A 129478-nucleotide genomic window follows, 5' to 3' on the forward strand; every position below is an offset into this window, starting at 1 on the left:
TCTTCAATAGCACACTAGGATGACTGTAGTCGACAACTACTAATTGGATATCTCAAGCTAACCACAGAGAGGATCTGAAATGCTCCCAATACAAAGACATGGTATATGCTTGAGCGGACGGATACAGCGATACCCTGATCTGACCATTACACGTTGTATACATGTACTGAAATACACTGTACCCCATAAATACATACAATTATTATGCGTCGATTAAAAAGTTAAGAAATGTCCTAAAACTAAAACTTGAAGGGCATTTAAGGAAAGAGGAAACAGAAAGGACCACTAAGCATGCAAGATATAGAGCTGTATTTTTCGTGGGGGAACTGCAAATTAAAAATACCGCAATTCCAGTGTGCCCAACAGGATGGATCAACTTGGCATGGCTAGGGCTGCCGTTGGGACACAGCCGGGTAAGCTGCTGCTTACGACACAGGCATCCTCTATGGGAGTGCTGGTTCGAGTCCCAGCTACTCCACTTCTGATCCAACTCCCTGCTAACAATTCTGGGAAAGCAGCAGATGGTGGCCCCGGTGCTTGGGCCTCTGCCACCTACATGGGAGACCCAGACTGAATTCCAGGCTCCTGGCTTAAGCTTGGCCCAGCCCTGGTGTGTTAGCCATTTGAGGAGTAAATCAGTGGATGGAAGAGTGCTCGCTCTCTCTCTCTCTTTCTGTGTGTGTCACTCTGTCCTTCAAATTAATTGGGCTGGAAGCAGAGCAGCTGGGCCTTGAAGTGGCACTCCAGTACGGGATGTGGGCATCACAGTGACAGCGTAACCAGCTGCATCACAATGCCCACCTGGCAGTCACCCTGTGTAGGAGGGCCACTCACAGTGAAAGCGTGGCATGACAGGAGGTAAGAATGGCAAAGGAATGATGGGAGGAGAGGAATCATCGGGATCCTTGGGGATCTGCGCCTGGCATAACGGTGACGATGTTGCCTGGGACAGCTGCATCCACATCGGTGTGCTGCTCCACTTCCAGCTCCAGCTTCTGCAGATGCACACCCTGGGAGGCGGCAGACGGCGGCTCAGGCACTTGGGTCCCTGCCCAAGCGGGAGACCTGGATGGAGCTCCTGGCTCCTGGCTTCCAGCTGGCATAGCCCCAGCCGTTGCAGGCATTTAGGGCATGAACCAGTGGAGGACAGCTCGCTCTCACTCTCTCTCCCTTTGTTTCTCCGCCTTTTGAAGAAATGGAGAACAGAAAAAAAAAAAAGGAATAGTTGGAGGAAGTGGAGAGGGTGATGTTAGGAACAAGACTAGGAGGCAGAGAGAATTCCTTCAGATAGTGTCTGGGCTCTGATGGGAATTAGAGTTTTTCTTCGAAGCTCCAATGCCGTCCTCCCACCTCGGCTGCATCTCAAGCTCTGGGGGGGAGGGGGCCTGCTAAGACCCACATCACTGAACCACCCTCTCAGAGTTTCTGGCTGAACAGGGCTAGGACAACCCCCAGATTCTGTGTTTCTAACAAGTTCCCAGGCCACGCAGCTGCTGGTGGCCAGGGTCCCCCCTCCAGCCATTGCTCCCGTGTGCATGACCAGGGTAGCAGTTTGTGGTGTTGTCAATGAGACTCCTGGAGTACTGGCTCCTGCAGTATATCCTGCTTTTTTAATTAAATATTTATTTTATATATTTGAAAGGCAGAGTAACTGAGAGAGAGAGAGAGAGACAGAGGAAGAGAGGGAGAGAGAGAGAGAGAGAGATCTTCCATACACTGGTTCACTCCCCAGTTGGCCACAACAGCCAGGGTCTCCCACGTGGGTAACAAGGGCTCAAGGACCTGGGCCACCCTCTGCTGCTTTCCCAGCTGCAGTAGCCGGGAGCTGATCAGAGGCGGAGCCGCTGGGACTCAAACCACCACTCTGGTCTGGGGCCACAAGGGGCAGCTTCACCCCGCCTCTCCTGTAGTGCGCCCTGTTGGCATGTTTTCGCAGTGGGAGGGGTCTTATTCTCCCCATTTTTTTTTTTTGACAGGCAGAGTGGACAGTGAGAGAGAGAGACAGAGAGAAAGGTCTTCCTTTTGCCGTTGGTTCACCCTCCAATGGCCGCCGCGGCCGGCACGCTGCGGCCGGCGCACCGCGCTGATCCGATGGCAGGAGCCAGGAGCCAGGTGCTTTTCCTGGTCTCCCATGGGGTGCAGGGCCCAAGCACCTGGGCCATCCTCCACTGCACTCCCTGGCCACAGCAGAGGGCTGGCCTGGAAGAGGGGCAACCGGGACAGAATCCGGCGCCCCGACCGGGACTAGAACCCGGTGTGCCGGCGCCGCTAGGCGGAGGATTAGCCTAGTGAGCCGCGGCGCCGGCCTTATTCTCCCCATTTCACAGAGGAGCACGCAGAGGCTCAATGTCTTGCAGGCCTCACAGCCTGGCCTGGACCCCTGTGACTCCAAGGCTGGCCGGGCACAGAGGCTGAGTGGCTGCCTGCAAGGATGCTGGGAACGGAAGTGCGTTCCAGAGTGGCAGCCTGCACTGGACAGTTTCCGAGTTCTGGCTCCCGAGGCTGGGCTGCCTTCCATTGGCCCTTTTAAGCACTTGCCTGCATTAAGCACCAACTACCTGTCAGATCCTAAGCCTCCCCTCCAGGATGTTTGTGGCCACCGGCCTAAGGCCAAGATGCTCCGGGTCATTTCAGCCCTGCTGTCTGTTCCTTCCTCCTTGGCAGGAGCAGTGACAGCTCCCCTCACCTCGCCGCTGGGGCTGAGCCGCAGAGCTCATCCGCATGTTTGGTGAAGGAGGCTCTTTGTACACACGCCCACTGCTGCTGTGTTTGCACTTGCGTGTGCTAGGGCGGCTGGGCCACCCCGATGCCGCCTGCCACCTGCCCCGGGCCAACCCCAGACGGAGCCTGCTGATCCTCCTGCCACACTGCGGCCAGCACAGCGATGACGAGGCAGCTGAGCGAACAACATCCGGAGGCGGGGGAGGGGTGGCCTTTTGCTCCTGGATGGCAGGATGTGAGCGATGACCTTGAACTGGAGACTCCCCTCTACTGCTCCTGCTTTGGGCTGCAGAGATTCTGGGCAGCAGAGACCAGAGGGGCCCTGGTGGTCACTCGGGGACACTGCCACGCACGAAATCAGGCTCCTGTCCCAGTGACTTCTCTCTAGGCTGGGGGTAATCAGCCCTCCTCTCTTTGCACATTTTCAAACATATGTGTGTGTGTGTGTGTGTGTGTGTGTGTATTTAAGGTTTTCAGTGCAAACAGAAACAGTAACAAAAACAAAAGGCACAAGGCGGGCTCAGATACTGAATTTCTGCAGAGGGATAGCAGTGAGGGGCAGGTAGCACTTCACTCTGGCTGTCCCAGCCTGTTGATCTTCTCTTGTGTGTTTCCAGGATGTGGATTACCCACTGGAGGCCCAAGATGTGTGATATGATCGGTGGCTTCTACTCTGCCAGGCACAGGTGCAGAAGTCAGCGCTGTGCAAACAGCTCTTACCAAGGGCTCAGAAATCTGGGTACCCAGTAAGGAGCAGAGCCCTGGCCTTGGAAGAGCAGGGTCAGCAGCTAATTAGCACTGGGGATAATTAGGTTGCCGGCCAAGGGAGGGCCTAGCAGGGGGCAGAGAAAACTTAAGGAGGAGGTGACCCTTGAACACCCTTCCTCTCCCACAAGCAATCCCAGGCCTTTCCTCCAATCAAGGCAGCTGCAGCCTGATGTGTTCAGGGTCTCAGATCACTTGTTGCAGCTTGTTGAGGGGTGCAGATCCTTCACTGTGGTTGAGGGATCACTGGAAGTTTTGCCTTTTGAATTCGAGGACCACAAGGGGCCTACCAAGAATTTGCACAGGGGAAAGAGAGGCCAGTCTGTGCCCTTGGGGGACTTGTGATAAGAAAGGTAAATGTAAAACCAAAGTAAGTGTAAAGGTGTTATGTAAATAATCCAAGGCTGGGATCTGCTAGGATCTGCCCTCCCCAAGTCAGGCACAAGGGCAGGGGTGGAGTCAGAGCACAGGACAGCACAGCGCCGGCCCTGAGGACCCCGGGTAGCAGGAGGAGGAGCAGAGCTGCAGGGGCCCCGCGTGCATGGTGCAGGGGTTAAGGGAGTGAATCAGGGTCTTGCTGGAATCGGAGGGTGGGCTGCATTAACCTGGGAAAGGGTCCTAGCAGAGGAGGACAGTGTGTGATGCCGGGAAATAGGAAGGAAGGAAGAGTGAACAAGGGAGACCTTTCCCGTCCTCTTGACCCAGCTCAAAAGCCGTCTCTTCCCTGAGCTTTCCCGGTTAGGATCAGATCCCGGCCAGGCTCTCAGGCCACTCCCACGGCCCAGTGCACCCCACGGCTGAGCCTGGCTCCTCCCCTGCTTGTCTCACCCGACACCTCGTCCGGTCCTGGTTCCCAACAGCTCCTGAACTGTAAGGGTTCTGTATTCACAGTGCAGTGGCCTCCTTTTATTTTTGCTTTTTACTACCGTCCTAAAGTACAACTTGCATACGATAAAATGCATAAATCTTATGCGGGCAGCCCAGTGAATTTTTATCTGTGTTTGTACCTGTGTAATGTGAGGACAAAAGGAAGTTTCTCCTCCACCCTCTGCAGGTTCACTGGAATAAACAAAGCTTAAGTAGGAGAAAGGCACAGGGGTTTATGGACATGCACGGCGGGGAGCATACAGCATGGTGGTGAGGACCCCCGGAGCCCTGCTGGCTCTCACACCCTCCTTTTTCTCCAGGGGAGGGAGAGCATGAGGCAAGGAGACACTTTTGGGCGATTACTAATGATTGCTTGGGAACGAATGGTCCCCGAGACAGGAATTGGGGAATCTGAGAATTTGAATGAGCCTGAGGGAGAGACGCACCACGGAATGGAAGTCTTCGACCATCCCTCTGTCTTCTGAGGGTAGAAACTGGGGCTTCGGGGGCTGGGCACGGAAGGCAGTTCTGTTCCGCTTTTCGGTCTGGTCTCAGTGCAGGTAAGGGGAGGTCCAGAGGACTTTCTCCCTGCGCTCAGGGCCCCAGAGGAGCCAGGAAGGTTCGAGGAGCCTTGACTCTGAGCCTGCCTGGAAGGACTTTTCACTCTTTTGATATCAAATTGCTCGGCATGCCACAAATAGGCTATATTTGGGGGTATCATTCTCGAGCCCCAGCATTCTCGTCTGGAACTTCCTTAGAGGTTTCATGCATCAGTACCGATGTGGTGGCCACGGACACAGAAAAACGGAGTGGGTAGCTGAGTGGCACAGGGCCTCATCCGGCGAGTCTCTGGCTTCCGGGAATAGCGCAGGCCGGGCGAACGGCGGGACCCGCCCCAGACAGCGGCACAGCCGATGGGCTTTTGCGGTCAGGCATCTTTGCATGATGTGGGCAAACTGATCTTCTTCAACACGAGAGATTTCTCTGCAAGCGAAAGAAACAACAAAGCTAATGGGAGCGGTCTCTGCCCAAGCCTCTGAGCCTGGATGCTGTCCGGTGCGCAGGGTTGTTCTGGCCTTGCCTTGATGCGTCTGCAGCTGGAGTGGAAGCAGGCAGGGCCTGTCTGACATTTTCCTGGATCGCAGTGGGTGGTGAATTCTGTCTCAAGTCAGCCAGCCTCAGCTCGAGGCAGCAGAAAAAGGACAGTTTTAATGTCAGTGAGTCCAAGCCAGACACGGGGAGAAAATTTGGAAATATTCATGTGGAGCCAGGAAAGAATTCAGGGTACAGCCCTCAGTACAGGTCAACAATAAAATCTCAGAATAATAATAAAGATAAAGCAGGGCTGGAACCCAGGAGCAGGAGCACCATAATTTTCTTCTGAAATATGATTTTTCTCTCTCCAGCTCCCCTAGTTTTCCCAAAGACAATGACAGTAAAGTCAACTTAGCTACTGGTCTCATTAAACTTGGCTTTACGGCTTGCATAACGTGTAGCCGGAAGTGCTCAACCTTTTGGTTCCATTAAAATGTGCCTTGCCAGAACTCTTTTTTAAATAAGAAATCTCAGAGTAGACTTTGTAGAAGCTCCTCCTCCTAGGCTAGGAAGCGCGCCAAAGACTCGCAGCTCGGCTCCACCTGGGGCACCTGGATCCAGCAATCTCTCTCTGCTTGCAATTCTCAAAACTATCTGAGATCTCTGGGCCTGTTCATTCTTTCCTGGCTGCAAGGCCAGGACCCCTGTTAAAGGAAGCGTGGTACCAGGCCACTTTTCCCAAGGGCTATTTTTGGCTTCATCAAGTCCATCCTCACATCCTCAAAGTGCTCTGGTCGCGCCTGGCAATGTGCCATCTCAGGCGAAGCTCGGTAATGGCCTCTACCGCCAACTGCATCCTGTTACCAAGAGAACAGATCCCTACTGAGTTTATGCAAACATCTACATCGCCATCAAATCACAGACTCCCACGGGACTCACGGGTCAGGTGGGGTGAACGGTAAACGTCTCAATTCTGCTTGAAGAAAGTGACTTTACATACTGACAGGAGCTACAGATGGCCCCATAAGAGGGAAAAATTTCCTTAGATTTGGAAAACAAGATCATAGAAAGAATCACCAATGTTTTAGACAAAATGCCATTTAAACATCTTAAGTTTGGGGGCAAGTGTTACGGTGCAGTAGGTTAAGTGCTTTTTGGAATACCTGCATCCTGTATCGCAGTGCTTCAGATCAAGAACCAGCTTAAATCTTGAAAGAAAGAGAGAGAGAGAGAGAGAGAGAGAGAGAGAGAGAGAGAGAGGAAGGGAGGGGGGAGGAAGGAAGGAAGAAAAGAAAGAGAAAGAAAAACGGGGGAGCACTTCAAGGGGGCTGGCGCTGTGGTGTAGCTGGTAAAGCCGCCGCCTGCAGTGCTGGCATCCCATATGGGCACTGCTTTGAGTACCGGCTGCTCCACTTCCAATCCAGCTCTCTGCTATGGACTGGGAAAGCGATGGAACATGGCCCAAGTCTGTGGACCCCTGCACCTGAGTAGGAGACCTGGAAGAAGCTCCTGGCTCCTGGCTTCTGGCTTTGGATCAGCGCAGCTCTGGCTATTGCAGCCAATTAGGGAGTGAACCAGCAGATGGAAGACCTTTCTCTCTTGCTCTCTGCCTCTCCTTCTCTCTCTGTGTAACTCTTTCAAATAAATATATAAATCTTAAAAAAGAAGAAGAAGAAGAAGAAGAACCAGCTACTCTGCTTGCAGTCCGGCTCCCTGCTGATTCAGCTGGAGGCAGAAGATGAAGGTCCAAGTACTCAGGTTCCTGCCACCCACATGGGAGACCTGGATGGAGCTCCTGGCTTCTGGTTCAGCCCGGCCCAGCCCTGAGTGTTGTGGACATTTGGAGAGTGAACTTGTGCTTAGATCTCTCTCTGTCTCTGACTCTCCTCTCTCAGTCGCTCTGCCTTTCAAGTTAAAAAGTAAATCAATATTCTTTTAAAATGTTTATCTCATCATTTCAGTTTCATGTAATTAATTTTTGTTATGTTTAATGTTGGGTTAGCAAGCACTCTGGCCTCAGAATCAGCCCTTAAGGCATTCGGATCTGGCTAAAAAGCCCATGAGAGTTTCTCAGGCATGGAAAGCAAAGACACTGTGGCAAAAAAAAAAAAAAAAAAAAAAAAAAAAAAAAAAAAAACCTAAATGAAAGATCTCTGTGAGTGAGATCCCAGCTGAAAGAATGGGCCATCAAAGGAGGAGGAAACTTTCTCTGAAGGGAGGAGAGAACTTCCACTTTGATTATGGCCCTGTCTAAATAAGGTTGGCGTTTGTGAACTCAAGAGGCTTCCATAGCCTTGGCAGCTCATGAAAAGAGCCTCGGGTGATTACTGACATCATAAACAAGAGTGTCAATTGTTAAATTAACAACGGGAGTCACTGTGAACTTACTCCCCATGTAGGCTCTCTATCCTTAATGTGTTGTACTATGCAAATTAATGGTAAAACTAGTATTCAAACAGTATTTTATACTTTGTGTATCTGTGTAGGTGCAAACTGTTGAAATTTTTACTTAGTATATACTAAGTTGATCTTCTGTATATAAAGATAGTTAAAAATGAATCTTAGGCCCGCGCCGCGCCTCAATAGGCTAATCCTCTGCCTGCAGCGCCGGCACACCAAAAAGGTTCTAGTCCCGGTTGGGGCACCAGATTCAGTCCTGGTTGCCCCTCTTCCAGTCCAGCTCTCTGCTGTGGCCTGGGAGTGCAGTGGAGGATGGCCCAAGTGCTTGGGCCCTGCACCTGCATGGGAGAGCAGGAGAAGCACCTGGCTCCTGGCTTAGGATCAGCATGGTGTGCTGGCCGCAGCACGCCGGCCACAGTGGCCATTGGAGGGTGAACCAACGGAAAAGGAAGACCTTTCTCTCTGTCTCTCTCTCCTCTCACTGTCCACTCTGCCTGTCAAAAAAAAATGAATCTTAATGAGGGGTGGAATAGGAGAGGGAGTGGGAGATGGGATGGTTGCTGGTGAGAGGGAGGTTATAGGGGGAAAAACCACTATAATCCAAAAGTTGTACTTTCAAAATTTATATTTATTAAATAAAAGTTAAAAAATTGGGTTAGCAATTTTATGAGTTCAGTTTTTAAGTTCTGGATTTTTTTGTTTGTTATGAAAATTTTTTTTCCTGATTTTAAAGGCTTAGTTACAGAGAGGGAGACACACACACACACACACACACACAGATCTTCCATCTGCTGGTTCACTCCCCAAATGGTCGCAATGGCTGGAACTGGCTCGGGATATTGCTAGTTCTGTGGCACATTACAAATTAACACAACCAGAATTATGACTGTTATGAGATTCTAGGAATCTCATACAATTTTGGAACACACACTAATAGCACATCTGTACAAATACGTCAGAGTTTGTCAAATATGTCAGAGTTTAAAAATCAAAATAGGATCACAAGTTATTTAGAAAACAAATGAGTGACAAAAGATTTTAAAAAGAAAAGCTACATGGATGTAGAAAACACATCTTTTTTTTTTTTTTTTGACAGGCAGAGTGGACAGTGAGAGAGAGAGAGACAGAGAGAAAGGTCTTCCTTTTGCCGTTGGTTCACCCTCCAATGGCCGCCGCGGCCGGCACGCTGCGGCCGGCGCACCGCGCTGATCCGATGGCAGGAGCCAGGAGCCAGGTGCTTTTCCTGGTCTCCCATGGGGTGCAGGGCCCAAGCACCTGGGCCATCCTCCACTGCACTCCCTGGCCACAGCAGAGGGCTGGCCTGGAAGAGGGGCAACCGGGACAGAATCCGGTGCCCCGACCAGGACTAGAACCCGGTGTGCCGGTGCCGCTAGGCGGAGGATTAGCCTAGTGAGCCGCGGCGCCGGCGAAAACACATCTTTTAAGATTCAGTTTCCTGCCGGCGCCGCGGCTCACTAGGCTAATCCTCCGCCTAGCGGCGCCGGCACACCGGGTTCTAGTCCCGGTCGGGGCGCCGGTTTCTGTCCCGGTTGCCCCTCTTCCAGCCCAGCCCTCTGCTGTGGCCAGGGAGTGCAGTGGAGGATGGCCCAGGTGCTTGGGCCCTGCACCCCATGGGAGACCAGGAAAAGCACCTGGCTCCTGGCTCCTGCCATCGGATCAGCGCGGTGCGCTGGCCGTGGCGGCCATTGGAGGGTGAACCAACGGCAAAAGGAAGACCTTTCTCTCTGTCTCTCTCTCTCACTGTCTACTCTGCCTGTCAAAAAAGAAAAATAAAAAAAAAAAAAAAAAAAAAAAAGATTCAGTTTCCTTGGCCAGCGCTGCGGCTCACTAGGCTAATCCTTTGCCTGCGGCGCTGGCACACCGGTTTCTAATCCCAGTTGGGGCACCGGATTCTGCCCCGGTTGCTCCTCTTCCAGTCCAGCTCTCTGCTGTGGCCCTGGAGGGCAGTGGAGGATGGCCCAGGTCCTTGGGCCCTGCACCCGCTTGGGAGACCAGAAAGAAGCACCTGGCTCCTGGCTTCGGATCGGCGCAGCGCGCCAGCCACAATGCACCGGCCATAGCGCCACTTGGGGGGTGAACCAACGGAAAAGGAAGACCTTTCTCTTTGTCTCTCTCTCTCTCTCACTGTCTAACTCTGCCTGTCAAAAAAATAAAAAAGAACAATTAAAAAAAGAAAGATTCAGTTTCCTGGGGGTCGGCACTGTGGCACAGGGGGTAAAAGCCCTGGCCTAAAGTGCCGGCATCCCACATGGGTGCCAGTTCTAGTCCCAGCTGTTCAACTTCCGATCCAGCTCTCTGCTATGGTCTGGGAAGGCAGTAGAGGATGGCCCACGTCCTTGGGCCCCTGCACCTGCGTGAGACCTGGAAGAAGCTCCTGGCTCCTGGCTTCGGACCAGGGCAGCTCCAGCTGTTGCGGCCATCTGGGGAGTGAACGAGCAGATGGAAGACTTCTCTCTCTCTCTCTCTCTCTCTCTCTCTCTCTCTCTCTGCCTCTTCTCTCTCTGTGTAACTCTGACTTTCAAATAAATGAATAAATCTTTAAAAAAATTTTTTTTTAAATTTTGTTTAGGGCCGGCACTGTGGCACATCGGCTGTTGCGGCCATCTGGGGAGTGAACCAGCGGATGGAAGACATCACTATATCTCTCTCTCTGCCTCTCCTTCTCTCTGTGTGTAACTCTGACTTTCAAGTAAATAAATAAATCTTTAAAAATTTTTTTTTCAAAAAAGGTGAAAAAGAGAGCCCAGGAACTCCGAGGCAGCCTGGAGGACAGGCAGGGCTGTGCCATTCCTTTCCTGCGTTGTCCCCCGTTTGCTCTTCCATCAACAGATTTCCAGCTAAGATGGAATCCAAAGACTTCTCTGATCCGAATTTAAAGGTCTTTATTCTCGAAATGCTTTAATAAACAGATTTCTTTCTGAGTATGTGGTTCCATTTAGCTCAGGAAAGAAGCTGGAGTGAGAAAACAAAACAAAAACTCGGGTAAACACACAAAGTCCCTATTATGCTCTGAATGTGAACTAAAATTCGGAACGTTGGTGTACCTGAACACGACTCAAGGCAGGAGCAATTTAAATTCTTAGTCGGGACCAAAAACAAGATTCAGATCACTCCCGACAGACAAAAAGAGCTTTGCTAGCTGCAACCGGAGCGTCCTTCCACATTTCCATCCCCCCTTGTTTCTCGGGGCTCCCACGCTTTCCGTGCGGCTGCCTGTACACCAAGGTCCCAAAGCCCGGTATGACCCCAACAGCCAGAAACAAGAACAAAAGCTCTTGGCAGGAGAGAACAGCATTCTCACAGAGAGTGTCCGAAAGCAAGGCGTCCCACGTATATACACCCAGGGCAGTGGAGGCCTCACCTGGGTTTCTCTCCTCAAAGGAATTTAGCCAAGGAGATGGAGCTGTATCAGAGGAGGGCAGCATTAAGTCAGGGACTCAGAGAGAGCCAGCAGACCTTCTGGTTTAAAAGATTCTAACCTTGGAGCTGGCGGCGCTGTGGCATAGTGGGTTAAGCCGCCACCAATAGTGTCAGCATCCCATGTGGGCCCCAGTTTGAGTCCAGCTGCTCCACTTCCACCCAGCTCCCTGCTAATGTGTCTGAGAAAGCAGTGGCACTGCTTGGGTCCCTGTACCCACGTGGCAGATCTGGTAGAAGCTTCTGACTTCAGATCGGTCCAGCTCCAGCCACTGCGGCCATCTAGGGAGTGAACTAGCAGATCGAAGACCTCTCTCTCCCTCTGTCTCTCTCCCTCTCTCTCTGTAACTCTGCCTTTCAAATAAATAAACCTTTTAAAACAGATTTTAACTTTGTTCTAGTCTGATGTCTACTTTTTAGATCTTGTAGATTTTTTAAAAATAATCTTTTCATAGGTCATAAGACAAGTGTTTAAGTTATTTAAAATGAGAACTCTCAAAACATTTTTTTAAACTTATTTATTTTATTTGAAAGGCAGAATTACAGAGAGGCTGAGGCAGAGAGAACGAGAGACAGGTCTTCCATCCGCTGGTCCACTCCCCAGATGGCAAAATGGCTGGAGCTGCGCTGATTTGAAGCCAGGAGCCGGGAGCTTCTTCCGGTCTCCCACAGGGGTGTAGGGGTCCAAGGACTTGGGCCATCTTCCACTGCTTTTCCAGTCCATAGCAGAGAGCTGGATCAGAAGTGGAGCAGCCAGGACTCAAACAGGCGCCCATATGGGATGCTGGCACTGCAGGCGGTGGCTTTATCCACTTAGCCACAGCACTGCCCCCTCCAAAACATTTTTTAAACATAAATGTTTTCCCAAGGGGCAGGCACTGACACAGTGGTAAAATTGTTGCTTGGGATGCCTGTATACCATATCAGAGCGCCTGGATTGCAGTTCCAGCTCTGCTCCCAATTCAAGACTCCTGCAAATGCACACCCTGGGAGGCAGCAGGCGGCGGCGCAAGTACTTGGGCCCCTCCCATGCATGTGGGAGACTCTGCATGAGTTCCTAGCTCCTGGCTTCCGCCTGGTCCAGCCCCAGCTGCAGCAGGTATTTGGGGAATGAATCAGTAGGTGGAAGAGTTCTCTCTCTCTCTCTCTCTCTCTCTCTCTCTCTCTGTCTTTCAAACAAATTAAAAAATAAACAAACATTAAAAGAAATAGACTCAAAAAAGCCGGAAGAGTCCTGTTACTACCGACAGTTAAGGCTGATGAGCAGTGTGTGTCTAGCACTCCAGGGTCACACAAACATGGGCTCCTGGGGGCGCCTCCCCTCACACGCTTGCTTGTTTGTGACACTGGGGAGGGGATCCTGGGGCTGGACTTTCCCTCCACTAACCAGGCCAGGAGAGTTCAGATCACAAATGGCCCTTATTTGTGGGACTTTTCTTAAAAAAAAAGAAAAACCTTGCATTTCATTTTTCAATGAACATTTTTAAAAAGATCTGTTTCTTCATTCATACGGACTTTACATCTGTGTTCTACCCCACCGACCCTCTCCTGACCGGAAGGATAAAGGACAAAGGAAAACAGAGGCTATTTCTGGAGGAAAGGGATCAGACAAGGCGGATTCCAATCAAAATGCACCAGCGTCACTAAACCTACGGGCTAATCCATATAAATCAAAGGCTTTTCACCTATTAATCCAAGTTTGGAACAGAAGAGAGATAAGTAGAGATTTTTACCTTCTGCTCCATCAGATTCCAGATACCATGGGGGGGGGGGCTGATAAGGAAGACTTCCCCTTTGGCTGACCTGTCACGCTGTGACCCTTGACTGTGGCCTCCAGGACAGCACAGTGCCTTGCAGGGACTTCATAATTTTTTGGACCAAAGTAAACTTATTTTTTTAAACTGACTTTTGCTACTTTCAGCTCTTTTGTCTCTCTTTTTTTTCTTTTAAGATTTATTTATTTATTTATTTTTGAAAGGCAGAGATACAGGGAGAGGAAAGAGAGACAGAGACAGAGAGAGAGAGACAGAGAGAGAGAGAGAGAGAGGGAGAGAGGGAGAGAGGGAGAGAGGGAGAGGTCTTCCATCTGCTCGTTCAATCCCCAGATGGCCACAACAGTCAGGGCTGGGCTGATCTGAAGCCAGGAGCTTCCTCCATGTCTCCTACCTGGGTGCAGGGCCCATGGACTTGGGCCATCTTCTACTGCTTTCCCAGGTGCATTAGCGGGGAGCTGGATTGTAAGTGGAGCAGCAGGGACTCAAACCAGCATCCATGAGGGATGCTTAACCTTCTACGCTACAGCTCTGACCTGGTAAATTTATCTTTTAATTTCAGTTTTTCCATGAAACTTTTTCTCATTGAAAATGTTTATTTTCATCTACTTGAAAGGCAGAGTGACAAAGAGAAAGAAAGAGAGAAAGAGAAAGAGAGGCCTTTCATCTACTGGGTTCTCTCCCCAAATGCCTTGGATAGCTGGTGCTCTGCCAGGCGGGAGCCAGGAGCCAGAAGCTCCACCCACAAACCCGTAGGGGCAGAGAAATTACCCCTCCACCCCCTGAAGATTCGCTAGAACAAATGGACAAAGATGGAAAGGGGAAAAAGAAGGCTTCTTTTTCTTTTTTTTTTCCAGGCAGAGTTAGACAGTGAGAAAGAGAGAGAGACAGAAAGAAAGGTCTTCCCTCCATTGGTTCACTCCCCTAATGGCTGCTATGGTCAGCGCTGCGCTGATCTGAAGTCAGGAGCCGGGTGCTTCTTCCAGGTCTCCCATGTGGGTGCAGGGACCTAAGCACTTGGGCCATCCTCCGCTGCCCTCCTGGGCCACAGCAGAGAGCTGGACTGGAAGAGGAGCAACCAGGACAGAATCTGGCACCCCAACTAGGACTAGAACATGGGGTGCCGGTGCCGCAGGCGGAGGATTAGCCAAGTGAGCCATGGCGCCGGCCCAGCAGATTTCTTAATGTGCAAAAAAGTCAAAACTATGGGAGCAGGGAGCTGCTTAACATTACTCACAGAACACCGGCTTTTCTATAGGGGAGGAGAAGAACTGGGACTGTGGGCAGTTTTGATGGCTTGCAAACGATTATCAGGGGAATAAATGGCCCCAGAGACAATTTCTTTGGAGTCTAGATGATTCCAAAGGACAGACATTGTCTTCTAATGGAAGTCCATTCAGCGTGCTTCAAACAGTTGTGGGGGTGAGAGGCAGGTGCTGCGGGGTGGCAGCCTAAGCTGCTGCCTGGGACGCCCACATCCCCTTTGGAGAGCCGGCTTGAGTCCCGGCACCTTCGCTTCTGATCCAGCTTCCTGCTAGTGCATCCTGGGAAACAGCAAACGATGGCTCAAGTGCTTGGGTCCCTGTCACCCACATGGGAGACCCAGATGGAGCTCCTGGCTCTTGACTTCAACCTGACACAGCCCTGGCTGTTAAAGGATGGGGGAGTGAACCAGTACTGGAAGATTCTCTCTCTCTCTCTCTCTGTCCCTCTGCCTTCAAGTAGATGAAAATAAATAAAAAAAATTTCAAGGAAAAAAATTCATGGAAAACATGAATTGTTTTGTTCTAAAAACTTTGAAATCCACACATAGGTTTCTCACGATGCACGTCTCCATGAACTGTCTGAAGACCCCACACGCATCCCTCTGTCTTCTGAGCTAGGTAACGAGATCGCGGGGCGAGGAGGAAAGGCAATTGGGTTCCCTCTTTCCAGTCTGGTCTCAGTGCAGATAAGGAGAATTCCAGTCTTCTCCTCGCACTTGGGGAACGAGAAGGCAGGAAGGCCAGAGGACTTCGGATTCAGAGCCTGCCTTTCTTTAGCTCAAATTGCTCAGGCGAAAAAAGGCCATAGATTTCAGGTGCTGTTTTCTGAGCCCAGGAGTAACGGGGCATGGCGCCTGGGGCCACAGGGGCCAAGCCCGCAGGGTGATGCAGCTGGAAGCTCCATCCTGGCAAATAACCAAGAACTGCAGGGCTGTGGGCTGCAGGAGCAGATCCCTGGGCAAGGTCATCGTGTGTGGAGGGCGAACACGCACAGAGCAATTAGACCAGCTCTGGGGCGGGGGCAGTGGGGAGCAGGTGCAGGGAGCGGCGTGTCAGGTCAGCCCACAACCCTCACTGCAACCAGAGCTGGCCGGCAGTGGAAGCAGGTCCCCAGGCCTGGTCAGCAGGGGGCTCGGCCAAGGGCAGGACTGGCACACACCTAATGGTCATCACCGGAGAGGGAAGGGACTCAGCTGGAGGTATTCCTGCCAAGTCCATACTCCCACAGTCCTGGAATGCCGACAGGGCGGCAGAGAGGGCTGTCAGAAACATCGGGGCACGCCATTCCCCTCCTCTGGGACGACTTTGTCACGCGTACCACGCAGGCCGACGACTGTCACCTTTCATCTACAGATGGGCTGGGCCACGGGGACCCCAAGGGGGTCCTCTCTTTGCTCAGCCTAGGGAAGAATGGAGAAGATGCTGGGGTGTCCCTGTGGGTGGGAGCAGCCGCTGCAAGACAAGCGGGCCGCCCCCACCTCATGCCAAGTTGCCTTGGGGGCACCCACCCCCACGCCTCCCCAGTCCCTGCAGCCCTGGTCAGGCACCGGGACATGATGTCACGGCTCCTGCCACCACCCGCACAGCTGCACAGAAGCCATGCGGTCCAGCCTTCTGGCTCTGCCTCAGGGACCCGTGCAGGAAGCAGGCCCTGGCTGTTTTCCCCCAGCCTGGGCCACCGGGGGAAGGGACAGCAGGGACACCGGCCTGGATCCAGACGACTCTCCCTACTCCACCCAGGCTTTCCTCCAGAACGCCCTCTTTCTGGAGGATTTTCCCAATTCCTCCCAGGATCCTCAGGTTACCACCGCTCCCTCCCTGGGCCCTGTCCCTGTCCAGGGAAGCGCGCCTCTGTTTCTTCCCGCGCAGGTCCAGAAGTCAGGCCTGGCCAGTGTCCAGGGCTTTCTGGACCAGCGGTGCTAATACAGGGCGCGCAGACTCTCTCCAGAATGAAACGTACACACGAGCCGTCCCCCTCTGGACCCAGCAAGCGGGCAGCACCAGCAGCCCTGGCGTCCCGCTGCGAGGCCCCTCCAACCCGCGCTGAAGGGGTGCGGGGTCCGCTTTCCCCCACCGCCGAAGCGCAGGGGTGTCTGGGCGGCGGGAGCTGCTCGGGGCCCTCCCGAACCCGGGCGAAGCGCTGGAGGATCCTGCCCTCCGGCCTGGGGCTGCCCGCCTGGACCCCTGGACTCCGAAGGGGGCGCTCAGGCCTCTGCGTCCGGGGAAGGGACGCCGTATAAAGAGGCCAGAGGGGCTGCAGCGGTGGGAGTGGGTGGTCCCCGCAGCCGGGGAGAACGGGCGTGGGGGACCGGCAGGAGCGCGCGCCGCGCGAGGCGCGGGGTCCGAGCGCGCCCGCCGCCGGCCGGCCGAAGGCGGGGCCCCCGGCGTGCGGCCCCTCCCCGCCCCGCCCGCCGCGGCCTCCCCGCCCGGCCGGCCTCCCGCGGCGACGCGCGCTCGGCCCCGGGCTCGCTCCGAGCCGGCCGAGCCATGGGCTGCGACGGCCGCGTGTCGGGGCTGCTGCGCCGCAACCTGCAGCCCACCCTCACCTACTGGAGCGCCTTCTTCAGCTTCGGCCTGTGCCTCGCCTTCCTGGGGCCCACGCTGCTGGACCTGCGCTGCCAGACGCACAGCTCGCTGCCCCAGATCTCCTGGGTCTTCTTCTCCCAGCAGCTCTGCCTCCTGCTTGGCAGCGCCCTCGGAGGCGTCTTCAAGAGGACGTGAGTGTCGCCGCGGCCGGAGCTGCCCCCGCCCCCGCCCCCAGCCCCGATCGCCCCGGAAAGCCCTCTCTCTCGAGACCCCTGGGCGACTTCGGTATTATTCGTTCGTCTTCACCGCCCGGGGAGAGGATGATGGGGTGGGCGGAGGTGGTCAGGGACTGCGGTTCCCCGGTGGCCCCAGCCGGCACCAGAGGCGGACTTGGCCCAGAGGGGAGGGCGGCAGCAGGGCCGGGCGCCAGGGCTGGCCTGCGGCTTGACCCGGTGCCCAGGGCCCGGCCGCCGTCCGGGTTAGCTCCACATCAGCGGTCCAGGTGCCCGGAGGGTGTGGGGGCGGGGGGAGAGGTGCTGTGGGTTGTGTGGTCCTGCTCCCGAGGGAGCCAGGACACCCATTCCCGGATGGCCCCTGGAGGCAGAGCTCTTCTCCCTGGGAGCACACGAGACCTCACCAGTAGGGCAGCAGGAGAGTCTTAGAGTGTCGCAGCCAGAGCTTGGGGCGGGGACTCCCACCTTGCCAGGAGCCCCTCCTGTTCCCCTGTTCCGGGCTCCCACCTCACCCCCACCCCTGCACTGCTCCAGCCTCTGCCCCAGGACAGGGCTCTGGCCCTCCCTGTGTGCACCCCAGAGATGCCCCCTTTGGATACCGTCCCAGAGCCTCCCTCTCCTGGCCCACACTGGGAGGACCACCTCCGCAGGGCCTTTCTGGAAAAGCTGCAGAATTCTCGCTGGGAAAGCAGGCGGGTGTGCAGGAGCAGATGCCTTGGAGCCAGAGGCTGCTGCTGCATGGTTTCCTTGGTCCCAGCGCCCAACCCAGGACTTTCCTAGATTGCATGGCCTCAAGCACACAGCTGGCCTGGGGGCAAAACCACAACTGGGCTCCCCCGGGGAAACCCCTGGAGTGGCCTTTCCATGCCCAGGGCGAGGGCTGGTATCCCATCCCCCCTGGAATCTGGCACTGGTGGGGAGGCACACAGGTGTTGGTACAGATGGAGCCCCTTTAAGCTGCGAGAACACTCTCTCTCTATCGCCAAGCAGTTATGCCCCCTGGCCCCTGAGTCTCTTGTAAACCGCAGGGTTCTCCTCTGTTTTCCGGGGTGTGCCAGGGGGTGCACCAGGGATCTTGGGCTTTGGTGCAGGGCTTGATGTACGGGGCATTCGGAAAATCTGTTTTATTTTGAAGGTTTATTTATTGAAAGTCACAGAGAGAGAGGGAGAGAGGTCTTTCATTTGCTGGTTCCCTCCCCAGATGCCCACAATAGCTGGGGCTGTGCCAAGCCAAAGCTGGGAGGCCGGAATTCCATCCGGGTCTCCTGCCTGGGTGGCAAGGACCCGGATGCTTGGGCCATCCTCTGCTGCTTTCCCAGGTGCGTTAGCAGGGATCTAGATCTAGAGCAGCCAGGACGTGCACTGGAGTTCTGATGTGGGATGCAGGCGTCACAGGCGGAGGCTTAACCTGCTGCGCCCCAACACGGGCCCCAGAACATCTTTTTAAAAAACCCAAGATCCGTTTGCCTAGAGACTTAATTAGAAGTGAAGAAAAGGTATCTGTGAATATCAGACGTGTTTTTGTGTATTTGTTTTTAAAGTGGCTTGACTTCCCAAAGCTCCCTCACCTGGAACTTTTTAGGAACACGTGTGACGCAAAGAACAGGAAGGAGAATGAGGACAATTGGAAAGGCCAGCGTGGCAGGCCCGGCTGTGTGACACCCCTAACTGGCCCATCTCTTCCGGGGCAGTCCCGCATCTCCGAGGGGCTCCTTCCTTAACAGGGGGCTCTAAACGGACAGCAGAGAGAGGGGCCTGCAGTGGGAAGCCGGCTTCTTGGTGTTCTGCCTGTACTGCCCAACTCGTCTCCTCAGCAGTGTGGTTGGCTCCATTGCATGGGAAAGCGGAGGCCCAAAGAGACCAAGGCACTTGCCCCATTTCACACCACTGCTAAGAGGCCTGGCTGGGAGTCGAACCTGGGCCTTTGTCTGTAGAAGCAGGTGCTCAGGCCACGCCCTCTTGGGCTATTTAATGAATCATCAGCCTCCAGCCGCAGCCGGGCCGAGATGAGCCTCCTCTGCTGGCTGTGGCCACTCCCGCGAAGGCAGTGCCGGGACCTTGGGGTGGGAGCGGAGGAGAAGGCAGGTCCTGCCAGTGCTTCAGGTTTAAAGTCTGAGCCTCGGTCCTGCCACCCCAAAACAGAATGTCCCCAAGAGCCTTTCCTTGGGTGACGTGCCAAGCGGACTTCCACGAGCCTCCCACCACCCAGCTCACTGTCGCAGAGGGGCAGCTCTCATCACAGCCCCTGGCTCCTCCCAACAAACAGAACCTCCACCAGCCCTGAAAGCTACCCCTCCACCCCATAGGCCCGTATCTCAGAATGCTACAGCTCGCAAGGGTGGGCTGTCCAGCATTAGTGCTCCCCGGCCAGCACGCCAGGCTGTGACTTGTAAGTGGGTGCTGCATCCACAAATCTTCAAGGGCCAGCTGTTGCGGGGGAGTGGGGAGCGTGGGGGAGGCGCCGAACTACAGGGAGGGGAGGAGAGTCAGGCAGAGTCCCCGGCTGCAGGGGTCCTGCCCAGGTCCTGCCTAGCCTATGCTGAGGGCTCCTGGCTTACAGCGGCTTCAGGAGGCCCCCATCGAGATAGAGCAGGTCCTGGAGGGGCTGCGCGTGGAGAACCGGGGGCCTGAGAGTGGGTGATATGAAGGACTTGAGCCCTCACTGCCTGGGCCAGCACCAGCCCCTCCCCCATCCTCCACCCCACCTTCTAGCACAGACTGAGGGGTCTTGAGAGGGGGCTGGGAGGCAGGGAGGGGGTGTCAGAGTATGGCCAGAAGAAAACCTCCCTTAGGAAAATCTTGCCTACCACGAGGAGGAAATGGTTCAGGGGAAAGAGAGCCAAGTGCCTGTGGCTGGCAGAATGGATGCTGTGTGCTTTATCAAGGAAGGGGCACTCAGACAAAAGGTCAGGGCTTTTCCTGGTACCCGGGGACCTGTCTAACCACCCTGAACAGTTGCCCCTTATCTCGGAGGCATCAGGGCAGAGAGATGCCTTTGAGAGTTTTTCCTGCCTTGGCCAGCCCCCTCCCCACCTCTCCCATATGGCAGCCTCAGGCTCGCTGAGGTCCAGTGTCTGCCTGTTCACTCTCTCTTAGATTCCCTCTAGTCTGCAAGCCTTGCCCAGCCCCAACTCCGGTGTGACTCCCTCGTCCTCACTGGATCAGATCCAGTCCTGCGTGTTCCTGCCCCCACCACCCTCAGACCTGCTCCCCAAGGTGCTGGCCCCTGCAGGCCCTGGAACACAATACACGCCCAGTCTTCGCTCGGAGCGGGGCTCTGGTCTGTCTCCCAGAAAGCATCTGTCTTTGCCCCCAGGAGCCGGTTGCCTTTCAGCCCGTGCCAGAAGCCTGCTGGGAGTCTCACAGCAGACAGGGCCCTTGTTTGAAAGGCCCCCTCTCAACCTGATTACGTCGGAGCTGACATCTGCATAACAGGAGCGAGCTGGGCATGCCGGGATCCAGGAGGGGTGTTCCAGTCCACAGACTGCAGGCTCAGCCAACACCTAGGGTGCTGTCTCTGGGTGCTCATGGGGACGAGATCACGCTCAGGGTGCAGCCCCAGCCTCATTCTGACAAGTGGTCTCACCCCAGACCAGGATCTCCCCAAAGACAGGCTCGTCTGCTCCCCCGCTCTGTGTCAGAGTGGAGGGCACGAAGGCCCGAGTTAGAGGGGCATCCTCTCCGCAGCCTCCCTGGTCTAGGCCACCCCGTGCCCATCAGCCTGGGAACTGAGTTCGGAATGCCACGCTCTCCTAGCTCACAGGGGCTGCCTGTCCCTTTGGGGGTGGCTGAGAGCTGGGGACACCTCTATGTCTTCCTCATGGAGGAAGATTTTCGGTGCCTCTCTCCCCATCTCTGGTTCTTTTGGGAAAGTGATCCTCCAGGCTGGGCAGCCAGGGAAGAGGGAGGGTCGTTCTGAGCACTCCTGCTGGGCAGAGGGACCCCTGAGGCCCCTGGTGGGTACTGTGGGTGAGACCTCAGCATTCTCCCCAGCCCTGTAGGACGGGAGACAGCTGTTTAGAGCCAGGCAGTCTCTCCTCTTTTCACAGAAGCAGGTGCCCCAGGCAGGACTAGGTCAAGGTGATCACGTGTCTGTCTGGGTGAGGCCGCGTACCAGGGCTGGCAGGGCTGGTGGGGCTGGGCATGGGAGAGGGGGCACAAGGTCACATAGCAAAGGTGGCTGGGCAGGCACCTCCAGCAGAGCACCCCTCCCCGTTTGTACCTCCTCTGTGGAGTCATTGAGAAGCACCTTGGTCATTTCTCGGCCATTTTAACATGGACAACTAGACTTCCTCGGCTGTGCCTGGCTGTCCCCTGGCCCCAGGGAGGACTTCCTCTAGGTGGACTGAGTTACCAGGGAGGGAAGATCAAGGCCACGCTCTGCTGGCCCTTGTCAAGTCCAAAGACACGGGATCCTGGCTCAGTTCTGCTCCGCTTCCTGCCCTGTCTAGGGGACAGGACTTTCGGGTCCTTGTCGCCACTCTAGTCGGGATGCTACAGGTGGCCATCACTGGGCAGCCTCTCAGGGCCACCCCCCGCCCCAAGCCCTGCCACAGAAATAGAGGCTGACAGGGCCAGGAGACGCAGGAGCCGACCCTGTCTCTGCACTCTTGCTGCTGGGCACAGCTCTCAGGGACCAGCACTGCTCTTGCGGAAGCCCAGGGCCGGCAGGGAGTGGGTGAGCAGGGAGGGGGAGCTGCAGGTGGCCAGGGGGCATCAGTGAGTGGGCTAAGGAGGCTCCAGTGTCACACCGCACTGTCTCCCCAGCAGGCAGAGCTTGCTGTGCCCACCCCCCCCTTTTTTTGTTAGCTCAGAGGGGCTACGCGCAGTGGCTGACCCTGTGCCACAATGCTGAGCAGTGGCAGAGGCAGACCTGCAGCCCGGTCTTCAGATTCCAACTCACTCTCCATCCTCCAAGCCAGATGCCTGGGACACAATCAGTCTGTCATTCTCCTCACCCACAGTCCTGGAAGGGCCCTTGACCAGGCTGTTTTCAACGGGCCAGAAGCTCATTTCCGTCTGGCTCTAGGCTGCACCTGCGGCTTCCTGGTTGGGGCGGCAGCACACCGTTCCAGACACACTTGTTCCTGCTGGTTTTTGAATGCCCAGGCGCAACCCCACGGAAGTGATCAGAGAGGGCGGGCGGCCTGGGACCCCCGTGCAAGGTCTCCTGTTTCACAGATTCCCCAAGTCCCAGGATTGCGTTCCCACTCCCCTGGCTCAGCCCTCCTGCCCTCAGCTGGACGGCACCAAGCCCCAGTGATGGCCCAGGCTGGCAGGAGAGGCCGGAGGTGTGGGATTCCCAGGCCTGGTCCCCGGCAGCCTCTCCTTTCTGTCTGGTTTTCTCTCCTCTCTCCTGCCTGTCTCTGGGCCCTGTGAGTGTCTTGTGCCGTTTTCAAGAATGACAAGGAGGGGAGGGCATGGCTGGGGTCGAGGGGAAGCTCCCACCCCCAGCCTGGTGGCCAGCGCCCCGCCCCTTCCCTCTTCCTGAGGCTCTGTTGTTCCTGGCCACTGCCCCGCAGTTGCTCTTTATCTCTGTCATCCCCATCAGATAATGTCCCGGCAAGCTCCAGTCCCTCTCCCCAGGCCTTCCTGTGTGGGGGGTGAGGCGGGCCTCCTGGGTGCTCTTCCAACTGCTTCCGGTGGTGCCAGGCTGCGGCGGATGCCGGATGCCGAACGCCGTGGGAAGCTTGCAGGGAGCCCACGGCCGGTCGTAATCACGCCTCTAGAGCCGAGCAACACCAACAGAGGGGCCGTCAGCCGGGCGCCGTGGCTGCCTACCCTTGCCATTCCAGGCTCTGTGAATGTGGCCTCAGGCTCTCTGCTGGTGCCCCCTCTCCAGCCTGGCTGGGTCCCTGGCCCAGCACCATCCTGTTTACACACACACACACACACACACACACACGGAGTCCTCCACGGACAGGCAGCGTGGCACAGCCAGCGTGACATCGGAAGACCTGGGTTGGAGTCCAGGCTCTGGCGGCTTCTTCGCCTTCCTCAGCCTGGCGTTACTCCTGGGGCGAACAGCATGGGCAGACAGATCTCCCTCTCTGCGTTGTCATTTGCGGTGAGCAAATGCCCACGCTTCCTGTGTGACTACCATGCTAGCTGCTGCCCAGCGTCTCCGTGTACTGGGGCTGCTGACATCACACCGCCTCTGTGTGCTGCCTGTCCACAGAGGAGTGCACTCGTGTGTGTGTGCAAAGCCTGGTGCTGGGCCATGGACCCAGGAGGTGCACCCTTCCCGCTGAACCTTGCTCCCGGACTTGGAGGCTTCACCCAGGCAACAATGAGAACGCGTTCGTTCTTCCAGAGAGTGTTTGCACCTGGCTTGGGGGAATCCCCACTTTGCTGCCAGGTGGTGAGTGAGGGCGTGGCTTTGTCTGTGTCCTGGTCTCAGCCGGGATAGTGGAAGGCACAGTATGGGGCCACGCAGGAGGCTGCCTGGTCTGTCTTGTTGAGGGAAAGGAAGAGGGGGAGACTCCGAGAGAGGTCTGGTCTGACGTTTGCATGAAGCCGTGAGCATTGCCTCCCACTGTGCTGAGTGCCAGGGAGGAGACAAGTGAGACGCACACCGCAGGGAGCCAGGAGCGTCCCAGGGCAGGTGGCAGAAGCAGGGGCAGCCAGCGCTGGGGACCGTCAGAGTGGGGACTCCAGAGAGAGTCTGAGGGTAGAGAGGGACTGGGCAGCACCCCCAGCCTCCCAGCCTCCCCAGCTTGCTTTCCTCCCACTCTGAGTTCTGAGCAATCTCCCCTACAGATTAGCCTGGAACAGAAAAGAAAAAAGCCAACAGCTGCTAAGTGCCCAGGGCCCCGTCTTCCCGCTGGGCTGCAGCTCAGACGGCTCTTCCTGCCTCCACCACCCAGCTCTCCAGCCAGCAGCCAGCCTGAGGCCGCCCCGGGTGGGGGTGGGGGTTCTCTGCCTTTTCAGGAAGTGAGAAAGCCCCCCCAGCACTTTCAGAATCTTCCAGAATCTTCTTGCTGCCCAGTTTCACCCCCCTCTCCCAACACACACACATTAGCCTTTCAAACTGGTCCCCAAGATACAATCTCGTTCTTTCTCTGCAAATCTGGCGGAATGTCCCGAAAGACCTTGACAAAGCCTTAGATGCATCATTCATTCATGGGCTCATTCATTCATTCACTTGTGAGGGACCGGCTCTCAGTCGCGGCTCGGCGGGGAGAGCCTCCGGGTTCCCAGCTCCCTCCAGACACCTGCCAGGTGCAGAACCGGTGACCTCTGCCTACTGCAGGGATCACCAAGCTGCCCAGGTGCCCCTGGGCTGCGGAGGGCACCCTGGAGGGCAAGAGATCTGGGTGCAGCCGGGACCCAGCTCCAGTTGCAGGCACCCAGCCCTGTTCTGGGCAGGTGCTCAGAGCAGCCGTCCTGAGACAGGAGTGTTTTTGCACACGATTGTTTGGAAGCAAACAAGGCAAGGTTTAAGCAGCTCAAACAGAAGTGGTTAGGCCGCCTGTGTGCCACATGCCGCAGCATCTTGAGCGCTCACAGCCACCCTGGAGTGGCGCTGCTGGGTCACTTCCCCTTCTGCCGGAGGGTGGGACCTCCCGGAGTGAGTGGAGGGCAGGAGGGAGGGGTGGCCCCTTAGCAGGCCCTGGGCCCGCCGCTGACCCCGGCCCTCTCCCGCTCAGCCTGGCCCAGTCCCTATGGGCTCTCTTCACCTCCACTCTGGTCATCTCGCTGGTGTTTGCCGTCATCCCCCTCTGCCGCGATGTCAAGGTGCTGGCCTTGGTCATGGCGCTGGCTGGCCTCGCCATGGGCTGCATCGACACCGTGGCCAACATGCAGCTGGTGCGGATGTACCAGAAGGACTCGGCCGTCTTCCTCCAGGTGAGCCAGCCAGCGGGCCGGGGCCGGGGATGGGCAGAGCCTGGGAGCTCCCTGGGCCCATCCAACCCCTGCCAACCCCAGAGTCCTCCCCACTGGGCCAGGACGGTGCCAGCAGGGGGAACCCACATGACTCAGGCCCTAGGACGGGGAGATGGCCCCTGCCTGCACTGCGGGGAAAGTCCCTTGTAACTAGGGGAGTGGTGAGGGGGGTGGGCTTGCTGTCCCCGTCTACACCCTTGCCGCCTTCCCTCCATCACCTGGGGCTCCTGTCCAGCCCTCCCCTGTGTGGGGCCCCTTCCCTTTGGGTCGTTTGCCAGTGGATGCTAACTTGGGGAACAGCCCCAGTGGGGGGTTCAATTGGGGAAAGAGGAGACAGAGGGGGGGTTTGGTCACTGTCATCCAGGGTGCCTCAGCTCTCTGCCCTGTAGTGCTCCCCACTCTGGGGCCAGGCAGGGGCTCCCGGAGGGAACACACACTGGGTGGAAGTCTGGGCTGCGGCTTCTTGGGCCTGGAGACAGCCGCACCCCCACTTTGCCAGGTGCTGCATTTCTTCGTGGGCTTTGGCGCTCTGCTGAGCCCCCTCATCGCTGACCCCTTCCTGTCTGAAGCCAGCTGCCTGCCCGCCAATGGCACGGTCAATGCCACCTCCAGAAGCCACCTGTTCCATGCTGCCAGAGTCCTGGGCCAGCACCACGCTGGGGTCCAGCCGCGGCCCAACCATACACTCCCAGGGCTGCCCCTGAAGGATGGGGCCGGCACCCGCGTGTCCTATGCCTTCTGGATCATGGCCCTCATCAATGTGAGTGTCCCTGGGGGGGCTGGGGGAGGGCTCGTGCCCGTCCACACCTCCAGTCCACCTCTACCAGCAGGGGCTCTGCAGATGCTGCGACATGTGTTTGGGCCACGGTGTATAAAGTAGACCCCAGGACAGAGCCCGGCAGATGTTAAGGTCTTCTCCAGGGACCTCCATCACTGCCCGGAGCTCTTGTGGAGCCTGGGGGGGTAGATGAGATGCCCCGCCACAAGGAGCTCCTCTGGCCAAGGCAGCCTGTGGTGAGGGCAGAGCAGAGAGACCCCCCCACACCAGTGGCCGGGTCAGCCTGGCCAGCTCTGCGTGCTCTGCAGTCCGAGGCAGGCTTCCCTCCTTAGCCCCCCTGCAGCCAGAGGCCCAGGTGGGGAGACCCACCAGTCTGCTCCCTGCCGGGCCTGGGAAGCATTTGGGCAGCACCAGAGTGCCTGCCTCCTGGCTGGGGGCAGGGAGTATCCCTGGAGGCTGATGGCCTGGCTGAGGGGTGGAGACGCCAGTTGCTCATCACCCCAGCTTAGGGCCTCCCTGCTCCAGGCAGACTTGCTGGGCAGGACAGCAGGTACATCCTGAGTGAAACACCATGCATGCGTGCGTGCGTGCGTGTGCGTATGCGTGTGTGAGCCGCACGCCAGTTGTCATGCCATCCCCGGCTCGAGGTGCTGATCGGGGGCTCCAGTGAGGCTGCGCCGGGCTGGGCGGCCGACGCTGGCGCAGACCTGCTGGCTGTGCTGGAGTCTTCACTGGGGGCCACTGCTCCAGCCCTTTCTGCCCAGGCCCGTCCATTGTTTGGGGGAACAAGCACTCTGGGCCTGTGCCTTCCACGGACGACCTGGGAAGGGCAGGAGCCCTGTTTGCAGAACGGGAGGCTGCGACTGCACGGCCAGGAAGCCGGAAGGGCCGGCTTAATCCCGAGGTGTGTCTCCTGCCCCGAGAAATGCAGACTCCACGGAGGCACTTTGTTTGCTGCAGGATTTCCGGGCTTTTTCCATTGGTTTGCGCCTGAAAATAAACAGTGCGGTGCAGAGAGGATGGGGAGGTGCGTGCCCACGGGCACACTCCTGCTGGCACACATGCTCCCCCCCCCATCTGTCACTCTCGATGTCTAAATGTGCTCCTGCCGGCATCGCCAGCCAATCCTGGGAAGTCTTCCCCACCGCCCCTCCCTGGAAAGTCCCTCCTCCGCGGGCTCGGCCTCTGTCGCAGCTGTTTCCCCTTGGCCTTCACCCCGGCTGTGCCTGTTTCCCCACCTCGCGGAAGAGGGACGGCTGGGTCTCCCCCAGCAAGCCCTGGAGCTCCCTTAGGGCAAGGGCTGTCTCTTCCAAGGATTTGCGGCTTTCCTACTGCCAGGAGCTGGCTCTGACCTTGACTTATTTTTGAGTGTGCAGCAAGGCTCCCCAGGTCACCGCTGGGAGGTGCCAGTCTCTGTGTAGGGGGTGTGTTTTGACTTTCACACTGGTGGAAGAACTTGGGAAATGCCCGGTGAGCCAGCCTGCCTCCTGGGGAGGGGACAGGGCTCCAGGGGTTGGCGCAGCTCTGGGCGGGTGAGGGCTGTGAGCGGGGAGGAGCCCTGGGCTGGCTGCACCCACCACCCTGGGGAGCCCGCAGCTGGCTGGGTGCTTGGATTTCCAGGGCCCGAGGGAGCCGGGCTGGAGTCGCAGCAGGGCAGCAGCCCCAGGCAGGGAGAAGGGCTCTGCCAGGCTGTTTAGACCGCAGCTGGGGCACCTGCGGGAGGCGCTGAGGCCTCGCCAGGCAACCTCGGAAGCAGGGGACGCGTCCCACTGCTCTGGGGAGCCCAGGGAAAGCCTAACTGAATGCGGGGCGGGCCTGTGGGTTGCTTGGAAACATGCACTTTGCATGGAAAGAGGCCAGGCCTGGGTTGTCTGTTCAGAGCTGTGGCCCCTCCTGGGACACACACCACCCAGCAGCCCCAGAGGCACTGCACAGGGCAGTAGCCCAGGCCCTGCCCCCTGGGTGCAGCCCAAACACTTCTGCTCTCTGCACCTCACGGGTCCTTTCCACGTCCAACAGGATGTAACTGAGCGACAGCTTGCCCTTTTTTTTTTTTTTTTTTTTTTTTTTTAGATTTATTTATTTGAAAGTCACAGTTGCAAAGAGAGGGAGAGAGATCTTCCACCCGCTGGTTCACTCCCTAGATGGCCACGATAGCCGGCACTGGGCCAGGTCAAAGCCAGGAACCATGAATTTCATCCGGGTCTCCCACATGCCTTTCCAGGGTGCATCAGCAGGGAGCTGGATCAGAAGTGGAGCAGCCAGGATGCGAACCAGTGCCCATATGGGATGCCGGCATTGCAGGTTCTACCTGCTACGCCACAGCTCTAAGCCCCAGTGCCTGCTTTGAGCCTCAGTGGCTTCATCTGGAAAATGGGGATGCTACCCCCCACTTTCTAACGCTGTGATGGACTGAAGTAGAGCTGCTGCCTAGGCGTCACGGGCCCTGCCAGCCCGCAGGCAGGAGGCGCAGGTCCCCAGGTCTATTCAGGACAAGGCCGTGAGGAATGAGGTTGCCCCCAGCACCCTCATGGGCCAGCGAGGCCTAGAGTCCAAGCTCCACTCAGTCTTTTCTGGGAAATGGGTGTGACTGAGATGAGCCAGCAGCCAGCCATGTCAGGGGCCTGGCTCGGTGGTGGGGGGCGGCGCTGGGGTGGGCAGCCTTGGAAAAGAGCCATCTTCTCCTGGGGCTGTGCAGCTGTGCCGTGTGCCATGCGGCCACGTGCAGTGCGGGGCGGCGGGCGGGGCGTGGGGAGGAGAGCCTGACCCTCTGCCCCGCCCCCCCCAGCTGCCAGTGCCCATGGCTGTGCTGTTCCTGCTGTCCAAGGAGCGGCTGCTGACCTGCTGCCCTCAGAGGACGCCGCTGCTACTGAGTGCAGACGAGCTGGCCCTGGAGACACAGCCCCCGGAGAAGGAAGACGCCTCCTCCCTGCCCCGCAAGAACCAGCCACACCCAGGTGGGGGCTCTGACGACCTTTCTCACCCCTCGCCCAGAGAGGGTGAGCCCAGATCCCAGGTGGTAGCAGTTAGGAGAAAACCTTGGCCGTGGCGGGCTCTGGGGCCAGGAGATGCCCCGGCTGCCTCCCCGGTTCTCCCACGCCTGCGTGTGCCTCTGTGGGCCGAGGTCCCTCCAGGCCCGCCCCGGGGACAAAGCAAGAGGAGGCGGAGGAGGCCGCAGGTGGTCTCCCCTCCGCCCCGCCCCTGCCAGCCCCGCCCCTTCCTGTCTCCCCAGGGCACGAGAGCCTGTTCAGCTGCTGCCAGCGCAAGAATTGCAGAGGAGCCCCATACTCCTTCTTCGCCATCCACATCACGGCCGCCCTGGTCCTGTTCATGACGGATGGGATGACGGTGAGCCTGTGGGGACCGGGGCGGCCTCCTGTCTGGGGTGCCCCCACCTGTGGGCCTTGTTTTGGTGAGCTCGCCGGGCAGGGGCTGCCGGCAATGCACTGCAAAGCTGGCCGCAGCCACGGGCAGCTCATTCCTCGAATGACCTCTGCTGCCCTGTTTATTGCCGCCTTCTAGAAGTCTCTTAGGGTTAGATTGGGACAGGCCCAAATAGCTGATGGATTAACTGGCTGCCCCGTGCGGGACCCAGAGCGTGAGCCCTTAAAGAACCTCCGCGACCCCGGGCAGGACTCGTGACACCACTGGGTGACTTCCAACGCTCAGTGTGCCCTTGGGCAGCTCGCTGCTCTCTGCTCGCTCAGCTGTGAAATGAGATGCTTGTGCACACCTCATGTTTTTCACTGGGGAGCAGTGCCCGTGTGGCCAGGCGCTCCCGGGGTCCCCAGCACTTCCCTGCCAAGCTCGGGCCTCTGCAGGTGCAGTCTGTAAGCTGGGGCGCCCCAGTCGCTGTCCTCAGCTCAGCCCCGGGCTCTGCATCACCAGCCAGGCCTCCCTCGGCGCTTGCCTGGCCCGGCCTGGGCCTCCCGGGGAGGTTGCGGCCTGGCTGGGCTGCAGGCGCTCAGCAGGGCCTGCTCTCTCCACAGGGGGAGTATTCTGCCTTTGTGTACAGCTATGCCGTGGAGAAGCCGCTGTCCGTAGGACACAAGGTGGCCGGCTACCTCCCCAGTCTCTTCTGGGGTTTCATTACCCTAGGCCGGCTCATCTCCATCCCGGTCTCCTCGAGAGTGAAGCCCGCCACCATGGTGTTCATCAATGTGGTGAGTGGCAGGTGGCTGCCGTCTCTGCTCCTGGCCGTGTGCTCAGGACTGGACCCTGCCAGCCGGGAGAGGAGGAAGGGACAACCTGCGTGCCCCTGGGAGCCTCCCTGCCCGTCTGGGTCTCCCGTTTTATACCCATGGAAGCAGAAAAAGCCGGGGCCGGGGCCCCGTGTGACACAGCCTCCTGCTGGTAGCCCGCAGAGAGCCAGGGAAGCAGGGCTGGCCTCTGTCCCCACCCTGCTTACTGTGGTGCCCAGCTGACCAAGGCCTTCTGGTCAGTGGAGGCCAGGGAGCCCCCAGCCTTGAGTCAGTCACCCCTACCCCAGGCTGGGGCCAGTTTGCATTTTGTAGCTCTTCTATGTGATTTTTTAAAAGTTTATTTATTTATTTATTTGAAAGGTAGAGTTACAGAGAGGCAGAGAGAGAGAGAGAGAGAGAAAGAGGTGTCTTCCATCCGCTGGTTCACTCCCCTGATGGCCACAATGGCCAGAGCTACGCCAATCTGAAGCCAAGAGCCAGGAGCTTCTGGGTCTCCCACTTGGGTACAGGGGCCCAAAGACTTGGGCCATCTTCTTCTGCTTTCCCAGGCCATAGCAGAGAGCTGGACTGGAAGTGGAGCAGCCGGGACTTGAACCGGCGCCCATATGGGATGCTGGCACTGCAGGCGGAGGCTTTACCCACTATGCCACAGCGCCAGCCGCTTCTATGTGATTTTTAAGAAAGACACTTATTTATCAGAAAGGCAGAAGCGGCAGAGACAGCTCTTCCACGCACTGGTTCACTCTGCACATGGCCACAACAAAGCCAGGAGCCGGGAACTCCAGCCAGGTCCGTCCAAGCACTTAGCGCCTGAGCAGTAGCAGGAAGCTGGAATGGGGAGCAGAGCTAGGACTCGAACCCCGGGCTCCCAGAAGTGGTGCCTGAACCACGAGGCCAAGCGCCTGCCCTAGCGTGGCTTTGGTAACTGGTGCTGTGCTGCAGATAGGAAGCTCGGACGGGGTCAGCTTCAGGTGCCCACTGCTGTAAAGCACAGGTCGGCTCACGCCTGGCCCTCTGATGCCACTCTCCTCCTGCCTGCATTTCTCCCCAGGTGTGTTTTGCATAGAAATCACTGTGGACACAAAAACATTTTTAGAAAACTTAGAAATGGGGTTAAAAAACTATGCCCATGCAACTGAACTAGGAAGGTTCCTGGGCCCAGCAGCCCGTGGTAGTGGTCTGGCCGCAGGGCCAGTGGGAAGCAAAGCCCCGGGGGGGAGGGGCACGCTGGCCGCCTTAGCGCTGACCCTCCCTGGGAACTTGGCTTGGTGCCCCAGAGGGCAGGGACCCTGCAGCCACCCCTCTCCTGCTGTCTGAGGGCTTCCTCCCTGTCACTCTGCCCTAGTGGGCTCGGGGCGTTTAGTGGGGGAAGGGCGATGGGTGCTCATCCCCCCGCCCTCCATGGTCAGCAGGGCCAAAAGAGCTGATGACGCGGATGGACCCTGGGGACAGGCAGTGTTACACCTCCAACCGCTGCTGCTGGTGTGGCAGCTCCCACCAGGAGCGTTGTCATTCCCACCTTGTCCACAGGGTGGCGCGCTGGTCACAGCGGCGCCAGCGCGGACGCGCCAGGGCCGGGGAGGAGCTGCGGGGGTTCCTTGGCTCCAGGGACGCGCAGTTTCTCCCCACTTCCCTACCCCGGTTCTCACGCCCCCCGCCTCCGCGCCGACAGGTCGGCGTGCTGGTGACATTCCTGTTCCTGCTGATCTGCTCCTACGACGTCCTCTTCCTGTTCCTGGGGACGGCCAGCCTGGGCCTGTTCCTCAGTAGCACCTTCCCCAGCATGCTGGCCTACACCGAGGACATCCTCCAGTACACGGGTGAGTGGCCGCGCCTCGCGCCCCGCGCCTCCCTCCCGCAGAGCCCGCCGCGCCCCGCGCCTCCCTTCCGCAGAGCCCGCCGCGCCCCGCGCCTCCCTTCCGCAGAGCTGAGTGCTCCCGCCGGCCCTGGCCGGGAGCAGGTGCACCTGCAGCACTCGCTCTGCTCCACGTGGCTGGCCCCACTCAACATCACACCCGTGTCGTTCCCCACAGAGAAGTCTGAGGAGCTGCAGCTGGCGTGAGAAAGGCATTTTACAGTGGCCGGCTGCAGTGCCTCAGCCAAGCTTGCCTTGCGTGGCAACTGTTGTAGGGAGCACACAGGCTTAGAAAGATGCCTGGCGTGGGCGTCAGAAATCTCTCTCTCATCCGTTCTCCCTGCCCTTCCCCGGCCCTCCCCAGTGCACACGCCAAAACTCTTCTTTATAATGAGTTCATTAAAAATAATTATGTTTTGAACACTTAACATTACTCTTAGAAGTAACCGGAGTCTCCCTAGAGGTTGGAAAACCAGCATTAAGATGAGTGATTTTTTTTTTCTTCACAAGTGCAGGATATTGGTGTCTACAGAGGTTAGAACAATTACAGCTATACCTGACTCCGCTTCCCACAGTCACAGCACACAAGAAGAGCCTGGATCACTGGGAAAAAACGGGGAGGGGGGGTGAAGCATTGTGGCACAGTGGGTTAAGCTGCCACCTGCGATGCCAGCATCCCATATGGGCGCCTGTTCAAGTCCGGCTGCTCCACTTCTGATCCAATTCCTGCTAATGAACCTGAGAAAGCAGTAAAGATGGCCCAAGTGCTTGGGCCCCTGCACCCACATGGGAGACCCAGATTAAGCTCCTGGCTCCCAGCTTCAGTTTGGCCCAGACTAAGCCATCGTAGTCGTCTTCCATCTGTTGGTTCATTCCCCAAATGGCCGCAACGGCCGGAGCTGAGCCAATTTAAAGCCAGGAGCTTCTTCCGGGTGTCCCACATGGGCAGGGGCCCAAGGACTTGGGCCATCTTCCACTGCTTTCCCAGGCCATTAGTGGGGAGCTGGAATGGAAGTGGAGCAGCTGGGGCTTGAACCGGTGCCCATATGGGATGCTGGCACTGCAGGCGAAGGCTTAACCCACTACACCACAGCGGCGGCCCCGGCGTTCATTTTCAAGATGGAAAGATTTTATTATAAAAGCAGTATGTTCCCTACAAAAATCTCAAGTAACAGAGTGTGTTTTTGAAGCAGTGAGAGTGGCTGAAAATAACCCTCCTGGTTCCTTCCCGGATTCCTTCTGCGCATATGCGTACGTTCTGAAATCCAAATGAGAGCAGGCTGGCCTCCGCCAGCTGTCTATCCGTGATTTAGAAGGAAAGCATCCATGTGCTCCGATGAGGGGAAGAATCCAGTGTCCCCGTGTTTGCCTCTGGTCCTGTGTGCGGGGAGGGGTCTCAGGGCGCACCTGGTAGTTCTGTTGGAGGAGGCGTGGCTCTGAGGAGGTGCGGGCCAGGCATCAGGCAGCCCTTCTAGCCGACCAAGCACCCATTTTCTGCTGCCCACAGCAGCCCAGCCCCTCCCCGCTGCCAGGCACCCCCGCCCCGGGAGCAGTGACGTCATGAGAGGATGTTGCAGTCTCTGCTGCCCCCTCCTCTGCCCCTCTCGTCATCCCCGCCCGAGGCCAGGCCTGCAGCCTCACTGACCTGTTTGGACCGGGGAGCACGGTCTCCTTGCCCTCCTAAGCCAGCTGGCTCCACCTGGAGCTCTCGTCACGAATCCCAGTGGGCCTCACCTCTGGGCCCACTGCCTGCACACACACACACACACACACACACCCGCTGCTGCGGCCGGGTGCTGCCAGCTCCCACCTTCTCTCCCCAGCCCTCTCTCTCCCTGTCGTTCCTTTGGGCGCATGGTCAGCCTCTGGCTGCGACGCCCTGGCTGTCTCTCCCACCCCTTGCTCTGCCCGCTTGGCCTGCCCTCCCCACCCCTCCAGGAAGCCCACAGGAGCGGTGTGCCCCAGCGACATCGTGCCCGGCCCTGGTGTCTGATGCATCTCCAGGCTCCGTGCCTGTGGTTTCTGCCTCCACTAGGGCACGGGCCTGGGTTTTGAAGTCGTCCACAGCCCTGAGTGTCCCCCGATGTCCCCACCCACTGGTTTTATGACCTTCTATCATCTCATTTTCTTCCCAAGTCTTGATTTTCTCACCTGTAAAATGGGGGTGCAAATGCTATTTTTGTTTTTAGGATTATTCTATGCTTTAGAGAAAACTTAAAACTCTTGGCAGTGCAGCTGCTCAGAATCCTCGGCATATTTTTAAAATTTTTATTTATTTGAGAGACACAGCTCCCATCAGCCGATTCACTCCACAGATGGGTGCAGATGCGGGGGGGCCAAAGCCAGGCGTCCAGACCTCAGTCCGGGTCTCCCAGTTCCTTCCGTCACCCTTGCCTCCCGGGCTGCACACGAGCAGTACGCTGGGTCAGGAGCTGAGGCTGGGAGTCTCCCAGGCACTGTGACGTGGAATGCGGGCCAGCAGACCCGGACGCCTGACACTTCTCTGGGTTTGGGGCACAGGAGTAGAAGACCTGGACCTCTGGCAATGACCAGTGCCAGATCCAGAGAGGCCTGAAGGGGGAGGGGGCGTAAGCTGGCTCAGGGGCTGGAGGCCGAGGAAAGGGGGAGGCAGGTAGGGTCCAGGAACAGAGACGGTGTGGACAGAAGGCAAAGGAAAGAGCTGGGGGAGCCTGCTGCCCGCGTGACGCGACTTTTACTCAGAAACGCTCCAGTGCCTGCCATGTGTCCCCACTGTGCCACCGCCAACCACACACCAGTGTGCTGCAGGCCTGGGTGGCTCCTGGCAGGCGGGGAGGCAGGCGGCAGGTGAGGTAGGAGCACACGGAAGCCACGAATCCCAGCTTAGGGGCTGCAGAAGAGACGCTGACGGAAATCTGTTAGGACCCAGAGGTGCATGGGAGTCTGCCGACCAGCAGGAGCGAGGGGAGGGGTGGGCTGGCCAGGGTCCTGGGGAGAGCTTGGCTGCATCACGAGCAGACGGAGAGCTGGGCCTGGCAGTCACAGGGTCCACAGGCAGGAATGGGAGCGTGTGAGTGGGGGGCTGGCCTGGCAGTTACCGCGCCGGTGACCTGGCCCGGGTCATCCCAGAATCCACATAGGGACCCCAGGAGGAGCTGTGCGAGGCCCACTGGACAGGGAGAGGCTGGAGACTTCGTCCACGGTCACGTGGCTGGCAGGTGACACAGCGGGGCTTGGAAGCCAAGTCTGACTGGAGCTTGGGCTCGGCATGGCCTTCAGGTACACCAGAGGAGCCTGGCTCCCCTGTGCCAGACCAGGGCCTGCAGATACGAGGAAGGTTCTGGAAAGGCAGGTGGTGACCAGCTTGGAAAGGCCCTGAAGGCCAGGCAAGTGACTGCAGACAGGGGTGAGCCAGTGAAAGTTCCAGAACAAAGGGCCCTAACGATGCGGGACCAAAAGCATCCCCAAGGGAGATACAGGCGAAGGGCTGAGCAAGCTTTGGAATCCGAAGGCCTGCCAGATGGCCGTCCCTCTTGCGAGATTTCCCGCGGCAGCACGGGTACCGACAGCTCACTTACCCACCGAGCCCTTCTCTCTCTGTTAGGCTGTGCCACCACCGTGCTGGTGACGGGGGCAGGAATCGGCGAGATGGCCCTGCAGATGCTGGTGGGATCGGTAAGTGGGGGACTCCGGGCATGGGGGGCAGGTGGGCACCCACCCCGAGCAGGTGAGAAGGTGCAGCTGGCCCCTTCCTGGGTCTGCAGGGCCAGTGGGGCCCCACCCGGCTGCTGGTACCTGTTTCCGCTTCTGAGCCTCCAGCTGTGGGGCCTGGGGACGAGAACAGACACGTGGAAAAGTCCAGAGCGAACGCGAGCCAAGGCTGGGAGCGGGGCCAGGGGGCCGTGGGAATGGCGCAGGGCTCGCAGAGATCGCGGTGGTTGGGGCGGCAGTCGGGGCTCCCTTCCCACCCTGCTCACTCCCACGCCACCTCTCACTGCCCAGGGGCCCGCTGCCCGCCCACCTCCCACCCCTACCAAGGCAACACAACCAACCACGTGTCGCTTGTCCACCAGAACACGGACATCTGTGTTCTTGAGCACTTGTGTAGAGAGGAGTCCCTGGGACACAGGGGAGCAGGAGCGGGGGATGGGGGGTGTGTGGCTACTTGCCCTGGGTCAGCCACACTTCTAGTGACAGGCAGAGAGTGACACACCCGGGTCCCCTCTCCAGAGTCCCCTTCATCCGTCACCACACTGCCGCCTGTCCTGCCCAGCATGTGACGTAGTGTCTGGGATTTGCTTCAGTGTCCTCTAGGACAGGAAGCAGACGGCTCCCGATGAAACTGGTGCTAATTCCTGACGGGTGCTGGGCCTGTGGATGTGCCGTGTGCTGCTTTTCTAAGGCCTTAGCTAATATTTTGTCTTCATTTTTATTAGAAAGGTGAGAGACAGAAGTGGAGAGGAAGATCTTCCAGCCACTGGCTCAATGCCCACATCAGCTAGGGCTGGGCCAGGCCAGGGTGAGGCGCCTGGAATTCAACCCGCGTCTCCCACGTGGGTGGCAGGGAGCCAAGTACCTGAGCCCTCACTGGTGCCTCCTGGGGTGCACGTTAGCAGGACGCGGCATCAGCAGAGCCAGGACTCAAACCCAGGCGCTCAGATCCAGGGCAAGGGGGTGTCCTAAGTGGCATCTTAACCACGGTGCCAAATAACAGCCGCTCCGTGTGCTGCTCTGACGTTGTCCTGCGTCCTCATCATATACGTGGAAGGACAAAAAAATGGTATCTTCTGCCAAGTTCCAGTTGGGCCTTAAGGGTCCAGAGACACCTCGTATGGCTGGCCTGTCAGTGGTGATGGGGAAATTCTCAGAAGGTTCCAGGACACGGAGCTGGAAAGAACTAAGGAGGTGGTGAGGCAGGCCAGGTGCTCCCTCCTCTGCGTGCGTCTCCCCACTGGGGATTGGAGCTGACTTGCCCAAGAACCCGGCCGCGCCTCCCGGCACCCTCCCGGCACCCTCCCGGCGCCCCTCCTGCTGCTGTGTCAGCGCCCGCGTCTTGCCCCTCCACAGATATTCCAGGCCCAGGGCAGCTACAGCTTCCTGGTGTGCGGCGTGATCTTTGGCTGCCTGGCTTTCACCTTCTACATCTTGCTGCTGTTTTTCCACAGGATACACCCTGCACTCTCATCAGGTACGCGAAGGCTCGGGGGAGGCTGGGGCAGAAGCTGTGGGCCACAGCAGGCCAAAAACGCCATTCCGTTGCAAGCAGAATGCACGGAAATGTTTATTTTTCTACAGCTTCCTCCTCCCCTCTTCCTGCTTTCCGTGCAATTGTTTAAGCCGGACTCCGAGGCAGGCGGGCGCAGGGCAGACGGCTGACTCAGGGTTTCTCTGTCAGCAGCGGGGCGTGGATTGTGAACTTGGCTTCCTGCGTCCCACCACGCCACGGAGCTGTGGGCCAGCGATCTCTTCCCAGCCTATCCCCGGCACTGCAAGGCAGAGCCTGCCTCCTGGACTGGAACTCTGCCCAGCGGCCTAATTGGCCATCCCTTTTGCAGTTCAGGGTTTTGACTCGAGTCCAGATCTTTTTCCAAAAGCAGCTCTTCAGGCCAAGTGGCAAAGAAAGCAGAGCCGTCTCCTGAGAACACGGTCTCTCCTGGAGACCCCAGGCCGGGGGGCTGGACATGCAGCCAGTTCTCAGAAGGTGCCCGGGCAGAAACACGCTGAGACCAGAGGGGCAAGTGTCCACAGGCTCGAGCTCCTTGGAGCAGGTGGACATGAGCCCACCTCTCTCCACACTCAGTACAATGGCTGAGCCGAGCCTCCGAGAAGGCAGGTCCCAGGGGTTGTCAGGCCCAGCCCTGGGCACAGGGCTTCACTTGAGATTCATATTCAGTTAGTATTTGCTGAACAGCCTGTAAGTACCACTTACTTGGTTCTTTAAAAAAAAAAAAAATTGAAAGAGTTACACAGGCAAAGCTGAGAGAGAGGTCGTCCATCCAGTGGTTTATTCCCTAACTGGCTGCAAGGGCCGGAGCTGTGCTGACCTGAAGCCAGGAGTCAGGAGCTTCTCCCAGGTCTCCCACGCAGGTGCAGGGACTCAAGGACTTGAGCCATCTTCCACTGCCTTCCCAGGCCATAGTGAGACCTGGATGGGAAGTGGAGCAGCTGGGACTCAAACCGGTGCCCATATGGGATGCAGGCACTGCAGGTGGCGGCTTAACCCGCTACGCCACAGCACCGGCCCCAATTGGTTCTTTATTCGTGAGAGACAGTTACACATCCCCCAGGCCCCAGACCCCAGGGGGCCAGAACCGGTAGGTGTGACTTCACTTTGCTCCTCCGTGAGCCAAAGAAAGGCAGGGAAGCAAGGACAAGCACAGCGATGCGTGGCGGCTGCTACTCACCCTGGGTTGGGCTTTTTCTTTCCTAGATGAGACCCGAGACAAACCCCTGGACATGGAGAGCGCCGAGTGTTACCAGAGGTAAACCACGCCATGGGGGTGACGAGGAGCGCCCCCCGCCTCGGGCGCCCGCCACCCCCAGATTGGAGAGCTGAGGGTTGCAGCGGAGGCAACCTTTTGATGCCTTTGTTCCTATCTCCAGAAGCAATTCTGCTGAGGCCTGGCACCTGGGTCCTCCCCAGGCGAATCATTAGACACTGACCCGGCTTTTCACGTTCCCTGCCCCCCCACCTGGTTCAGACCCTGCCAAGAACTGTGCAGGAGCTCCGGGAAGGCAGGAGGCAGCCTGTGCTTCCCTTCCTTTTCCACCTCCTGCATGGACCATGCCCTGGGTTGGGCTCACTCTTGCTCTGGGAGCAGGGCTCTCTGTCGGTGTTTTCAAGGACTCAAGGCCAACCCCGGAGGGCTCCCTGGCATGCACAAAGCATCGTGCATCGTGTGCTGCTTACCTGGGAACAGCTGAGTCCCTCATCCCTGCAGCGACACCACTAGTTCTCCTGTACCCCGAGACAGGCAGGCCTGGAAGCCCGAGTCTTGCTCTTTGGGGCACGGACGCAGTGGGATGCTGGGCTGCCTCACGCCAGCCCCGAGAAGATGCTTGGTAAATTTGAGGGCTGGCTAAATGCAGCCATTATTAGCATTACACGGGCTTTCTATTAAAAGCAAAGGTAATAAATACTCAGAACTCAGTCCGTCACCGTGTTAGGGAGGCTGTCGAGGTGACGGGTGTCCAGGGTATTGGGAGGGGGATAGGGTTACTGTGTCACGCCAGCTTCTGGGCTGCTTGTGCCCCCTCTGCTCTCAGTGACAGCACGTCTGTGTCTTGAGGTCAGCCATGGTGAGAGCATTTACACTGCACAAACCGGCAAGAGCTAAAATCATGGCCTTGTTAGACACTCTCCGGCCTGCCACCGCTAACGGGCAACGCTAATGGGTCCACAGTCTCTGGGGATAATGAGATGCATGTTCTCTTTTCTTTGCTGAATTGACAAGCATATAAAAGGACTAAGAAATAGCACAAAGAATTTCCCCAAAACGCGTAAGTTTAATTCTACGTCTTCTGTACAGAAAAGCTTACTCCACACCAAGGTCTTCCCTTTAACAAAAAGCCGAGGCTGCCAAGCGACGCCGCGTGCAGTTTGAGGGTCCTGTGGTGACACAGGTGGGACTGCAGACCTGCCGGCTCGGGCGGGACTGGGAGGCTGTGAGAGCCGCAGTCTCCCGGCTGCTCACGCAGACACAGACGCACACGCAGGAGCATCCAGGTGAGGTGGATCCGGCTTCTTGGTAACCTGTCCCAAGTGCCGTGGGCCACATGCCTGGGCCTGTAGGTGAACCATCCAGTTAGCCGACTCTGACCGCCGGCATCCTAACTGCGTGACGAGGAGCTGGCTGGAGACCCGGTCCAAGCCTTGGCCTCGCCTTCCGGCTGTGTGGCCCTGGGCGCACTTCTGAGGCTCTAACCCTGGCTTTTTTCACCAGTTTCGTGGCATTTCTAAAAGTACTTACTTACCCTACCTCAGAGGAATTTTCAAAGAACTAAATTAATTTGTATAAAGGAATTACTATAAGCCTGACACAGAGATTGCTTAGTAAATGTTAGCAATTTCTATTTTTAAAACTTCCTTCTAAGCAGTTTGGAAACTGTTCATATGCTTGGTACCTATTTATTGTAAGTTCAACAGATCCAGCTTCTTTGGAAAGCTGGTGGTCCAGGGCTATAGTTTCAACTCTGTAAATACTTCTAAGTTAGCGGCCAGCCAAATCTGAATGTGCAGTCTAACTATGGAGATGAGGGATGGGGCAAAGAGAAAGCAGTTGTATTTTTTCTTGTGGTTTTTCAGGAAAATATCTTTTTATACAGATTTAGAAAGAATCAATGGTTATAACTAAGTTGATTGTGATTAATTTGTTACTGCAGAAAACAGGATTAAACAAATCTAAGCCTATCTTTCCTAAAATAAAAGTATTTTAAACTTAATAAATGTGTTCTCCATCGTGAAGGACCACTGATTCTACTTCAGAAGCTCAGAACCAAGGGCCTGGTGTTTCTGGCGACAGGCGCCTCTCCTGCAGGTTCAAGGGGCTGCTGTTCTAGACAAAACAAACTCAGGCAGGAGTGCCGGGAGCCACTGTGGCTTCTTAGAACCAGCCAGAGAACCAAGCACAGCCGCTTAGCCCACACTTCAGAATCAGCTCGGGCAGGCAGGGCTGGGATCCACACTTCCTTTTGGGGTCTGGCATCCAGGGGCCTGGAGTTCCCCCGTTCCCAGGTTTCCCTCTGCGGCCTGGATGTGGGACTCACACCCCGGCACCCCTCCAGGGGTAGGGAAGTGCCTCTTCTGAGGACCTGCCTCTCTGTTCTGCTCCCCTCCAGAAACAGTTGTCTCTGATGTGACTCTCTCACCTACTAATGCCACGTCCCAGCCCAGTTCCGAAAAGGCCTCGTTTTGTTTGCTAAATGAATTAAAGCCTCCGGTTTCTTATCTCAAAAACTGTACAAACGGTGCCTGGAACAGAAGCAAGCTGAAGCTGCTCCTCCTCAAGGGCTACAGTAAAAGCATCTGGTGACGTTTTTAAAACCCTTTTAAGATGTTGATTTTTAAAAATAAAAGATTTCCGTGGTGAATGCTGTTTTCAGCTGGTCGGTCAGTCGTTTCTCTCCCCGCTCCCTTTCTATCACAGTCACTTTACCATCTCCCTCTGCCACCTGTGACAGTGGCGGGGTCACTACACGTGTACACAGTGCTCACGTACACAGCAGAGTTGAGGGCAGGTCTTAGTAACACCCACTGAGAAACTGGAACGCTTTCCTTACTCCAGTTAGCATGGATGAAAACAACACCGAGACCACCTCAAGTGGATGTGAGAAGGAAAATGAACGATCGATTCAGATAAGCATTTTGTTAAAAATATTTATTTAAAAAAATACAATTGTTGTCCACATCTAGTTGCACATAGATCTATTAACATATCTGTATAATTTTGGACTTATAGTAAACTTGCTACAGTGCTTTCTTAAAGCTAGATTGCATTATACAAAGCAAATTCCTCTGTCAGTTCTTTCATAAAATAGTTTTTAAAAAAATGTATCATCTTTCTTAAAAGATGTATATCACCATTATAGAAGTTAACAAAATGTCTGCAAAAAACCGGGGAAATGATGGAAAACCGGACCGCCAGCCCCTGCCTCTGCAAATGCACCGGGTATCAACTATACTTTTGTCTTTTCTTTTTAAAAATGTTGCTCTATGTTTATTTTAAAGCCAGAGAGAGAAACTAATCTCCCGTCCCCTGGTTCACTCCCCAAATGCCTGCAACAGCCAGGATGGGGCCAGGCTGAAGCGGGGGGAAGCTGGAAACTCCATCTAGGTCTCCCACGTGGGTGGCAGGGACCCAAATGAGCCATCAAGCAGCCTCCTAGGGTGTGCGTCAGCAGGAAGCTGGAAGAGGAAGCAGAACCGGGACTTGAACCCAGGCACTCAGATATAGGATGCGGGTATCCCAAGGGTACCTTGACAGCAATGCCAAACACCCACCCTGTTTTTCCTTTACAAAGCAGGGCAGCACGAAGCTCTCCAAGTGCTAAGGCGTCCTTTTCCTCACCCACCTCAGCCCTGTCGAGTTTCTCAGCCACAAACAGAATTCAAAACCAGCTGCACTCATCCCAAGCAAACGTAAAACAACTTCCATGTGTTGCCCTACAGGTGAGTCAGGCTGCTGAGGGAGAAGACAGGGAGGCAGTCTCTCTCCAGCTGTATCAACAATTAATGATGCAGCAAGTGTTAACAGTTACCATTTAATGGCATATTTAGGAAAAAGAAAAGAAGAAAGGTCACCTTTTAATACTTTGAAGGTCTCCTAACATGAAGCACATTAAATCAATCAAGACAAGTTACTAGTAACACTGTAACTACTGCTCATTCGGGTAGGCACGTGCTTGCAAAGCATACACAGCGACGCGGAAGTTCTGAGATGCTGATGTCAGTAAGATCGACAAGCGGGAATAAACAGTGAAGCGAGCGTCTTCTCAGCTGGGCTGACTGGCTCGAGGAAAGCACCCCAAGTTCTTCCTGCCACACACCCCAGACGACGCGTGCCCGTGAGGTCGCATGGCTCCCTGCAGCACACCTGACGGAGACCACTGCAGCAGTCCCCGGGGGACACGTGCTAAATGGGACTGAGAGCTGACCATTCGGCACGCACACCCCTGCTAGTCCACGGGCCGCCAGTGCCCCCGCAGTCAATACCTAAGACCCCCTCACTCCTGTCTCTGAGGAGGACATGTTGTGCAGAACATCGAGTAGGGCTAATGGAAAATTCTTATTCTTCAAAGTGCAAAGCTGCACACTTTTTAAAGCCAATTTCTCATTTGGTGAATAAAGGTCATAATTCTAAGAAACTATTATTAATCAGTTTTATTCACCTCAAACCCAAGCTAACCACTAGGCAAAATGACTGCACTGAGTTTCGTCTTTAATCTTCCCTACCCACAAAAATAAATGAAGCTGCCACGAGGCGAGAGTGAAGAGATCGCTATGACTGCGCTTGGCAAAGACCTAGGGCCAAACCCAATGAAGAGCCCTGGGGTAGTCAAAGGTGAACTGTGTGCTTTGTCTTCAGCCGGGAGCAGACGCCACTCCACGGCCGCGGCAGTCCATGAAGGACGCTACTGTCGCAACCGCGGGACACCTGCTCACTGCTGACACTGCCCCAAAACAAAACGCAGACATGTCTCAGAAGTCGGACTGCCGCCTACGTAACAGACAATAAGTAACGGTGATTAAACGGGAAGAGTCGGATACTTCACAAAATTAAGTGTAGTCTATCAAATGCAAATCATTATAAAAAGTCCTACATTTCTAGAAAGCACAATCCTGAAAGCCTGCCAGTCATTGACGACATCCTGGCCGAAGAGCAGGCCCACGGCGCGAGAAGGCTGGCTCAGTCATCCGCTCACGCCGTCTTCCGACTCTCAATTTCCAGAAGCTATGCATAAGAAACCTGACTGCCCTGACCCTCGAAACCCTTACGCTGAAATTAAACAAAATAATCATTAAGTGCTTCCAGTTATTAAAAACCAACAGTGCTAATAACTGTGCCCAAGAAAGTGCCAAGTGATTTAATACAAGGATAGAGCACTCTCACCCCTCAGCCCTACGTGGACTTGAGCGATTCCATTGGTGAGAATGCTGGGCCAGCCACAGGGCATCCCCGCCCCCACCCTGGCCCAGCCACAGACCCCAGGCCGGCCAGCAGGGTTCACAGCCCTTGGAAGGGACAGGACTCGGAAGGGGTCTTTGAGATGGGAAGCAAGGCAGAACTGTGAAGACTTCAGCCCACAGTACGGAGGTTTCACTGCGGCTAATTATGTACAGTTCAAAAAGAAAAATCAGGCAACAATGCCAGAAGCCCTCCACTACCCTATCAATCGTCAAACCTCTGTATTTCAGAAATCCCACTTCTAGTATAAATCTCTCTGAGACTTACAAACCAACCTGATGAACATTTTACACAAAAGCAAATGTAAATACAGAAATTTTAAGAAAACATCCTTACCTGCTCAGTAATACATGAACATAAGAGAATGGTTTAAGATGATTTGATTTGGAATATGTCACATAGAAGCACTGGATCTCTAAAATGTTAGTAAGCAATTAGTCTTTAAGGCCTAAAAATCTATTTTTAAAAAATGAAATGTGTAAGTCATTAATCTCTAAAAAATGACAACTGCAAGTTGCAGCAATTTTTTTTTTTTAAGTTTTAGTATAAAACAAGACCAGGAGCCTTCCTAGTCTCGAGGATGAGTAACACATGTTCCCTCTGAAAACAGATTTATACACACACTCAGCCAACACACCAGTGCTCACCTACATGCAAACCTGTGCGTACTCAGTCAGGATGACCTGGAAGCAGTGTTCTGGTCTCCCCGTTAAATGTCTCCGAGTAAAGTTTCAAGCCTCGTGCAACTTCCTGATGTGTGCTGCACTCCCAAGACCTGGCAGGCTGCAGGGACCCCTCATGGACGTCCTCGTTGGCCACAGCCTGGCTTGCCTGGCTTCAGCAGGAAGCCTGCAGCCACTCCTGCCCCTCTCTGGATTTCCATCTTTCACAACACTGAGCTGCAAGACTGACACACCCTAGAAACCAGGGTTTTCTGGCATCCCATCAATCTATCACAACTTCAGAAAAGTAGCTTAGAGAAGCCAACAGCTTGAGATGGAGCACTTCGACCACAACCAGCAATTCGCCTGTCAGATCTGCCGTGTTGACAGGTCACAACATGACTTTCACGGGAACAGGCTCCACCAGGCACAAGAAATGAAACCAAGCCGCCTTCTCGTCTTGTTTAATACACCACCACCCACGAGAATTCTAGATTCTAAGATTAGAACTCCAACTTCAGGAAACAGTTCTGATGACATTAAGGGGAGTAGCAGGGCTCTGTGACTCAGGCAACGCTAGCAGCATTAAAAACACCCACCAAACATTTACTTGTTGACCCTAAACCAAGCAGAAAATTAGCAAAATACTTTCCATAGAACCTATTCTCAGGTCCAGTGTCTGCTGCAGGCGATCAGAGTTGCCCTGCCCTGCACTCACACCGTGGACTGAATACTGCCTGCCAGTTCTGTTTTGGAAACACCATCAAACCCTCAGAGCGCACACTGTGTCACGAGCAGTCTCACTTTCCTGGGGGTTTGCACAGAGGGACCCGCGTGCCTTTCCACACTTGTTTGCACACCTAAGGATGGCAATTCAGCACACTTCCACGGGCAAATGAAACACACACAAATGAAGTGCAGACATATCAAGAAGAGTATTCCTCCAGAAGCTCAAGTGTCAGGAGTGAAAAAAAATGAAGAAATGGAAGCTGTTATATATTTTAACCTAAAGCAACCTGAAATAATCCTGAACTTGGTGGTAAAATACAAGGCCAAAAGAACTTTGTAAGCAGACTAGTAAAATAAACTGAGTTATACCTAACATGAAGATGAAAGAGACAAAAGACCATCAAAAATAGTAAGTACGAAGTCCTACAAAACATTTGGAAATTGGTGATTATTTAGCAACTTAGGAGTAAAAATGTGAAAGTTTCCAAGTTGATGACAGCCTCCTCTGAAGAAAGTCCCTTCTACGATTTTTCCAAATATCACAAGAAAAGCACTTTTTTTTTTGGCCCAAAAATTGGATTGAAGGGCAGGCACTGGGGCACAGGGGGTTAGCCATTGCTCGGGAACCTGCATCCCATCATCAAGGTGCTGCTTTGAGCTCCAGCTCCCTCCACTCCCGTTCCAGGTTTCTGCTGCTGCACCCTGGGAGGCAGCAGGTGATGGCACCTGCCACTCATGTGGGAAGCCCAGATGGAATTTGGGGCTTCTGGCCTTGGCCTGGCCCAGCCCCAGCTGTTATGGGCATTTGGGAATGAACCAGCAGGTGGAAGATCTGTCTCTCTTTCTATGTTCTGCCTTTCAAGTAGATGAAAAGAAACACTTTTTTAAGGGACTGGACTGAGAAGCAGTAGCTGAGTAGGTGGTCTTCAGAACAGAGCTCGTGTTTCCAGAGGGCGCACAGACAATCTGCTTGGTGCGAGAAGAAATTACATGGAGCCTTCCAAAAGTTCGTGGAAAATGATTATTATAAAAAAAATTATGTATGGACTATAAAACACTTTTGCACCAAAATAAACTTATTAAAAAATTTATCTGAAAGGCAGAGTGACAGAATGAAAAGGAGAGTCAAAGAGAGATCTTCCATCTGCTGGTTCACTACCTAAAATGCCCACTACAGCCAGGGCTGGGCCAGGCTGAAGCCAGGAGCCAGGAGCTCCATCCAGGTTTCCCACGTGGGAGGCAGGAACTCTAGCACTTGGGCCATCCTCTGCCGTTTCCGAGACACAATAGCAGGAAGCTGGACCAGAAACTGAGATGGGACTTAATCCCAGGCTCTCTGACAAGGATGCAGGTGTCCCAAGTGGCAGCTTAATCCACTGCACTGCAATGCCTGCCCCCGGACTTATCTTTTAATTCCATTTTCCATAAACTTTCAGAAGTTCCCTCATATTAAAAACTGATTTCTAATAATTACTTTTATGTCATCCTTTGTTTCTATGTTAAACATGGATGTTTGATAGGGTAAGTTTTTACGTTTAAGAGCTTTTGCTGATCAAGGCAAATGTTCAAAAAGACTAGAGATTGCTTCTCTCAATATCACTGAGTGCTGTGACTGTGCTTGAACTCGCTGGAAACACAAAGCTACCTTTCAGAACGCTAGTCAGCATCGTATGAACTCTGAGAGCAGGACACAACAATGCCATCGGACCAGACATCACGCGTGCTGGGTGTGAGTGGGACAGGAGACACTGTCCACAGCCCACGGTCAGCTCCAGGATCCCAAGCTTCTGATTTACTGAGTCGTCAGTCCTGTCTTTCTGGATCTCTCATACAGTATGTAAACCTTCAAGGAATTTTCCAGTTAAAAAAAAAAAAAATCCAGTATTCTATGTGGGCTCATGTGCTTACCTTCCCCATCAAAATCTGAAAACCCAGTATTATGCCCATTATTCCACACACCTGAAAATGTGAGGGAAAATTAAACTTACATATTAATCCTAGGAAGCTTCAGGCTGACCTTTTGAGGGCCCCCAGTCTTCAATTCTGTACAAATAAAAAAAAAAAAAAAAAAACTTCCTACCTTTGTTCAAACATACAAAATACACCACCACAAAAGTACTGGGACAAATCATTTTTAGAAGGTATTACTGAAGTCAGACGTGTGTTTTTAAAAATCAGCATATGAACAAGAAAAAGCTCACTTTAGAAACGGCGGCGTGCACGCAACGCAGCATTAGCACGCTGCACCGGCTCCCAGGCAACCACATGGCCCTTCTCAGCTCCAAGATGGTGACCGACTCCGGCTAATGCCACAGACTCAGGGCTTTCCGGGTCTCCTAGCTGCCATGGGTCCCCCAGCATGCTGATGTGCAGCTGGGGAAGGCTGAGGCAGCTCAGGGAATGCCAGAAACCCCACTCAGCCCGCTCCGCTTCCCGAACTGGGGCTACCACTGCCCAACAGCACCCACCCAGCCACGACCAGCAAACACGCATCTCTCTGGGAAGACTGACCTCAACTGCTGGGTACCTTCTGATGCTAAGAATTCCGTGGATTTTCAAAAGACTATGGAGCTGAGACTTTTCCAGGAAGGAGGTAGTCTGCAAATAGAACTGTCTGCCTCAGACACATAAAGGTTGTAAACTCTGACTTTAAAAAAGATACACGCGCACGCACACACACACACAAACACACAAACTTCCCCAACTAGCTGATCCCAAAGGAAGCAGACTCTCATCAACTCATAAGGCTTCACACCTCTCTGAGGCTTCAGCTGCAGGTTTACAGGAAGGATTCCCTAGAACTGGTTCCCAGGCGGCTGCTTGGCCTGAGTTTTAATGGTGCCCTGGTTTAAGGCACCTCTGTACTAAGATAGCTAATTAGCAAATACACCATCTGTGAAAACAAACCAATGGCTTTTCTCCTTTAATTCAAAAAGATAAAATACTTTTGTGCTTTCAAATTTAAAACATCTACTTAAACTGAGCCATCAATATTTACCTATTCAATGTAAAAAATGCTAACCTAATAAAAACTATTCCAAAGTGCTGTGAGAGATCTAATTTCAAACAAGCAGGCGAACTAATTAATTCAATGCAGGGAGAAAGTTCAGAAGGCCTGCTCCCCACCACCCCGACACTGCCTTTCCACATGACCATTGCACATCACACATCTCCCACACTACACACAGGAAGGCAGCTGAGTATTCTCCCTCCTCTGCCAGCAACCTAGCATAGACGACTTAACAAGAGCGTCCCTACACAGCACAACAATGAATTTAAAGTGAACACTGTGCATCTAGAAGATGCTGGCTTGTATCAATGTCATTCTGAGCTCTTAAAACCTTACTTCCTCATTCTATCTAGTTCGTGTGACTCGATGACAGGGTTAAAAGACCAGTTTAATGGACAAGCCATGGAGGTGACAGTTACGACTTGATCTTGGATTTCAAAGCAAAAACTTTCAAAAGGCCCCGTGATTGATACTGCTATCAATTCAGGGTGGGGCTAAACAAATCTGTGTGCACCTGGCCCTGATTCCCAGCTGGGACGATTCTGTACAGGTGGTAAGGTAAAGACGAAGGCCTACACCTCACTACAAATACAAATAATCCAACCCCTAAGTAAGGCATTCCCCAATTATAAACCAAACAGGATTTGCAGGAAATAGGCCCATCTTTACCTCACTACTGACTACCTCTTTAAAACTGCTACCTCTAGCAACCTTGCATTTCAAAGGAAAGACCAAAGACATGCCATGGGAAATGAGGTAAGATGAGCAGGAAAGAGAAAGGTTCCTTCACTCTGGGTATCTCTAACGGAGAAAAGCCCTGTGTGCTGTTTCAAATTATGCACTGACTCTTTTACTCAAAGGTGCCTCAACACTTCAAAACCTAAGTTCATTTTCCAAAAAGGCATCATTTTCCACGCTGCATACCATGGGCAATGCTGCCTACCACTCCTGGAGAACAGAGGACCCTTCTGGCCTGATGTGGGGTCCCACATTCTCACTGGAGGTTCCAAAAACTGAATTAAACCCCAGGTTTAAAAATCCTTCTGTGCTGTAATAGACGAGATCCAAGCTCTGCCGACAAGCTCAGACAAGAGCACAACTGAGATCCACCCTAAATCAACGTAAACAAGGCCGCCACAGGTCACAACAGGACAGGAGCTGCCCATGTGTGGCTTCGATCGAGGAGGAATCAGAATGGTTATTTTTCTTCCACTGCTCGTGAGCAGCTCACGTGCAGTCATTCAACAGAGCACACTTAGTCCTCAAGATAGAACCAATTTCATTTAACTGATATTTCTTTAAATAATAGACTCTAAGTATAATTTTTTCCTGGCCAGAGGGTCCCAAAAGCCAGGATTAACTTTGTTCTTGTTCATTCCTGCAAAGCACAGCTGCTACATCCCACCAAACATTACTTTAACACAAAGCTCACAATATTTAAAAATTTAAAAAAAAAAAAAGGAAAAGAAAAAAGAGGGAGGTGGAGTTTGAGCTCCAATTAAGGCATCTTTATACACAGTCCACTTGAGTCCTAGTCAAAGGGAATCCTCCAAAGGCGTTTCACGGGGAACAGCAGAAATCACAGCGGTCTACTGTCAGCACTGTAGAACCACCACCCACTCACTTCAAGCGCAGTCGCGCTGGGTGTCTCTGTCTCTGCTCCTCAGTTCTCATTCCGCAAGTGCACAGGTTATGTCTTCTGTAGGTCTGGGGAGAATGGGCCAGGGGTGGAAGGTCCATCCAGGCCAGAGAGAGTGAATGGCCCGTGAGTATTCAGGACAGAAGGAAACTGGGGAAGAAGAGAAAACACATCAGCATGCTTCAATCACCCCACCCTTGCCCTCTGTGTCCCTGCCATGCTCACCCTGAGGCTGACCAGCGTCCACAGGACAAAGTGGTGTCAAAGCGACACTTACAAAAATCGTTTGTCCTCCCCATTAAATACAAACACTCTCCAACCTGTCTTGAAGAATCAGTAACAAAGAACACGCCTATAGGTCCCCTCAAGTCCTAGGGCACACAGGTTTACACTGAACCTCAAGTGAAGGTTGTTAAAAGCTAAGAAAAAACCAGTGTATTCAGCAATAAAGCAAATCATGAATCCTCAGAAAGAAGTCTAGGCAGGCACAAATAGTTGGAGGGTGCTTGTCCCAGAAAAGGGGTCCCCACTGCTTATTCTGAGCCCAACTCTCCAGGGAGAGTCCAGGCTGAAGCCAGGGGAGCACGGTAACTCTGCGTACAGTCTCAGACTGCTAAACCCAGTCATCTGCTGTGAGGCCATGAAAAATAGGAAAACAAAATACGGACAATTCTCAGCACTCTTTCTACTTAGTAATACAGTGACTTTGCAACCAAAGGGAAAAGAACAACACGGAAATGTACAAGGACCTTTTTCTTCCTTTTCCTTATTATTTCATTTCTAAAAAAAACAAATGAAAAGTTAAATTACAAAATATAAGAAAATTTCCCAGGGACAGTTACCTCTAATAAGTTAGTGAATCGACCACAAGAAACTCTACAATTTATAGTCTATATTGTGGGGACAAAATAATGGTTAAACCCATTAGGAATAGGAAGGGGGCAGGTGCTGTGGCGTAGTGGGTAAGGCTGCACCATACGGGCACCAGTTCAAGTTCCGGCTACTCCACTTCCAATCCAGCTCTCTGCTATGGCCTGGGAAAGCAGCAGAAGATGGCCCAAGTCCTCGGGCCCCTGCACCTTCATGGGCGACCTGAAAGAAGCTCCTGGCTTCTGACTTCCAATTGCCCCAGCTCCAGCCATTGCAACCATTTGGGGAATGAACCAGCAGATAGAAGACCTCTCTCTCTCTCTCTCTCTCAATCTCTCAATCTCTCTCTGCATCTGCCTCTCTGTAACTCTGCATTTCAAATACATAAATAAATCCTTAAAAAAAAAAAAAAACAGGAATGGGAGCATAACACAATACTCATTTTTAAAAATATATACTTAAAATGTTCTCAAGTATCAATTCTGAATAAAGAGCAAATGGGAGCATTTGATTTTCTCTATTTTTTAAATTCCAAACAAGAAGAAGAAACCTATGTGCAGAGATTCCCTGTGTGCATGTGTATATGTGTGTCTGCCTAAGAATGCAAGGGTACGTCAAAATGTTTGTTGGAAACTGGAATTAAAAGGTAAGTTTATTTGGGGGCAGGAGTTTGCTACAGGGGTTGTCACACCGTGGAGCGCCCACATCCCACCCTGAAGCACCTGGCTCGAGTCCTGACTACTGTTTTTCAATCCAGCTTTCCGCTAATGCACACCTGGAAGGGTGCAGGTGTTTCAAGTACTTGAGTCCCTGCCCCCACGTGGGAGACCTGGATTGAGATCCAGCCTTCTGATTCATTCTGACCCAGACCTGGCTGTTGTTGGCATTTGGGGGGAGTGAACCAATGAATCAAAGAACTCTCTGTCTCTGCCTTTCAAATAAAAACTTTCTAAAAAAGTTTTCTTTTGTGCAAAAACATTTTGAAATCCAAGCTTTTTCATAATACATGTTTTCCAAGACTTTTTAAAGACTCTTCACATTTATTTGAAAGGCAGAAAAAGAGAGAGAGAGACCCATCTCCCATCTGCTGGTTTACTCCCTGAATGGCCACAACATCTAGGGCTGAGTCAGGTTGCCAAGACGCCCGAATTCAATCTGGGTCTCCCACATGTACAGGAGAAACCCGACCACCTGAGCCATCATCTGCTGCTTCCTAGGGTACGCATCAACAGAAAGCTGGAATCAGGAGCAGAAGGAAGACTCAAATCCTGCCTCTCTGACACAGGATGTGGGCATCCCAAGCAGCACCTTAACTGCTCTGCCAAATGCCCATCTGTTTTTTTTTTTCCAAATAGATGATTTGTGGTGTTTAAAATGTCTAAAAAACGTGGTTATGCTCACAATAAGCCACAGCATTAAGTCTTTTTTTCATTTTTATTTTTTGACAGGCAGAGTTAGACACTGAGAGAGAGACAGAGAGAAAGGTCTTCCTTCCATTGGTTCACCCCCCAAATGACTGCTACGGCTGGCGCGCTGCACTGATCCAAAGTCAGGAGCCAGGTGCTTCCTCCTGGTCTCCCATGCGGGTGCAGGGCCCAAGGACTTTGGCCATCCTCCACTGCACTCCCAGGCCACAGCAGAAAACTGGACTGGAAGAGAGGCAACCAGGACTAGAACCTGTCACCCCAACTGGGACTAGAACCCGGGGTGCTGGCGCCGCAGGAGGAGGATTAGCCTAGTGAGCCGCGACGCCGGCCCAGCATTAAGTCTTGTTCTGACTTAAATGTATATAATAGTAAAATGAAAGGTAATTATGCTGTGAATATTTGTGTTGGTGAAATTTCTAAATCATTAATTAAATCAAAGTTTTAGAAAGATAAAACAACAGTGGGACACCATCTTTCTGTCTTATTTTAATACGCTCCATTTACAAGAGACAGATTTTTATGCAGTTTACCTGGAAAAGTGTGTTAGCACCTTGCAACCTGGCTGGACTCGGGGGAGCCACAGGGCTGAGAGTGCTCCAGAAGTGGATGCTGGACAGCAAGGGGCTTGGAGTCAGGAGGATGGGAGTCTGCAACACACAAATAAAAACATTCGCTCAATGACTCAACAGGATTATGCTTTATCCATCAACAGAAGGCAAACAGCCTGATGCCAAATACTGCCCTATTCTCCACCGTATCTCCAAGTCCAAAATGTTATCACAATAAAAAAATTCCTAAATTATTTTTACAACCAAAGAAACATAAAGGTCAAAGTAACTACTTTTTCAGCCAAATTTTATAGTCTTTCCCAAACAGAAAACTCAGCCTGTATTTGGGTGCAGAGGATGATGGGCAACTGAGTCATCAACATTTCTCTGCATAACAATGAGATGGTCTGGGAGTAATCTATTAAACTGTCTTCTGAGATCTCAAGTTAATGGACACTGACTGTAACTGTTCAGACTTGTTACTCCACATCACAGCAGCCAGGACACTCAAGGCCTCGGGAACTGATGTTTTCTAGAGATTATCACTGTTTTTTACATATCAACAACTTTCACAAAACCATAAGGAGGCAGAGGAGCACACATTATTTTCTTCAGGAGGAAGTGGAAAATCTCAAAGTATTCATTTACTTGCAAGCAAATTTTTAAAGCCAACACTCCAACTCCTATTTTGACAATCTCAACTGAGGTGAGGAACTGTGTTGCTTTCACAGGGTTACATACCTTTCTAAGGCAAACCTAAGTGACAGATAGCCAACCTGAGTGCCAATTCTGGATCTGAACTCAAATTAAGATTTACAAAGGGGGAGAAATGCAAACAGTGGTGACAGCTACCTGTGAGAAAAGGGCTGGTGTAAGAGACGCTGTAGGGAGCGAGGGGCTTAGTATTCCCAGTGGGCTTGGATCACTGCCTGTGATCACAAGGGTGGGTGCCAGTTCCAACCCTTTGGGCTTCTTGGATCTTGATGAGTTATTGGTTTTGTCTTTTTCTGGCAAAGCAGAATCCTGGTCTTTAGGCTCCAGCGACAGGTTCTCCGGGAGCGCCACGGGCTGGGAGGCCACCGAGTCAACGTCTGTGTCGACATCTGGGTGAGAGCTCAGCGGGGGCGAGGGCGTGCGGCTGGGAGGCTCCTGCAAGGGAGGGGAAAGGGACGAAGCGGGAGCTGTGCCAGGGAAAGTGGTGGATACGCTGCACACGGAAGCTGGGGCCTCCAGGAAAGGCAGTTTTGGGGACACCAGTGTCTCCAATGCTTGGATAGTTTCCTCTGAAGACGGAGAAACAGCTGGGCCGTTGGAAACAGCAGCAGCCACAGGTTCACTGGGTGGCTTTTTGGAAGGTGTCGTTACAAATCTGATGACAGACGGTGCTGGCTCCTGAGGAGCCTTCTTCTCTGCCAGTCTCTCAGCCGGGCTCTCGGTCTTCATGGATTTGGAAAGCCTCTTACTGCAGGAGTTCAAAGAGTTGAGAGTGAAGGAGGAATACAAGCCAGAGTGAATGTAGTCGTTTCGGCTGGAGGTCTTGGTGCCAGGCTGAGGGGGCTTCTCTTTCCCGCCGTTCTCCATGTCTTTGGAACTGCTACTGACATCACTGAAGTTCAAAGTCTCAGAGTCTCTCTCAATCCTGCCCACTGTCATTGGGTCCATCTTCAGAATCTCTGGGTAAGAGACAAACTTGTATACAAACTTCTGACCATTCACTTTTTTGATGATATTCTGTAGGTAAATAAAATAAGCATTCTTACACTTTCCTGCACACTTACATCCCACAGCTCAAGAAGCAGCTGACTTCATGAGGTTCTCTACTTGACAAGGAGACATAGCTTACTTAAGAACCTCAGAATCATCTCAATTCACTGGGCCACATCAAACACAGGCCCTATACTACAGAGAAGCTAAGGCAAGAATATTCAAATGCCTTAACAACTGAGCTACACTGTTAGAAGCAGACGGACTTTAACTGCCTAACTCTCACCCAGGTATCTGCAGTAAGTCAGAACTCACTGGACTGCAATCTCAACTAATTCCAAAGACACAGCCAAACACATCCTGAGTGAGCAAAAAAGAATTTACAGCACTACATCTGCTAAGTTCCCTACTTCATTCAGAATTTCCAGCTGTTGGGGCAGACACTGTAAGCCCCTGCACGTAACACCCACATCCACTAGCAGAGGGCCTGGGGTCAAGTCCCACCTCTGCTTCCATCCCTGTTAATGCACACACAGGGAGGCAGCACACGATGGCTCAAATACTTCCCTGCCACCCACGTGGAGACCTAGATGGAGCTCCTGACTCCTGTGCCCCAGCCACGGCTGCTGTGGACATCTGAGAAGCAAACAAGCAGAAAGAAGATCTATCTCTGCCCCTATGCCTTTCACATACATTTTTTTAAAATTTTGTTTTATATTTCGTTGTTTCTTACTTCCTGTCTCATACCGGAAAGCTGGTAAGATCAACCACTTAAAAGGTGAATGAGATTAGGATCTCAGCCTCCCGTTCTAAGGCTGTCCTTTACAGCATTTACTTTACTTCAGTGCCCAAGAATGTATTCACAGCAATCACTTGTTAAAGAAAAACAATATAAGTTTAATTAAATCTATTCTATATATTAACAGCTATTCTTCAGGGCAGGGATGGGGAACCTTTTTTCTGCCAAGGGCCATTTAGACCATTAAAACATTATTCACAGGCCATCCAAAATCATCAACTTAAAAATTAGCATGCTTCCTGAGGAACTACTTGTTAAATTCTTGATTTAGGCGAGGGTTAAGCTTGTGATTATAAAGTAAGTTGAAAGTATGTCATCGGCACCAGCGCTGTGGCACAACAGGTTAATCCTCCACCTGCAGTGCTGGCATTCCATTTGGGCACCGGTTCTAATCCCAGCTGCTCCTCTTCCAATCCCGCTCTTTGCTGTGGGCCTGGGAAAGCAGTAGAAAATGGCCCAAGTCCTTGGGTCTCTGCACCCACGTGGGAGACCTGGAAGAAGCTCCTGACTCCTGGCTTTGGATAGGCGCAGCTCCAGCCGTTGCAGCCATCTAGGGAGTGAACCAACTGAAGGAAGACCTTTCTCTGTCTCTTCCTCATTGTCTGTAACTCCACCTCTCAAATAAATGAATAAAATCTTAAAAGAAAAGTATGGCATTGCAAAAATTAAAAGAAATATAAGAAGAAGGAGAGAGAGTGGGTAGCATCATCATCTTTTTTAAAAAAAATTTATTTGAATGAGAGTCATAGAGAGGTAGATAGAACAAGCGAGACAGGTCTTTCATTCGTTGGTTCACTCCCCAAATGGCCCAATGGCTGGAGCTGAGCTGATCCAAAGACAGGAGCCAGGAGCTTCTTCTGGGTCTCCCACGTGGGTGCAGGGGCCCAACAACTTGAACCATCCTCTGGTGCTTTCCCAGGTGCATTAGCAGGGAGCCAGATCGGAAGTGGAGCAGCCAGGATTTGAACTGGTACCCATATGGGGATGCTAGCACTGCAGGTCAGGGTTTTAACCTGTTGCACCAAATCACCAGCCCCAGTATCATTATGATCTTTTTTTAAAAAAAAATTATTTTATTTATTTGAAAGAGTTATAGAGAGAGGTAAAGCCAGGGGAGAGAGGTTTTCCATTCTGCTGGTTCACCCCTCAAATGATTGCAATGGCCAGAGCTGAGCAGATCTGAAGCCAGGAGCCAGGAGTTTCTTCCGGTCTCCCATGTGAGTGCAAAGGCCCAAGGACTTGGGCCATCTTCACTGTTTTCCTGGGCCACAGCAGAGAGCTGGATCAGAAGAAGAGCAGCCAGGACCCAAACCAGTGCCCATATGGGATGCTGGCACTTCAGGCTGGGGCTTTAACCCACTGTGCCACAGCACTGGCCCCATTATGTTCTTAAAAGCTGCATATATACGGGGGCCGACACTGTGGCTCAGTGGGTTAAAGCCATGGCCTGCAGCACTGGGATCCCATATGGGCGATGGTTCAAGTCCTGGTTGCTCCACTACTGATCCAGCTCCCTGCTAATGCACCTAGGAAAACAGTGAAAATGGCCCAAATGCTTGGGCCCCTGCACCCACGTGGGAGATCTGGAGGAAGCTCCTGGTTCTTGGCTTCAGCCTGGGCCAGCCCTGCCTGTTGTGACAATTTGGGGAGTGAACCAGCAAATCAAAGATCTCTCTCTCTCCCTCCTTCTCTCTCTAACTCTGCCTTTCAAATAAATAAATCTTAAAAAAAGTTATATTATATATATTATGTACATATGAAATACGGGGAATTTGTTCCCTTTATATATGTTTTTAAAAATATAAAATAATTAAAAATAAATGAAAAAATGAGCCTGCTGTAAATTTATTAAATTTGAGTCCTGCCTATAGTTGCCTTGTCAGGGCCAGACTCAATGATTTAACGGGCTTTATACTGACCACATCCAGACATTCCCCACTCCTGTTAAGGTTTTTGTTTTGTTTTGTTTTTGCCAAACAAGCCTTGCACATTATTTTTAAGATTTATTTATTTATTTATTTGAAAGGCAGAGTTACAGATAGAGAGGCGAGACAGAGAGAGATTGATCTTCCATCTGCTGGTTCACCCCCAAATGCCACAATGACTGGGGCTGGGCTGGACCTTGCCAAAGCCACAAGCCAAAAGCTTCTTCTGGGTCTCCCACACAGGAGCAGGGGCCCAACAATCTGGGCCATCCTCCACCGCTTTCCCAGGTACATTAGCAGGGAGCTGGATAGGAAGTGGAGCAGCCGGGACTCAAACTGGTGCCCATATGTGATGCTGGAGCTGCAGGCCCTGGCTTAACCTGCTGTGCCACAGTGCTGCACCCCTCCTCACAAGCCAAGGTACTAACTTGTGCTCCCTGGATTAAGCTAAACTAAAAATGAAGTAAAGCTATAAAAACAAGTACCGGGAGCCAGCGCTGTGGCACAGCGGGTAAAGCCACTGCCTGCAGGGTGGTACCCCATGTGGGCGCTGGTTCGGGACCCAGCTCTCCACTTCCGATCTAGCTCTCTGCTATGGCCTGGGAGGGAAGTAGAAGATGGCCCAAGTGCTTGGGCCCTGCACCCGTATGGTAGACCTGGAGGAGGCTCCTCGCTCCTGGCTTCAGATCGGTGCAGCTCAGGCTGTTGCACCCAGTTGGGGAGTAAAGCAGCAGACAGATCTCTCTCTCTCTCTCTGTGTAACTCTGACTTTCAAATAAATAAAAACACTTTTTAAAAAAACCACACTGTATATAAGAGGCAAGTACTTAGTGTGGCAGTTAACCCCATATTGAACTGCCTGGTTAGACTCCTAGCTCTGCTTCCAATCCCAGCTTCTTGAAAACGCACACCCTAGGAGGCAGTAGTGATGGCTTAAGTACCTAGGTCCCAGGCCTGGCTGTTGCAGGCATTTGGGGAGTTTACTAGTGGATGGACGACCTCTCTCTCTGTCTCCTGTCTCTCTCATTATGTTCCTTTACCTTTCAAATAAAGTATAAATAAATAAATATATAAAAATTTAAAGTAATTTCTTTTTAAAAGTTTGTATTTATTAGAGAGGCAGAGAAGGAAAAGTGTCCCCATCTGCTGGCTCACTCCCCCAAATACTGGCAAGCAGGGGACTGGGGAGGGCCAAAGGCAGGTGGTTTAGAAATCAATCCAGGTCTCCCACAAGAGAGGCAGGGACCCAGTCACCTGAGTCATCAGCTGTTCCCTTCCAGGATCTGCATTAGCAGGAAGCAGGGACAGGGGAGCCAGTGCTGGACACAGGAGCAAGAACTCCAATGCAGGAGGCAGGCACCCTAACCAGCATTTAAAACGAGAGACTAAGTGCCCTCTCCAATACAATTTTTAAAGTAAATTACAAAATACATAAGCATATGTATTTATCCTTGAGAATCTCCAAATTTCTTTTTCCAATCCTGTACTTTTTCTTTCAAAGACAACTGCAATTAGGAATAAAACATGTACAATTAGAATAGCTTACTGCGTAAGAGTTTGTACAGATAGAACTGGAACACTGACACCCTGTATCCTAATTCCAAACCGCTGAAGTTCTAAAATAAACTGGATTGAAATAAACTAAGACATTAATATTTACAATCTCAACAGAAAAGAAGGAGTAATTCTTGTCTTGAGGTTTTCTGCGTCCAATCACGACCAGGACACGTATTACCTTCACGTAGTAGTATCTGAGGGCCCGGCTGAGCTTGTCATAGTTCATGGTTGGCTTGTTCTTGCGGACCCCCCACAGCCGAGCCACCTCCTCCGCCTGCAGGAGCTTGAACTCCCCGTCATTCGAGGTCCAGCAGATGACGTCCTTATTCTGCGGCTCCTGCAGGAGCTGAAGAAGGAACTGCCACAGGGTGACAGCACTGTCCATAGCAATGGGCTGCAGGAACAAGACAGATGAGTGATAACACAAGTGGCCAGTACCAATGCAGCACTGATTGTCAGAACTGGTGAAGTGCTCAAAGTGTGTTTACTCACTGCACGCACACAGCACTCCACTGTGAGAGGGTTACTAGTACATCCTTTCACATGGGTGAAGTAACTCGTCTAAGGTCACACAATTAACTCTCGAAACTGAAACTTAGGCCAGACACTGGGTGACCAGAGTGTAAACTCTTTAAGCATGGGTGCAGGTGCTGTGGTGCAGTGGGTTAAAACCATAACCTGCAGCACCAACATCCCATATGGGCAATGGTTCAAATCCTAGCTGCTCTACTTTCAACCCAGCTCCCTGCCAATGTGCCTGAGAAAGTAGCAGAGAATGGCCCAAGTGCTTGAGCCCCTGCACTCACTGGGAGACTTGGAAGACGCTCCTGGCTCCTCACCCAGCCTAGCCAATGCAACCATTTGGGGAGAATGAATTAGCGGATCAAAGATCTGTTGCTCTCCCCGCCTCTGCCTCTCTGTAACACTACCTTTCAAATAAATAAATTTAAAAAAAAAAAAAAAAACAACAACCTCTTAAGTACACCATGCTGCTTAAGGAAACTCGTAAGTAGTAAGCAGCTTACAAGAAAAATAAAGCTACTTCCATGCATTATAGGAGCAGACTGATGATTGCCAATCACTACACTATCACGGTTATTGAATTTTATTTTAAAATCTCATCTTCTAAGGGCCAGCACTGTGGCACAGCAGGTAAAGTCACAGCCTGCAATGCCAGCATTCCATATGGGCACCGGTTCAAGTCCCGGCTGCTCTATTTCCCATCCAGCTCCCTATTAATGGTCTGAGAAAGGCAGTGGAAGACAGCCCAAGTGTCTGGGTTCCAGCCCCCCATGTGAGAGACCTGGATGGAGTTTCAGGCTCCTGGCTTCAGTCTGGCCCAGCCCCAGCCATTGAGGCCATCTGGGGAGTGAATCAGCAATCGAAGCTCTCTCTCTGTCTCTTTCTCTGTGTAACTCTGCCTTTCAAATAAATAAATCATAAAAAAAAAAACTCGGCCGGCACCGTGGCTCACTTGGCTAATCCTCCACCTGCGGCACCGGCACCCCGGGTTCTAGTCCCAGTTGGGGCACCGGGTACTAATCCAAATTGTTCCTCTTCCAGTCCAGCTCTCTGCTGTGGCCCAGGAGGGCAGCAGAGGATGGCCCAAGTGCTTGGGTCCCTGCAGCCACACGGGAGACCAGGAGGAAGCACCCGGCTCCTGGCTTCGGATATGCACAGTGCTGGCCATAAGCGGACATTAGGGGAGTAAACCAACGGAAGGAAGACCGTTCTCTCTGTCACTGTCTATAACTCTCTCTCTCTGTCTCTAACTCTGACCAAAAAAAAAAAAAAAAAAAAAACTCATGGTCCAATTCTCTCAAAAAAGACCATCATTTTGAGGCCAGAATTGTGGTACAGCAGGCTGGGTTGCCACCTGCATTGCCAGCATTCAGTGTAAGCACTGGTTGAAGTCTGGTTACTCTGCTTCCAATCCAGCTCCCTGCTATGTACCTGGGAAAGCAGTGGAAAACAGTCCAAGTACTTGGGCCCTTGCCATCCTTGTGGGAGACCCGGATACAGTTCTAGGCTCCTGGCTTCAGTCTGGCCCAGCCCTAGGCATTGCAGCCATTTGGGGAGTGAACCAGTGGACGAAGATTTCTCTAACTCTGCTTTTCAAATAAATAAATATTTTTTTAATGGCCATCATTTCATCAATCTCAATCAACTTTATTTGTTTACTTGCCAAAATGGCATGGTTGGCCGGTGCCATGGCTCATTAGGCTAATCCTCCGCCTTGCGGCGCCAGCACACCGGGTTCTAGTCCCGGTCGGGGCACCAGATTCTGTCCCGGTTGCCCCTCTTCCAGCCCAGCTCCCTGCTGTGGCCAGGGAGTGCAGTGGAGGATGGCCCAAGTGCTTGGGCCCTGCACCCCATGGGAGACCAGGAGAAGCACCTGGCTCCTGGCTTCGGATCAGCGCGATGCGCCGGCCGCGCAGCCATTGGGGGGTGAACCAACGGCAAAAGGAAGACCTTTCTCTCTGTCTCTCTCACTGTCCACTCTGCCTGTCAAAAAAGAAAAAAAAAAAAAAAAGATGGCATGGTATGGTTTGTGTGTAGTCTCTCTCACAGTGGCCCAGGGGCTAAGTAAGGTACACAGAATAATGTACTTTTGCTCTAACTAGTATTTTTTCCTCCAAATAATATCCATTATCATAAATGCAATTTACATACAAATTGGTAGCACTGAGATTTTAGCAAAATGTTTCCTGATTTACTTTACGAGTTCTGTCACCCTCTGTCCGTGGGGGTACCGCTGCACAGATTCTCCTTTTACTTGACTGGTAACCTTTATTTGGTTATCAAGACAGGAAATGAAGAACAATCCTTCACCAGCTGAAGCTTTATCATCTCCCTGTTTGGGCCAGGGTTTCTCAATTTTGGCCCAGATCACTGTCCTTGGTGGGGGCCGGCAGCACCCTCCCAGCCTGCTGTGACAATCAAAACAGTCTGCAAATGTTCCCCTGGGGTCAAAACTTAGTGCGGCTAATTTAAGCAATTAAACCACAAGGAAATGATGTCACAAAGGTATTTTCCTCATAGAATTTCTCTTTGTCTCTTAGCAAGCATCCTTCAGGGCAGTAACTCTGGCCAAACACACACGAGCCTGTCCTAAAGAAGCTGAGGACTAAACACCCTTCCTCACACAAAAACCAGAACCTACGAGTGCACTCTCACTGGACCATGATAGAGTTTAACAAATTAAAACAATTCCATCCGAACACTACAAACACAGGTAAACTGAACTACATCAATACAATTGTTGTGTAATGCCCAATATGGGAGAAAATACTTTCAAATAATGTATCTCAAAAGGTATTTCCATCCAAAATACAGAAAGAACTCTTAAACACCAAATTAAAATAGAAAAAGGATTTCAAAACATATTTCCCCAAAGAAGAGAAATAATTAACTACCAAGCATACAATAAATGCTCAATATCACTAGTGATTAGGGAAATGAAAATCAAAACCACCTTAGAAACCACCTTATGCCCACCAGGATGGCTGCAGTAAAACCCGCCGGACAGTAAGTGCTGGCAAGGACGTGGAGACGCGAACTCTCAGACACTGCTGGGGGATGGCAAAGGGCGCAGCTACTTAGGACAAGCTTACCGTGGGTACAGAAATTCCACTCTGAGATACACACCCAAGAGAAATAAAACATGGGTCCTCATAAAAACTTATACCGGCATGTCCACAGTAGAATTATTAATATAAAAAAAAAAAAACCAACCTGATGAATGGATAAATAAAACGTGGTGCATGGAGCCAGAAACAGAAATGAAGTACTGTCACAACAGGGATGAACCTTGTCAACGCTACACAAGTGAAAAAGCCAGCCACCAGAGCACACACAGTGTACACGTTCTTTCCTACGAGGTGTCCAGAACGGGCAAGTATACAGACACACAAAGCAGATCGCTGGTTGCTCAGAGCTGAAGACAGGGGTGAAGACTGGAGAGCAACCGTTAATGGGGACAGGGCTTCTTTTGGTGATGTAAAAAATATATATTTTCAGAAACTTCTTTTTGGACAGGCAGAGAGAGAAGACAAATACAGCTCCCACCTGCTGGCTCATTCTCCAAATGCCTTACAATGGCTGCAGGGACTGGGAAACTCAATCCAGGTCTCTCACCTGGGTGGCAAGAACTCAACTACTTGGGGCCATCAAAGCTGCCTCCCAGGGTCTACACTGGCAGGAAGCTGGAATCAGAAGCTAGAGCCAGGTATCAAACCCAGGGACATGGACATCCTAACCAAAGAATTAGCCGGCCACTAGAACAAATACCTGCTCTGTGATGAAAATATTTTAAACCTAGATGGTGGTGCTGGTTGCACAATTCTGTAAAAGTGCTAAAATCCCTGGATTGTACATTTCATGGTACATCTCAATAAACATGTTTTGGGGCCAGTGTTGTGACATAGCAGGAAAAGCTGTCAACTGAGATGCCAGTGTCCCACATGGACGCATTTCATGTCCCGGCTGCTCCACTTCCAATCCAGCTCCCTGCTAAAGGTCTGGGAAAAGCACTGAAAAATGGCCCAAGTGTTTGGGTCCCTCCCACCCACGGGGAGACACAGCTGAAACTCCTGGCTCCTATCTGGCTCAGCGCTGGCAACTGCAGTCATCTGGGGAGTCAAGCAGCATACAGAAGACATCCCTCTCTAACTCTGACTTTCAAGGTAAATAATCTTTTAAAAAACAAACATGTTGGAAACAAATCTAACACAACAGATAGAAAATCCAGACTGAGAAGACTAATTCCAACACAAAACTCATAGGAGATGGGGTCCTCAAGAGTCATCCACGGGGCCAGCACCGTGGCTCACTTGGTTAATCCTCTCTGCCTGCAGCGCCAGCACCCTGGGGTTCTAGTCCTGGTTGCTCCTCTTCCAGTCCAGCTCTCTGCTGAGGCCCAGGAGGGCAGTGGAGGATGGCCCAAGTGCTTGGGCCCTGCACCCACATGGGAGACCAGGAGAGACTCCTGGCTCCTGGCTTCAGATCGGCACAGCGCTGGCCATAGCAGCCATTTGGGGAGTGAACCAACAGAAGAAAGACCTTTCTCTCTCTCTCTCTCTCTCTCTCACTGGCTATAATTCTACCCGTCAAATTAAAAAAGAAAAAGAAAAAAAAAAAAAAAAAGAGTCATCCACATCTGCTTCCACCGGGGGCAGCAGTGGAAACACCTGGGTTTCTGCCACTTTTCTGAGACACCAAAAAAGCTCTCCAGGCCACCTGGTTACCACAAGGAAGCCACATGCACAGAAAAACGGTCTCCCAACATTGAGAAGGGGAGATGTGTCCCACAGAGAAGTACAGCCATTCATCCAAATCTCTCTCTTCAGTCTTGTACTATTCATTAGGGAAATCTCCTGGGCCTGTTAAAGCACTAACATCACCAGCTGAGCGTAGAGAAGTCGACCTATTACATACTGAGCACCAATAAGCCACAAACAGTAAGTGCTACCTTAACGCGGAACAACCATGACCACTAGAATCAGTGCTACACTCACTAAAACTGAGATAACAGAATTTTTAAAAAGATCTACTTATTTGAAAGGCAGAGAGAGAAAGAAATCTTCCATGCATTGATTCACTCCCCAAATACTTCATCTGGGTCTTCCAAGTGGGTGGCAGAGACCAAGAACTCGGACCATCATCTGCTGCCTTCCCAGGCACATTAGCAGGAGACTGGATTGGAAGGAAGCACGCAGTAGCTGGGATTCAAACCAGGCATCCCAAGCAGGGGCTTAACTTGTTGCACCACAATGTCCACCCCAAAACAGCAGGCTTTTGAAAATCTCCATGGGAGGGTGGAGGGGTAGGGTGTTGGGGACAGTGCCCTGTCATTTTTCTGAGTTTGCCAGATGTATCTTTATTCAACATAGTCTTCCCACTTTAAACAATTATTTGTGGGGTGCATGTTTGGTGTAGCTCCTGCATCCCACATCAGAGTGCCTGGGGTTCAAGTCCCAGCTCTGCTCCTGAGTCCAGCTTCCTGTTAAAGTGCACCACAGCAGGCAGCAGGTATTGAATTCCCAGGCCCCCGCTTTGGCCTGGTCTAGCCCTGGCTGCTGGGGACATTTGGGGAGTGACCCAGCAGAGGGAAGATTCCTGTCTGTCATTCGCTCTCAAAAGTTTTTAAAATTTAATTACTTGCCAGTCTAAGCCTGTTAATGCTCCTTCCTAGTAAACACTAACTTAACCAAAGATCTCAATTTCCACATTTGCAGACATGACCTTCACATCAGGAACGCTGTGGGGTAGAGGTCCGAATGCGAGACACGATGATAGAGGAGCCAGGAAAGGCAGGCAGAGAACCAGAATCTCCAGACTACAGACGTGGTGCTTATAATTCCACCGAGTTTTGGAAAGCTTCTAAAACCCGGATTCCTACGTCTTGACACCTGTCATGTGGATACTGTTTAAGCCCTACAGGTTTATGATGGCTAAGCTGTCCAGAGACAGAGATGAGACGTCAGTTTTTCCACAGTGAGCACCCAGGTGCCATCCTGAGCAAGGCAGCAGCGTCCCTGAGGTGAGGTGCGTGGGCTTTGCCTTCCACCTTCCCCTCTGCAGTGGCCGCACGGCGGGGTGGGGGCACAGCCCAGCTGGTGGGGCACAGCCCAGCTGTGGACAACCCCGTGCTTCCTGGTGTGGCTAGAATGCTGCTGACAGTGAAACAGGCTCTGTGGTTTGGGACTGAAGGACTGAACATTTCTTTTGAGAAAAACTAACATACACATAAAATGGACATCTGCAGGGGGTTTTAAAGGAATGTCTTGTTAATTCGATCTTGGTGTCAGGTTACTCTTTTGACTGAAAAATTGGTGAACCTTTGGGTCTATAATAAAAATGGAAACATTTTAGTTCCCGAAAGTGTGATATTAACTATGAACTTCAATTGTTTCTTCAACCATAAAAGAGGACTGAAGGAAAAAAAATTCCAGAAGAGAATTAAAAATTACAAAGGTGAAATGAGTAAAAAAAAAAATACAAATACTTTTCATTCTTGTTACCTATTAAAAGAGGAAAAAATAAAACATGATTTTCCTTCTTAGAAAAAAACCCAAGTTTTCCACAATTAGTTTTTTAAAAAAGTTTTTAGAGGTGTAATGAAGGAACAACTAATTCAAATTAATGAGTCTGACTTCCTAGGGGTTAAATGTGAGGACATAATTGATTCCACCTTACCCCTCCGAAGACCAAGCCCTGAGCCACCCTGTGAGCGGGGCATGATGAAACAACTTGTTAGGAAAAGCAAGGCTCAACTAAAGGAAGCTTCCCACCCTAAACATGTTTATAAAACACACAGTCCAGTTGCTGTGGAGACCCACGGCCAGACTATTTTTCAGAGACAGTAGCTAAGAACCAAAAAACAAGTCTCCAAGTTCTTCAGTGAGCAGCTTAAAGAAAACAAAACCAGATTATAAAATGCACCAAGCCCAGACCTGAGTTAAAAATCACCACAAGCTCTACAAACAGGACGGGAGCGTGTGCCCATCAGTCACGAAGCATCCTGCAGGGTAACGTGGCCCAAAAAATCCGGGCCCGAGCCACCGCGCCGTCAGCCCGGAATCCCCAGGGTCCACCCAGCAGAGGCCGGCGACAGGAGACCCCCAGGACCCCCCCCACTGAAACGGCCCACGCTCCCGACGGCCGGGGAAGAAGCCCACCGTGCCTCGCTCGCCCACCGCGGTCCACCGGACGCCAAGCCCAGGCACTACTCCGCCCCCCACAGACGTGCCCAGAGGGTCCTCCCGGGGACGCGGCGGCCACCAGCCTCGCCGCTGCCGCACCGCGAGCCGGGGGAAGGGAGGGGGCGCTGCGGGCGACCGAGCGAGGAGGAAACTCGACACCGGATGAGCGGCCGCTCGGGGCAGGAAGCCGCGCCGGCGACCGTGCGCCCCGGAGATCAAAGTCCGCGGGGCCGGGCGCGGCCTCCGGGCGCTTTCATTTTCCAACTTCCTGTCCCCCGGCGAAGTCGCACTCACTCCCCGCCGCCACCTTCTGCCCGGGTCACCTCGCAAGACCAAATAAGGGGCGAGGCGAGCCGGGCGGGGCGCTCCGCGTCCACCTGCGCAGCGCCGGGCAGCAGCCGCGAGGCCGGGCGCGTCCGGGGCGGCCCCGAGGGAGCGAGCGCCCCGCCCGCCCGCCCGCGCGTTTCCTGCGGCGCCGCGAGCCCCCGGGCCCGGCCGCGGCCGCCGCGAGACCCCGCTGGGGCGCGCCGCTCACCGAGGCCGCGCGCTGGGCTCCGGGTCGCTCTCCGCCTCGAGCTCGACGCTCCGCTCCGCCCGCCGCCTCCTCGCCTTCCTCACGCCGGGCACTCGAGGACAGCGCGGCAGCCGCTGCGACCCCCGCGGCGGAGGCGAGTCCGCCGGGTGCCCACAGCCGCCCGCATCTCCCGCCGCCGCACGGCCGCCGCGGCTCCTCGCGCCCCGCCCTGCCCGCCCCCGCACGCGGCGGCAGTGGCGGCGGCGCCGGCGGCTGCGGCGGCGGCGGCGGCGGCGCGGGTCGTCCGGCCGCTACCCGCCGGGCGCGCGCTCGGGGCGTTCCTCGCCGTCGCCCGGCCTGCCAGTCGCGCCGCGGCCGCCGCCACTCTCAAACCCCCTGGCAGCGCCCGGGCCCCTCCCAGATGTCGTCGCCGCCGCGCGTCACTTCCGGGGGTGTGGAGGGCGGGGCCGCGACCCCGAGGGGCGCTGCGAGGCCCGGCCGCCCCCACGCCCGGGTCCGGGGGCGAGGGGTTCGGGCGTGGGCGCCGCGAGGGCGTGCCCTGGAGTTCTCCACTAGCCGCTCGCCGCCGCCGTCGGCCGTGTCGTACCTCCCTGAGTCGCCGGACCCGAAGCTGCCACCTGCGTCGGGACCCCCGACGCCCCCTCCCGGGGTCGTAGGGCCCCTGCGTGGGCTGGGCGGACGGAGGGGCCGTTCACGGAGACCCCCGCCGGGGCTGCCGCTTCTGCGGCCGCAGAGCCCCCGGGGGCCGCCGTGCCCCCTGTGCCGCCCGCCCTGCATTTCCCTGGCTGCGTGGACCCCAAAGTTGGGGCCGCCGCCGCCGCCGCGTTCTCGCAGGGCCAGGTCCCGGGGCGCGCTCTGAGGGAGGACTACAGCGGCACCGTGGCTGCGCGGCCCGGCGGTGCAGGTGTGGAAAACCGGGGGCGACCTGCGGCTACTTTCCTCACTGGTCCCAAACGCGATCTGGTTACCCAGAAAAGGGGGTGCGCTCGCCCCGTGTCCTGGAGTCCAGAGCTTGCAGGGACGCAAGCAATTCCATTGCGTTCCCGCTAATGGAATTCTTAGGAAACCAGCTCACACTTGGGCCGAGAAACTACTTGACCCATAAAAAAAATAATAATAAAGATGTGGAGCCGTTAATAAACTGGCATTGGCTGAGCAAAACCTTCAAGAGGTAGATTGCCTTTTTTTAATTTGACTTCACAGGAAGCCAGAGGCAGGTCAGGCAGTGTGGGAGCTGCTGGCCGTGCCTGGCTGTTCCCTGGTGTTAAAGAGGAGAAGGAGATGAAGAACATAACCGCGTGGCGCGTCATAAACACCCGGGGTGGTGACGTCATCGCGCCGCCTCCCGCCCCCGCGGTGGAATTCATGGTGAAATTCGTCGAGCTGCCCGCGTGAAGGGAGATCCCGCGCTCCCTCTGGGTCTGGAAAAGGCTCTCTGCCTTTGATGTCCAGCCGCCTCCTCCGTACTACCGCGTAATTATACTCGTGTGCAAGCAACTCTGCCGAAAGGTGTAGCTTTTAAAAGTAGTGCCCACAGAGGAGGTAAACCTATTTTCATTGAGAAATACGTATTTAAGTGAAAATGCATTATCTGAAAAGCCCTAGCAGTCTCGGCCCCTAGTGTAAATTGTTCCATCATAGAAACCAAGAGGAAAAAAATAAGATTTTTGTTTTCCGTGTTACTTGAAAGGCAGACAGACAAACGTATCTTGTATTCTTGTATCTGCTGGTTTGCTCCCCTAATGCAACAGCCAGGCACGGCCAGGCCAGGCTGAAGCCGGGGACCTGGAACTCTGTCCAGCGCTTCAACACGGGTGGCAGAGGCCCAAGTAGTTGAGCCATGTCTGCTGCCTCCCAGGGTGTGCATTGGCAGGAAGCAGAGCTGGGACTTCAACCAGGAACTCCCCGCATGGAATGCCCACATCCCAAGCGGCATCTTAACCTCTGTGCCAGACGCCTACCCCAAGAATAATTTTTAAGTAGGCTGTTTACAATGCAAAGATGGGGGACATTTTGTTTATAGAAAGCTTTAATTGTAAAGCCCCATGCCAACAGCAGCTCAGGGGTGTGGAGGTCTCCCAGGGCCCACCCTGCCCTGCCCACACCAGCAGTTGGCTGTGACAGAGCCTGGGGTCAACAGTTGTGTCATGTCTCTCTGGTGCTGAGCTTACAGTATTGTCAACTGCAAAGTATTTTTGGAAAAGGGCCTGCTTTGGGAGTTCTTAAATTAGTCATAGCAAGTCTGTCTGCTTTTAAATTGACTTTTATTTTTTTAATGCAGTGCGGGTTAACAGCAGAGAAACTGGAAGAGTGGATTTCAAGTTAGTTAACTGGGAAGGAGGGTATTTGTTAATGGGCCTGGTTTTTCCTCCTCAGGATTCTTTTTTTTTTTTTTTTTCTTTAAGATTTATTTACTTACCTGAAAAACAGAGTTACAGAGAGGTAGAGGCGGGGCGGGGGGGAGATCTTCCATCCATTGGTTCATTCCCCAGATGGCTGCAACTGCCAGAGCTGTGCCCATCCAAAGCCAGGAGCCAGGAGCTTCTTCCGGGTCTCCCACACAGGTACAGGGGCCCAAGGACTTGGGCCATCTTCCACTGCCTTCTCAGGCCATCAGCAGGGAGCTGGATCAGAAGTGGAGCAGCTGGGATGTGAACCGGTGCCCATTTGGGATGTCGACACTGCAGGCAGCGGCTTTACCAGCTATGCCACAGCACCAGCCCACCACAGGATTCCATAAATAGGAAGTCTCTCCATGGTTCCTCACACAACAGATGCTTCTGTTTTTGTGAACTCCATGGCGGTTAAGTTGGTCAACCCAAAGGCTGAGCTTCTGGTTATCTCGTTTGGTCATTATCCCACCTGATGGACAGATGACCAGCCTTAGCCTTAGCTATCCAAATAAAATCTGTAATCTATTAAAATGTTTAAGCGTGTTCCCCGCCTGCCCTGCCCTAGATTCTGTTTCTTTTCTTTTCTTTTTTTTTTTTTAAGAAATTTATTTTATTTGAAAGGCAGAGTGTTAGAGAAAGAGCTCTTTCATCTGCCGTTTCACTCCCCAAATGGCTGCAACACTGGGGCTGGGCCAGGCTGGAGCCAGGAGCCTGGAGCTGCAGCCGGGTCTCTCACACGGATGGTAGGGCCCAAGCACTTGGGCCATCTTCCACTGCTTTCCCAGGTGCATTAGCGGAGAGCTGGGTTAGAACTGGAGCAGCCAGGACTCAAACCAGTGCTCTGATATGGTTTGCTGGTGTAGTAGGGGGTGGTGTGACCTGCTGTGGCACAACTCTGGCCCCGAGATTGCATTTGGTACTATTACAGGTATCCCAGCCAACCACCCATTCTCCTAATTTAATTTCATTTCCTATCTCAGCAACACCTATTTCATTCATTTCTTCTCAAGACGGCTTCCTCTTCCTTCTCTTCTATTTCACAGCTTTGTTGTCACCCCCACTTGGTACCCTTTTCTCTTAAAGAAGTATTTGATGATGGGGCCGGCTGTGGCGTAGCGGGTAAAGCCGCCGCCTGCAGTGCTAGCATCCCATATGGGCGCAGGTTCTAGTCCCAGCTTCTCCACTTCCAATTCTGATCCAGTTCTCTGCTATGGCCTGGGAAAGCAGTAGAAGATGGCCCAAGTCTGTGGGCCCCTGAACCCACATGGGAGACCTGGAAGAAACTCCTGGCTCCTGGCTTCAAATTGGCCCAGTTGGGCAGTTGCAGCCATTTGGGGAGTGAACCAGAAGATGGAGACCTCTCTTTCTCTTTCTGCCTCTGCCTCTCTGTAACTCTGCCTTTCAAATAAATAAATAAATCTTTAAAAAAAATCAGGATTTCTTGGCTTCAGATCTCCTTAAACCCAAAACTTTATCCTCCTGAGAAACCCCTGTCCACTTACCCTTTCTGGCCTGGCTTTCAATATCTTTCAAAATAAAAGAGACTCACATCAGGGGCTGGTGCTGTGGCATGGAAGACTGGGCCTCTGCCTGCAGTACTTGCATCTCAAGGTGGTGCAGGTTCAAGTCCCAGCTGCTCCACTTCCAGTCCAGCTCCCTGCTGGTATGCCTGTGGGGGCAGTGGAGGATGGCCTAAGTGCTTGTACCCCTGCACCCATGTGGGAGATCCGGAAGAAGCTCCTGGCTCCTGGTTTCAGATCAGCCCAGCTCCAGCCGTTGCAGCCATTTGGAGAATGAACCAGTGGATGGAAGACCTTTCTCTCTGCCTCTCTCTCTGTCTATAACTCTACCTTTCAAATAAATAGAATATTAAAAAAAAAAAAGATATGAAGCATGTATCAGAAAGAGAAGGGAACTCACCACTTTTTTTTTTTTTTTCTGAATTAATTGGTTTGACAGAGACACAGAGGAAGAGAGATCTTCCATCTGCTGGTTCGTTCCCTGAATGGCTGCAATAGCTAGGCCTGGGCCCTGTGGAAGCCAGGAGGCTGGAACTCCATCCTGGTCTCCCACGTGGGTTTCAGGGACACAAGCACTTGGGCCATCTTCTACTGCCTTCCCAGGTACATTAGCAGGAGGCTGGAGCAGAAGCAGAGAAGCTGGGACTTGGACTGGGACTCTAATATGAGATGCAGGTGTTCCAAGCAGCGGCTTAACCTGGTGCAGCACAACGCCCACCACTTAGCACTTTATTTCCAAGTGCCCTTTGGAAAATATGTTCCTTAACTGACTGACGTTCATGAAGTCTGCTACTTGTGTAACTGCTTAAGATTCTGGATGTGGGGCTGGCATTACACATCCCATATGAGTGCCAACTCAAGTCCCAGCTGCTCAACTTCCGATCCAGCTCCCTGCTAATGTGCCTGGGAAGGCAGCAGAAGATGGTCCAGGTGCCTGGGTCCCACCATCCACATAGGAGATCCAAATGGAGTTCCTGGCTCCTGGCTTCAGCCTGGCCTGGCCCCAGCTGTTGGCTATTGTGGCCCGTTAGGGCTTGAACCACCGAGTGAAAGCTCACTACCCCTTCCAACTCTGTATTTTAAATAAAAGTCAATAAAAGTCTTAAGAATAAAGATTCTGAATGGTTGGACCAGCTCCTTAAGTGCACATATTGCTCTGAATTTTAAGCCAGAAGTTTTTTTCTGTTTATTTTTATGATCACTGGTTGGAAATTTTTTTCTTCTCCAATCAAAATTCGTTCATGAGCCACCAAGAGTTGATACTACACTGTTAATAGAAGGAGCTCCAGGATAATTTGTTCTTTTCTCTAGGAATCTCACAACATGTACTGGAAGCACCAACACGCAGACAACATCATTGCTGTCCACAGCTGCCATCATCTTCAGAATTTTCACATCTCTCTCTCTCTTTTTTATTTTTTATTTTTGATAGGCAGAGTGGACAGTGAGAGAGAGAGACAGAGAGAAAGGTCTTCCTTTTGCCGTTGGTTCACCTTCCAATGGCCTCCGCGGCCAGCGCGCTGCGACCGGCGCACCGCGCTAATCCGATGGCAGGAGCCAGGAGCCAGGTGCTTTTCCTGGTCTCCCATGGGGTGCAGGGCCCAAGCACCTGGGCCATCTTCCACTGCACTCCCGGGCCACAGCAGAGGGCTGGCCTGGAAGAGGGGCAACCGGGACAGAATCCGGCGCCCCGACCGGGACTACAACCTGGTGTGCCGGCGCCGCTAGGCGGAGGATTAGCCTAGTGAGCCGCGGCGCCGGCCTCTCTCTCTTTTTTAAATTGATTTATTTGTTTACTTGAAAGGCAGAGATACAGAGAGAAGGAGAGAGAGAAGTTTTCTATTCACTAGTTCACTCTCCAAATGGCCTCAGTGCCAAAGCCAGGAACCAGGAACCTCCTCCAGGTCTCCCAGGCAGGTGCAGGGGCACAAGGACTTGGATTATCTTCTACTGCTTTCCTGGGCCATAGCAGAGAGCTAGATCGGAAGAGGAGCAGCCAGTACTCGAACCGGCGCCCATATGGGATGCCGGCACTGCAGATGGTGGCTTTACCCACTACGTCACAGCACCAGCTCTAATGTCTCTTTGTTGATCTTGTTGATGCGGACAAAAGACTCAGGGCCCTGGAGACAATGTGAAAGGTGGTCAACTGGGCCTGGCCTGGCAGTGAGGGAGGTAAGCCAGGCACTGAGAGAGAGTAAAATGAGCACCTCCCACTGCGCCAGGGAACATTTCCTAAAAGAGGCGACGTTGAAAGCCTGGGTGCCAATTCAGAGGTGTGGAATGCCACCTGTTTTCTTCCTTGCTTTGTACATCCAGCAGCAAAGCCAGATGAGCTCTGCTGTGCTAGAGAACTTAGCTTGTGTGTTGTGTGCCCGGCTCGGGAGTGTGACACAGCTGCCAGCTTCCCGCATCGACTCTCAGGGGAAGGGGATCTGAATTCCGTGCAGTCTCACCAACAAGGGGCTGTGTAGACGTCTTCTTCTCCTTCTCCTTCTCCTTCTTCTCCTTCTTCTTTCCCTCAGCTTCTCCCTGCTTCTTTCTCTCCAAGAAGCAAACTGTGCTGTGTAGGGTCTGCAGAGCCGTGAGACTCCCGGGAGGGTGGGCCTTGGTCTCTCTTTTCACCCTGTCCCCTTACCTTCCTTTTACTTTCCTCAGGAAACCATTCATGCCGCTGTCTGCATTTTCTTTTCTTTTCTTTAAGATGTATTTATTTATTTGAAAGGCAGAGTTACACAGAGAGATCTTCCATCCGCTTGTTCACTCCCCAGATGGCCGCAAAGGCCAGAGCTGGGCCAATCTGAAGCCAGGAGCCAGGAGCTACCTCTGGATCTCCCACGTGGATGCAGGGGCCCAGGTACTTGGGCCATCCTCCACTGCTTTCCCAGGTGCACTAGCAGGGAGCTGGATTGGAAGTGGAGCAGCCGGGACTTGAACTGGCGCCCATATGGGATGCTGGCACTGCAGGCAACAGCTTTACCTGCTACACCACAGCACGGGTCCTCTCTGCATTTTCATGTGACTGCAGCTCAGTGCGGTTTTTCCCAAGGGATGCATGTGTCTCGAGCCTTATGCTCATCAAGGTCTCCAGTGAAAGTCATTCCAAGCACCAGCCAGGAAGTGAGGTTGGCAGAATGGGCAGCGGGGAGTGTCTTCCTTCCTGGGCCCCAGTTTCTGCATCTGTGAACTGACCCCCAGCTGTGGCAGCTATAGGTGGATGATTTATTTGGTGTCAGTCAAGAAGTCTGGGGCGGTTGTGTACCTCCGCGGCCCTGGGGGCCCCAGGACAGCAGCATCACATTGTATCAGACGGGGCTCCTCAGGGATAGAGCCAGTAGGATCACATTGTATCAGACGGGGCTCCTCAGGGACAGAGCCAGTAGGATCACATTGTATCAGACCGGGCTCCTCAGGGACAGAGCCAGTAGGATGTGAGTGGGTGGATAGGAATGCACAGGGGTGCACACACACACGATTTCCTGTAAAGAACGACTTGGGGAGTTGTGGGCGCTCATGAGTCCCGAAAGCCGTAAGGTGAGTCTGCAAGCCAGAGACCCAGGAGAGCTGATGGCTTAGCTCTCGTCCAAAGCAGGGAGAAATCGCGGTCTCAGCTTGAAGGCGGCGGGGCAGGAGGATCCTCTCCAAGCGACAGGGAGATCAGCCTTCTGATGTTGCTCTTTAGATTGATTTATTTACTTGAAAGGTGGAGTTATAGAGGGAGAGACAGAGATCTCCCATCACTTAGGGTTCACCCCCTAAATGGCTACCATAGCCAGAGCTGGTCCAGGCTGAAGCCAGGAGCCACGAGCTACATCCAGGTCCCCCACGTGGGTGGCAGAGGCCCAGGTATTCGGGTCATCTTATGCTGCTTTCCCAGGTGCATCAGCAGGAAGCTGGATCGGAAGTGAAGCAGCTGGGACTCGAACCGGTGCTCTCATGTAATGCCATCATCACAGGTGGCGGCCTAACCCCACTGTGCCACAACAGCAGCCCCAGCCTCTGTTCTGTTCAGGGGTTTTCCTGATTAGAGGAAGCTCACTCACATTAGGAAGACATTCAGCCTGCCAGTTTAAATGTCCATCTCACCCCAGGACAGCCTCACAGAAACACTCAGAATGCTTGCCACAGTGGATGGGCACCCATGGTCCAGTCACGTTGACACACAGAATTAACCATCATGTTTGTAGAGGTTGGCGACAGTCACTTGAAAGGCCTGGCCCTGGAAGTGAACATGAGAGACATCAGGAGGCCAGTGTCCTGGTGCAGTGGCTTAAGCTGCTTTGTGTGACCCTACCACCCCGTACCAGAGCACTGGTTTGAGCCCCGGCTGCTCCACTTTTAATACTGCTCCCTGCTATTGTACCTGGGCAGATACAGAAGATGGCCCAGGTGCTTGGGCCCCTGCCTCTCAGGTGGGAGGTCTGGATGGGGTTCCAGGCTGCTGGCTTCTGCCTGGCCCAGCCCTGGTCCTTGCAGCCCTTTGGAGGGTGAACCTGTGGGTGGAAGATCTATCTTTCCCTCTTTCTCTATCATTCTACCTTTCAAATAAATGAATGAATAAGTCTGAGAGAAAGACAGAGATAGAGACAGAGAGGAGAGCGAGCAAGCCGATGGCAAGTTCTTTGAACTCCTAGACAGAAAGGCAAGGCTACCCTTGGTATCTGACTCCACCTCATCTCTCCACCCCTCTGCCTACCACCCCTACAATTTCCTTCTTTCTTTTTAAACACCTTTATGTATGTATTTTTAAAGATTTATTTATTTATTTGAAAGTCAGAGAAGGAGAGACAGAGATCTTCCATCCGCTGGTTCACTTCCCAGATGGCTGCAATGGCCAGGGCTGGGCCAGGCTGAAGCCAGGAGCCAGGAGCTTCCTCTGGGTCTCCCACACGGGAGCAGGGGCCCACGGACGTGGGCCATCCTCTGCTGCTTTCCGAGGCTATAGCAGAGATCTGGATCAGACTTGGAGCAGCTGGAACTTGAACTGGTGCCCATATGGGATGCCAGCATCACAGGCGGCAGCTTTTCCTGCTACGCCACAATGCCAGCTCCACATTTTTATTTATTTTTTAAAAGTTATTTGAGGGGCCAATGCTGTGATGTAGCAGGTAAAGCTACCACCTAAAGTGCCAGCATCCCACATGGGTGCTGATTCGAGTCCCGGCTGCTCCACTTCCGATCCAGCTCTCTGCTGTGGCCTGGGAAAGCAGTAGAAGATGGCCCAAGTCTCTGGGCCCCTGCACCCACATGAGACCTGGAAGAAGCTCCTGGCTCCTGGCTTCGGATCAGCCCAGCTCCAGCTGTTGTGGACAATTAGGGAGTGAACCAGCGGATGAAGGATTTCTCTCTGTCAATCTCTCTCTCTGTAATTCTACCTTTAAAATAAATTTTAAAAAATAGTATTAAAAAATTTTATTTGAAAGGCAAAGAGAAAAAGAGACAGAGGCAGACAGAGAGAGGTCTTCCAGCTTCTGGTTCACTCCCAAATGCCTGCACCAGCAGCCAGGGCTGAATCAGCCAGAAGGCAGAGGTGTGGAGCTCAGCCTGGGTCCCCCATACGAGTGGCAGGGACCCACACACTTGAGCCATTGCCTGCTGCCTTCCAGGTTAGCAGGAACAGAGCCGGGGCTCAAACCCGGGCCCTTCAGTATGGGCTGTGGGATCCCAGTGGCCTCTTAACCACGGTGCCAAATGCCTGCCCCTCAATCTCTTTGCCCTGTTCTTCACAGCTTTACCCTTTCTCCTTCTTTACAAACAACTTTAGAATATTTTTAGGAAAGTCTTACCTGTAGAAGTTATAAATATTCATAAATTAAGTCAAGCAATTCTTTGTAGACTGTACTGAAACAAAACCCAGCAACGCATTGAGGAAGTGTGAAAGCTCTCATCACCCCCCAGCACAGGCCTCCCCTCTATCTGGGGTTCCACTTTCAGGGTTTCAGTTACCCGCCGTCAGCTGCAGTTCACAAATGTTAACAGTAAATTCCGGAAACAAATACTTCAGAAGCTTTCGACGGTGGTTCTGCGTCGCGTGGTGATGCCTGGCCATCTGCACCTGGGCTCTGAGTCATTCCTTTGTCCGGAGTTTCTGCCCTGTGTGTGCTGCCCACCCACAGCGGCTGAGATGCCAAGACCACCCTCACATAGCGCAGTGTGCGGTTTCAGCTGTGCTGTGCTGTGCTCAGTGGCTGCTGTTCCTCTCGGGCCTCGTTACCATTTAACCTTTATCCTATAGGTGTGGGGGGAGGGGGCGCGGGGGGGGGGGTAGATCTAGGTGCAGCTTCTGCAGGGTTGGGAGCTCCGTGCTGCAGGCACCCACCGGGGCTCCCAAACACCGTGTCCTCTGCCTGTGGCTCCGGCATCCTATATGGGTGCCGGTTCGAGTCCTGGCTGCTCCACTTCCGATCCAGCTCTCTGCTGTGGCCTGGGAAAGCAGTAGAAGATGGCCCAAGTCCTTGGGCCCCTGCATCCATGTGAGAGACCCAGAAGAAGCTCCTGGCTCCTGGCTTGGGATCAGCCCAGCATCCGGAACAGTCTCCAACAGCTAGGCTGATCTCCAGCCCTGGGGTCTCCTTGGAGGGTGCTAACCCCACTCACAGAGGCTCCACCCTCATGACCTCGTGACCTCCCAAGGGGCCCCCGCTTCTGCCTGACATCACACTGGGGTTCATGTCGATGGGAGGGGCTGGCCTGGGCCACGTCCTCTGGGTCTAGATGCTCCCCAGGGCCCTCGTTGGCAGGCAGCCGCTCCCCAAGCACCCCTTGAGTTTCCAGTGATGGTGTCTTCCAGTGCCACAGCCCCGCGACCCACAGACCAGCTTACCTGATGGAAAGAAGGAGCAGGTGGTGGTGTGGCACAGTGGGTTGCAACTCCGGCATCCCACAGAAGAGCGCCAGTTCAAATCCCGGCTGCCCCTCTTCCCATCCAGCTTCCTGTTAATGTGCCTGGGAGGCAGTGGAAGAGGGACCAAGTGCTTGGGCCCCTGCACCCATGTGGGAGACCCAGATGGAGTTCCTGGATCCTGGGTTCTGCCTGGGTCAACCCTGGCCAATGCTGCCTTTTGGGGGAGTAAACCAACAGATGGAAGAGTTCTCAGTCTCTCCCCCTCTGTCACTCTGCTTTTTCAGTAAATAAATCTAAAGGGGGGCCGGCACTGTAGTGTAGCAAGTAAAGCTGCTGCCTGCAGTGCCAGCATCCCATATGGGCACTGGTTCGAGTCCTGGCTGTCTACTTTCTATCCAGCTCTCTGCTATGGCTTGGAAAAGAAGTGGAAGATGGCCCAAGTCCTTGGGCCCCTGCACCCACGTGGGAGACCTGGAAGAAGCTCCTGGCTTTGGATTGGCTCAGCTCCAGCAGTTGTGGCCAGTTGGGGAATGAACCAGCAGATAGAAGACCTCTCTCTCTGCCTCTCCTTCTCTATGTAACTCTTTCAAATAAATAAATCTTCAAAAATAAATAAATATATCTAAAGGGGAATAAAAGAGAAGGAAACTCAACTGGGGGCTGCAAACTGCTATGCGGTCCATGGGAGAGGCGGGGCTCAGAGCCGTGAGCTCAGGGAAATCCAGACGTGGCTCGGTGAAGATGACTACCCACACTCTCACCCCTCACTCGCACGCAGGCAGGGGAGCGAGAAGGTGAAATGTTAGCAAGGGGTGGCTTGGGGTCAGGCGATCCTGTGGCCGGGCACACCAGGCTGCCTCCTGATCCGCTTGGAGATCTAGTAACAGGGTTGGATGTCACCAAGACCAGCCTCTAAGCAGCTCTCCACCCATCGGTGAAAAAACTGCCAGGCTACTGTAACCAAACCTGACCCTGGAAACCAACAGCACAAGTAACCGAGACGGCCTGTCTCACTGTAACTAGCTCTGCAGGCCAGTAAGGAAGATGCCTGAAGGCTGGGCCACTGCCCACCGGAGCCCCCCACCCCTTCAATTTCTAGCCTCTACAGGTAGGCTGGGAGCAGGTGCAGGGGGTTAGAAATGCTTGGGACACCTGCATCGCGTATCAGGGCTGGGTTCAAGGGCCCATGGGGCTTTTGATTGCAGCTTTCTGGTAATGCACACCCTGGGAGGCAGCAGGCGAGGGCTCAAGTCGTAGGGTCCCTGCCACCCACATGGGAGCCCTGCACGGAGTTCCCGGCTCCTGGTTTCAGCCTGGCCCAGCCCTGGTTGTTGTAGGCTTTTGAGGAGTGAACCAGAAGATGGAAGATCTTTCTCTCTTGCTCTTTCCAATCTCTCTCTCTCTCACACACACACACACATTCTCTCACACCATCAGGTAGGACCCAGCATGCAGAGGGCAGCAGGGGCTGCGACAGACACCTGGATCCCCCTCCTCTCTCCCCAACAAGAAACCCTAAGACCTCCCCCACCCCAAACTCTCGTCTCTGTGGTTCCTGCTGTGGGTTTTCTGTTCACGCTGTGCCTGCTGTGTTACACACTTCCGATTCACCCACACTTCTTCCTCTGGCCCTTAAGGGCAGGGCCGCAGTGTCCTTGTCGGAGACCCCACGTGGAGGGCTCCCCTGCCTCCCCCACCCCTCCCCTCCCACACTCTTAGCAAGTTGATGCTTCTGCGATGAATGTGGCTTAAAACTGAGGGGCTGGGCCAGCGATGCTGTGCAGCAGGTTAGGCTGCCCCCCTGTGATGCCAGCACCTGTGTTGGTGCCCGCTCAAAGCCTGGCTGCTCCACTTCCCATTCAGCTCTTTCTAATGTGTCTGGGAAAGCAGCAGAAGATGGTCCAAAGGTCTCAGCCCCTGCCACGCACATGGGAGACCAAGATGGAGCTCCTGGCTCTTGGCTTCAAGCTGGCCCAGCCCCGGCTGTTGTAACCATTTGGTAAGTGAACCAGTGGTTGGAAGATTTCTGTGTCTCTCCCTGTCTCGGTAATTCTGCCTTTCAGGGAAATAAATAAATCTCTCCCGCTTTATTTTTAGTTTTATGTATTTGAAAGGCAGAGTTAGAGAGAGGGATGGAGAGACAGAGAGAGATCTTCCACCTGCAGGGCACTCCCCAGATGTCAGGCGGACTGACAGCCCAGCTGGCTGGTGGTCCTTCCCACTTTATTACATCGCCTCAACACTCGTTCCCTGAACCCGTCTGGGCCAGGTCCTTAGCTCTGCTTCAGCGTGGGAGAAACTGTAGAGAATACGCTGCTATCTACAAGGACTAAGGCCCTGCTACATTAACTCACAAGTGTTTATACGTTTTTAAAAATGTATTTTTAGGCCGGCGCCATGGCTCACTAGGCTAATCCTCCGCCTAGCGGCGCCAGCACACCAGGTTCTAGTCCCGGTCGGGGCGCCGGATTCTGTCCCGGTTGCCCCTCTTCCAGGCCAGCCCTCTGCTGTGGCCTGGGAGTGCAGTGGAGGATGGCCCAGGTGCTTGGGCCCTGCACCCCATGGGAGACCAGGAAAAGCACCTGGCTCCTGGCTCCTGCCATCGGATCAGCGCGGTGCGCCGGCCGCAGCGCGCCGGCCGCGGCGGCCATTGGAGGGTGCACCAACGGCAAAGGAAGACCTTTCTCTCTGTCTCTCTCTCTCACTGTCCACTCTGCCTGTCAAAAAAAAAAAAAAATGTATTTTTAGGGGCTGGCGCTGTGGCATAGCAAGGCTGCTGCCTGAAGTGCTGGCATCCCATGTGTGCTTCCCTGTTCTTACTGTGGCTGGCCATGAGGGCTTGCTCCGTTTCTCTGGCACACGACCCACCTTTTGGAAAGAAAACACGCTCACTGCCTATGTTTCTCAAAGTCCCCAGGTTAGAGTAGCATAGACATGCCCAACTGCCAATCAACACAAAGGGCCCCGGTCAATGGCGCCATCTGCTGGTGGGTATTGGAAACTTACGCAGCCCAAAGTTCAGGGTACCCAGGAGCACAGCTGACGATGACCAGAGAGATCAACACGATGCCAATTAAACACGTAAGAAGCCTTTAATTTCATCACCATAAACATTATACTCTGATTGCTCACAAACAGTATAAAATATTTACTCCACTAAATAAATAAGACAAACATTATTGCAAACGGCACTTAAACCCCCAGAGATAAGATCTCCTTAGCTCAGGTGGGGTAACTCCTGAGTTTGTGTGCGATTCCCACACACAGCCACGCCCTGGGGGCTGCAGTGGTGGAAGGTGCAAGGAACCACACTTTGTGCTTCAACTCCTGCAACAGCCCCCGAGAGAGGCTGTGGAGTCAGTGGGGGAAAGCTTGGGGGTGGGGGTGGGGGTGGAGGTGGGCAGTGTTCATCAGCCCAGGCCTGCAGGGAGCCAGGCTGGGCCAGGGGAAGAGGGACAGTGAGGGGGGCTGCTGAAACCTGGGTCCCCCCGCCCCCGCCCTCCCCCCCTTCCTGACTTGAGTGACAGCATTGGGGTCAGTAGCACTTCCAAGGTTTGGGGTCAGGCAGTTTTGGGATCCAGATCAGTTACCCCAAGAGAAGGGGATCCCGGCCAACACTTGGCCCACTGGTCAGCTAGGTCAGGGCCCCCAACTATGGGGATCCCACCCAACTCCTGGATACCCACCCGGGAATGCTGGGCACGGATTCCTTTTTACTTTGTTAAATAAATAAGTTAAATATTTAAAGGCCTGCGTCCCATTGATGGCAACCCAGGGATCACCAAGCCGCATCCTGGTAAGAGGTGGGGTGGGGGGAGTCAGCAGAGCGGCGCTGGGGACAAAGGGGCACTGCCTCTCTCCGGGGAGTCTCCCTCCCCCCCAGCAACACTCCCACACTGCCAAGTGCTGCAGCCCTGCCACTCCCACGCAAGAGCAAGGCACGAGGACCTGCAGGATCAGGGCGCATGAGGTGGGAGCCCAGGTGTCTGCGTAGACCCTGCGCCTTACACCCCTTCTCCAGGGGGCACGTGCTGTTCACCCCGGGCTTGGGCAATCCATCTGAGGATCCTGCCTTCCAGTGCGTGCAGCTAATCAAACGCCCCCTCCTCCTGGCCTCCCTGCAGAAGTCCTCACTTTCTGAAACTCACCCCAGAAGTCGCCAATCTAGCCCTGGAGACTGGCCAGAAGGGACAGGGCGGGATCTGTGTGGCCATGCACTTCATCGTCAGCAGGTGGCGGTAGAGAGCCACACCAGCAGCAGAACCTGTGGCCAGCCAGCCCCGCAGGCACCCCTTAGGGGCACCTGGGACCCAGTGAGGCAGGCCCTCCCCCACGGTGCGCGGGAAGGAGCCTACACCGAGTACTTGGCCAAGTCGCTCTTGTCAAATACCACCTGTGTAGCAAAGTAGATGGCGACCAGGCCCAGGCCTGCAGCAGACACCATGTAGGCAGTGACGGACTGACTGAGCTGCACAATGGAGCCCATCAGCAGGGACGGGGCCACCTGTGACAGCAGGAAGGCACTGTCCAGGATGGCGAGGTCCAGGCAGATGCCCCGGCCCGGCACGACCCTGGCCTCAGCCGGCTCTGCCACCACCACGCGCATGGACACATCGCAGGCGGAGGTGCTGCAGAGTGTGGGTGCAGAGGGGAGCAGGCCGCTGCCTGCAGCCCCCACATGTCCGTTGGGGAAGGGAGTGGCAGCCTTGGGGCCTGGCAGGAAGCTGGTGGTCAGGCCGTCCTCAGGGCCGCCACCCCCAGCAGCGTCCCCTCGGTATCTGGGCAGGAACACCTGGAGGAGAGGAGACAGGGACACATGTGGGACCAGCCGCCAGATTCCTAGGACAGGTCCTAGCCGTCACCCCAGGGCTGAAGAAACCAGGCAGCGAGCCCTCAGCAAAACCAGGCAGCGGGCCAGAAAATGGGCAGGGTCCTCCCTACCACGTCTGGCTCTGACCAGAACCCGTCAGGGAGCGGCAGGCCAGGGAGGGCCATACCTCACCCACGAGTCAAGGTCTCCCCTAGCCCGCCCCACAGCAGGGAGGGAGCAGACCAGCGCTGCAGCTTCTGAGAACGAACCCCCAAACAGGAGGCGACCCAGGGAGTGGAGAGACCGGGTAGAGAGCAGCATCCAGGAGAGCCCCCAACCCACACAGGCCCTCCTCTCCCTCCCCCACTCCGCCCTGCGCAGTACAGCCCTGGCAGGAGCAGCCAAGCCACTGTGAGGTGGTCCGACCCGGCCCCAGGGCTGGTGTCCCTGATCCTGACCACCACCACCACCCCGCCTTCCCGCACTGTCCGTCTTAGAGCACATGATGTGCTTGCCCCTCCGCACCCCTGCCCTGCCTCTGTGGCCTCCGGTCTCCCACCCAAGGACAAGGCCAGGTCTCGTCCCACACTATCCCTGCTGATGTGTTAGAGTGAGCCTGGCAGGTGGGCAGGGGAGTGGGCAGCGCCCAGGGCACCCGCACCTCCTCTCCCAGCTGCCCCCCAGGGAAGACAAGCGAGCCTCAGCCTGGAGGGGCCCTGGGGACAGAAGCGGCCGTCAGTACTGAGGACGAGCCCCGGCCTGCTCTCTGGCGTGCTCACGCGTGGGCCCCAGCCCCCAGCCCCCAGCCCCCAAGCAGCGGAGAGGCTGACGAGGGTTTTCAGAGGGTCCACAGGGGTCTCAGGCACCAGGCCCCTCCGACCCAAAGCCTGAGCAGCTCTCTCTCCACCCCCCACCCCTGGAGCCACCTACCCCAGTAAGCTGCCTCCCCACTGCAGTATCACCTGCTGCCCCACTTGTGGCCTACGGGCGTCACCCAGGTCTTCCCCGCCCTCTGGGAGCCCCCTGCAGGCTGCATCTGCTGGGGAGGCCACACAGAGCTCTGCCCCGGGGCCAGCGGCTCAGCGAGGCCACAGCAAGGGATGAAGGTGACCGCACTGCCTGGTCAGGTTTCCGGTGGCAGGGGCCCCCTGCCGGGACTGGTTAGCATGGAGCCAAGTGGGACGGTAGCCCTGACTTCCACTGTGCCAGGCAGGCAGAGTCAGGTGCACCAGGTTTCAGGTCTCGGCAGTAGGGCTTGGGGAGGGGACAGAGGCAAAGGAGGGAGGCATGAAATGCAGTGTGCACTAGAAAAGGAAGACAAGCCACAGCAGGGGTGAGGGGAAGGGGTCGTCCCCATCCTGAACAGCAGAGCGGGCACAGGTGAGAACCACAGCCTGTGCCTCAAGAGCAGAGGTGCGGCTCAGGCCAGAGCACCCCCTCCCCCCGCGAGGCCAGGTGTGTGGCTCCTGCTGGCCTCAGTTCCCAGACGCCCAGGGAAGGAAGGTGCACTTCCTGCCATCAGCGCCCCAGCGGCTTTAGGGTGCCAGCCCCACCCCTGCAGCCAGTTCCAGAATCCAGTCTGCTCTCTGCCTCCCCAGGCCCCAGGGCCCTCGGCCACCAGGCTCCGGTCTGGCCGCTCCCCGCCAGGGTGAGTACCTGCTTCTCCCGGTGGTAGAGGGAGGCCAGGGTGTAGGGCAGGATCTGCAGGGCTGAGAAGGTGAAGCCGGTGAGGGCGGCAGAGGCTGTCACCACGACCACGCTGCGGGACAGGCATGTGGCGCCGGCAGCCACGGGGAAGGCCACCACGCTGGCCAGGTAGACTGCCCGGGTGCCGAATCGCTGCACCAGCCGGTCCATGACCAGGGAGAAGAGAAGGGAGATGGCACACTGCAGGAACAGCCCCAGGCTGCCCATCCGCACACCTGCACGGGAGGGGGGAGAGGCGATGGGATGGGGGTGGGGCGGCGACAGCATGGGGGGGAGGTGGGATGGGGGGCAGCGACAGCATGGGGGGAGAGAGGGGGTGGGATGGGGCGGGGCAGCGACAGCATGGGGGGAGAGAGGGGGTGGGATGGGGCAGGGCAGTGACAGCATGTGGGGGAGAAGGGGGGTGGGATGGGGGGGCAGCGACAGCATGGCGGGGGCTGGGAATCAGGGGCCCGGGACCTGCTGTGGAGCAGACCTGCAGCCTCCACCACGCCCCAAGTGTAGCAGGGACAGAGGGGCAGAGGATGTCCTAGGGGTTTCCCGGGAGCCTCAGCCTTGGCACAGGAGGGTGGCAGGAGCACCAGACAGTTCTAGAAGGCTGAGGTGGGCGGTGCTAGTGTGGGAGCCAGCACGGAAGCAGAGGCCTCACGGAAGCTGCGGCCAGGCGGCCCCGCAGCCCTGCCCAGCCGTTCCTTGTCAACTGGGGCGAGGATTCCAATCAATAAAACTCAGGGCCAGCAGAGGAGCCAGGGACGCAGCCCCGCCCAGCTCTGCCCCCCCCCCCGCCTCGGCGCCCAGCCAGGCCTCACCTTCATCATAGTGCCTGCGGGCCTCGGTGCCCGGCTCAGCCCTGGGCACGCCCTGGTACAGCCCCTCTCCCACGAAGTCCGTGTAGAACAGCGTGAACGTCATGAGGGCCATCCAGCTGCACAGCTCGGCCACAAAGAGCCGGCGCAGGGTCCGAGGCATGCGGCAGCAGAGCTGGTGCAGCCGGGGGAACAGGGCGCCCAGGTTCCGGAGGGCCAGGCGGGCCCGGCATGGGCAGCAGCGGGGCGGCGTGGAGGTGGTCGCTGGCCCTTCCGCAGGCTCGGCCGGGCCCAGCGCCGCCTCCTCCACCACCAGCAGCGTGGCTGCCATGCAGGAGAGGAAAATGAGAGCGAGCAGGCCAAAGAGACACTCCTCCTGGGTGCCCAGGTAGGGGGCCAGGGCACTGGTGTCCCAGTCCACGGCAGGCAGGAGGTAGCCCAGGCAGCCGCCAAGGCTGATCATGAAGGCGTAGACGGAGAAGGCCTGGCGACAGTGGTCCGGGTCCCGGAAGAGGTCGGAGAGCAGGGCCTCCAGCGGGGTGAAGCACACCTGGCCACAAAAGTCCAGCAGCCCCACGCCCAGGATGAGCAGCGCCAGCTCCAGGGGCCTGGTGTTCGGGCACAGCAGCCCCGCCAGCCAGCCAGCCCTCGGGATGAGAAACAGGCTCAGCAGGACGCCCAGGGACAGGGCCCAGATGAACGGCCGCCGGCGGCCATAGCGCCCACGCCACTGGTCACTGGCTGAGCCTAGGAGTGGGACGGAGACCAGGCCCAGCACTGGCCCGATGCCTGCAAAAAGCACAAGGAGGTGTGACTGTGGCAGGGACCACAGAGGGACAAGCGGGAAGAGTGATGGCGACACCACCGAGGGCCAGCTCTGTGCTGCACACCGTCCTCTAGTCCCCTCCCGGCAGCACAGCTGATGCAAACGGCCCCATCTTCAGATGGAACAAGAGGGCCTATGAGATAACCTGATGCCTGCATCTCACCCTGGAGGGCCTGGGTTCAACTCCCAGCTCCAGCTCCTGACTCCAGCTTCCTGCTCGTGTAGACCCCAGAAGGCAGCAGTGATGGCCCAAAGAGCCCTACCGCCCACGAGGGAGACCTGGATGGAGTCCCCAGCTTCTGGGCCAGCCCTGGCTGTTCTGAGTGAACCAGCAGATTTCTTACTACCTGTCTGCAATTAACAAAAACACAAGCAGGCTGTTTAACAGGAAAGGCGTGTGGGTAGACAAAGGCTAGGGGTGATCTCTCCAGGGTCAGGGACACAGAGTGCCGTCCCTGGACTCTCTGCTTTATCTTGGGACTCCTGCACGCAGGGTCACCCTCTGTCCCGCCAAGCCGACCCCCCAGACTCAGGCACCTCAGGCAGCCCCTCCCTCTCTCCCTCCACAGCTCTGAGCGCAGGCCTGGCCACCCTATTTCCCAGGTGTCTGAATCAGGAGGGAAGGAGGCTGCGGTGACTCACCCAGCACCATGGTCATGAACTTCTCCTCTACCCCCACTTCCAGCAGCAGAGGCGGCACGTAGGTGATGCCTGCGGCCAGGCACACCTCCAGGCCGAAGGTCAGCAGGTTGACCAGCAGGAGCTGGGCTTTGCGATGCCTCAGCAGGCGGCCCACCCACAGCCTCTGCACCATGGCGGGCCGGGCGGGTGGGGCTCCGGGCCGCTCACTGATTCTCAGCTCTGCGGCCTCTCCTCCTTGCTGCCACCAACCGGCTTGGATTCAGCTGGGTGCCCATTTCCGCCAGCCCTGGGGTGCAGGTCCAGCGTCTCAGCCGGTGCTCGACACCTGTGGGGCGCCTCGGTGGGGACACATCTCGTCCAACAGGTCCTAGAAAGATGGGGACAATCAGAGAGCTTCAGTCCTGGGAGCCAGGTTTCCAGGACTGGCTCTGAATTCTTCAAATCCTGTTGGTTCTCAGGCCTGCGGTGTGGCCCTGCCCCCAGCAGTCAGGAGATGCCTGCTACTATTAGCCTAGGGCGGACATAATTAATAAGGTAAATATGATTTGTGAACCTCAGTCCACTCCGGAGCCAAACAGATGTCAGTTTGTCTGTTTTGGCACATCTTTGCAAAGTGCCTAGACCTGATGGCATGGAAGGAAAAAAAAAAAAATCAACCAAATTTCCAGCTGCCCAGGCCTACCAAGGTGCCCCTGGAGACTCTGGCCGGGTCTGGGCAGCTGTACTCCCCAAATCTGGTCTGCGTGGATCTGCTCTGTCGGCACATGCCCCACCACCTGGCCATGAGCCACTCTGCACGGTGACCCCCACCCCAGGACGCGCACGAAGGCGGAGGGAGGAGAGGCTTCAGTTTACTGGGCTGGGTTTGACCTGTCGACGAAGCCACTCAGAATGCTCCTCTGGCTGAACCCAGGCCTGAAAACTTCTCTCGAGTTTCTCCCCAAGTTCAACATTCACAGGGAGAAAACAGTCCCAGGACGCCCTCCGACTGTCACGGGAGAGTGGTGCTGTCCACGGGTCCCAGGTCCCCGCTCCGCAAGGGCACGAACCACAGCACCTGGCCATACCTGTGATGATGTCGGTGACCCCTGAGCTGCCCGGAAGCCCCGCCACTTCCTGGGCAGCCCTCCCTGCTCCCCAAGTGACTCCATTCTCAGCCCTTCCGGCCAGCCCTGCCTCCTGAGCACCAGGGGAGCCGCCGCCGCCACACAGATCTCTGCCTAGAAGTGCCGATGGAAGCAGGACAACCACGCAGGGAGAACTTTCTGCTGCAGCCCCAGCAATGCCAGGGCAGGGACCTGGGCTGAGGGCCCGGCTGCAGCCTCCTCCCTGCCCTACAGCACGGCACGGCACCACCGTACTCACTCCCTCTCCCAATCTCACCATCTCGTGATAAAAGGCCCTGTGATAAAAGGCCCTTCCACTCCTCTTATCTTTTCAAGTAACACTCAGCTCTTTGAGCTGAGCGGCAGAGAAATCAGCGGCCATCAATCCTGGATAAGATCTGTCCACCCCACAACCGCCTCCTGGGCTTGCAGCGGGGAGGAAGGGACTGAGATAAGGCTGGGCAGCCAGCAGCCTCCACCCCAGAGCCCGCTCAGACCCACGTTGGGGGAAGGAGCAGGGACGCTCAGACCCACACTGGGGGAAGGAGCAGGGACTCGTGAAGAGGTGGCACGAGCAGGAATGGAAATGACAACACCACACAGCCCCCAGCCCCAGCAGGAAGGCGGGGCCAGATGGGAGCCTCCACGGGGCTGTATGGCCTCAGCTTGAGAGCCCCCCAGAAGCCAAGTGGGGAGACACTGCACAGAGCCCACGCGGCGGTGCTGGCCAGCTTGAGGGGCGGTCCCGGCTCCCAGGCTCCCAGCCCACCCCACCCCCGCTCTGGGAGGGCCCTGGCCGCTCACCTGCTCTGGGTTTCCAAGACGCTGGGTCCTCCCTGAGCAAACAAGGACTTGGCCTCACCCAGAACTTGCCCCATTCTCAGTGCTGCTTCCTCCCAGCGGCTTGGAAGAAATCACAGCTCTCGGCACCCCCCAGCACCCTGCTGCCTCCCTCCTTCCAACGGGCAGGGGGTGAGGAGAGGAATTCCCCCCATCCTCCTGCAGCCCCGGGAGCACCCAAGCTGCTCCCTTCTGGGAGGGTGGGTGGGGTGGGCTAGGCTGGGCCAGGTGAAGAATTCCTTGAGGACTGGGGTAGGGAGTAAGCAGGCTCCAAGCCCTCTGTTCTTAGGTTGCAGAGCCCGCCCTCCCTCTTCGGAGTCAGGGTCAGGAGCACTCTTCCCAGCCCAGAATTGCTGGACTGACTCCAGGCCCAGAAGAACCCCTCCCCCAAACCCCCCCCAATCTGCTCCCCAGGGCCTCAGTCTCCTCTACTTGTCCATCTTCAGGGTCCCACAGCCATCGCCCCCAGGGCATGGAGAAGGCCAGGCCAGTCCCCAGGCTCAGTATGTCAAAGAGCAACAAGAGGTTCAGGACCACTTTCCCAGCAGCCCCAGGGCATCCAGCAACAGGTCAGGGTCAGGGTCATGGTCAGGCCCACGTCTGCCTAGGGCAGGGAGCCGGGCCTAATTCCTCCCCACCCCCCACACTCCCTCCTGCCCCCGCTGCTCCTGGAGCACCCCGGCTGCCTGGCAAACAGAAGATCAAGCAGAAGAGCCAGCCTAGGTGCGCTCACCTGGAGAACAGGGGCAGGAAGAGGAGGGAGGTTGAGGGGCTGCCCTCTCAGGCCAGCAGAGGAACCAACAGCCTGCTGGGAGGACAAGTCCCTCTCAAGTCCCAGACATCTCCCCCTCCACCGGGAGCCCCCGGCAGCGGCACAGCAAGAAACCTGGGGGGAGCCCAAGACCCACCTGAGCTGTTCTCTGGGGGAACAGACGCCGAGACCAAGGGCGCTGGGCAAGATCCATGGACCTGGATTCTTTGCCCAGCCCCAGGTACAGGGAGACCCATGTGCCCCCGCACCCCAATGCACAGCACTGCGGGGCAGGCTGCGGACCCCATCACAACCCTGGCACCCACCCTGCAAAATGCGTGCCTAATGAATGGATGGATGGAAGGAGGGGCTGAGGGTGTAGGAGCTGAGAAAGATGCCATCCTCCTCCCTCCAAGTCCCCTACCCCACCCCCAGACACACACACACACACACACACACACACACACACACACACACGGCAAGGAACTTCCCAGAGGCGGTAGCAAGGAGGCTCGGCAGGGTCCCTCCCGGCTTGCAGGCCCTGGGCGGACAGAACTGAGTGGGCAGCGTGGGGGAAACGAAACTGGGCAACAGGAACAAACTTGGCCTGAACTTTGTCCAAAATTCAAAAGACAGAGCGGAGGAGGCGGAGGAAAGGCGACCCGAGCCCACTCCCTGGCAGCTCCTGGAGGGAAGGGAGGGTCAGGGGCCGCATAAAGAGGCCTTTGAGGGCGTTCAAAGGGGCTCCTGCCACCCTCCCGGCAGAGGTGGGGCTGGGGGCAGGCCCCCTCCGCTGACAGAGGCCCCCGCCCCAGGCCAGTGTCAGGCAGCAATTCTATGGCCCCTTTATGCAGGCCAGGGTCCCCCACACCCCGCCCAGGCACATCAAACGCCTGCAGCCTCCACCCTGACCCGCGGCTCAGCGACCCCGCGTCTCCCAGCTCTCACTCACAAAGGCCGGCTACTGCTCTCTCACACGCTCCGGCCTGCAGGGCTGTCCAGCCTCCCGCAGAGGGCACGGGGTAGGGGAGGCCAGCCCTGAGCAGCAATGACTCAGCTGAGGGCAGGGGTCACCCCAGGCCAAACTCCCAACACCACCCCCCCCAATACACACAACCCCATGCGCCTGTTCCGCCCCAAGCCAGGTCCGACCCCTGTTCCTGCAAAACAGACTGGACCCCAGTGCCTTACTCCATGCAGGGCTGGGGGCAGGGAGGAGGGGGCCTCTCAGGGCTGGGGGCTCACCAGCCCAGCATCCCTAATGCCCATCCCCGGCCTCAGTCCCAGGGGAGCAACATGAACTCCACCCGTCCCTACAGCTCCACAGGGAGCCTGCAGAGCAGCCTTGGGAGGCAATGCTCACACAGCCCCTTTGTTAGGGACCCTGCGAGACCTCCCACCTGGGCTGCTAGGGAGCTGGGCACAGCATGAGACTACAGGTGGCTACCCATTCGGTCGGTCATTGCCTTATATTTGCAATGCAGTGAGGGTCTCTCTGCTTTCCCGGGTCGCCCTGGAGAAAGGCCAGGGTGATTTGCACAAACACCTGAGGCCCACCGCCTGGCAGGGCTCCCACAGACACCTGATGACACCGCTGAGAAAGAGCAAGGATCAGGCGGCGGGAAGGGGACCCCAACCCCAGCCTCCCCCAGAGCCCCGGGGCCAGGGATTTGGAGTTCACCCTGCTGAGCTGCCTTTTCTTGGAGCCTTCTGCCTAGCAGCTTGTCAGAGGGAGTGAGGGGCTGCAGGCTGAGACACAAAGGGGGATTAGGGAGAACCCTCTCGGCCCGCAGAGTAATCCATCAAACTCTCTCCCGGCTGCCAGCACCAGCCCTTTCCCACTCAATTCCCCTTCCAGCTGCTGCGGGTCCCCCGCCCCCTCCGGCTCCTGAACCCTGTCACGTCGGGTGGGGAAGAGAATCCCAGGCCCCGGGGGTGCGGAGGGGCAGAGCACACACACTGGGAAAAGGGCAAGGGCTCCCCCCAGCATGTGTGAAAGCCCAACAGGTGGCAGTGGCTTGGAGGAAAGTCGCTTTTGTTGTCCTGTCTGAGAGCGCCAGTCCCGCTTCGGAAAGGAAACAAATGCCAGAGAAGGGGGGAGGGCCGGCGGGGCAGCCCCTGCACCCGCGCTGGTCTGCAGGAGGAGCTGGTGCAGGGATTCTGGGGCTGGCTGGCCCCTCACCTTGGCCACAATCCACACACACACACACACACACACACACACACACAGACTCCGGGTACCTGGGCCTCCCCAAGGTCACACTGGGCACGTCCTCCAAACCAGGACAAGCACTGTTCTACCAGGAGCTTCCAGCGTAGGGGCCATGGCCTGAGCGTGATGTCCAGAACCCCAGCACGGTCCGGGGGGGGGGGGGCTGAGGCGTGGGAGTCAGCCTGACCTGGGCTTGCAGCTCAGCTGCACGGTGGCACAGGTACCTGCGCTTGTCACCTGACTCCCAAAGTCTCAGTTTCTCACCTGCAGTTGGTAACAGTGACATTCACTACACCTCCCAACCCCCTGGCAGAAGGGGGACAACCAGCCCAGCCGTTTCACAGGCCAGAAAACTCAGATGTTCACGGCCCACACCTCGGACCGGCGGTGAGCCTGGGACAAAGCGAGATGACTGTCCAGGCAGCTGCACTGGCCGGGCTGCCTAGGTAGGGGAAGGCTGGGAGGGCCTCCTTTCTAGGCAGGAGCACAGGTGGCGGCTCCACCTCCCTTCCCCATTCCCACTCCCTCTCCCCTGCACCCACACACCTCCATCAGCCCCCAGCGGCAAGAGGAATGCCAGGAATGTAAACGCCTCCCCAGGTGCTGGCCCCAACAGGTGAGGGGAGGTCATGGCCACAGTCCCGCCTAAGGGGGCGGGGCCGGGTGAACATCCCCCAACTCAGGGACAGGCAGATAGGCTAGGTCCCATCAGCAGAGGAAGGGTCACTGGGGCGCCCCTGACCAGCTGCCCGAGAGGCGTCTGGCCTGTGCCAGAGGCTCGCTATCCCCCTCTACAATACCTGCTACAATTCCTACAACCCACGAAGCAGGCACTCAATATTTTTACTGCACAAGGATGAACAGTTGAGCTTCCCAGAGACTTAACATGCCTAGCATTGCACAAAGCAATGGGGCTGAATAGGACATTCGAACCACTGGAAAATTCTGGAAAGCACACTACCCTGGGAGCCAGGAGAGTCCAGCCTCAGCATCCATTACAGCAGCATAGCCTGGATAAGGCGTTGCTCCTCACGGGACTGGGCTTCTGCACAGGCGAACGAGAGCTCACCTAGAGACCTAGAGACTCTCGGGTTCTGTACAGCTGGAGAGTCAGGGGCTCACCTACGCCCCTACCCGCAGCCAGTGCTCTCCACAACAGGTGCACACCCGGGGCTCACTGAGGAGGCCGCACAGTGGGCATCTGGGGAGGGGCTTTGCACAGCCTTCTGCTAAGGCTCCCCGGCTGCACCTGCTGGGTCCCGGGCCTGCCCACAACATGGTGCCAAGGGTCAGCAGTCACCTGAACCTGCGCCGGGCAAGCAGGGTATCTGGGGCAAAAGTGCCCTCTTCCCGTCTGCCTCCCAGAGTTGGACTCTGCTCCTGGCAGCAATCAGTAACTAAACACATCCCTCTAGGGCCACAGTAAACGTTTTCCTTCAAGGTGGGGCAGCAGTGCCCAGAAATCCTTAGGCCCAGGATGGAGGAAGAGGAACGTGGAAGGAGAACAGGGAGCTCGGCTCAGCCTCCAGACCACTAGGAAGTTCCTCCTCCCCTCCTCCCACCTCTTCCAACAGCTCCTGCAAAGTGAAACTTGGATGGCTACCTCCTCATGAACTTGACCCTTGCTAGTCAGCCAGGACAGACCAGGCAGCTTTCCCCAGGCAGGGACAGCCAGTCCTCTCTAGCCCGGCCTCCCTTAGAAGGTGAGGTACCCAGGAAAGGCCAGGGCACTAAGGATCTGGGCAAACATACAGATGAGCAGTGCTCTGGGCTGAGAGCAGCCCAGGGTGCGGGTCTCAGGTCTGCTACTAAGGCCCCGTCAGCTCTGATGTCCTACAGCGTGTGACCAGCCCCACTTAGAACCAGAGGGTTCTGGGCCACACTCAGCCCTCAAAAACTGTCCCTCAGTCGTGAGCAGACCTTTCTGATCAAAGAGACCAAGTCCTCCCACCTTGGAGGAAGCATACCCCAGTGGGTGCAAGCTGACCTCCCTTTAAGCAATGGCAAAGGGCACTGAAACCCACCCAGCCATCCATGCAACAGCTACTGAGCTCCAATTACAGGCTAAGCCCACAGCGCAGGTGCAGAGGATAGATAAAATGCAGGCAGCGTGCAAGGAGGTGGCACAGGTGCTAAGACACCCAACCACAGAGTGGAGAGGGAAGGTGGGGGCGGCAGGGTTTTCCAGAGGAAGTGAATGTGTTGCTGAGCCGTGAAAGATAAGCAGGCAGACCCTAAACAGGAGAGTGCAGGTGTCTGCAAAACCAGGCCCCTGAGCACAGGGCTGCCTCCTGTGGCCCCTCCCTGGCAGAGTCTGCTGGAGGATTCCAGACCTAAAACCACGGAGCAAGCGGGGTTCCGACTTGCAAGCTGTCCCAGCTGTCTGTGTGTCCCAGATGAGCTGTCACACCTCCCTGGGCCCAGCCCCAGCCTTGTGTTCGCTTCCCAAGGGGTCGCCACACTCCACATCCTCCCTTCCCTTCACCTGAACCCTGTGCAGCTCAAACCGCACGGAGCCCAGGCTGTCAAGGATCCCCTCTCCCCCAGAATCTCAGCTGTGCTAAGCAGGCGCCCCTCAGGACTGGATATTGCACTTGGTCCTCGGGGTCTCAGACCAGCAGTGTGCCAGCTCCTGGAAAGTGGGGAGCACAGGCCCTGCCTGGGCCCTGAATCGGCATTCTCAGATGGGATGGGACCATTCAGGCCAGGCCACACTCCAGGTACTCGGCTCTCTCGAGGGACAGGAGCCAGGAGTGGGACTCTAGAATCCATATCCCTAGGGATGGGCCAGACACTCCTCAGTGGGAGACTCTTTGCCAGCTCAAAGCACACCTGAAATTAGAGTTTGTTGGGGGGTGGGGGGTAAGGGGGAACTGCTCTGTGGGCTAGCTGCTCCTTTCTTCCTGGATGTGGTGGTGACCAAGGGACTGTAGGCTAGGGGACCAGGAGCTGGCCTCCAACCCCCTTCCTGCTGGCTCGTCCCAGAATCCGAGAGTGAACTCCAAATTACCAAAGAAGGGTGGGGTGGGGGGAGTATCTGTTGAGCACCTGGTCGGTGCAGGCAGGTGGCTAAATATCCAAGACCATGGTTTATCTTCATTGTAACCTCAAAAAGAAGCCAAGGCCAGCAGGGCTGGCAGGCCCGTCTCCACCACCAGAAGCGAGAAGCCCTGAAAGTCACTCAGAGAGTTGGCTCCTGACTTCTTTCCAGGAAGGAGGAAACAGGCTGTGGGTAGCAAAAGGGATTAAACAGGCAGCTTCAGCCAGGAATCAGGCCCATCCCGTGACGGCTGTGTCACCAGGCCCTGCCCCCGCGCAGGGACACTTAATACACTGCACAAAGCTCAACACTCCACGGCTCTATTGCTGGCAATCAAGTGGCATCAGCGTTTGAGACACCGGGCCTGGTACCAACTGGTCCAGCCTCCACCCCGGCTGTGCAGCACACAGGGCCACTGACTATTCAGAGAAAGCGAGGCTGGGGTTTTCTCCTGGATGCCAAAGAGCAGGGCTGAAGATCCCGCGGGCTGGGGAGGGAGGACAGAGCAGAGGCCGGACCCAGGGTGCCCTCCCCACCCAGGTTTCCTAGCACGCACATCTCCTGTCTGCCTAGGAGGCGCCCCTTTTAGGACACACATCCTCAGCTCCATCACCTCCCTGCACCTTCTTTGCTCTCGGGAGGCAGGTAGGGCAGGGGTTCTGGACTTAAGGGAAAACAGGTCACATGGTGCAGGCAGAGGAGGGGCGAGGACCCAGTCTGGTGAGTTCTTCGCACCGGCTCACGAGCTGAACTGCAGCTGTGTCACTGGTGGCTCACGGACGGGTGCAGAGGGTGCAATTCCCCAGCTAAGCAGCTCTGGGTTCTGAGCGTCAACCACGATCGCCTTCATTGTGACCAAGTCAGGGCAGCTGGCATGTATCAGGCTCTTTTTACAAACAGCTGCTGTGCTCGGAGCTTTACCTACATCGGCTTGCTAATCCCTGCGATTTGGTGAGGTGGGTCCCCCAGCCTCACTGCGCAGACGGAGCTGAGCAGGGAGAGACTGAACAACTTGCGCAAGAGGAAATGAGAGTTCATGTCGCCAGGGCCCTGTGCTTAACTGTTCACACTGACCCCCAAAGTCCTGGAGACTTTGCTCCCAAAGAAATAAAGTCTAGAACAGCTTGCTCTTTTCTTTTTAAGAGCAGGGCCTGGGGCTGGCATTGTGGGGTAGTAGGTAAGGCTGCCACCTGTAGTGCCAGAATCCCACAGGGAGCCGGTTCCAGTCCCAACTGCTCCACTTCTGATCCAGCTCTCCGCTATTGCCTGGGAAAGCAGCAGAAGATGGCCCAGGTCCTCGGGACCCTGCACCCACGTGGGAGACCCAGAAGAAGCTCCTGGCTTCAGATCCGCGCAGCTCCAACCATTGAAACCAACTGGGGAGTGAACCTTTCTCTCTCTCTCTCTGCCTCTCTGTAACTCTGGCTTTCAAATAAATAAATCTTAAAAAAAAATAGCAGGGCCCAAGAGTCCCAGGCTGGGCATGGCTGTCCATTTGGTCACAGGTGATATATAAATATTAGCACTGAACACTGACTGAGTACTTACTATGTCAGACACACAGCTGAGTGCTTTGTATGCACTCAGATACGAGTTTACACGTACACTATTTGTAGTTGTTATAACTGATTAATCTGCAAAGCTCTACAGGAGGTACCAGTATCCTTAACCTCCCCATTTTGCAGCCCAGAATACAGAGGCTTAGAAGAAGCAACTTGTGAGCCGATGTATAAACCCTGTCCTTATCACAGCCTGCATCCTTATCCATAACGTTATCATAGAGCTCTGTTGGTCCAGCCCATAGTTCTTCACTTCCACAGTCCCTGGACCATCTTGCCTTTCGGCCTGCTCTCTCGAGGGCCCTTCCCAGACCAACAGCTCAGCTCAGGCCTGGGTAAGGGGAGAGTCCCGGGGAGGGGCCGCCCCACCACCCCTCCTCCACCCAGTGGCCTTCAGTGGGAGGGGCACAGTGAGCCACGGTCCTGCCCCTCCTCCTCCTCCAGAGTCCCCTGGGGAGCCAGGAGGGGCAGGGGAGATCCCCACGCACCCCGCCCAGCACACACCCACTAAGTGTGGCTGTGTGTGCACAGCTGCACATTCACCCACAGCTGTAATTTTATCTTCAGACATCCTGCTGACCCAAGTTCCATTTTCTGGGCGCTCTTAGAACAGAGTCCTGGCTCCAGGACAGGGCTCAGGAGGAGATAAGCGAGGAATGAGGGGTCAGGACCACCCCGCACAAGGGCCTGGGACCTCACAATGTGTCCCACTTATTGCCTAGGACACCTTGTTCTGTGGCTGTCCTCCAGCTTCCCACCCCTCCTGGACCTCCCAAGTCGTCCCCACCCCACCTCCACATGCCAGCCTGGTCCTCATACCTTGGGCAGCTCAGCCCACACCCAGGCCAGCTCTGCCCTGAAAGGGGATCTGCTGGGTGCTCCTGGAAAGACAGCCACCTCAACCCCACACCTGAGCAAAGCGGGGAACCAGGCAAGGGCTGCTCTGGGCCCTGGTCACCTGGGGACGCCTGGCTAAGAACTCCAGGGCAGCACGAGGTGCGGGGCTATTCTTAGCTCTGCTCCACTGGACTCAGGTCTGTGTAGCAGCTGAAGGACCAGTCCTCAGCTGGTGCCCATCACGCCAAACCCGGCTCTAGGGAGAAAAAGGATGCGCGGTGCGCTGGGGAGAGGGGAAGCGGAGCTGGTTAACAGCATCCGCCAGGAAGAGGGGGCCGATTCCGAGGTCAAGGGCAAGGGCGACTCACAGAGTCCTGGTGCCTGCAGGAAACACGAGAAAGCCTGCAGGTCCCTGTGAAGAAGGCCCAGGTACGACCACATCACACCTGTGTGCGGCTGGGCCAACTCCTCATCCCCACCTGTGCCTCCCCCCGTCCGCAGAGGGAGAACCAGGACCGGGAAGCGGGGCCCAGAAATACGCACACCAGCCTCGACTCGGCCCCAGGACCCGCATCCAGTCGGGCGCACCCCGTCCTGCCTTCTCACCGCCTCCCCTTCTCCCAGGAAGCAGGCCCGCGCCAGCGCACCCCGCGGCGTCCCGGCTCCCCCAAGTCCCGGACTGTGCGCGCCGCGGTGACTCATCCTGCCCCTTTCCGGTGAAGCCCAGACAAGGGAAGAAAATAAACGCAACTTTCCAAAGAAAACTCTGCCGCGGGAGGCTGCATCGGCAGCGAGCGGCCCGTCCGCCGGCCGCCCGCCGGGCCCCGGGGCTCCAGGGGAGGGGCCGCTCCCCGCCCACCGCGCCCGGCCTGGGACGGCCCGGGGACCCGCGCGCTGCGAGCCCAGCCCGCCCTGCGCCTTAGAAAGCCCGGCTCCGCAGGGACCCGAGCGGCCGCCGGCAGAGAGGGGTCGCGCCCTAGGGCGCCTCCTCGGGGATTCGCGCGGGGCCCGGTTCGCAGCGCCCGGGACAGTCCTCGCGCGGCCCCGTCCCGCGAAACGCAAAGCACGCGACACCACGGGGCTCGGCAGCACCGCGCCCCCCCCTTCCCCGCGCTGGGCCCCCGCCCCTACCTGGCCACGGCGCGCGGCTGTCACCGGGGCCGGCGCGTGCGAGCCCAGTCTCCCACTCGCCCCACGCGCGCCAGCCGGCGGCTTTTAAATCTCCAGGTTACCCGGTGGGGGGAGAGAGCATGCGCGCTGGGGCTGCGGGAGGGGGCGGGGCGAGGCGCGGCGCGGCGGTGGCGGGGGTGCTGTGAGGGGGATGGCGGGGTGGGGCCGGTACCCGCGGGGAGCGAGCGGGAGGTCTCGCCGCGGGCTTTGTGGCTGCGGCCGCGACGCGCAGCCCCCGCGTGGCTCCCGGACGGCCCTGTCATTACCGGCGCGAAGCGCCGCCCCCTCCGCAGCTCGCCACCCAGACCTTTCCCGGGGAGAGCTGCCCGGCTCCAGGGGCCCCTGGCCGGCCCGCCCGGGGCCACTGGGCCACCACCGCCCGCGCGCTTCCCCGCAGAGCCGCACGTCTGGGACCGTGGCCTGAAGGGACAGAGATGCCGCATGACCCCCCGAGTTGCTCTTGCCGCTGCTGGCCGGTCCCCAGCATCCCGGGAGCTTCCTCGTGGTCCACCCGGTCCCCCTGTCTGCAGAGAAAAGCCGGATGCCCGTTTTTGTCTCCTTGGGGTGTGCTCGGGGAGGAAGCGGGGGCTCCCTGTCAGGTGTGCCCGTGTGGAGCAGCCCGTGTGCAGAACGCCCTTGACAAGAGTGGGGCTGTACGGGCCGGAGGCAGCTCACTGGGTCCTGGGCTGGCCCCGGGTGGAGGTGGGCAGCCTGTGTCTTTTTTTTTTTCCCCCATGGAGTTTTAATAGAGTGTTCAGAAATCCAAAGTAGGATGATTGTTGACAGAGGGGCATCTGGGGTCTGCACAGCTAATTCAATCCGGAAAAAGATGCTTAATGTTAGGTTGTTTCAAAAACAATTCAAACGTGACATTGTTGCTGAGGTGCGCTAAGGGGCTGTGTCCTGTAGCCGTGTACAGTGGCGGTTGTATCATGAACATGAGCAGACTTTTTCTCCTCTCTGTCCTGAACTATACAGTGTGACCACTATTTTCATAGCATTTCCATTGTACCAAGTGTTGCAAGTAATCTAGCAGTGATTTAAAGCACATGGAGGACTGCCTAGATATCTCTCTCTCTCTCTCTCTCTCTCTCTCTCACACACACACACACACACACACACACACTGTGCACTGTTAGAGAAGACTTGAGCATCTTGGCGGGGGCGGGGGATATCTGAATCCTTCGGGGACCCTGTCCCCCACAGACACTGAAAGACAGCTGTTCTACAGAAGCCCAGGCAGATGCCTTTGAGGATGGAGACCCGCCTGGCATAAGCCTAGACTGGGCACTGGGGCACTGGGTTCCAGGGCCGGAGTTGGCTGTGTGATGCGGGCAAGTTCCTTGGCTGTTCTGGCCCTGGGAAAGAAGGAGTTAGAAGACCTCTGAGGGCTCCTGGACCTGGCAGGCAGAGGGAATCAGCTCTGGGGCTGGCAGGGCAGGGAGAGTGAGGACAGGAGAGCAGAGACGGGGACAACTTTGAGTCACTAAACTAGTTTCCCTTGAGAACCCTGCGCCCCTTGCCTCCCCGGGAGCACACACACCTGCAGCCAGGGACCCTGGCTTTCTGAAGTCCTCGACATTCCCCTTTGTGGCCTGCAGAGCCTAGGGTGGAGTCCTGGGTCCCAGAGCTGGAGTCCCCTCTGCCCCAGGAAGAGGGCAGGAGTCAGGGGGAATTCCAGGTCAGCTGGAAAGTTACAGGCAGGGGAGAGCGGACAGTGGTATTTTCCAGGCTCGGGAGAAAACACTGGGTGCAGGAACGCTGTCCCACCTCAGGGGAACAGGAGCCTCCTCTCCCTCCCTGCTTCCTCTGCGTTGTGTCCAGGCCTTGGCTGCCCTATGCCTTGTGAGTAGGAAGAGGAGGGAGGTGGGAAAGTGGGCAGACATCCTCATGTCAGGTCCTGGACCCCGCCTGGCAGCCTGGCCACCTGAGCACCGCCCTGCTCGGTGCTGCCCAACACAGGTGACCCTTCCTTCCTTAACCGGGTGGATACCCTCTCCGGGCCACACCCTGCACAGGGTGCTGTAGGGCCCCCTCTGCTCTGATTGGACCCTCTTCTGTAGGTGTAGCCCCTGAATTCTGTTAGCCACTAGGGGTTGTGCAACCTTATTTCTAACCGTGTTTTGTGTATCAACTCATGCAATCTTTAGAGATGGGTACCATTTTCAGATAAAGCAACTGAGGCAATTCTTCAGTTTGATTACAGATCCTCTCCACCACCCCCCAAACCCCTCAAGCCACATGCACAAACAGCTCCAAGCTCAAGTCAAGAAGGGGTCAGAAATCCTCTACCCAGGCCCGGCCGGTAACTTTGGAGTCTTAAAAGTCCTAACACCCGTGCTATCCCCAAGCTGCTGTGTGCCTCTGAGCAAATAGCCATTTCTCAAGGCCTTGAGTTTCCACTTAGTCAGCTGTCAGAAAACCACCGTGTCCCTTTCCCATCCTCCCTTCTCCCTCCCCCACCACACACGTGCACACGTGTGCACACACACACACACACACACACACCCTACTCCCCAGCCACTTCCCATTTATAGGAAATGGGGGAGGATGTGAGCAGCAAGACCATCCTTGGGGAACTGCTAATAGTCTGGCTGGATATTGGAGAAACCAAAGATGCTGGCAAAATGCATTAGCAGCCTCCGCCCCACCCCCACCCCAGACCCTCCCATCATGTTTGGACTCACAGCAGCGTCCCCTTCTAGTTCTGCAGGGAGGAGAGGCCCAGGAGGGGCTGCTTGGCCTTGCAGAGGGCTGGAGGCCAGGAAGGGCCTGGTGGTCCCTTAGTGTTCTTAGTGTTCTCATCTCCTCCCACCATCTCCATCACCCACGGGTTGTGGTCTACCAGGAGATCTCTGCCTCTCCCCTGCCTGCTTCAAGGTGAGGGCGAGCAGCCACCAAGCATGGCGGCCACATTCTGGCTGTGGACTTGAAAGCATGGTCCCCTGGACACAGCAGTGCCATTTCTGGAATTTCTCTAGAGGCACAATAATCAGAGGTATGTATACCAGAGGTACACAAGAGATGCTCATCTCATCACGTTTTTAAAAGTATGTATTTATTTATTTGAAAGGCTGAGTGATACAGAAAGATCTTCCATCTGCTGGTTCATTCCCCCAAATGCATGCAACAGCCAGGGCTGTATCAGGTTGAAACCAGGAGGCAAGAGAACCATCTGGGTCTCTCATGTGGTGGCAGGGACCCAAGTACGCCAGCCATCATCTGCTGCTTCTCCAGGCACATCCCGGAAGCAGAGCAGCGGAACTTGAACTAGCACTTTCATACAGGTTTAACCCTCTGTGCCATGACTCTCAGCCCTCATCATTCTTTCTAAAGTTAGAAAAAATTTAAATGTAGAACAATAAGCTATTGGCCAAGCAAATTATGGCAAACACATACAATGGGGCACTCTGCTGCCACTAGAAACGGTGACGCAGGTGAATTGTGGCTGGCTGGGGAAATGTTGATGATATATTACCAAGGGAAGAAAGCTAGCTACTACATTGAATGCACAGCAGAATACGTCTTTTAAGATTACATAAATACTAATGCAGTGTGGCTGGATCTTGGAGCAGAAAAAAAGACATTAGTGGGAAAACTGGCATTTGAATGAAGTCTGGACTTGGGTTAACAGCCCTGCAGCAATATCACTTTCTCAGGCTTGCTAACTGTACTACAGTTCCGTACGACGCTTACATTAGGGAAAAGAGTTGAGGGCACAAGGGAACTCGGTATTACCTTTGCAACTTTCTATAACTACAACGATTCCCAAATCAAAAGTGTGGTGAATAAGGTATTCTCTGCAGAGAAGAAATGATAAGACAAGACACAACCAAAAGGTGAATGCTGGTTGGTTTTTCTGTTTTGTTTTAATGAGTAGAAGAGTGTTTTTGATTTGGGGAAGGGACAAGAGGGACTTTCAGTTTCTCCAAGTTTCTCATGTGGATCGTAAATTGCTTTTGTATATAGAAAGAAAAGAACCAACAAATATTATTTTTTAGTGGCTAGCATTGTAGCACAGAAGGTTCAGCTGCCGCCTCATGCCAGCATCCAGGGAGTGCTGGACTGAGTCCCAGCTATTCCACTTCCTGTCAAGTTCCTGCCTATGCACCTGGGAAAATCAGCAGCAAATGGTGCAAGTACTTGGGCCCCTGCCACCCACGTGGGAGACCCGGATGGAGTTCCAGGCTCCTAGCTTCAGCCTCAGCCAGCCCTGGCCATTGCAGTCATTTGGGGAGTGAACAAGTCAATGGCAGATCCTCATTCATTCTCTCTCTCTCTCTCTCTCTCTCTCTCTCTCTCTCTCTCTCTCTCCCCTCCTTCCCTGTAGCTCCTCCTTTCAAATACACTTCCCAAGGGCAAGAATAAAATAAATGAAGGAGAGACTCCCACTGCGAAGGCCCCCATTCCCCACTTCCACACAAAGTGCTAGGGAGTGTGGCAGGCCAGGAACCACTGGAGAACCAACCCTGAAGCGGGGAGATCTGGAGTGGTTTGGGTGAGGAAGGAGTCAGATGGAGCACCTTTGAGAAGGGTGAAGAGGGAACCTGCAGGCGTTACACACGGGGCCTTCAAGAAGTTTGTGGGAAATGTGTATTATGAATAAAAGTATGCATAGATTTTAAAATTCTTTGCATCAAAATAAACTGATTTTTTTAAAAAATCTGCTTGAGAGAGACAGAGCGCGCATACTCACACCTCTGGTTCACTCCTCTAATGCCTGCAACGCCAGCAGGGACTGGGCCAGGCCGATTCTGGGAGCCAGGAACTCGATCCAGATCTCCCATGATTTCCTTGCCCATCTCTGCTGCCTCCCAGGCTGTGCACTGGCAGGAAGCTGGAGCCCGAGAGTGGACCCTGGCGCTCCCAAACAGAATGCAAGGCTAAGCGCTTGCCCCTAAACTTTTCTCTTAGTTCCATAGTTCCTATTTTGCACCATGTTCCCACCAGCACCGAGCACTCTGGGATTTTAGATTTCTTGTGGGAACAAAAGAGGAGGAAATTAAAGCCACCAAAAGCAGAACTGGACAGCCGCATCTTCCCCCTCCAACCCCAGGCTTGATGACTGCCCTGGCTGTTATCACAAAGGGTGCCTTGGAGTGACTGACACCTGAGCCTGTCACTGCCCAGCTGGGGGTGCTCTCAAGTGAGTGGCGCCCCATGCAGGGGAGATTTAAAATGACAACAAACCTGAGCTTCATGGCACTAGCCTGGGGGGGACACCCCTGTGCCAGTGAACAACAGACATCCTCTGCAAGCCAAACTTTCCTTGGCAAACTTCTCTGTGAATCCCCCTCCTTCCCCAGCCAGACCCAGGGCGGTCGGTGCGGGGGTCAAAAAGCCCCCAAGGTGGAGGAGCCGGGAGCAGCGGGCAGAGGTGGCAAACACGGAGCCCATGCCTGCCATGGGAGAACTTGGGCTTTTTTTTCTGCAAGTCAGTGTTGGGAAAAAACGGCTTCAGGGGCAAACCTGGGACAGAGAGACAGTCTCCAGGAGCCAGATCGCAGCTCGAGACAAGGAGAAGGCCAGTCTGAGAGGGAGCTGGGGGTTCGCCTCAGGGGCAAGTCCCAAGTGGTGTTGAGCAGACAGGAAGCACAAGGAGCCCATTGTAGGGCCTTCAGTCCCCAGGTAAGGGGCGAGGCCAGACACACACAATAGTCCCTTCAGCCCCCGGCTTCCCATGCCCACCCCACCTCCGCTAGAAAGCCAGAAGGGGGTCTTAGCCTCCCAGCAGTTTAGGGACACCGGTAAAATGCATAGTCAGGAAGCTGGCTCACAGCTTGATGCAACTGGTTCAAGGCCATGGGCAGAGGTATAAAAGGCAGTGCCATCCCCGTCCCCCGGAGGGTTCCAGGAGTGAACCGGAGAGGCATCCTGTAAGTTTGTGAGTGGGCAAGATGCTGCTGTCACCGGGCTGCCTTCCGAAATGCCTGCAGCAGGAGGTGATTATGTGGCTGTGAGTGCCAGGGAATCTAGTCGGGAGCGGAGACCGCCTGGGGGGCTAACTATGGGCTGGGGCTGGGAGAGGAGGAGGGACAGCCGGAGGCGACAGAGCTGTGCCAGAGGTGACAGGCAGAGCTGTGCCAGCCCCCCCCACCCCCCCACCCCCCCGCAGCGTGCAGAAATCTTTCACCTGCTAGCCAGTCCCCGGGAGGCTGCGTGCTGCAGTGGAAAAAGTGTGGGTTCTGGAATCAGATAGACCCACTGCCACTTAGTATGCACCCAGTCGGTCCTTGGCATTTATTAAGCAGCAATTACAAATCAGGCCCGGTGCTAGGATTGAGTAACTCTGCACCTGCAAGCAAATCATTTCACCTCCGGGCTTTTTTTTTTTTTTTTTTTTTTTTTTTTTTTTAGCATTTGGGAATTTGGGAGAGAATGCAAGCTGCTATGTAAATGAAGAACTCAGAGGTCTCCTCACATAAGTTCTGTTTTCTCTTTGGAATCCTAAACGTAACAGCATGGGGGAAGTGGAGAAGACCCATTGAAAGGGTTGCTGTCCCCATAGGGCATGGGGTGGGGCACAATCTCAAGGCTGCAAACCAGCTCAGAGGCAGAACTGAGGAGGTCAGTGGGGTAGAGCCGGGGAGCTGGGCAGAGCTGAGAAGGTCTTGGGGTTGAGGTCAGGGTGCTGGTGGCAGTGAATAATAATTACCTGTTCCTGTGCTGCACTTAACAGCTTACAAAGCACTTTTGCAGCCATTGCTGGAGTTGGGTCTCACAAGTACCTCTAAGGTAGGCAGGTGCCGTCTCCTTTTACAGATGGGGAAACTGAGGTCCAGGTACTTGCCCAAGGTGGCAGAAGCAAGTGAGAGCCTGGGCATGCTCAGAGAGCCCTGAGCTCTGGGCCACACAGCAGAGGGGAGGGCCACACAGCTCTCGGTCACGGCAGCAGCAGCCCAGACAGAGCCCCGGTCAGGAGGCTGAGGACCTCCGAGGGGCCTTGGTGGGATTTCCAGCTGTGTCTCCGCATCTTTGGGCTGGGAAAAATGGAGTGGTCAGGCCGGGAGCAGGAGGGCACGAGGGGAGAGGTCCTGAGGCCACTCTCCCATTCTCCCCTCCAGGTCTGACTCTCTGACTACTAGGCAGGAACAAAAGTAGGAGGAGTCTTCTACGCCCACCATTGAGTATTTTCACAATATTTACTCAACCCATGGCAAGGGGGTGGGGGCAACAAGGGAGGAAACACTGGAACTGAAGCAAAAAGGATGAGAGTCAGACTAGAAGAGGGACTTCCCAGGGCATCTCTAACCCTTCTCCCCTAAGCGTCCCCCGCAAACTTTCAGAGGCCAGTGCAGTACAGCCCAGGAGTAAGAAAAGTGAGACAGCCCACGGCTGGCCCCATCGCGGGAGACTGAAGATGTTGGGGATCCTGCCGGCTGAGCAGCTTTTCCCGTTGTGTAACACGGGCCTGAATGTGCCAGGAGTTGTGGGAGACTGGGGCTGGAGTGACTTTTGGCAGGATTTATTGCCGTCCCTGGCCTTGTGTGTGTGTGGGGGGGGGGAAGGGGGCTGATACCGATTTGGAAGGCTGTAAAGCCATTCTCACGGTCCTGATGCAATGCTCTAGATAATGAGCAAGGGAGTAATTAATAACTAGATCGTGAACCAACCTCTCGCCGCAGGGTCTGGTAGTACTTTTGCACAATCCCTCCCCAGGCCTGGCACCAGCCTGGGTCTGGGTGTCAGAGCAGGGATCCCAGCCCCAGACCATGACGCTCTAAGGAACACAGACAGCAGTTAGTGGGAGGGGCCCCTCTGCTGGGCTCCAGGACCAGGAAAGGGAGGGGGAGCAGCCCTGAGCTGTGGCTGAGCACCCTGTAGTCAAAGATGGCTCCTCGCTTCACGGAAGAGAAGAGAGAGAGTGCTAGAAGACCCGCCCACCCCGGCCCGCCTGGGGCTGGCGGTCCTGCAGGTGAAACAGGCACTTGAGCAATCACACCGAGGTGTGCCGGACAGGTGCACCGAGAGGGCGGGGCCGGGGCTGGCAGAGGCACCTGGCCTGGGTTTGGAACATTCGGGGCAGTGTGTCCCTGTGCGTGCCCTCTCAGCAGGAGATGCCCGCTCCCCCTTGTACATGTCTCCCCCATTTCTGCTTCTGCCTCTTCCTCAGCCTCAGCCACTCTTTCCAGACTCCGTTTCTTTCCTCCTTTCACCATTTCGCTAGCTAATGAATGAATGAATTTGAGTCCCCCTCTGGGCGGCGTGTACGGCCGTCTGTGTTACATTGTGGGAACAACGGGTCATGGCTCATGACCTCCTTCATGGCTGCATCTACCTTTTCCTAATTTGCAGAAACGCGCGCTGCATGGGCCAGCCGTAGCCCTGGCACCTGCAGAGGGGTCAAGCCGGGGCCAGGCACGGGGAAATACTTCCTGCATTGCCTCCTTTGCTCCAGCCGGGTCTCCAGCTCCTCCTCATTTCTATCTCCTGCCCAGCACCCAGAGCAGATTCTCCAGAGACTTGGAGGGGTACAAAGGTCGTGAACCCCCTGGGGTCAGGACGACTTGAGCTTGCTGGACAAGTCAGCTCTTACTAACCGTGAACTTCAGGCGAAATTGCTGCACTGTGCTGAACCTGGGTTGCTTCTTCTGCAAAATCGGGGTTAGAGGCGCAGCTTCCAGGGCTTGGGAGGATCTGAAAGTGCTTAGTGTAGTGCCTGGCACAGAGCACTAAATTGTCACTCCTTCCTCTCCCCTTCCCCCATCCCAGATCAGCCCAGTGGTCCAGCTCTGTCATTCCCCTGCCCTTCTGGCCTGCTCCCTGTATCCCAGTCCATACAAACCCCAGTCCCTCGCGTATGCCTTGCATGGTGCATATAAATGGCACTTTTTAAAAAATATTTGTTTCACTTGTTTGAGAGGCAGAGTGACAGACTGAGAGGGAGAGATGGACATAAACAGATCTACCATCTGCTGGTTCACTCCTCAAATAGCCACAAAGGCCAGAGCTGAGCTAGGCCAACTCCAGGAACCTGGAACTCCATCCACGTCTCCCACGTGGTAGCAGGGGCCAGAGCACTTGGGCCATCTGCTGCTGCTTTCCCGGGCGCATTAGCAGGGAGCTGGGTTGGAAGCAGAGCAGCGGTGGCTTAGCCCATGGCACCATAACTTTGGCCCCTAAATGCACTGTTTTATGGGCCCTTCACCAGCACCTCCCATTTGCTCCTCACCACTCCCAGGGGTGGACAGGAAGGGTCCCAGTCGTTCATCTTATAGGATGAGGATGCAGCATTGGCGAGCAGGTGACTTACGTAGCCACTAGGAGCAGGGCTGCACTGGAACTCAGAGTTCTTCCGGAACATCACCAACCCCGACAAGGGCTGCCCGCTGAGGGCCATGGGATCAAAACCTCCCCTCTGCCCTGCCCCCACCCCGGCCTGCGCAGAGAGCAGCGGAGGACAGCCCCCACCCTGGAGAAGCTGCAGCCCTGGGCTTGGTGGGCGGCAGAGCGTATCTCACCCTAACAGCCAGTGGGGGACAGGAAGGCAGAGTCCTATCAGGGAGATGCGGAGATGAGACCACAGCGGGGCCGACAGCCATGCGCAGATGGCATCGTGCGTGTGCGTGTGTGTGATAGTATCTTCATGGCCCCCGCCAGGGAGGGGCCTCCCGCCCGCCTCCCGCCCCTCGCTCACATCCTCTGGGCCAACTGTAACATCCTGGGGGGACAGTAAGCATGCTCAGGTTACTGCCAAGTCTCCCAGCCACTTGGGACCTGGAACCGCCTTAGTGTAATGGGGAGATTAACGCTCTCCGTGGGGATGGCGTGGACACGAGGGTCACGGCTTGCTCCCATCAACACGCCTTCCTGGGCGTTAAGATCTCCACGGTGGTTTTGTGTGCACCATGCATTTGGCCCTGACAGTGACCTTTGGAGACAGGTGTTATTATGGGAGGGGAAAGTAAACTTAAGGAAGGAGTTGGTGACTTGCAGGGCCACAAAGCCACTAAGGGCTGGCGCCTGGCCTTAGCTTCTAGTCTCCGACCAGGTCTCCTTCTAAGAAAGGCGGCCCGAGGCAGCAGAGGCTGCTGGGTGCTGGGACGGTGAGCTGGGACAGCGGGGTGTCTCTGCTCCCTGGGAAGTCTTTGGGGGAAGGAACAGGGCAGTGCTGGGGTCTTGGCCATGGCCCCATGGGCTCCCCAGAGATGGCAGAGGAAGGACTTGGCTGCACGGTGGCACCTCTGCGCTGGGGCCTCGGTTCCTGCTCATCCCCAGCTCGAGGACTTTTGCAAGGACAGAGCCTTTGTATCCGCTGGGGATGTGCGCAACAGCCCCACCCCCAGAGCGGCACGGCCCGGCAGCCTCCCTCCGTGTCGCGGGCTCCGTCGGGCCTGGCGGCTCTGCCACATGAGGGGTGATTATAAACTGCCCAGGGGAGAGAGGCCTGTCATTAGGAGCAGACTTCCCACCTCCCCGGAGCCGCGCGCTCTCCCGTTCCTCCTAAGAATAATCCAGCAGGGCTCGTGCGATCTGCCCTCCCACGTTTGGCCGGCAGTGCGGATGTGCGGCAGCCTCTGGGAGGAGACGGGCCGGTTCCTCCCTGGGGTGGGTCGCCTCTGCTTGGAGAGCTGATGTCCCGAAGACCAGCCAATTTAACCACCCACCTGCTACCTTCTGGAAGGACGAGGCCCAGGGAAAACAGGGAGGCCCGAGGAGCTGCTGCAGGTGCATCGCTCCGGGGCCCCTTCCCCAAAGACATGGGAGGCGGGCAGCTCCCCAGGCTCCCCGGGAGTTCCGAGCAGGCAGGCACCATCCCTGCGATCGGGGTGAAGGGGAAACCGTGCAGGGCGTCATCCTGCCCTTCTCTTTGCCACCACGTGGCCACTTAGTCAAGCCCCTTGCTTTCTAGAATCCACCAGGTGTCCACTCTCGTTTCTGTACAGGGTATTTTAGGGGCCCCAGGACATTGGGACGGCTCCTCAAGCCCACACTGGCAGCATGGGAGCCGCCAGAGCCCACTCACCAACTGTGCTGGGGAACTTTTGTTGTGGACACTGGAATTTGAATTTCTTTTCTTTCTTTCTTTTTTTTTTTTTTTTTTTTTTGACAGGCAGAGTGGACAGTGAGAGAGAGAGACAGAGAGAAAGGTCTTCCTTTTCCGTTGGTTCACTCCCCAATGGCCGCCGGCGCACGGCACTGATCCGAAGCCAGGAGCCAGGTGCTTCTCCTGGTCTCCCATGGGGTGCAGGGCCCAAGCACTTGAGCCATCCTCCACTGCCTTCCCAGGCCACAGCAGAGAGCTGGCCTGGAAGAGGGGCAATCGGGACAGAATCCGGCGCCCTGACCGGGACTAGAACTCAGGTTGCTGGTGCTGCAGGTGGAGGATTAGCCTAGTGAGCTGCAGCGCCAGCCTGGAATTTGAATTTCACACAACCTTCCTGTTTCATGAAACATTCTCTTGTTAACTTTCTTCAACCACACAGGAAAGTAAAAGGCAGTCATCCCTCAGGGCCCCCATGCCAACCGTGGTCAGGATCTGGGCTGTGGACGGTGGTTTCGTGTTCTTTCCTCCAGGGGCTGCCTCCTCACGTGACAGCCTGATACAGTTGACGAAAGGAAGGGACACGAGGTCAGCGGGTAACAGCGCCCGGCTCTGTTTCTCTATCTTCGGATAACCACGTGGGTTTATTTTTAAACCAGGGCTTATTCCGTATCAATTCTGTGCTTTCATATAATTCTCTCATGCTCACCACAATCTTCGGAAGCCACGTGGTAGCACGGCTGTTTTCAGATGAGGGACATTCAATGCACAGGAGAGACTTGTCCAGGGCTGCCCGGCTCCTGAGTGGCCACGCTGGGATGCAGAGCCATGCTCGGTTTTCTAGCCCGGGAGGCCAGCATCCCAGCCACATCTGGGCCTTTGCATTCCCATACAGCCTTAGAGGGGGTTGTTTACTACCCAGCAGGCTATGAGGGGACTTGAAAAGGTTCCTGGAAAAGTGGAATAAGGAGATGAGTTTAGGGAGTGGGTATTAAGCCTAGCAGTTTAGATGCTAGCTGGGATGCGTGCATCCCACATCGAAGTGCTTGGGTTCAATGCCAGCTCCGGCCTCCTGCTAATGCAGGCCCCTGGAGACTGTGGCGATGGTTCAGTGATTGGGTTCCTACCACCTATGTCAGACTGAGTTCCTGGCTCCTAGCTTCAGCCTGGCTCAGCCCCAGCCGTCGTGGGCCTTTAGCGAATGAACCAGCAGATGGGGACAAACACTCTCCCCCTCTCCCTTTCTGTCTCTTAAATGAAAAAAAATTTCAAATGGATGTTTATTTTTGGTACAAAGATTTTTTAAAGATTTTTTTTATGTATTTGAAAGGCAAAGTTATAAGGAGAGAGAGAGGGAGGGAGGGAGAGAGAGAGAGAGAGAGAGGTCTTCCATCTGCTGGTTCACTCCCCAAATGGCCACAACAGCCAGAGCCGCACCAAAGTGGAGCCAGGCTGAAGCCAGGAGCCTGAAACTCCATCTGGGTCTTCCACGTGGGTGCAGGGGCCCAAGTCCTTAGGCCGTTTTCTGCTGCTTTCCCAGGCACATCAGCAGGGAGCTGGATGGGAAGTGGAACAGCCAGGACTCAAACCAGCACCTATGTGGGACACCGGAGGCGGCTTGATCTGCTGCGCCACAGCACTAGCCTGCAAAAAAAAAAAAAAAAAAAGTTTGAAATCCATACATAGTTCTTCCATAACACATATTTTCCATTAATTCTTCAAAGACACCCCAAATGCACAGATTTCCATTTTTTGGCACCAAAATAAACTTATATTTTAATAGTGTTTGCCATGAACTTTTTAAAGTGCCCTCATACTCAGTGAGCCCCTCCTAGATGCTGGACACACGGTTAACAGGTCTCCACGGTCTGGGAACGGATCCAGCAGGGAAATCACAGACCCACAGTGAAATAAGCGCAGATGGCGATGAAGGAAGTGGAACAAGGTGATGAGTAACAGGCCGGGGTGGGGTGATGGGCGGAAGGAGGGCCCCTGAGGAGGTGACATTGGGCTGCCCCTGGCAACCAGGGAGGGCAACCAGGATGTGGACGAGCAAATGCAAGGGCCCTGAGGCCAGACCGGGCTCAGGGGAGTGAGTGCTGGGAAGGATGAACGCCGGAGGGAGGGAGGGAGGAAGCCCTGGGGTCAGAGAGTGGACAGCAGCAAAGCGGGAGGACTTCGTGCTCCCGAAACAGGAAGGCATGCGTGAGTCAGGCAGCGCGCCGAGGCTGGCCGGGGCGATCTGTGCTGTCGAGATCACCGGGGGCTCTGATGAGCTTGGCAGGGAGAATTATCAGTGAGTCCAGTGGAACAAGTGATGACGACCACGGCGGGCACCAAGAGGTCTGGGACAGAACAGGAAGTGAGCTGTGGCCACCGAGCGGCGTGGGAGGCCCCAAGCGGGAGCGGGGAATTCTGGGCCCCTCCTCCTGCTTTGGTGCCCCTGCCTCCAGCCCACAGTCCAGGCCTAGGCCAAGAGCACTGTGGGGGAGAAGGCTAGGGCGCTCCATGGTCCTCCCGCCAGCTGCACCCTGGCTGGGAGGGCAGAGGAGATCAGGGGATGCCAGGTTAAGAGCTTGTGACCCCCTTCTCTTCCAGGGGGCCCCAGAGGATGCTGGCCTTGTTAGAAAAGAGCATGGGAACAAGAAGAGGGGTTCTGTTTCCTCCCCTCCAGTGGCCCAGGGCTGGGGACAGTCCCATGATAGGGTCAAAAGGTTAAGCGTTTGGCTCAGATGTGAGGCAGCCTTGAGAGGAGGGCTGTGCGGGGCCAGGGGTTGTGCGGGGCCAGGCGCTTTGCGGAAGGCGTTGGAGGGACCAAGAGCTTGGAATTTGAGGGGAAGGGTGGTCTGGTCTATGGCCGGCGTGTACTGGGAGGGGTACCTCCTGGCCAGCATTCCTAGCAGCCCTTCCGAAGAGAGACACCTGTTGTCCATCTCAGGTATTTTAATAAAGCAAGGAGGGGCTCACCTGGGAAGTAGGAAAAACGGCACACAGATACCCAGCCAGGTGGTGACTGGACCCCTGACTCCTGGGGGCTGAGCCCCACTTGCCAGTTCCTGCTCTGCGTGGGGCAACACTGGCTCTCCAGGGAGGCACCTGTGGTGCAGTGTCTAACCCAAGCCCCTGCTCAAGTCCTCCCTGGACCCCGGCCCCTTAGCAGGCTTCCGTGCAGCCCACCTCCTTTACAAGAGATCTTTCCTGATTGTCAGCCCCAGTGTCAATCACTCCCTTACCTCTGTATGTATGTGTGTGTGTGTATGTTTGTGCGTATGTGTGTGTGTGTGTGTGTGTGTGGTTAGGGAGGATAAGAAAGAAACTGAGGTCTCAAACATGATGTATGCATTTTATGTATTCCTATGCCTTTTTTTAAAGATTTTATTTATTTGAGAGGTAGAGTTACAGACAGTGAGAAGACAGACAGAAAGGTCTTCCTTCCGCTGGTTCACCCCCTAAATGGTTGCAATGGCCGGAGCTGTGACAGTCCAAAGCCAGGAGCCTCTTTCTGGTCCCCAACATGGGTGCAGGGGCTGAAGCATCCGGGCCATCCCCCACCGCTCTCCCAGGCCACAGCAGAGAGCTGGACTGGAAAAGGAGCAGCCAAGACTAGAACCAGTACCCACATGGAATGCTGGTGCTGCAGGCAGAGGATCAACCCTCAGTGGCACAGCGCTGGCCCCTCCTATGCCTTCTAGGAGAAGGAGATTATGTTCGTGTTGCCAAGGAGGAATTGGAGTCTCAGAGAGAGAGAAAGCACCAGAACACAGAGCTAGGCAGCCAAGGGGGCAGGGCTGGAATCAAGCACACCCTGGAAGCCCTGTTAGCGCCACCTCCGCTCCCCTGTGACCCTCAGATGCTACGTGGCAGCTGTCACTCTCTTGCACCTGTGAACTGAAACTGCCTTTTGTCCTGTGGTCCCAACTGCTTAATACTAGCGATGCCCACGTGTGCCATGATGGATCTTTCTTCAGACCATGCTCTGATTTCTAATTCGTTGTTGCTCACGCCCGTCACCCACCATCATCCTCGCCTTCTCCCTTACTCAGCCCCACCTGGCCTGAAGTGCCAGCGCAGACCGTCTCGGTCATCACCAAGGAACATAGGCTCAGGATCTCCTGTGTGCTCCGCACGAGTAACACTGGAAAACTTGATGTTTGCATGGAAACCTGGACACGAAGCTCCGTAGCAGCCTGATTTCTGTGGCCCCAAACTGGAAACAACCCCAATGTTTGTGCAGGGAGCCGAAGCCCTCGCACACCATGGATTCCTCAGCAGCAGCAAGGAAGGACCCTCGGGCGCAAGTGCCCACTTGGAAGAACCCGCAGGCAACTGTGCAGAGAGGAAAGCCAGGTTGCCAGATCAGAGGGCGGAAGAGTGGTCTCGCCAAGAGTTAGGTACAGGAAGCCAAGAGGGGGTGGGAGGAGAGAGTTGTCAAGGGACCCCACAAAAGACCTTATCCAGCTGTAGCTGCTCGGAGTCTGGATCGTGGTGGCAGCGACTCAAACACACAGCGGTTCAATCACACAAGTGCATGCAGAGGTTCGGGGACGCGGGAAGCCTGGGTGAGGTTGGTGGGCTGTATCGCCGTCAGTATCCTGGTTGTCATAGTGTGGCACATGTTATCCCCGGGAGACACTGGGCAAAGAGCACAAGGGAACGTTCTCTATCCTTTTCTTTCTTTCTTTTCAGATTTATTTATCTGAGAGGCAGAGAGAGAGAGAGAGAGAGAGAGATCTTCCATCCGCTCATTCACTCAACAAATGGCTGCGGCCGTCGCTGCGGCTCAGTAGGCTAATCCTCCACCTTGTGATGCTGGCACACCGGGTTCTAGTCCCAGTCGGGGCACCGGATTCTGTCCCAGTTGCCCCTCTTCCAGGCCAGCTCTCTGCTGTGGCCCGGGAGTGCAGTGGAGGATGGCCCAAGTGCTTGGTCCCTGCACCCCATGGGAGACCAGAAGCACCTGGCTCCTGCCATCGGATCAGCGCGGTGCGCTGGCTGCAGTGTGCCGGCCGCGGGGACCATTGGAGGGTGAACCAACGGTAAAAGGAAGACCTTTCTCTCTGTCTCTCTCTCTCTCACTGTCCACTTTGCCTGTCAAAACAAAACAAACCAACAAAAAAACCCACACAAATGGCTGCAAGAGCCAGGGCAGTGCCAGGTGGAAGGCAGGAGCCAGGAACTCCATCAGGGTCTCCCACGTGGCTGGCAGGGTCCAGGCCCGTGGGCCATCTTCTGCTGCTTTCCCAGGCGAATTGGCAGGGAGCTGGATCGGAAGTGGAACAGCTGGGACTCAAACTGGCTCCCATATGGGATGCTGGCATCACAGGCGGTGGCTTAACTCACTGCGCCACAACACTGGCCCCAGTGTTTTACTTCTTTAAAGGAGATTTGGGAGTTGGGTGGCACTTAGAACTCTGGACTGGCCCTGAGATCAGAAAGGTGAGAAACAGAGGCCAGAGGCGGAGCGATGGGCGGGCCTCTGGCGCAGCAGTTAACAGTTAACCGGCATCCCATATCGGAGCACCTGGCTTGGTCCGGGCTCAGCCTCTGATCCAGCGTCCTGATAACGCACACCCTGGGAGGCAGCAGTGACGGCTCAAGTGCTTGGGTTCCTGCCACCCACGTGGGATGTGGGTGACCCACATGGAGCTCCTGGCTTCAGCCTCGCCCAGCTCCAACTGATGCAGGCATTTGGGGAGTGAACCAGCAGATGGAAAATATCTCTCTCTGCCCCTCAAATCCAATAGATAAATGAAATTTTAAAAAGAGGCCAGAGAGACTTTTCCCATGAGGCCACACGGCCCCTGGCCAGCTGACCAGCTTCCCGTCCCTGTGGCCGCTGGGGGTGCTCTCGCCCTCCCTCCCTGTCTCTCCAGCAGTGGAAAGAGGAAAGGTGCCCAGCACCCTCCCATCCTGGAATGGGCTTCTGAGTAACCTCTCTGGGGAAGCAGCAGCCCAGCTGCTTCCTGTCCCGTGGCTGCTCCCTCCTCACCCCCTCACCTGTGGTCCCGCAGGGGTGCTCTGCTGCAGCCGCCTCCCAGGGACTGTGGGGCTGGGAGCGGCCCTGGGGGAAGCAAGATCTTCTCACCCTGTCCTGGGACACCAGCCAATCCCCCGACCCCGCACGCCACCTCCCCACTGTGTCCCCACCCGCCCCCCTCCGCCCCGCTGGAGCAGCCAGCCTGTCCCCCGGCAGCTGCACACAGCAGGCGTGGGGCAGCGGCTGAGGGGCTGTCAGGGCCTCTCTGACACCCAGCCCGGCCCCTCCACTCAGCACGCCCCGTGCTGGGCTTGCACGAAGCGCGCCCCTCCCGGCATGCTCAGGGGCAGGTCGGAGGCGTCTGGACACCCCTGGAGAGGGCGGGGAGGCCGGAGCACAGCAGCTGCGTCCATCCCTACCCTTCCCATGATACCCACCAAGAGGGGGCACGGGGACTGGGGTTTCCCAGCTCAGCTGAGAAGCTATTTCCTGTCCCTGCAGAAGCGTGTAATTAGCTTGGGGGAGTGTAGGACCCCAGAGAGCAGACCCCTGGGCTTCAGATTGACAAGCAGCCCCCCCCCATCAGACCCCCCACCGCAGACACACAAGCAGGGAGAAGCAGAGCCTCTCTCCGGCCTCCTGTCTCCGGATCCCTGTTCCAACCTGGACCCCGGCAAGGCGTGGAAACTGGAACTCCTTTTCTCGCAAACCCGCCACACAAGCTACAACAGTGACAGGAGCTGCCCCACCGTTCCTGAGGGGTCCGGGCCTGTGCCAGAAAGGGAGGGGTGCTGCAGAGAGGGGCCAGCAGGCCCGCCCACATTTCCACACAGCTGTCCACACGCACCCACTCTAGGCATGGAAATGGACCCTTTCCCCTGGGGCTTTGGGTCTGCCTTTCATCTGAAGGCTCTCGTGTCATATAAAACTATTTCAGAATAGGGGCCGGCGCCGTGGCACAGCAGGTTAATCCTCCGCCTGCGGCACCGGCATCCCATATGGGCGCCGGTTCTAGTCCCGGCTGCTCCTCTTCCCATCTAGCTCTCTGCCATGGCCTGGGAAAGCAGTAGAAGATGGCCCGAGTACTTGGGCTCCTGCACCCGTGTGGGAGATCAGAAGAGGCTCCTGGCTTTGGATCAGCACAGCTCTGGCCGTTGCGGCCATTTGGGGAGTGAACCAATGGAAGGAAGACCTCTCCCTCTCACGGTCTGTAACTCTACCCCTCAAATAAATAAATAAAATATGAAAAAAAAAGAACTGATTTATTTTTACTTGAAAGAGAGAGAGAGAGAGATCTCCCATTTGCTGGCTCACTCCCCAAAGGCCAGCAGCAGCCGGGGGCCTGGAACTCCATCTGGGTCTCCCACGTGGACCCCAAGTCCTTGACCCATCACCTGCAGGCTCCCAGGGGGTGCATTGGCAGGGATCTGGAATTGAGAGTGAAGATGGGCTTCACACCCAGGCACACTGATACAGGACACAGGCATCCTACCCAGCAGGTTAACCTCTAGGCCAAACGCCCACCCCTGAAACGCTGGTTGAATACATTTCTCTTGGAACTTGTCTTTGGTTGTAGAAGTGTTGGTTGTGATCCTTGGTGGTGGACTCCCTGCCTCTCTCTTTTATATACACAGGCCACAGACCACAGACACCAAAGGACCGTGGCACCCTAAGATAGCTGGGATAGCCTCGAAACCTTGTTGAATGAGGAGCATGGCAGGGCAGGTGGATGCAGAACTACCCCTGCCGTGAGCGAGTGGGCTGCCCAGAGCTGCCCTGCCTCCTTGTAACCCTCTCCTCCCTGCTCTGGTCCAGGTCTGATTGCCAGGTGGGCAGCAGTGGTCCACTGGGAAACACAGAGGCAGGTGGGCACCCAGGGGTGGGCTCCATCTGAGAAGCCAGTTTATCCTTTGGCTCCTAGATAAGACCCAGGGAATAAAAAAGCCAAAAGTAAATCACCAGGGAGAAAAGAAGTCATAGGAAGGGCTGGTGCTGTGGCACAGCGGGTTAACACCCTGGCCTGAAGCACCGGCATCCCATATGGGCGCCGGTTCTAGTCCCGGCTGCTCCTCTTCCAATCTAGCTCTCTGCAATGGCCTGGGAAAGCAGTGAAAGATGGCCCAAGTCCTTGGGCCCCTGCACCCACGTGGGAGACCTGGAAGAAGCTCCTGGCTCCTGGCTTCGGATCGGCGCAGCTCCGGCCATTGCAGCCATCTGAGGAGTGAACCAGTGAATGGAAGACCTCTCTCTCTGTTTCTACCTATCTCTGTAACTCTGTCTTTCAAGTAAATAAAATAATTTTTTTTTTTAAAAAGAAGTCATAGGAAACCTTTGGATCAGTCGTTCTGAACTGGGCACAGTTTTGACCCCTGGGGCCATGTGGCAGTGCAGTTGTGGCCATCATCATCATGATCTTCGGGGGACATTTTCGGCGACTGAGATGGGGTGGCTGTCTGGGTGCTACTGGCCTCCCGTGGGCAGGCATCGAGGATGCAGCTAATCAACCTCCAAGGCCCGGGGCAGCCCCCACAGGGAATCCCGCCTTCCACACTGTCCATTAGCACCTGAGTCCAGTCTTCCCATAAACCAGCACTTCCTTGACCCGTAAGGTCAAAATTTCTCCTTCCTCCTCCATCCCAAAGCGGGGAAACCCCCCAGGACTGCCCGCTGTCTACTCGTCTTCTCTCAAAGCAAAATTCCCCTCGGACGAGACACTCAGACTGCCGGGCTCAGCAGCTGTCAGCCGCTGCCACAGCGAGGCGTCCCTAAAAGGAGCAGCAGCCAACTAATAAGACGCACATCCCGGAAGCAGCGTGCACAGCCCCGGTGAGCCGGGGGCCGGGGGGAGGGTGTCCCAGCAGGACCCCTGCTGTCTTTCATGCTTCACCCTCCCCGCAGACCGAGACCCCCCGCTGCAGTGGACAAGGCGGCCAGCTGGGGCTGTCCACCCAGGCACAGATTTTAGTTCCGCCCCACCACTGGGGGTCCCTGTAGGGAGGGAATGGGGGCACTAAAGTCAGCCTGGTGGGACCTACCCTGTGTGGCCCTCTATGTCTTCCTCTCTCCAAGGCTCAGAAAGAGAGCAAGGAAGAAGGGAGCCAAGGGCTGAGGGGTGGGGAGGGGAGGGTTCTGCACCACGCCTACCAATCACCTGCCCCTTCCTTTATACTTTATTTTTAAAGATTTGTCTATGTATTTGAAAGGCAGAGTGGCAGACCGGGAGGGAGAGAGATTTTCCATCTGCTGGTTCACTCCCCAAATGACCTCAACACTCGGGGCGTGTCCAGCTGGAAGCCAGGAGCTTGGAACTCCTTCTGGGTCTCCCACGTGGATGCAGGAACCCAGGCACTGGGGCCGCCTTCAGCTGCCTTCCCAGGCACTTTAGCAAGCAGCTGGGTAAGTGGAGCAGCTGGGACTCGAAACCACCCATGTGGGACACAGGTGTCACAAGTGGCAAATTAACCAGTTGTGCCACAACACTGGCCCTCCTCCTTCCTATTTCTTTATTTAAATTTGTATTTATTTGTTTTTGTTTGAAAGATAGAGAGGGGCTGGTGCTGGGTGCCACAGGTTAAGGCCCCCGTCTGCACTGCTGGCATCCCATATGGGCGCTGGTTTGAGTCCTGGTTGCTCCACTTTGATCCAGCTCTCTGCTGTGGTCTGGGAAAGCAGTGGAAGATGGCCCAAGTCCTTGGGTCCCTGCATCCATGTAGGAGACCCGTTAGAAGCTCCTGGCTCCTGGCTCCTGGCTTCAGATTGGTGCAGCTCTGGCCGTTGTGGCCATCTGGGGAGTGAAGCAGTGGATGGAAGACCTCTCTCTCTCTTTCTCTCTGCCTTTCAAATAAATAATAAATCTTTAAGAAAAAAAGAAAACAAAACAAGAGAGAGAGAGAGAAACGAGGGTAACACACACACACACACACACACACACACACAGAGGTGATAGATATCTTCCATTCCATTGGTTCACTCCCCAAATGCCTGCAACAGCCTGGGCTGGACCTGGCCAAAGCCAGGAGCCCAGAACTCAAGCTGAATCTCCCGTGTGGGCGGCAGGGAACCTGAGCTGTCACTTGCTGCCTGCACACTAGCAGGAAGCTGGAATAGGAAGTGGAGCTGGGAGTTGAAGCCATGTATTCCAATATGGGATTGGGCATCCCCTGCCTCTTAACTGCTGAGGGCTAAGTGGGAGCTCACACCACCCCCAACCCACCCCGTCGCTGCCCTTATTCGGAGAGTCCTATTTCCCAGGCACAGTTTCAATGCCTCACTGGCGAACTAGCTGGAGATCCGGCCAGCCAGGAGGAGCCCGTGAGGCCAGCCGTGTGGCTTCCTGAGCGTCAGGGCATTCCAGCAGAGACCCCTGTCTGGCTCCATCTGCAAGTATCAAAATGGACATAAGAAGCACCTTGTTTGCCCGAGTTTGCAGGACAAGTGTAAATAAACAGCCTGCGCCTGAAGCAAGGCACACAGGGAGGTGCAGAGGCGGCGGCCAGGAGCACAGAGACACGCTGGCCGCTGGCCGCCAGGCTCCCAGCCCTCCTCCCTCCCTCCTGTCCCCTTATTTATCTAGACCAGCCCGTCCTCCCACCCTCAAAACAGTCGGAGAAAGGAGACATCCGAGGGGCAAGAAGAAGGCGAAGGCACTGTCATTCTGCTACTGGCGGCTCCCGGCTGCTGTGTAATTAGCATCTCATCCCACGCTGTGACAAGTAGCTGTGCCATCGTGGGCGCTGGGGGGTGGGCAGTGTCCTTGCCAAGGACCCAGCCTCTGGTGGAGAACCAGAACCCAAGCCCAGGTCTTGCCATAACTCTCATTTCTGCTTTTGGTCAATTTATTCCTCCCTGATGCTTCTGCTAGGAAGCAAGTGAGGAAACCAAAATGCAGGCGAGGGAGGGAGGGCTGTCAATAGATAGACTCCTGTGGCTGTCAGCCCTGGGGCCTGGGCACACTGTTTAACCAGATCTGGGCCGCTGCTTCTTTCTCTGTGAACTACGGGGCTGTGGTAAGGGCGCATCGGAGGAAGGCGTGAGAAGTCCTCAAGATGACGCCTGGAACAGAGTAAGCCCTCAATAGGCAGCAGTGGCTGTTACTACAGAGACTCGTTGGTGAAAGTGGTTAATAGCTGTGGGGAGCAATCCGGACTGGACTGAGTTACTGGAATTAAGACTTATTCTATGCATCTGCTCTCCTCTGTGGGGAGCAGCTCGGACTAGACTAAGTTACTGGAATTAAGACTTATTCTATGCATCTGCTCTCCTACAATATGGCGCTGGGAGAGGAGAAAACAGCTTCTACCCAGCTGCCTCCAGTTCAACCAATAAACTGTAGGACTTGCTCCTGATTGGAGAGCAGCGTACTCGGCGTGTGGGCAGCCGAGTTAGGATTGGCGGAGGAGGACTATAAAGGAGGAGAGAGACGGCATGCACCGGGAACATCTATGGGGAACATCTAAGGGAACCCGTGCAGCCCCCGAGAGAGCCGGCCGGCGGTGTGCCGCTCCCCTGCGGAAGTGGGGAATGTGGCCAGGGGGAACTACCCTTCCACGGAGGTGGAAGGGATAGTAGCCAACCCGGGAAGAACCAGCAGCAAACCCGGGGAGGGCCGAGCAGACGAGAGAACAGCGCAGGGTCCTGTGTTGCTCCTCCACGAAGACGGGGAGCGACATAATGGTGCCGTGACTCGGATATGAAGCCTAGGCAGGGCTTAGTGTCGTTCCTCCACGAAGAGGGGGAGCGACATACTGGTGCCGTGACTCGGATATGAAGCCTAGGCAGGGTTTAGTGTTGCTCCTCCACGAAGAGGGGGAGCGACATAATGGTGCCGTGACTCGGATAGGAAACATGACTCGGATTAGGAAACCTAGGACGGATAGGAAACTTAGGAGGGAAGAAACGGGAAGAAGCAGGAAAATACCGGAGAGAGAGACTAGCAAAGAGCCTAGGTGCCGGAAGAAGCTATTGAAAGCCTAGGCATAGACTCGGATATGGACTGTGGGAAAGAAGTTAGGATTGAAAGCGAAAGTGAAAGCTTTCATAGACTCGGATGCGGACTATGGTGGGGAAGCTAGGAGATTGAAAGCGAAAGTGAAACCTGGAGGAGGCTTGGACTCGGATACGGACTGTGGGGAGTAGCCAGGAGAAATGAGAGGAATATTGTTGGAAGAAAACTTAAGGAAACATACCGGGTAGAGAGAAATGTTAGGGAGGATGAAGCCGCGAGTGCAGGCCAAGCCATCTTGGAATTCTTCAAGTCACCCCGGGGAGCAAGAGGCGAAGATCTGGAACCAGAGGCAGAGACGTGGGCCGCCAGGATTCGCCAGGTTAGTCCGGGGAACTTGGACTGAATGCCGGTGGTGGCGGAAACATTCGCGGAAGCTGCCGCGTGCAGAGAGAGCACGGGGCGTTGGCGCGACGCCGTGGTGCGGGCGCGAAGTGCGTGGAGACCGCGGAGCGTGCGCGCAGAGCCGGGAACCCGCCGGCGGGGCGAGGCGCCGGGAAGCCGCGCAGAGCCGTGAAGCTGCCGCGGGGCGAGGCGCCGGGTAGCCGCGCAAAGCCGGGAAGCCGCGCAGATCGGAGAAGCGCGGGCTGAAGCGGCTCAGAGCCGGGAAGCCGCCGAGAAGCAGTCTCGGGGCGGGCGCCGGAAAGCCGCAGGGATAAGAGAAACAGAAGTTTTAGAAGTAAAGTGAGAGAAATAGGAATGCTGGAAGATAGAAGTAAAATGGGAGAAATAGGAATGCCCGGAGATAGAGAAATAGAGAAATAGAAAGGCCTCCCCTCAACATGCCAATGAGAAAGCTTGGATTCGGTCTGCCCGATTAGTGAGGCGATGAGCACCTGGGCGGCTAGCAGCTTATGCGCCGCAGGTCACCGAAGACAGGCACGAATTAACATCAGTAAGGCTTCCCCACAATACCGCAATTAGAAGGCTTGGATTCGGTCTGCCTGATTAAGGCGGTAAGCGCCAGCAAGCAGCTCGACCAGAGTATGAGCTGCAGGTCACCGAAGATAGGCACGAACCAACACTAATAAGTCTCCCCCACAATAAGGCAATGAGAAGGCTTGGATTCGGTTTGCCTGATAGGTCTTGTAAGTCCCCTGCAGGCAGAGCAGAGCATGCGCTGCAGGGCACCGAACACAGGCACGCATCAGCGCCTAAAAACCTCCTCACAACATGGCGAAGAGAGGACCCGGATTCGGTTTTCCTGATTGATAGGACTTGTAAGAGCCTGTGGCAACTCTAGCAAGTAGAGCAGAGTGTGTGCCGCGGGACACCGAAGACAGGCGCGTATCAACGCTAAAAATAAAAAGAAAGGGGGATCTGTGGGGAGCAATCCGGACTGGACTGAGTTACTGGAATTAAGACTTATTCTATGCATCTGCTCTCCTCTGTGGGGAGCAGCTCGGACTAGACTAAGTTACTGGAATTAAGACTTATTCTATGCATCTGCTCTCCTACAATATGGCGCTGGGAGAGGAGAAAACAGCTTCTACCCAGCTGCCTCCAGTTCAACCAATAAACTGTAGGACTTGCTCCTGATTGGAGAGCAGCGTACTCGGCGTGTGGGCAGCCGAGTTAGGATTGGCGGAGGAGGACTATAAAGGAGGAGAGAGACGGCATGCACCGGGAACATCTATGGGGAACATCTAAGGGAACCCGTGCAGCCCCCGAGAGAGCCGGCCGGCGGTGTGCCGCTCCCCTGCGGAAGTGGGGAATGTGGCCAGGGGGAACTACCCTTCCACGGAGGTGGAAGGGATAGTAGCCAACCCGGGAAGAACCAGCAGCAAACCCGGGGAGGGCCGAGCAGACGAGAGAACAGCGCAGGGTCCTGTGTTGCTCCTCCACGAAGACGGGGAGCGACAAATAGCAAAATGAGTTATGCAGGGAGAGGGGCAGGTAGCTAGTTTTTAAAGCCTGTTGCTGTATTTCTTCTCTGCTCCACCCTTGAACATGAACATCTGCAGCTTGTCAAAGACATTTCCAGGGTTCAGCTGTCATTCCAGAAAGAGGATGGAAAAAAACAAAACAAAAACAAACCTGAGGCCAGAATCTATAGGAAGCAGGCAGAATTCTTAACTCACGGGGGGAAAACAACAAAACCGCCACAGGAGGAATGTGACAGGGGCTCACCAGAGACACTGGAGACTCCAGCAGAGGGGGAAGCGGCTGAGACCGAAGACAGTGATTTCCAGGAATGGCAAGTAAGGATGCCCCTGTAGGACTTCGTTGGTGCTGTTAAACCAAGCCACCAGTTAGGCGGCGCACTGCACTGATAGGTCTGTCCCGGTAACGAGTTCTTTGGAACAAGTTCACAGCTGATGCTGAGGTTGCTGGTCTGGGGACTATATGTGGTGTTTTTGTTTGTTTGTTTGGTTGGTTGGTTTTTTTTTTGACAGGCAGAGTTAGACAGTGAGAGAGAGACAGAGAGAAAGGTCTTCCTTCTGTTGGTTCCGGCCACGCTGTGTCCAGCGCACCGCACCGATATGAAGCCAAGTGCTTCCTCCTGGTCTCCCATGCAGGTGCAGGGCCCAAGCACTTGGGCCATCCTCCACTGCCTTCCCGGGCCACAGCAGAGAGCAGGACTGGAAGAGGAGCAACCGGGACAAAATCTGGCACCCCGACCAGGACTAGAACCCAGGGTGCCGGTGCTGCAGGTGGAGGATTAGCCAAGTGAGCCGCGGCGCTGGCCGGGACTATATGTTTTTTAAGAAAATTTGTTTTATTTATTTAGAAGACAGAATGAGAGTGAGGGAGCACAGCTGGGGCTAGGCCAGGCCAAAGCCAGGAGTCAGGAACTGGGTCTTCCATGTGGGTATCAGGACCCAAAGCACTTGGGCCATGTCTTCTGCTTCCCAGGCACATTAGTAGGAAGCTGGACCGGAAGCAAAGTAACCAGGACTTGAACTGGCACTTGGATATAGGATGCGGGTGACCCAAGCAGTGGCTTAACCTGCTGTGCCACAACACCTGTCCCTGGGACTACCTTTTAGGAACTGCTGCTTGAAAGCACTTTCTACAGGCGGCCAAAGAATATCAGATTGCAGAATGTCGAATAAATATTTTGCTTTCCAATACCTGGAACTCCTGCACTTACCTATCAGCCTCTCTATTCTGTCACATTGATTAGAAAATGAAGATGTGTATTCTCAATGAAGAATTTTAAAATAGAAAACAAAAACCCAACACATGGCAGTCACTTGAGAGGGTCTGGTTAACATTATGAATAAGGACAGACTTGTCCCCTTCTTCCAGCGGTGGGAGAGAGGGGGCAGAGGAGCCGGCTCCTCACTTCTCTCTTCTGCCCCTCCTCATCGGATGCCTTCCCAAGAAGCTCGGGTCTCTCCAGGAATGCTGTGCAGGCTGAGCAGGGGCAGGAATGCTATGCGAGTTTTCAGCTCAGTTTTCTTGAAACTATACTCTTAAGAGGGAACAAAAATCCAGTTCTCACGACCTTAAGTGCTGACACTCGTCCAAAGCGCCTAATGAGGGGAAGCCTGTGTCAGGCACATTAACGGAGCTCAGGGACGTGAATGGAGTTGAGAAAAGTGTTTACTACACTCAGCACGGGCAGTTCTACCTCCTACAGCAAGATAGCGGTTCAGAACAATACACAACGTGTGCACGTATCCAGACATCACTCGGCATGCAAAGATGCACAACTTGTTACGTGTCAGTTAAAAAAAAAAAAAAAGAAGAAGAAGAAGAAGACAATGTGACAAGAGAGACTTTGACTTCTGGGCGATATCTTATCGGCTGAGAAGCACAGATGATGTTCTAAGCCATCTGATGGAAGAGGGCGGCCCCAGATAACAGGCTCCTGGCCCAAGCTGCAGTATTTATGCAGCCTGGCCGTTACTCAACTTACGTAAATCAAACTGTTTTTTGAAGGCCTCTTTGGAGAGCGCTTGTAGGGGGGTTAGAGGGCGGGAGTGCAGTGTCCATCTCGGACGGAGCTTGCCTCTGGGTTCCAGTTGCCCAGATGCGGGGCAGCCTCACCGCCACCCCCAAAAGCATTCCAGCAAGGCTTCAGCATCGTGAGAGCACCGTTCATCTGCAGACCAGCTCACAGAGCCCGGGCTTCTGTCCCTGCTCCGGGCCCCAGCAGGTCATTTTGTGGCTTCCTTTCGGGAATTCAACTTGAAAGACCAAGGACACAAAAATATGGTGATTTCATACACAAAAGTATGCAACTGATAAGCACTGCTCACCATTTTCCAGTCCAAGCGAATGTCCCCTCACTTGAAACACATGTCCCATAACTGAGAGTACAGTTGGAAACCACTGGATATAATCTTTTTCCTAGCAACATTCCAACTCCTGTCGATAGTATGAATTAGTGCTTGCAGGGGTGGGGAGGGGCGCTTTTAGCAGGACAGGTGACTTGGGAGTTCCATCCGTCTCCCTTCCTCTCTAAAACCACGCTGCATGGTGGGTTGGTTAAAGATTACCTTTTTGCAAGAGTGTTTTAAGAAATAACTCATCATTTGTACTCAAGGCCAAAAGGGCTGCGGTTGTGCAGTATCCCCCGTCTGCAGGAGTACTGCTGCTTTTGTCTGGGCTACTCAGTCTATACCAGCAGCAACCAGGTGCACATAGGACCCACTTCCAGGCCACGCATGCTCGCAGCCTCATTCTCATGATGTCTCTTCAAAGCAGAGAACTGTTTCCTTATTCTCCCCAGTATATAAAAACAAGAAAATTGGGGACACAGTGGGGTAGTCAGGTAGGTGACTTACCCCAGAACACCTTGTGAATTGATCTGATTTTTTTTTTTTTTAAATTTTTTGACAGGCAGAGTGGACAGTGTGAGAGAGAGACAGAGAGAAAGGTCTTCCTTTGCCGTTGGTTCACCCTCCAATGGCCGCCGCGGCTGGCGCGCTGCGGCCGGCGCACCGTGCTGATCCGATGGCAGGAGCCAGGAGCCAGGTGCTTTTCCTGGTCTCCCATGGGGTGCAGGGCCCAAGCACCTGGGCCATCCTCCACTGCACTCCCTGGCCACAGCAGAGAGCTGGCCTGGAAGAGGGGCAACCGGGACAGAATCCGGCGCCCCGACTGGGACTAGAACCCGGTGTGCCGGCGCCGCTAGGCGGAGGATTAGCCTAGTGAGCCGCGGCGCCGGCCTTGATCTGATTTTATCCACAACCTGCCACCAAGCTTCTCCGAAACAGGTCACCAGGTGAGGCAAGGCAGTTGAAGCATCAAATAAAACAAACACCTGCTCGTGCTACCATGACATCGTTTGCTGGGCACAGATTCCCTGGGATAATCCAGCTTTAAACATCATGCTTTCGTTTCCTAACTATAAACCAATCCCAGCCACACCAACAGCGATGGAAGCTTTATCTTCAACTGTTGATAATACTCTCAGCATTACTCTCCCACTTTGGGGTTGGACTATAATCCCCTAATTTTCATGGTTAGTAAACATTGCAGGCTAGTTTGGAGGTGAATAGGTGTCCTGGGCACTCCTGTCCCACAGACGGCCATTATTCGTTATGTCCCCAGTTCGGATGACAGTGGGGGTTGGAGTACCTGCTTCCCAGGGACTTCTAGAGGGGAGGGGACCCATGAGCCAAGTACTCGGGGTGACCTGAGCATGTGGGAAGGCAGGACAGAGGAATGACCCACCTTGTCAAAGGCAGGTGCAAGACTGTCCCATTGTGCAAGGTCAAGGGCAACAAGCACTCTCTTGAACGAGACACTGCATATCCTGTGTACTGACGGCACACCAGCACTCCCCACAATAGAGCTTTCCAACCTGAGCTCTGCCTTGGTCCAGGTTTACCAGGAAATGCTATTTACATTGTACTGGGGCCAACGGGCATGGCTCTCCACAGGACAGCTGGCTGCCCATTCACATCTAGGGCTACCTGGTTCACGTATAAACACTGCACTTGCCTCAAAAACACTAACTCCATGGAAACCAACAATTCATTCACAAAAATGAGTAAAGGAAAAGGAGACCGAGGGAAATTAGGTCAGAGGCATGAGGAAGATGGAACCGGGAGCCTAGGGCTTGTAACTGAGACGCGGTGTGCACGAGACCTTGTCAGCCCACGGAAGCCCCACGTGAAGTCCCCAAATCGACACAATGTCAGCTATCTTTCCTGATTCTGAAAGACATTCAGTGTCTTGTAAAAGGGCTCCACTCTATCACTATTCTTAACTATTGGAGGAGTAGAACCACATTCAAGTGCTTTGTACGTTAATGCCATTAGGCTGAACTGATGAACTGCAAGAGAGAAACTTATAGCCACAAAGCAAGGATCCAGCGCACATCATTGTCTATACTTTCTGATGAAGACCAGTGTCTTACCACCTATTTTTTTGGTTAATCACATCACTTCTTCCCACAGAACTAATCAGCTAGGGTTACCAAATTGGTAGTTATTTTATTCTAAATTTTAGGCCATCATTTTCCTTGGGCCAGCGGCTTTCCACCTTCTCCGGAGCCGCAGTTCCCCATACTCCTAATCTCTTGTAGCTGGGGGGCCCTGGCTACATCGGCCACTTCCTACCCATGACTTTCCGTATCAGCCAAAAAGGTGGTCTCACACATTCTAATGAAAGAACTTCTGTGTGTATATTCAACTTCATAGATAAAACATTACCAACAATATGAATCATAAAACATTTTTTCTGTATACACACACACACACACACACTTCCTTGATCTACCTGCTCCTTAAATCAATTTCTAAACTAATCATTTCTGGGTGCTAGCTCAGCACTCAATGGTGGTGAACAATCACTTCCAATATTTTGTTATCATATTTCTAAGCAATTATTTGCTTTACTAGGATGGAAACTCTGGCTGTACCCTTTCACTCCCTGACCTCAGAATTAACAGAAGTTTGTTTCACAATATTTGTCCAGGACTTGACTATTGAAACAGGAGGCACACCCACGAGTAACACTGATTTCTCTTGGTGGCAACCTAGCGGAAGCACGTCAAAATGGGTGCCGGTCCATTCTACTCAGATAATGTGGAGAACGTGAGCGACTGCATGACCTTGGAAACAAGCCTCAGGCTTCTTGGATGTGAGCACACGTCAGTGCTGTTTGTGCAAGAACAGGATTCTGGGGCCAGCGTTGTGGCACCGAGGGTTCAGCTATCACCTGTAGTGGCAGCATCTTATACAGTCATTAGTTCCAGTCCTGGCTGCTCCAGTCTGATCCCGCTCCCTGCTAATGTGCCTGGGAAAACAGCAGCAGATGGTCTAAGTGCTTGGGTCCCTGCACCCAAGTGAGAGACCTGAAGAAACTCCTGGCTCCTGCCTGGCCCAGCTCTGGCCGTTGCAGCCATTTGGAGAATGAACCAGCAGATGAAAACTCTGTTTCTCCTCTCTATAACTCAGCCTTCCAAATAAATAAATCTTAAAGAAAAAACAACAAAAAACAGAATAGGATTTTGAGTTGGGAGGGCAAGCACAAAAAGCAAAGCTTGCTTCAAACCAGGGTCAAGTGCTCACAGCTACATTTTGAAATCTCAATATACACTTTGATTCCGAATATTTTCCACACAGGTTTGCTAGTTCTTTCTTCTTTTTTTTGACAGGCAGAGTTAGACAGTGAGAGAGAGAGAAAGAAAGAGAGAAAGGTCTTCTTTCTGTTGGTTCACCCCTCAAATGGCCACCATGGCTGGAGTGCTGCACCGATCCAAAGCCAGGTGCCAGGTGCTTCTCCTGGTCTCCCATGCGGGTGCAGGGCCCAAGCACTTGGGCCATCCTCCACTGCCTTCCCAGGCCACAGCGGAGAGCTGGACTGGAAGAGGAGCAACCAGGGCAGAATCCGGTGCCCTGACTGGGACTAGAACCCGGGTGCTGGCGCCGCAGGCGGAGGATTAGCCTAGTGAACCGTAGCACCGGCCATGGTTTGCTAGTTCTAAGGGAACACCATGAGGACAGATGTGCCTCAATCAAGAGATCTTGTTTTCCATCTTCAACCTGGAAAAGTTCGTTGCTTGCAGGTATTAGGAAGCCAGGTGGGTGCTCATCACAGCACTGCTGTCATCCACGTCTAGACCCCCTGCACGCTGAGCCCTGGCGGCCATATCTAGAAATGCTGGGGAGAACGACGGCTACGGAGGACCACCACTGCCCTCTACTGGCAAAGGGCAACTGCAGTAGTCACTAGGACTGGCATTTCCCTTGACAATCAGAAAAGCAAAGCTTTTCAATTAATTTCTGAGGCTTTCTGTTTGCAGGGAGTTTCAAATAAATTCAAATATTCGATGAGAAAAACTCATCACGTTCAAAGTTTCCCCATTAAATCTTTGGGTAGTTCAAGTATCAGCGTTACTTGGAACAATAAAATAGCAAAGTGCTCCACAGTTCAATACCAGGAATAAGGCTCAAAAAAGACTCATTTATACAAGGGGAGCTGGGTTAGAACACTGGCTGGTGCCGTGGCTCACTAGGCTAATCCTCCGCCTGTGGCGCCAGCACCCCGGGTTCTAGTCCCAACTGGGACGCCGGATTCTGTCCCGGTTGCTCCTCTTCCAGTCCAGCTCTCTGCTGTGGCCCAGGAGGGCAGTGGAGGATGGCCCAAGTGCTTGAGCCCTGCACCCACATGCATGGGAGACCAGGAGGAAGCACCTGGCTCCTGGCTTCAGATCGGAGCAGCGCCGGCCGTAGCAGCCATTTGGGGGGTGAACCACTGGAAGGAAGACCTTTCTGTCTCTCACTGTCTAACTCTGCCTGTTCAATTAAAACTTTTTTTAAAAAAGAACTATGACAACAATGCACACGATCTGATTCAAACCCTTGTACCACCTACTGGCCATGTCAAATCTCTATTTTCAAATACTGGAGGAACAACACAAACATCTGGCCAATTGGACAGTTGTGGAAAAAGTGAATAATTTTGTAAGTAAATTGGTTAGACAGCAAAGTGCTGTGTTGACGCATCTTAACTGCTACATACAGATGCTCAGGGA

At 55.0% G+C, this 129478-nt stretch overlaps 3 protein-coding genes across 6 annotated transcripts; 1 reads left to right on the plus strand and 2 right to left on the minus strand.

The window, feature by feature from the left end:
* Positions 1 to 16680: 16680 nt before the first annotated feature.
* On the plus strand, positions 16681 to 40169 carry SLC60A1 (solute carrier family 60 member 1). 2 transcript variants are annotated; one of them, XM_070055186.2, is made up of 11 exons: positions 16681 to 16980; positions 24672 to 24870; positions 25409 to 25669; positions 28476 to 28644; positions 28920 to 29035; positions 29677 to 29850; positions 31562 to 31709; positions 35328 to 35398; positions 36791 to 36911; positions 38154 to 38205; positions 38327 to 40169. In XM_070055186.2, the coding sequence occupies exons 1-11, from the start codon at positions 16751 to 16753 to the stop codon at positions 38376 to 38378; spliced, it is 1593 nt and encodes a 530-aa protein (XP_069911287.1). In that variant the 5' UTR covers positions 16681 to 16750; the 3' UTR covers positions 38379 to 40169. The 2 variants fall into 2 exon arrangements, with proteins under 2 accessions (XP_069911287.1, XP_002717605.2); XM_002717559.6 differs by having other exon boundaries at positions 16684 to 16980; positions 38154 to 38348.
* Positions 40170 to 49070: 8901 nt separating this feature from the next.
* On the minus strand, positions 49071 to 66891 carry ELK4 (ETS transcription factor ELK4). 3 transcript variants are annotated; one of them, XM_051821235.3, is made up of 5 exons: positions 66516 to 66891; positions 58456 to 58671; positions 53145 to 54023; positions 52275 to 52391; positions 49071 to 49597 (listed from the first exon to the last, which is right to left on the minus strand). In XM_051821235.3, exons 2-5 carry the CDS (start codon positions 58660 to 58662, stop codon positions 49499 to 49501), a joined length of 1302 nt encoding a protein of 433 aa, XP_051677195.3. In that variant the 5' UTR covers positions 58663 to 58671; positions 66516 to 66891; the 3' UTR covers positions 49071 to 49498. The 3 variants fall into 3 exon arrangements, with proteins under 3 accessions (XP_051677195.3, XP_089167488.1, XP_089167489.1); XM_089311362.1 differs by lacking the exon at positions 66516 to 66891 and adding an exon at positions 65957 to 66090; XM_089311363.1 differs by lacking the exon at positions 66516 to 66891 and having other exon boundaries at positions 53145 to 53965; positions 58456 to 58594.
* Positions 66892 to 80345: 13454 nt separating this feature from the next.
* Positions 80346 to 97855, minus strand: SLC45A3 (solute carrier family 45 member 3). The gene is made up of 5 exons (XM_051821238.3): positions 97540 to 97855; positions 86064 to 86430; positions 84599 to 85384; positions 83739 to 84004; positions 80346 to 82064 (listed from the first exon to the last, which is right to left on the minus strand). The coding sequence occupies exons 2-5, from the start codon at positions 86233 to 86235 to the stop codon at positions 81624 to 81626; spliced, it is 1665 nt and encodes a 554-aa protein (XP_051677198.1). The 5' UTR covers positions 86236 to 86430; positions 97540 to 97855; the 3' UTR covers positions 80346 to 81623.
* Positions 97856 to 129478: the final 31623 nt, after the last annotated feature.

Source organism: Oryctolagus cuniculus, chromosome 13 (genome assembly GCF_051225735.1).
Source record: "Oryctolagus cuniculus isolate XC-2025 breed Fujian yellow rabbit chromosome 13, ASM5122573v1, whole genome shotgun sequence".
NCBI lineage: Eukaryota > Metazoa > Chordata > Mammalia > Lagomorpha > Leporidae > Oryctolagus > Oryctolagus cuniculus.

Excerpts from the sequence above, each read along its gene's own strand:
- ELK4 (XM_051821235.3), bottom strand. The coding sequence starts at position 58,662 with ATGGACAGTGCTGTCACCCTGTGGCAGTTCCTTCTTCAGCTCCTGCAG. Across the intron at positions 52,392-53,144 it reads CACCAGCCCTTTTCTCACAG|ACTCCCATCCTCCTGACTCC; the intron begins GTAGCTGTCACC and ends TGTGTGTTGCAG. Across the intron at positions 49,598-52,274 it reads GTGCTAACACACTTTTCCAG|TTTCCTTCTGTCCTGAATAC; the intron begins GTAAACTGCATA and ends CTTCTTCCCCAG.
- SLC60A1 (XM_070055186.2), top strand. The coding sequence starts at position 16,751 with ATGGGCTGCGACGGCCGCGTGTCGGGGCTGCTGCGCCGCAACCTGCAG. Across the intron at positions 31,710-35,327 it reads GGACATCCTCCAGTACACGG|GCTGTGCCACCACCGTGCTG; the intron begins GTGAGTGGCCGC and ends TCTCTCTGTTAG. Across the intron at positions 35,399-36,790 it reads TGCAGATGCTGGTGGGATCG|ATATTCCAGGCCCAGGGCAG; the intron begins GTAAGTGGGGGA and ends GCCCCTCCACAG.
- SLC45A3 (XM_051821238.3), bottom strand. The coding sequence starts at position 86,235 with ATGGTGCAGAGGCTGTGGGTGGGCCGCCTGCTGAGGCATCGCAAAGCC. Across the intron at positions 84,005-84,598 it reads CCGCAGGCACTATGATGAAG|GTGTGCGGATGGGCAGCCTG; the intron begins GTGAGGCCTGGC and ends CCTCCCGTGCAG. Across the intron at positions 82,065-83,738 it reads TCTACCACCGGGAGAAGCAG|GTGTTCCTGCCCAGATACCG; the intron begins GTACTCACCCTG and ends CCTCTCCTCCAG.